Source organism: Lepisma saccharinum, chromosome 19 (assembly GCF_977018435.1).
Source record: "Lepisma saccharinum chromosome 19, izLepSacc3.1, whole genome shotgun sequence".
Taxonomy (NCBI): Eukaryota; Metazoa; Arthropoda; class Insecta; order Zygentoma; family Lepismatidae; genus Lepisma; species Lepisma saccharinum.
In genome coordinates this window covers 32,501,241-32,645,419 of record NC_139247.1, presented here as the reverse complement: position 1 = coordinate 32,645,419, position 144,179 = coordinate 32,501,241, and the positions used below count along the sequence as shown (strand labels likewise).

Below are 144,179 nucleotides of genomic sequence, written 5' to 3'. Positions count from 1 at the left end.
CAATCTATTCGACTTTTATCAGGAACCTTTTTATCCACATGTGATCCACACAATTCACCAATGTGTTATATCCCACGTTATGGTCACGATGCAACATTAGGAAACTTGTGCACAAAAAATACGACAAGGTGCCACGATAAAAGAACTAGCAGGACACTGCATGTTTCAGTGCTATGACGGAAATAATGTTATCATTACTGAAATAGCTCCAGACCATTATGTCATAACGAATCCGCCTTTAGTGATAACAGGCGAGTGTCATAACGAGACGTTTAATCTCCATACATATGCTAACGAACCAGGAGCATTAGAAATAACATTGCCTTGCCACTGCTCATCCCCCGAACTTTTCCTTGTTCAAGTAAAACAAGCGACGATATTAAATTCTATCACATATTACCTGCCTCATGGGGAAAAATTCCAACCATGAAGATCGATGTATTATTTGCCGGGACAAAAGCTGCTGAATTTAAACACTTTAACGATTGTTTAGATACAGCGTGGCCAGAAAAGATTCCTTTCTTAAAGATTACAACTCAAACTGAACCCATGACTAATGACATAAGTAATTTAGACAACTTAGAAGACTTGCCAAAACTTCCTTATCCTGGAAACAATCATGTAAAAACTTCACTTATAATAATATGGAACATAGGTCTCACTATTTTGATTGCATGGACTATATATAAATTTCGACTGTTAACCACTCAAATGGTTGCTCTTAATCAAATTAACAATGTTGAAGCCTTAAGTTTTGGACTAGATACATTAGAAGATATTCTTACCTATATAATAGTCTCACTAATTCTTATGTTGTTTGGGATAATCCTGTATTGGGTAGGGAAACAGTACAAGAAAAATGTTGCTGCAATGCAACTCCAATGTTTAATCGAATCAATCACTCTCATCCTAATCCTATCTTTTTCATGAACGACGAAGCTCCTAGACTCCATATTCCAACTAGGAATAGGCCAATAACTAAACCTGCTCCACGTACACACAATCCTGGACGCGTTCCAGCACATTTAACCATGACAGCATGACTGACCGTACATTTATTCCTTATGATGTATCTCGCCACCACTATTAATGGACTAACCATGAGAACTTTTATATCTTCTAGCCTATATAAAAATCAAGTGGACTCTCCCATTCTATATGAAACTTCAGTTCCCTTGATATATCGATTGCAGTATACTCCCATCACTTCAATCTATCTAGATTGGGAAAAATTACCCGCTTCTAGGGAATACTTCCATTTTAACTGGCCCAGCAGTACAAGGATGGAGTTATTTTAGAGCCACTAAAACACATATAAGGACTTTATTCTTAAAAGACACAGACATTAATGAAATTTACGACCGCATACAATACTTTCCGGCCCAAAATTGGGTTACTATTAAGGATTTACCCCTGAACGACGTGCCCGAATTATTTCATGTTCTTATCTCCTCTTGCCAAAGAAAAATTCCACATCCCGCATTAATTTCGTTCCAATTATTGCAAGATCACCTAAAGACTGTAGTCCGAAGAACAAGTAACTATAACTATACTCTAGCTATTCCTATGAGTAAATTAGGACAATATTATAATATCCCAATAGTAGAGTGTACTATCAGTTCCACAACTGCTTTAGTAGCTGTTAAAGTACCACTTGTACACTAGTCTGCAAATTATATCGCATATAACTTTAGACTGTTACCTTTTCAATACTACGAAAAGACTTGCGTTACACCTCTGTCCATTTCTAACGTTGTATATGACACCAAAGGTAAAAAATTATACAAACCTCTTTGTGATTTTTCTCAAAACACCCTCTGTTTTATAACTCCCATTAGAGATATGTACACTCCCGAAAATCGATGCATACTTTCAAATATTCAAAACGACGTACCTAATCAAGTAAAATACTGTCCCTTGAAATGCATTGAAAATCCATGGATTATTTCTCCAATTCTGTTTAATGTTTCCACTTACCTTTTATTAATCCCTTCTAATGTTGAAATTAATGTAAAATGTGAAAGTATTCTTTTCAGTTTTCAACGAGAATCTCCTTTTGGAACATTGGTGATACAATTAGGATGTCAGTGAAATCTTTGCATCTTTAATGCATGTTATGAAGCTCAATTTTCATGTATACTTCCAAACCCGACGAAAGCCCAAATTTCGAGGATATTACCTATTAATTGGGTAGATTACTCACAGACTAATCGAACAAGCTATGAATGTACCCTAGATATACAAGATACCCCTATCTGTAGAATCTCGACTGCCATAGAACTTCCAGAAGGTAACAAATCAGATTCCAAATTGCTATATATATTTGGCTCTTCTTAATAACTTGTGTCTTGTTCAGTCTCATTTTCTGGATTATATATCGCATAAATGTCAGAAAACGTAGAAATGTTAATGTTCCAGTTGCCATGAGAGCAACCGCTATAAGGCCACCCTCATATGAGGCCCCGAAAGGCCCACCTATCTACGAATGTATTTTGGAAGGCTAAGGAAAATCAACTTGCTTATAGATTCTTCTCACTTACAGATTCCATTTCCAATCCATTTTTTGAGTGGTTGATGCTGCCATATTCCAGAGTCGGACAACCAATGACCCGGCCAGAGAGAACTTACTCTACACCATAGGCGTAGCTAGAACTTTATATTTGGGTGTGCACAAAGAAAAAATGAGGTTTTGTACCTTTTTAATAGCATATTTTGCAACACAATTACTTGGCTCTTTAACTGCACTGATGTTTGTAAAGGAATATAAATTCACTAAATGACAGTGTTGAAAATTTCTGAATATGTGTACGAGTAGAAAAAAAAGTATTGATGTATTAATGTGTCTGACAAATTTACAATTCATGATGGGTTAAAACAAGGAGATGCATTATCTCCATTGCTCTTTAATTTTGCCTTAGAATATGCTGTTAGGAAGGTAAAAGAAACTAACGAAGGACTAAAATTAAATGGTGTGACTCAGTTGTTAGCATATGCAGATGATGTAGACTTATTAGGGGATGATATAAATACAATTAAGAATATTGCTAAAATATTTTTCAAAACTGCTAAATAGATAGGTTTGGAAGTTAACAAAGAGAAAACTAAATATATGCTTACAGGTCGAAAAAAAATGTTAGGTAATAATCAAAATATAATTATTGATAACAACTCGTTTGAACCAGTTTCCAAATTCAAATACTTAGGAGTCAGGAAATGCATGTTACTTCTCTCTTCATAAACTTTTGTCTTCTCGTTTAATATCTAAGAAACTAAAAGTTAAAATATACAAAACAGTAATTTTGCCTGTAGTATTATATAGATGTGAAACTTGGTCCCTTACATTGAAAGAGGAACATACGAAATTGAGAGTATTTGAAAATAAGATACTTAGGAAAATATTTGGACCTAAAAGGGATGAGGAGACAGGTGAGGGGTGAAGGTTACATTATTTAGAACTACATAATTTGTATTCATGTCCAGATATTATTAGAATAATTAAATCAAGAAGACTTAGGTGGGCAGGCCATGTGGCACGAATGGGAGAGGAAAGAGGAGTTCACAGGATTCTTGTTGGGAAATCCGATGGTAAGAGACCTGTAGGAAGGCCAAGACGAAGATGGAGGGACAACGTTGATATGGACCTAAAGGAAATCAGTAGGGATGGAAAGGAGTATATAGATCTTGCTCAAGATAGGGACAGATGGAAGGCCTGTGTTGCTGCAGCCATTAACCTTCGGGTTCGAGAAGGCTAGAGAGTTAGTTAGAAAAAAATCAAATTGCATAGAAATTACATACACACAAAATGTTCATAAATGTTAGAAACAAATACATCAAAATACACGTCATCTATAACAAGAGACGTCTATCAAAAGGTACAATGTTCTTAAACGCATCAAAAACTTCATTTACATCAATACACTAAGCTTTTTCCTGTTCCACAAATAGCAAGAGCAGGGCTTCCAATCTATCCTGCTTCTGAGTTGCTCTTAATTTAGTTTTAACTTGGGAAAGCTTGGAGAAAGCTCTCTCACACGTGCAGCTTGTGACAGGTATAGAAGAAAGGCGCTGCAGTACAGAGTAGATTGCAGTAAATATCTTCTTTCTCCAATGACATCAAAAATCGAAAATCTATAGACACCCGTTTCATCAGCGATAATGCACACGTTTGTACCAAGTAATGACATTTTCAACTTCTTACAAACTGCAGCTTATTTTCTCTCTTATTGAAATATGTCTTTAATTCTCTTTGATAAAGCAGCCCATTAGGGTGTGCCTAGGCACACCCGGCACACCCCGTAGCTACGCCTATGCTCTACCCAGTAATATTGACGTCAGTATTACCCCCGGTGAAATGAGATTCGCCCCAAAATATTCCCAGTTGTATCCAGACAACTTCAGATTGACCCAGGCATACTTCAATCCCCAGTGACAACCTGTTGTGTGACCCCAACATATTTCAATTCCGCTGAATGCAGTCTCCAGTTGGAACTTTCCATGCAGCGACATCCAGAATTCAATTTATTGACATATAAGGAAAACGGACTTCTTCAGGAAATAAGCGATGAGTAAAATTGTAATCAACAAAATACATAATGTATAAACATTTCTTAACTCCTATGTGCAATGTAGAAGGAGTACACACACTTATATGTGAAACTTACGACTATCATGTAGACAAAATCAATAATTGCAACAAAAGAAGAAACACTTATATACAATGTTCAATATGTAAGAAGTATACTGTAACATTACACAGACGCTGAATGTGTAATTCATAACTATCTAGGTTAAGTAACTAGGATCTTAAGATCCTCATAGATTAAATGTATTGATGAGTATTTTGATATTTAGTTAGGATCAATGAGAACCTACATTTTAATTATAGTTAAACAGTTAGGACTTGAGGAAAATAGTTAGAATTATGTAGTGCATAAATTTAAACGATATGCCCTCTATATGATTCAATAGTATCAATATTAATTTGTTATTATTCTGGTATTTTATTTTTACATTATCAGTTTGTTTTGTTATTCAGTTTCATTATTATTTCAATTTTATTTTCAATTCTTAAAATCCTTTTATTATTATATTATTTTATTATATGATTTTAAAACTTTTGCCATATACGAGGGCCGCTGAAATTTAGGACGTAACTGACATTAGATGGAGACCATCTAAGATAAGGTGGGGAGTTATGTAACGGGCAAAATTCTTTATTGTATTGGCAATAGTGACACCAGTCTCAAACAATTAGTTGCATTAAGTAAAATCCTTATTGTGCAGGCTTCTGCCAAACAAGCCACAGAAATAGCGAGTCCGATACTTCCTCTAGGAAAAGTCAAAGGAAATATACCATCTTTCCCTTATTCTGGTAAACAACACAGTTAAATAACAGGATGTGGCCTAGCAAACGCAAGAGGGAGATAACCTGTCATTAGGGGAGACAAGTTCAGATAGCAATCGCTAGTGTCCTCAACCAAGGTCTCCACATGCACATGTGGTCCCCCCAACCCCTCCACGTACATGAGATAATGATCGCCCTGATAGCTTGTCCTCTGAAGGGCAAGACAGTAGGAAATGGACTTATGCGAAAATGGCCACTGGAATAGAGAATGTCTCTTGAAGGTTAGGGCAAGTATCGAGACACGCTGACTGAAATGGTATTAAAAAAAAAACCTTTTAGGAAAACAGGATCCTGTACCAGGGGAATTGCTGCCTGACGCTCATGGTGTCGTTTCTGTCAATCTTAGGTAAAAAGGGCTTTACTATATTCTTCTATAGTATGGCGCCTTAGATTATCTCCATTCAGTTACTTATAGGATTAGAACTTAGAACTTAGATCTTATAACTTAGTATTTTAGAACATAGTGTCTTAGAGGTCGGGCATTATGCTACATGCGCATTACTGGTCTTATATATCAGAACTTACGGAACCTTGTGTAAATTAGAGAGAAAATAAACATTAGAAAAATGTATTATTGAAGTATCCATGAACCACCCTGAGCATAACCCCAAGTGACGTCAAAGCCCCCTTGGCGTTGCAATTTTTAGACAGCCCTCGTATAACTTCTTTAGGAGTTCTAATCTTTTTGTATGCATATTTCGTTCCTTGTTAAAATTGTAACGCAGTTTCTGCCAAGCGAAAAAGAACGCAAAGCAAGTTGAAGATTGCATTCTTTTCTTTCTTATCAACAATGGGTCGGCGCTGCGCGGTTTTGTAAGTAAATTTTGCTGCATTGTGTTTCTTGATATGCTTTTCTGGAAGGAGTAATTGTTTAGGCTAAAAAATAACTTTCCAAATCTTTTGTTCAGGGAATAGAATTGCGCAATCCCGCGACTATAAATACCAGCCGTTTCGCTGGCAAAAATAACACTGGTCAACATGAAATGTGTTACAAGGAATGTGAATGGTGTTCTAAGGTAAGTCGATGGTGCTGAATTCGAAAATGAAATCAGTTGTTTCCTATTGGGCTCAGTTCTCTTGTTACACACTAACCTGTACCTAATGCCATTCATGAAAATTCTGCCTATTGGGCTGTGACTCAACCTATATATACTCTACAGATATTGTTGAATAACAGTCATTATATGACCATAGAATGACCAGCACGTTCCTAAGGCCAGGGACCTTCCTCCCATTGCAACAAACCAAATAGTGAATAAGAGAGGCGTGGCAACACTGTCGATGGGTAATGCCCAAATGCATAGAATTGCAGTGTTGTTTGTTGTCACGTGCGTCTCAGCATTGTGAGTTCTGACAGAGTGGGAAGTGACTGCCTTTGATTAGGTTGTGATTCGAAGTTTCAGAAGTAGTGTGTAGTGTTAGTGCATAAGAAAATGCCTCGTATCTGCGTAAATAGCCCCAATTCGTTTTGTTATATATGTGGAGAGTTGACATTTAAGTCACAAAAGCGACGAATTACCCCTCTTATAAAGAAGTGCTATTAACTTTATTTTGAGTGTAAAGTTGGGGATCAAGACAAAACATGGGCCCCCCATATGCTGTTTGACCTGTGTTACACTTCTGACAAGCTGGTTAAAAGGATCACGTCACATGTCGTTTGCTGTTCCCATGGTTTGGAGGGAACCAACAGATCACACAACAGACTGTTATTTCTGCCTGACCAAAATAGCTGGAATCACGTCGAAAACAAGGAAAACTGTTCAGTACCCAAATGTACTATCAGCCATGAAACCTGTATGTTACAATGAAGAATTGCCGGTACCAAAGCCTCCTGAGTATGTGACTGTGAGTGAAGATGATTGTCGTGACCAACACAGGGAAGGAAGTGCAAGAGGTGAAGAAACTGCCGACCCAACACTTAAAGTTTCCGGTTCATTAATGGAGCCACACTTATTGTCACAATTGTCACAATTATCTGAACGATCTTACGCGGGATTTAAATTTGTCTAAGCAACAGTCTGAACCTTTAGCTTCGCGACTGAAAGGTTGGAATTTCCTCGCTTGCGATACGAAAGTGTGTTTTTTTCGTGACCGCCATACTATTTTCTCAGAATATTTCTCCCACGAAGGTGAAATGTTTTTTGTAATGACATCTCATCCGTTATGGATTGTCTTGGCCATGAATACAGTTCACACGATCGGCGTCTTTTCATCGATTCCAGCAAAGTTAGTATGAAAACTGTACTTCTCCATAATGGAAACAAATTCCCATCAGTACCAATTGCTCATACTGTTAACATGAAGGAGACGTATGATAACTTGAAACAGCTTCTGACAAATATCTTTTTGTTTTTCGCGTGACTGTACATAAGGTTGTTCGCGCACTGGTATTTTGTTTTGTCTTTCAGATGAATCGTGTATTCAAAATCCATTAAGTACACCAACTCTATGAGAAAATACTTCAGGATATGAATTTATTAACATACCTAGTTCTTCCGTGTATTCATGGGATGTTCCTGGACATTGTTGGTGTTCTCGTTCATGTAGACAGACAGACGGATTGTCAGGCATCGACATGTCTTCTGCCGCAATCATGTTGTAGCTACCAGCTGTTGCTCTGGAACGCCAAGGTTGTCTTCGGGTGTTACTTCCTTGCGAAAGTCTTCACACACAAATGCACTAATGGGCCATGACATGTTACACAGTTTCAAACTCAAGTCAACTACTTTGTTCAATTTTAAGCTACGTCCTGCAGCCAATGTTATTGTCACTTCTTGAAATCTCTCTTTTACATGACAGCCTTGTCGCAGTTCATTATACAAACGTTTGTTAATCAAGTTGTAAGTACTTACCGTATATAAACATGCACTGACATGCTTATTATTGATTTCACTATCAGCAAATACTGCAATTACATCTTGATTATTGCCATCAGTTCTTTTCACTACTGGTAAAGCTGAATTCAAAGTTTGATTGTAATTACGCCAAACATTTTCTTTCCTTGGTTCATTAAATCTTGACGAAACTGGTGTCCTGCGAAATGACACTTTACTGGGAAACTTAACACTTTGTACTCTCTGTTTGTACTTTTTCTTGTCCAAAAATATCACGTTTCACATACTGATGCCATTGCTTCTTTTCTAATGTTAACTTAAGTTTACTCAACGAATCTGGAATTTCAGTAAACAGGAATTTTTCACTAATGTTAGGAACGAATCTGTAGACTAATAATCTAACAAGTTCCGGTTCACTCCAGTTGACACGCAACAGTTGGGCAGCACATTTAATGTCCTTCAAAAATTGAAGTGCATCCTCATCTTCCTTTTGTTTACAAAGTACGAATTCTTGGAGCAATTCATTCCTACCTAATGATGTCACATATCTATCTAACATTTATTCAACCATGTTACCCCACGTTTTTCCTTCATTAATAAATTGTAACCAAATTTCTATCAATTGATTATTAACTTTCGGCATTACTACAATCAGTATATTACTCAATGGAAATAGATTCAAGTCAATAATTTGTTAAAATTTAAAGAGAAATACAAAAATTAACCTGGCGTTTAGATTATTCGTTAGTGGAAGACGTATTATCATATTATTCATTGTGTCATGAGCTATTTTATTTGACACTTTTGCAATGCATTTCCTTCAAATACACATGGCATGTTTCCTAAGCATTACTTTCACGATTAACATTCAAAGGTGTACTACTCAAGATCAATTAAATCAGTTACAGTTTTTACTTGAGTTTCCTTATTGCAACATTCTACTTGTTCTATTCTACCACTATCTAAACAAGTGAAATCTAATGGATCTTCCCCTATTGCAAATGGTCTTTGAAATGTGAACGACATTTGAGGTCTTATCCCGGGTTGCTAATCAGGAGCCCCTATCTGACTTAGCGTAACAAATGGATTACTTCTTTGAAATTCTGACATTATCCCTATTCCAGTGCTACCAATTATAACAATAAATATTAATTGACATAGTTCTATCGAACCATGCTCTGTCTTTTATAGCCCTTTCTTTCTTGCTCTGGTTCGGATTTAAGATTATTTGTTTTTAATTGGGATTAAAGAAACCCTTCCGATTGACCGACGAAAGATAGCTATGAACCTGCATACTAGACCCCCATTGGTACGTGGTACACATTAAATCAAGTATTTTAATTACAGAATATAAAATTCACTGAATAGGAAAGGATGACAGTTTATTTAACAAAATTTAAATCTGGTATTAGAACAATAATATTATATATATACACATAAACTGTCATTAACAATTAAGACCTCAACAATAACATTAATACGAGTATATATTTATAACAAGATAATTTTAAATAGTTATCCTCAACTAATAATTGAATGTCTCTTCTTTTGCTAACTATTTAATTGGAATCATTATTCATCCATGTTGTATTTGATTGCCAAAAATAATATTTCTATGTTAAATTCCCTACCCCCCTTTTTTTAGACGATCACTCGGTAAAGATCCACAAGCAAATTAATATAATACTACGAACCCTACAAATTAAATTAAATAATATTAAACTAATTATCTACGAAAGAAAAAATAAACCATCACCACTACGTGCGTCTAAGTCCCCTGTTGACCACTCCCGTCACGTCGAGTGCCCTGTTGGATTGTGATTTTGAACGTGTGCCAGCTAAAAGTGGAGTGTCTCGGTTCAGGATTCTTACATCCAACCAGCAAACTGAATGACGTAACCTCTGATCAGTGCCATCGATTGGCTTTTACCTTAACGATACCTTTCTTTCATTCGGAGGGAGAGAAACCAAAATCTTACACAGACCATAAACTGCCCTCCCCCATTACTTGAACATTACCTGTGGAGGATTTTGACATTATATATATATATATATATATATATATATACACAACAATATAGATCTATTACAATATGCAAAGTAACACAGTTAGATACTATAGTTGCTTCTCACAAGTATCCTTCAATTTCCTTAGGACTCCTTTTTCATTAGATGTTGATTGTCGACATTTCTGTACGATTGATGAATTCCTGTTAATACAAAACAAGCAACAGTATCTCAACTCACATTTTCCAACACACATTCAAGAATATATATGATGATTATGAACATGAAATCACACCATTGTTTAAAAACTGACTCACTTCCTGGAGACACTATACAGTTTTATCTGATCAATTTGACAACGTTTTTCAATAGATGGATTTTCAACCTTCTCTAACAATACAGAAACTGGGGTTAAAAACTTCTTGATTATTTATTTATTTATTTATTTATTGCGTCTTGTTTATCATGGCGAAGTTAAGGCTTTGTAGCCTTCTCTACCACTTAACCATGTTTACAACAACATTTAAACCATTACATAGAAAGGGAAATATTAAAATAAAGAAAGAGAAATGTAAAATTACAAAGAAAAAATTACAAAAAAAAAGGATAAGAAAAAAATACATACGGGAATAAAAACCTAACCTATACTCACGAGCATACAACAAAACACAAACATACACACACACACACACGCACACACACACACACACACACAATCAGATATTCATGACAGTAGTCAGGGATTTGAAATATTAAGGTGAATAACGGTTTTCAGTGTTTTTCTGCGCTTAACTGTATTCAATTTATCACTAAAATATAATGTGCTAACTATTTGTACCCAATAGAAAATGTTTTAATTGCGTCTTAAAGACATATGCTGAAGATGAGTTCCGGATTTCGAGGGGCAGTGAGTTCCAAAGACGAGAAGTAGAAACGGTGAAAGATTTTGAATAAAAATTTGAGTTATGAAGGGGGATGAGTAGTTGAGTTCTCCCTCGCGATCTGGTGTCAAGGCTGTGTGATTCGGAAAGCATTGAGAATCTGCTCGAGAGATAAGCCGGTTCCTTTGAACTGATTGCCCTATAGACAAGGGTGAGGTTGTGTACCTTTCGCCGATCAATTAATTTGATGGACCCTCATACAACATACTTAATGACCTTGTAATACCATCCAGCAATGATGCTTTACGATGAGTCCTTACAACTACTTTATCATAGATTTCATACGTCACATTACCGTATTTTTTTTGTTGTAACTTTTTCACGTTTATGCCACTCACTCATTTTTTTTCTAATGCACGAGACCATTTTATTTGATTACCTTGGATAAAATCTAACATTTTATTATCAGTCAATTGTCAATTTTGCAACAATGGATCAAAACGTTTCCTTCCTAAGAAGAGTTCTTCAGGGGTGCAATCTATTGATGGGTACAATCTATTGATTGATGATGAGTGTTACTGAAACAATACTGTAAATAATACAAATATTTTGACCACGTCGATTGGTTGGTGGAACATAAACATCTTAAGGCTTGTTTCAGATTTCTAATCATTCTTTCACACAAGTTTGCTTTTGTATTCCATGGACTAATTGTAATATGTTGGCAACCAATACCATATAGAAATTCACTGAATAAGTCAGAAGTATAATAACTAGCGTTATATGAATAAAAAAGTGAGAAAAATTTCCAAAATTAGAACAATATCTTTGCAAATGTTGAATTTGTTTTTCGACGAAACTTGTCGTAATGCTTGATACCAAACATATCTACTAGCATTATCTACTACTACAAATACATACTTGAAACCATTTGAATTTGGCAAAAGTCCCAAAATATCACAACTCACTCTCTGTAAGGGATGCTTTATGATTTCTGATGACAAAACACCCATTGGAATTTTAATATCTTTCCGTAGCTAATTGACACAATTTACAACTTGTTACTCTATCATTTACAACATGGACCATATTTTCCCAAGCAAAATTTCTTTGAAGTTTTCTCAAAGTTTTGGACCAATTTGAATGTTCTCTACCTATAGCATTGGTGTGATAATATTGAATTAACGGTTCAGTTAAGTGTTTGGGAACTAGTACTTTGAATGGCTGTCATTTATTTCTAGTTTTCTTGTAAACAATTCCATTACCCACACAATGATTAGGAACTTGTTCATAGGCCTTGATTTTGTTCTTTATGACATTTATCTCATCATCTTTATCTTGCTCAATGGTATAAGATTGATTACTTTTGCAACCTCAAAGAATTTAATTGTGAAAAGTACCACTTTTAAACATAAAGATATCCATAAATATACCTGGTCTTCTCCAGATGGTAAAACTCATAATCAGATAGATCATATTCTCATTGATAAGAGAAGGCATACTAGTATAATTGACGTTCGTACACATAGAGGTGCTGACTGTGCCAGTGACCATTATTTAGTAATTGCTAAATTAAGAGAAAGACTCTCAGTGATAAATCATAAGCAACAAAATCTAAAAGTTATAAAATATGATACAGGAAAGTTTACTGGTGAAAGAATTAAGAAAGATTACCAAATTAAACTGTCAAATAGATTTGATGTTTTGCAGGATTTAAATGATGATGAAAATATAAATGAAACAGACGTAAATAAGAATTGGGAGCACATACGTAATGCAATAGAATCAGCAGCTAAAGAAAGTATAGGATACCATAAACCGAGAAAAAGTAAGCCATGGTTTGATAATGAATGTCATAATCTAATAGAAATAAGAAATCAGGCTAGACTTAGGTGGTTAAATAACTCTCATGATACAAATCTAAACAATTATAATAGAATAAAGCAAGAAGTTAACCGCACGTTTAGAAGTAAAAAAAGAGATTACTTGAAAAGCAAAATTAACGAAATTGAAAGAAACAGCAAAAATAAAAATATCAGAGATTTATATAAAGGTGTAAATGAATTTAGAAAGGGATGGCAACCTAAAGTAAACTTGATAAAAGATAAAGATGGTGATTTTCTAGCTGACCCAAGCGATATTCTAAATAGATGGAAGAACTACTTTAATGACCTTTTAAATGTCCATGTAGGAGATAAATTAGAAGTAAATGAAGTCCACACAGCAGAACCTTTAGTTCCAGAACCTAACTTGACTGAAGTTAGAGATGCTATTAAAAGGCTAAAGAATAACAAAGCACCTGGCATTGATTTAATACCAGCTGAGTTAATTAAATATGGTGGAAATTCATTATTATGTCAAATTCATAAATTAATTTGTTTAATATGGAATAAAGAAGAAATTCCTCAACAGTGGAAAGAATCCATAATTGTTCCTGTGTTTAAAAAAGGTGATAAAATGAACTGCAATAATTACCGTGGAATTTCTCTACTCTCAACAACATATAAAATATTATCTAACATTCTTTTAACAAGACTAACCCCATATGCTAATGAAATTATAGGTGATTATCAATGTGGATTTAAACGTAACAGATCAACTACAGATCAAATTTTTCACATCAGACAGACACTTGAAAAAAAGTGGGAATATAATCAAAATGTCCATCAGCTATTCATTGATTTCAAAAAAGCATATGATTCTGTCAAAAGAGATAAATTATATAATATATTAGTAGAGTTTGGAATACCTAAGAAGCTTGTTAGTATGATAAAAATATGCACTAGTGAAACAGAAAGTAATATTCGTGTGGGTATTAATATGTCTGACAAATTTACAATTCATGATGGGTTAAAACAAGGAGATGCATTATCTCCATTGCTCTTTAATTTTGCCTTAGAATATGCTGTTAGGAAGGTAAAAGAAACTAAAGAAGGACTAAAATTAAATGGTGTGACTCAGTTGTTAGCATATGCAGATGATGTAGACTTACTGGGGGATGATGTGAATACAATTAAGAATAATGCTAAAACTGCTAAAGAGATAGGTTTGGAAGTTAACAAAGAGAAAACTAAATATATGCTTACAGGCCGAAACCAAGTGTTAGGTAATAATCAAAATCTAATTATTGATAACAACTCGTTTGAACCAGTTTCCAAATTCAAATACTTAGGAGTAATATTAACAAATGAAAATTATATTAAGGAGGAAATAAAAAGTAGGTTTAATTCAGGAAATGCATGTTACTTCTCTCTTCATAAACATTTGTCTTCTCGTTTAATATCCAAGAAACTAAAAGTTAAAATATACAAAACAGTAATTTTGCCTGTAGTATTATATGGATGTGAAACTTGGTCCCTTACATTGAAAGAGGATCATAAATTGAGAGTATTTGAAAATAAGATCCTTAGGAAAATATTTGGACCTAAAAGGGATGAGGAGACAGGTGAGTGGAGAAGGTTACATAATTTAGAACTACATAATTTGTATTCATGTCCAGATATTATCAGAATAATTAAATCAAGAAGACTTAGGTGGGCAGGCCATGTGGCACGAATGGGAGAAGAAAGAGGAGTTTACATGATTCTTGTTGGGAAACCTGATGGTAAGAGACCTGTAGGAAGGCCAAGACGAAGATGGAGGGACAATGTTGAGATGGACCTAAGGGAAATCGGTAGGGATGGAAAAGAGTATATAGAACTTGCTCAAGATAGGGAAAGATGGAGGACCTGTGTTGCTGCAGCCATGAACCTTCGGGTTTAAGAAGGCTATAGAGTCAGTCAGTCAATCTTTATCTTGCTCAGACAAAATGGAATTTAACAATGTGGGAAAACCCCATACATTTAAACAAACAGAATCAATTTCAGATTTATCTAAATCATCAGTATCGTACTGAGAATGATCATACATTCTTGAAAGAAAATCTGCGATTAAATTACTGGATGATGGAATATGATGTAAATCAAAACTAAACTAAGAAATAAGTTCAACCCACCTTGCAAATTTACTATATTTCTTCGCTCTCTTCAACATGTGAAATAAGGCCATATTATCTACTCTAATGGTAAATTTTTTACATTGCAAAAAAATTTGAACTTCTCTAATGCTTGAACTAGACTGGTTAATTCTAGTTCATATATTGTTTTATTACGTTCTGGCTCCTTTAATCTCCTTGACTGGCTTTAGTTTACCTAAATCATCATTTGCATTAGACAGGCACCATGGGTCTTCAATGAACTGTTACCAGAGCTGTTACATGCAAGAACGATTTGTAGTGCTGCCTCCTAGAGGAAGAAGAAGCAAGCTACTGTTGCTAGACAAGAGTCTGTGGAAACAGAACCTGGAATGGTGAACGTAGTTTCGTTATAATGTAAAGTGTCATAGGGGGACACTCCACAACTTGTACGTTATTGGCTAGAGCTTGTGACGTCACCAAGCGGACACGAGCGGAAGAAAGCTATACAGAGAATGTAGCAGATGGCCCATGAAAAGCTGAATTTTCATTCATCTTTTGATATTATACACCAAAGCTGTTAATTTAATTTTACAACAAGAGATGAAATACGCGATAGAAGAATACATGTATTCCGATACAATGCATAGTTTCTTTTTCAGACATTATTTGCGTGATATCTTGTCCCTGTAGGCTATAGTCCACTGCCAGCTTTTCTTTCCAGCTAACCTATTGTATTTATTTTAAATGTCTAATTCTAAGGAAAGTTCTTGTCCGAGCATATATTGATATGACTTTTTACTGAATGTCCTGGAATTTCCCTTTAATATTTTTACGTTACTTTTCAGATTCTCCAGTTGATCGCCACGATGAGGATAAATTTGTATTTGTGTTTTTGTTATTTAGCATCTTCTTCCACTTTTGGCTAATCGCGACGAACAGAATGAGTGATGATTAGTTTAAATTGATGAAGGGACACTTGCAGCAGGCACGTATCCAAGGGGGCTAAGGGGGCTCGAGCCCCCCGCCGAAAGTTTTCGGTTTACACTAGATAAAATGAGGTTTTTTTGTTTCTTGTGGTGTGAAATAAAATAATGTGACGATAATTTAAGGAGATAAATAATTGTCGAGTAAAGCACGTATCCAAGGTGGAAATCAGGGAGCTCCAGCACCCCCTTCAGGAAATTTTTCAGTTTACACTACATAAAATTCGGTTCATGGCTTCTTGAAAAATGTGATGATAATTTGAGAGAAATAATTATCGAGACAAGACACAGAATGTTCTATAACCCTGTTATTGTCAATAACGCGTATCCAAGATGGAGATCAGGTGGCTCGAGCCCCCCCCCCCCACCAGGATATTTTTCAGATTACACTACATAAAATTAGGTTTTTAGCTTCTTGAATAATGTGACGATAATAAGGAGATAAATAATTATCGATGCAAGACGGAGAATGTTCAATAACCCTGTTATTGTTAATAGTGCGTATCCAAGGTTGGATCATTGCGCTGGAACCCCTCTTAAAGTTTTTCAGTTTACACTACATAAAATTAGGTTTTTGTTTTCTTGAATAATGTGCCGATAATATAAGGAGAGAAATACTTACCAAGGTAATACGGAATATGTTCTATAACCCTGTTGTTGATAATATTGCATTAAAACTTTTCTTGCGCTTTCGGTGTTGTCGCAGCACTATGTAAAGACTTGTCAGCATTTGGAAGCTGTAAACGTAGCGCCACACGTAGGGCGGTTCATTGCAATTTTTTAATCTCTGGAAAGCTAGAGAGGGAACGTTCTTGAATAAGAGAAGGAGTTTAATTACTGGCAATATTAACGAATCTTTTATCTGCGGAACGTTCTAGAATATAATGAGGTTAAAATACGCTGCTTCAATTTTCAGGTTGATATGTACAACAGAATCGGTTAATGAGAGTTCAAAGGTAATTGTGACAGTTCATACAGTCGATTAGTGATCAGTCAGTGTCCATTGGTGGCTTTATAAGATCTAGTGATTGAAAAATGAAAAGGACTAAATACCGTAAAGTAACGAAGTCTACTCCTAGTTCCAGTTCGGGTTCGAAGCTGAAGACATTGACGACAGCGGAACTTCCGGAGCATCAGTGTAGTGCTAGTTCGGTTCGAGGGACGAAGAGATGAAAGGTCTCTCTCTAAAGTGAATATTTCAGCAATACCGGGTATTGGAGCAGTTTATTAAAAAGAAAAAAACAGTGACGTACGGTAACATCAACACCTGGGGTAGCAATCAGTGGCGTGCCCAAGGAGGTTGGTGTGGGTAATCTCCCCTCCCCCTACAGGGCCCAGCTATTCCTAAAGATATCAAATATTATGAATGCCAACAAGCAGATGCACTGAAAGAGGATATATAAACATTTTTCGTCAGAGGCGCAACCACGAATTTTTGTCTGGGGGGGCAAGTACTAGGATAAACGTACCAATAATAATAACAAAAATATTAATAATGGCATTTATATATATATATATATATATATATATAAATAAATAATAACAAGAACAATAATGGCATTATTATTATTATTATTATTTCTACTACTACTAGTAGTAGTAGTAGTATCAAAGACGTTATTATCCTCTTAAATTACGCAAAAAGGGGGTAGATGTCTGTGCTAAAGCATTTATTTGGAAGAAACTATTTGAAATATTTTTTCAACACCAGCAACTTTACATTAGCTAATAATGGAAAACAAGCACACAAACTGTATTTTTGAATAGCAGAAAATGCATGCCGAAGATATTTTTTTTGTACATATAACATGTATAACTTTCATGTACAACATATGTTTTACACTTATGCAACATGGAGCCACATAAAATAAGAAAATACATATGAAAGATGCTAACACTAAATTATGTACGTATTCAAAGTTTATTCAATACATATATACAAAACATATTATTTAAATACATTACATTACAGAAAACAATTACGTTGCGAGCGAAGCTTGAAAGAATATTTTTAGATTCAATTTTTGCAATTGAAAACAATATTAATTTAATAGGGAGCAAATAAAATCACATGATGGAGCCAAGGCATTCTCTCTTTCACAACTTTTTTTTAAATTTAGACCATTTGGCGCCCATGGCCGACTCCCGCCGCCCCTTAGCTACGGTTCTGAACTAGACGAGACTGAGAAAAGCAGGCATTGCAAGCGAAGCGAGCAAGAAAATGTTACGAAATGTATTTTTATTTGTATAAAATTTGAAATAGAAGGGGGCAATTGATCCTCTGTGCCCCCTGCAGGTGCCCTTGACCATCAATATTTGCCCCTCCTATAATTGACTTCCATCGAAGGTTGGGTACAATGCCCCCCCCCATGTGGTTGCACCTCTGAGTAAATCCGAAATTTGGAGAAACAAATTGAATCAATCCTGCTGCAGCAACTTGTTTTTTGGGAAGCGATGGTTACTTTATTCCAGGCGATTTTCTTCTATTATTATTGTACGTGGCAAAAGCACAAATAGGGCGATTTGTACTCATTCTACCGGTATTCAAGAAAAGGTGTGTATAAGTAAAAATAAGTAAAAATCGACCCATTTATATCAAGCTTTCGTATATGCTAACGAAACAAGTTCCATTCTGTCCTCTTAATGACGTCATAGTGCGCACAGGATCATGGGAAATAATCTCGGAACCTCGGGAATGGCCTACCTAATAAAGGTACCTTGGTAAAGTGTTACGTTGTTTTGTGAGTTTCTTAATAAATTCAGTTAATCTCGTTAAGATATGTGTTTTCCATCGCACAACATTATGGCGCAGTCGGTATAAAATAACTTTTCTCTTCATGGATTGCAGGATTTGCAAGAACCTTACATTTGCGTAAGTTTATTCTATTCGAACTGACTGTCCTCATTCGTACAACAAGCTGTTGTAGCAAATATAAACGTGTTGCTTTGACACAATATGACATAACACGGTAAGGATTAACCGTCTACATTGTTTGTTTTATAAAAAATAGTGTGATGTAAATATATATATATAACAAGATTTTTTCTAACGTGGAAACAAGTTATATTCATGAAACGTACAAGGGCTTTGTCACGTTCATAGATACATTGAGATCCGATGCAGATCAAGTATAATTATAAGTGAAAACTCACTTTTCATTGTTGTTAGGTTAAACGTTTGGATTTACAGTCATAAATATGTACACAAACATGACATTTAACGCTTTCGACGAAGATTCAGAGGACATTGAAGATTATCTCTTACGTTTCGAACAGTTGTATATCATTCAAAACTTAAGCGATGACCAGAGAGTTCGTATACTTGTCGCCTTTATAGGTGCAAAGGCATTTAAAGTCTTGAGAAATGTAGTCGCGCCAGACCTTGTACAGAATCTGTCGTATTGTCGTATAAAGGATAGTATTTTGTCACACTACAAACCTGTAACTAATAAGTTTGTTGAATGATTTAAGTTTCGACGTTGTGTGCAAGAGGAAGGTGAAACCGTTTCTGCTTAGAGAGCTCGTTTGTCGTCTCCTTCGAGCGTCCAGCTTAGTGGGGATAGCCCAAGGTGAGCGAACATGTGCAGCAGTTTCACAAGGAAGGGAAAACCAAGGTTATTAGAAGTATGAATTATAATGGTCATTCTTATATTAAATATCCCTGCTACTCACGTGAAAGATAAACCAAAGATTTCTGCTGCGTGTGTGTTTTCAAGTCACGAGAAAACTATTGCTTGTAAAATTAGTTACTGACCAAGTTTTCAAAAATATATTTTAAACTTATATTTATCAAAATTTACCATAAACGATGTAGTGCAAAATAAGAATTTTCACATTCTTCACTACTTATAACGCCTATTTTTACTTTCTTTTCCATAAAGTGTGGGGCGTTACCCCCACATCCCCTATACGCCTTAATGGCGTGGTGCTAAGCACAGGGGAACACTTTACCTTTTTTTTACCTTTTTTTCCATAAAGCAATTTCAGTCTGTGTTTCATTTCTGTTACGCAAATTATGATAAAATATTTGTGTGCAGATAAGAGAAAATACACTGAGAAGATTACATCAGTTGCACAGTACATTTCAAAGCTAAATTTATGTGTAATTATTACAAGGAAATAATGTATATAACATTATATCACATACTGAAATATATCTTGAATGTTGTACTGCAAAAAAAGCTGCCTCATCTCTTTCCCCGAACGCATTAATTAATTGGTTCACAACCTCATCACTAGGGATCCTATCGAGAAGAGGCATGGCAGGCTTGGTTTCGTTCTCGTTGAGAATGTACAGGGAGGTTATTTCAGTCGTTCACCGCCAGCGTGACGGCCGTTCGACGGACTCTTCATGCAACAGGTCCCGGCAAATTGCGCTCAGGAAGTCCGTAACAGTAACCGCTTGTTTTATAATGTTTCCACTTTTCACAGTTACAATTCAATTGAAATAAGCACATACCTTGTCGCAGAGATGCTGGAAAAGGTGTCCTCCCAAATCCAAATATTTCTGGCACTTTATTTCTGACATATACTCTTAGATTAGACATCGCTACTTTATCGTCAGTTGACAGAAATGGAAGACAGCATCCCGGCGCATAAAGCAAACCGAAAGCGTAAAATGATATTTAAAAGTAATAATAATGATGATCACTAACCTCCTGTGTTATAAGAGATGTTGAAAATTACCTCCTTCAACAGCAATACAACACGTTTCTTAGGTTCAAGAGATCCTGTCTCTCGTAATTCCCTGACCACTTTTCTGCAAGAATTCGTTTTCACGTAATTATCGTACATAAAAACTCTCTGTTCAAGACTATATTTGTTTAACGGCATAAGTAATGAATGAATAACAATTAACACACAATAAAGCACTGGCCATGAGTAGCACAGTACAATAACACAGTATAAACAACACGCGTACTGATAAACGCAAACAGAAGTGAACATGAACGTACACTGACTACGTCTGGTAGCCGGCAGTGTTGCTAACCATTTTTCGGCAATGTCCCTACAGACGTAGTCAACATGTCCCTACAACTGACCAAATGTCCCTACGCCAAGTAAAGTGACTAAAAAAAACAACACCTCATGAGCATCCAAAACAGAAGATAAAATATACACATTTACTTACCAAATCTTTCTGCTCGGTTCTTCCACAATTAATGAAGGAGCGAATTTACAATACATGACCCCTCCCCGATTTTTGTAATATTTCGCATACTCACTAATTGAGGCCTCCTAATCACGAATTTGAAGTTAAGATTTGGGGGGTCACGTGTAGAAATTGCAAAATAAGTGAAATTGAGTGGTCCGCGATCGGCACGATTGCTCATTATTTACCGGAAGATTTTGTGTTTCCAATACTTAAAAACGAAATATACATTCCTGATATTACTACGACCCCAAATTTTAACTATGTTTGCGTATCCTATCCTAACCTAACCTAACCGTACCTGAATGGTTCGTGGGGCTATCCGTCAATGGTTTGTGGGGCTACCCGTGCATGTATTTTTCGAGCCCAAATTTTAACTATGTTTGCCTTGCCTAACCTAACTTAACCTAACCTTACCGAGAATGGTCAGTGGGGCTATTCCTGAATGGATTTGCGGTAATTGTGATTACGAACCGATAAAAAATCTTTATTTCGTAGCACTTTAACGGCAAACGTTCATCATCGAAGACGCCATTTTCGCATCCTGCAATTTTATGATTGATGTACTGTTGCCAAATTTACCTGTAATCAAATCAGTTCTTCTACATCGTGATTGTCGCTGTCACATGTAAGCACGTTCTTTGGGCAATATACTGAAATCCATAAGTTTATTAATTAGCCCAGAGCCATCCTCCTGCACACTCCACCTAACAATCTGTACAACATTAACAACTTTTTTACTGTTCTCTTCCGCCATTCTTACACAATCCATGCTCTCCAAGTATGAAATCAACAGTGTGGCAACGCTGTAGACAGCGTAACTAATTGTAATTTGTTCATATCAACAAATATGGCTACCATACTTGTATACGGAGAATCATTGCGAGAATTGAAAAGCTTGTTTTACAACTTCTACACGTTAATGAACAATTTTTTCACCTCACCCCAACATGTTGACTTGAGATAAATCATCACGACTAATTATTTCGTTAGTATAAGACGTAGCATAGAAATTACAGAATGGTCCGGTATTGTAAATTCTTGCCTTAATGAATAATAGTGGTGTGCGGGACAGAATTTTTTGGGTCGGGACGGGATTTTTTTAAATCCCGACATTCGAGACTTAAAAATTTGCAATTTCCTGACCAAGTCGGAAAATTTTCGGGACGGGAAATTTTCGAAATTTCCCGAAGCACTGGAAATCTCGAATTCTACAAGTCATTTTCACTTTAAGTGATTGTTTTTGCATTTCTAGAATAAAAACTTACAATTTTCGATAAGTTCCAGAAACTTACAATGCAGAAAACGTAGAGAATTAACGACTTTTTAAAGTGACCATTCGGTATTTCCCGACTGCTCGGGATCCCGAAAAGTCAGGAAGTCATTTCCCGAAGTCGGGATTGGGACGGGAATTTTTTTTCCCGATCCCAGTCCTGACTTTTCGGGATCCCGCACACCCCTAATAAATAACGTTGAGTCGTTTACTGTTGATTATGTTATTTGAAGTCATACATGTTGCTGCTGTGAAGAGATAGATGTTGGTTGGTGATATATGCTGTATTTCCTGCAGTCTTTAACAATTTTGGTCCCATTTTATTTACCTTTTTTGTTTTTGTATCACTTAACATTGAAAATATTCTTTCTGTTTCAGCGTTAGAATGCAGCAATGTTAGCACTATTTTCGCGAGAGTGGAAATGTTTTCAAAAAAGAACTTACCTTGAAAGTTTTTTGTAACCGATACCATGTTCCAAAATTCTGATGGAGATTTGTTAGTTAGTTCTTTTTTCTCCTCCTCGCAAAAGTATCCAGATAAACTAATTCAAAAAATGTCATTTTCCAAGATTGAAAAAAGTACCTACGTTTTCCCTCATTTGGCAAAATCTGTCCCTACGCGGGCGAAATTTAGTGAAAAGTCCCTATGAGTAGGGAAATGTCCCTACGGTTGGCATCACTGCCGACACGTGCAGTATGAAGCGCCCTCTCGCGGCTGACAACTCCCCGATAAGCTGCCGGCGCTGTCGCGACAACTGAGGAAAAAGTAGCGATGTCTAATCTAAGATTAGATGTCAGAAATAAGGCGCCAGAAATATTTGTATTTGGGAGGGCACCTTTTCCAGCATCCTTGCAACAAGGTACGTGCTTATTTCAATTGTAATTGTAACTGTAATTGTGAAAAGTGGAAACATTACAAAGCAAGCGGTTTCTGTTACGGACTTCCTGAGCGCAATTTGCCGGGACCTGTTGCATGAAGAGTCCGTCGAACGGCCGTCACGCTGGCGGTGAACGACTGAAATAACCTCCCTGTATTTGTCAATGTCTCGTTGACAGTCTTGTCCCGGTTTCGGAGGGCAATTCTCTTCCTTGTCTCAAGTTTCGAAAGAGATAGAATTGACAACTTATGAAAAGGCTTATCGTACAAACTTTCACAGTGCATAGTGATCAAAAAGACAAAACAACTTTTCTTAATTAGTTTTTGTTTGTTTGACTCCTCGTTTCAACGCTACGAGCCTTCTATTATCCTGCTCATAAGTGTATATGCAAACCAAAATGCCGATTCAGAATTACCACGAATGAACTGGCGTTGTAATTATTATACACAAAATTCATAATTTAACTGAGGAACTCACATGTTCCAGGTTTGACTCTCGAGCTTGGGCATGACTGTTCCTTTGTGAATGTCCTTTCATTGAAGTGGAAGTTGTTTCGTGGAGGAGGGGGGTTTGCTCGAGCCTTTGAGGACAGTAGGCCTAAGGGGATACTTCTGTTGTTAACGTTAGTGTTGCTCACGAGACGAGATATTTCCCGTCTCATCTCATAAAGGAGACGGGAAAAGCGAATGTTTCGAAATGAGACGGGACAGACCAAAGTTTCGTCTCGTCTTGTGGGCAGGTTGGGTGATACTTAGATTGTGCTGGTTGGTGTTGGTGGCAGTGGGGTGGGGGAGTTTCTCCTGCTCGTAGTCATTGTCGCGATTACCCAAAAGTGGGAAGAAATGTGACATTAGAGAAGATACATACTAACCATTAAACAATCGGACGGAAAAGCGAAGTAAAAGTAAGATAAATATATAAATTTGAATATAACTGAAGAAAACTGTCGTTTACTGAAGGAAATTTATCACCTCCTCGTACTTTTTTTTTTTTTTACCATATCACCTTTTATATTGAAGAAATTGGCGTGTAAGCCCGAGTGTTCTAAACGCAGGGTGCGAAATCCAGGGGGAAATTCCCCCCCACCCACCAATGATCTTGTCCTGAAATTTTCCCCCACCAATCTCTTCCGGGGGGAGAGTTTTTGTTTTAACAAGAAACATAAACAATTAATTTGGGATTCGAATATATTTGACTGGAATAATATCGAAAACGTACAAAAGGAACGGACATCAAAGAGCCTCTAAGGACACTGAACACAGCTATCCCCAGAACACAGAAATAAGACCGACTTGTTATTTCTTCTCCATTTCTCATCGGCTTTCGTTAGCAACCGCGAAACATATAAATATATTAATAAAACACGTATTAGCATTTATATGTGTATTTTATACAGGAAACTATTATCTTCTTTTACTGTCTCTTAATTTTTGTCCCTGTCTCCTTAGGCAAATAAATCATTGTTCATAGCATTAGTAGTAGCTACATTAAAATCTTCAATTTGCAATTACATTTTGAATGAAGGGCTGTCGATATAATATATCGTATATTGTATAATATAGTTTCATTATTTAACAATTGACACTTATTTAATGACATTATATATACGTGTGTGTGTGTATATATATACCTATATATATATATATATATATATATATATATATATATATATATATATACCTAGGTATATAGTGTGCGTGTGTGTGCGTGACTGCCTGCTGCTACCCCCCACCAATCTGCAGTGATTTCGCACCCTGTCTAAACGTTTTGTTATTTTAAAATTTGCCAAGAAAATATGACGAAAATAATTGTAATTCCAGAAAAGACATTTTTGTAACAATAATTTCTTGCCAGTCAGAACCTATATATTGGCAATGAACAAGGCTGTTCACGTGTTCAGCCATTGACTGTTACCTTAGCAGTATTGCTTTGTCAGTCTAATGAAAACCCTCTACCGAGTGGCTGAATTATAGTGAATACTGCTATACTGTTAGGGCATAATTCATATCCAATAAATGGAGCACACATTATTTTTGCACAGTAAGTTATAACAAGATACTTGTTTTACGCAGTAAGAAATGACTGTCGCTTGCACAGACCATGCTAGTTTACGCATTTCTAAAGGATGACGTCAGGTCTGTCTAGTCTGTGCAGAGGACGTTTTTAAATCTGTGACGTAGGAGGTAAATTTCAGCAGTGTTTGAAGGCGTGTATCTCGAGAACCAAAACAAATATTGCCGAGATATTTTGCACATTTCAGTTTGGTGTCATTATCAGTAAAATGAATATATTTAAAACGTTCTTCATATCATAGTGGAAATGTCCATTGTCTTGCCCATGTACGTACACTACAAAATCGAGCCAACACGTCAAGCTGTCACTTGATACGTTCTAAAGGTGCTTTCTATTATTATATTTTGTATTAAGTCGTTTATTATACTACTATTAATAATAACTAAATAATACTCAGCGATGAACGATGAGACTCGGCGAAGTACACAGACTCCTCTCAAGTACAGGGATATGTGTTAGGCAAAGACAATTTTTCACAGCACAGAGAAATAAGACAACATTACTGCAGTAGATGAACTGAAAGGTTTTCTTCTTTATTTATTGCAATTATAATGCGAATATACTTGAGACGAAGGCGAGGATTTCGCTTCAACGGTGTTTTGACTCAGCTATAACGCATAATCTCAATGTGTGGCTATCGGCGTACCTATAGTCACATAGGCCTAGCTATCGCCGGAACTACCACACCAAGAGGTATGTAAACAAAACTGAGCCAATATCTGCTCGTAACAATTTATTCAGAATTGGTCTTTGGATTGACTTAATTAGTTTTCTAGAATGGTTGTAGTATTGTACCATATCATCAATGCATGGCTATCGGCGTACCTATGGTCGCATAGGCCTAGCACCGAGCAGTTCCTTTTAGTTTAAATTCTATCTACGATCTACGGCGAATGTGTGATATTTCCTACGCGATATCCTCGCTTTTATACTATTTCAAGAACACAGATTCAAGTACAGATGAATCATTTACTATCTACAAAAAGATGCCACCAACAAAACTGACATCTATACAACTTTAGAAATACAAATTCACATAGTGCACTCTCTCAAACATAAAGATACATTAAATTACTTATAATATAGCATAAAATACAATAAATATTAATAAACAAAGGATATACATTATAAACAAGTACAATAACAAAACATTTACGTGTCCTTTCATAAAAAATAATATATCAGTGACATATTTTAAAGTTGTGACGTCACAAAAATATGATCATATCACATTCTCCCCTTGTTGCAGAGATTTTCGGCACAAAGTGTAGCACATTTTCCAAATTCCATGTGCGTGTGTTTTTTACATGTAGTAGAGAATTCAGTTTTACATTATCGATAGTTAACTTGCATATTCAAATTTGGATAATTTGTTTTGACATAAACTTAACAGTCATGAACACTTCTGGATTTTAACAACCCCAGAACTGCCCGTGACTGTACATAACGTCCGGGAAAGAACTAATGAATACAAATCTTCCAAACTCTTACATTTATTGCCTCGAAGTTTACATCATAACTAAGAGAAACTCAAAACGTTTATGTTGAGTGCCTTGGAAGCAACCTTGGGTGAGAAGAATGAATGTACGAATGCATGCAATTCCTACTTGGACCTTCGACGGAACGAGAGAGGCTGCGGACCTTCAAGGAAAGGTCCAGTACGCCTTTAGTCTGGCTGAAATGCAGCAGGGCAAACACAGCATTAACTAACATACAGGAAAATAAAGAAAAGATGAAAATGGGAAACTTTTCCCATGATGATATCGATTATGGAAATTAAAACTTTTTGAATTTCTTCAACCGATTATGCCAAATCCAAACGAATGAGTAACCAAACAGTAGTTCCTGAGATATGATGTTTTCTCTTACGGCACAGAATATTCTAAGTTGCGTTCTTCTGAATTGAGATAAAACTTTGTTGAACCACATATTTACGGGTCATAGTAAAAAAGGAAGCAGGGAAAGAGGGACAGAAAAAGAAAAATAAGTTCATAGAGAAAAGCAATTAATAAGGAAGTTAAAGAATTTAGAGAACGAAATAGAAACAAAAGGATTAGACAGGCAGAAAACGAAATAGAGAGAATAGAAATTGAAGACATTTGAATGAAACCATTAAATGAAGCGAGAGAGAGGGAGAATTAGAAAAAGAGGAACCATGGACTATAAGAAAATTAGGGAGAGAAAGAAAGTAGAAAACAGATAAATATAAATAAAGAAATAAAGGAAGCTAGAGAGAAATGAAATAAACGAGAGGCGACAGGAAAGGAACAAGTGAGAGAGAAATCAGATAAAAGAAGTAGAGTAATTAAATAAAGTGAAGAAACAGCAAATATATAGAGAAATAAAAGAAACGAAAGAGAGAAACATGGAAATAAACGTTACTATGTGAAAACGATTAAGAGTAACATAAAAGAAAGAATAGATAGCCTATTTCAAGCAGGTATATATATGAAAATTTTAACTAACCAAGTGATATAACCTGGCTAAAAGTTGTATCTGAAACTATATATGGTAGAGAGGAGTACAGTAACGTTGAAGTTGACGTCATTGGCGTACAAATATAAAAGGCCAGTTATAACCGTGCGTCCGTGTTAACTATAATTATCTCAAGAAGAAAAATTTGGATGTAGCTCAGGGCAACATACATTAACCTGGTCGATTTAACGGTTAAGAGACAACAATCATTATAAAGGATTTCATCTCAGAAACAAGTAAATGTTATGATTTGACGTTGCCTCCAGTTAAATATATTGCTAACGGAGCTTTAATGCGGAATAATTATTTTATTGTCCCTTCTGCCTGTCTATTAAGTAGAGTAATTCCATTACACTATAATTTTTTTTGAACCATGAAATTATTTTAAAAGTTCAGTGCATAATTAGAGATCAACATGTATTTCAAATGTGAGGCGCAGTTTCAGAGAGTTTGACGACATCTCGTATCAATGCATAAAACTTAGTATTCGCGAAGTAGAGACATGGTGCTTGATACCTTCGAATGAATGACTCAGTGAATAGCTACAAATTTTTGGTGCGCCTGAACAAAAGGCCATTTTGTGTTCTTCAAATTATGCGAGAAAAATATATCTTATCTAAAATCCTTTGTCGAAAGTTAAAAAAGGATTTAAAGATACCGTTGATAAAGGTTAAAAATGCAAGTTTGCAAAGTGATCTGCACAGGACATACCGTTAAGAAGCGACTAAAAACTCCCTCTGAAACAGTGTAAGAGGCCAGCTCGTTGCAAAATGCTAAAAACATTTGTTAAAACCTTGTCTTCATCTCCTCCCAATAAACAGTTGGGAAGATTGAAAGTGTGTCTGAGAAAAGTAAAATTGCGAACATTCGATGATAATATCTCAACTTACAAAACATCAGAAAACTGGTTATTGTTAATAACGGAAATAAAGTTCAGTTAGTTATTTACTACTCAAATAGAATATCGAAGTTAAAAACGTTCAATCGAAAAATTAGATGTAAAATACACACTCTACCAATAAAAACAACAAAAAATGGTATCACAATTTTCAAAATTTCGAAAATTTTAGTTTTACGTAAAAGGTCACACATCATAAACACTATGGTTAAGATTTCTTCCTAATTTTTGAAGCTTTATCTTGAACGAGATTTGTAAAAGTTATTAACCAAATGTAATAACAATATATTTCATTACACTAAATGAAAGAAATATAATAATAATAAATATAGTTGTACTTGATATTCACTCGTCTGGTGAATGGAGTAAAAAATCTCCCTCAGGATTTAATAATATTAATAATAGTAATAATTTAGAATAAAATTCATTTTTTAGTTTATAATTAAATTTATTATAATAATCATAAGCATGATAATAATAATAATAGTCATATTTGTATTATTTGAGTTTTTTTAATGGCTTCACTCCTCCTACAAATACTTCTGGCGAAATACATTCTTTAAATAACATTACATACCTGACATATTGGAGGCGTCAATGAACTGAAAGCACTGAATGATAATAATCAAATGCCTAGTGGTAATTTCACTCTGCCCGCACATGTGCACCAGCAAACAATTGAATCAAGAAATATTATAAAGAGCTACATACACTAAGCTCAGTGCATGCTTAAGTCTCTGTGAATAAGAATTTTCATTCTAGGGCTTAACTCAATGAATAAACTTTGGACACAACAATACAACAACAATTTTCCATTGTTGGCTCACAATCTGTGTCTAAGTAACTACAAAGGCCATCTTTGAATGCATGGGGCTGTGAGTATCTGAAAGAGTTCTAATTTATAAAAGTTTCTAATTTTAAGTAGATTTATAATACTGAATGGCGATGATAATGAAGTTTTGCAATCTAGAGGCGCAGATAGTGATAAAGTGTTGAATTTTAGATTGTCGTGTGATTTCTGTAGTGGAGAGAGAGTTCGAACATTAAATTTTGGAGACTGTAAGCGAAATTACATCCACACGTTTTCGACCCCGAACGTGCCAAAAGAGAAGCTGGAAAATACCTTATATCTCGGAATCCTAAGAAAGTATTGACACCCCATTAAATTAATATAGACTACTTTAAAGCCTGCAAAAAAATGGATGTAATAGTTTTCTTGCTCGCTTCGCTCATATTCGTGTGTTCCGAGAATCCTTGTTTGGCGCTTTGCTGAGGTAAATGTTAAATATTATACCATAGCTGCATTACAAAATATAAGCTATATTCTCGATATTCGTTAATAACATCATAACATAGCATAACATATCCCGTGACTCTACAGCACTGGAAGAACCTTGGCTATCTCCTAACTGCCAGTCTCCCTCACACAATCCTACCTAGAGGTGTGGAGATCTTCAACAGGTGATTTAGTGACATAGGGTCGGCACGACCGGATTACGCTTAAACCGCACGGCCACGGAGGAGGACCATTAATAAAATCACTTCTTAAAATATAATGCTTAATGTTGGTATACTGCTTAATTTAAAGCAGGTGCATCTTTTGAACAAAAATATATCGAATCCGCATTTCTAACTTCATGTCACAAAAAATCTTAACTTTAACAAGTTAATTTTGCACTGAAGTTAAAATCCACGTCATTATTTTTATGGGTTACTAAAATAATTATAGTTTCCCCAAAAACCAGGGGGAGCCGATGCTTTGAAAGACGAACCGTATTATATTATCGCACTAAGGTAAAGAATTTCTAGCTTGGGTTCTGTAATGTCTCGTGAAACAACAATTAAATCGGTCATCCGGTTGGAGTATGTATGTAATTTGGTTTGCGAAGGTTGAATTTTCTATATTTATTTTAACTTGTGTAACAATTTGTGTTAAATACTTAAATTGAGTTTGATAAACACACCCACAAACACTATTTATATGCATATTTACATAATTTAATTTATTGCATTTAACCAATCAATGTACTAGCTTTACGTTTTTCTAAAATCGAACAATTATATAATATAGACAGTTTAACATGGTATTTCATTCAAATAGACATCAATTATTACGTATTCATGTAAACTATTTTGGGGGACTATGATGAACGATTTTAGTGGGGGCTTCAGTGATGGGCTACCTGTTTAGGGAGGAGGGTTAGATTAAATATAGTGTTTATTAAAGCTAAGATGGAAGTTAGTTTAATTCAGTATCTTAAGAAAATTCGCTATTCTTCCAAATAAAACAGTTTGGGTGACTAGAGTCAGCGTGTGTCAGTATGTAAACAGCTAAATCAATAAACGTTCTGTTTTTTTTTTTTGTAACTTGAAATTAACAATGCCAATCTTCAGGAGGGGGTTCAGGGACCTGTTGGACCCCCCTCCCGACGTCAATGCAGGAACGTAGAGAGAAACACACATGCTTGTTCTAGGATTCTATCCCGGGTTCTTATTCAGTACCTATTTTGATGACTGCACGTGTAATACAGTCACTGACATTTCTGGCAAATAACGACCCCATCACGTTATTATACGTAACCCAGAAGTGTCCGGACTGTACACGGTTGGTTCTCCGGCGCAAGGCTGTACGGTACGAACGGCCTTGCGTCCCTCTCCAACTGAAACAAAAGAGGCCCCCACAGATGGTAGCCACGTTGACGCCGTTGTGGGGCTTATCAACTACTGAGAGCTGCCCGTACCACTTCTGCTGTCTTTCCAGTTCAGGCGAAACAGATGCATCTGCTACATACAAAGAAAGCTACCTTCCTTCTAGTGGTCAAAGCGACCTTCCTTCTAGTGGTGAGCAGCCTTCCTATGAGGAGCAGTGGGAGCTTTGAAGCTGATCAGGACCAAACCTTCAGTTTAATGTGGAATCAGGACAGGAACTGTCTTAGATCATGTCGACTGATACAACTGAAGAATCGCTCACATTCCTTTGGATATTTTACGTCAAGCGATGCAGGTTATGCCTCGACAACTGCAGAAATGGTCGTCATTCAATGAACGTCATCTTCAAGTCTATAAACCTACCCTTCTCTTCAGCTGTATGTATCGAATGTTGCAGCATCCCCTGTACTATTCGCTTCCATAACACAATCTCCTGCCTATTTTTCTCTTCTCTATAGATACTTTTCAAGTGTCCCTTTTTTTAGATACCCGGGGGGGGGGGGGCGTTCCATTATTACGTGTGTGACACGTGGACTACATTTGTGATATTAAAGTAACTAATCTACTGGTAGTTGAGCAACATTTATCTTACAGTTTCTGTGTAATTAAATATGAAACTTAACACTGTTGATCAAACAACACTACCCTTAAAATACTTTCCCAAATTTGTAACTACTCGTATAAGTGAACAATTTTGTGTCATAGGTGGCACGGACGGAACATTTCCTCTTCACTTAATAAGAAGTTAATTTTAATTTGTGTGAATTGTCAAAGAGAGAAGGTATTTGACCTTCCAATATTCTAATGGAGTTGAGGGGATATGTAATAGTTAAAGAAGGAATTAACTGTTTTTTGTGTCAAGGGTTAGACACAATAGAAGACAACATTACAAAAAATAAACGAACATTATGTAAAATATCTTCTAATTTCTAACTTATTTATTTATACAAATGACAATTTAAATTGTTCACTCACAAGATAGGACGAGGTTACAGCATTGCATTTAATTTTAAGAATTGAGATTCAGGGACACTTTCACATGGAGTGCCTTAATATCTTATAAATACATACACACTAAAATATCGTTCATGACAAAGTTGTAATATCAAATCTGGCCCATAACTACTTTTCTTTATTATAAGAACCCATCTTACAAAAAATAATTAGAACGAAATTGGTGCAAATCTCCTCACTAGCTCAAGCACAAGCAAGTAATGTATAAAAAAGTAAATATACCCCTGCTTGTACTCGCTCTGGTTGATACCCCCATCCTAAAATTAAAAATAAGGTAATGACCAATGATCCTTCAAAAAACAAATAAAATAAAAAAAAATATTCTTATAAAAGTTAATATTAACAATAATAATAAAATGACTAACAAAAATATAAATCTACAAGGGTAAAAATAAGTAGATATAATACCATTTCTAGCCACTATTATTAAAAAAATAATTCAAATACTAAGTAAAACTAAAGAATAAGATATTACATCCAACCCAATAAAATATATAGACCTATAATTTTTGTACATATAATCCTCGCATATTAAGTTTTTGACGTGATCGCTTAAAGTTGTGATCGATGTTAAGTGGGAATCGTTTATCTCCTTCTGTCAGAGCTTCGCTATTCATATACCCCTGAAGATTTAGTGTCAAAAATTGTATCGTTGCTGGATTGAAAAAGTGACACGTGTCCAAAATGAGCAAATTCTATTGGGAAATTCTTGAAGTCGTCTACGCAATGTGCCGCAGCAGAGTCAATAATTCAATAACTCTATACCTCCTCCCGGATTTATCGATATTTACCGTAACCTATGTAGTGCAAAATAGGAATTTTCACATTCTTCACTTTATTTATAAAGCCTATTTAACTTCCTTTTCCATAAAGCAAATTTCAGTTTGTGTTCCATTTCTGTTGCTCAAATTATGATCAAATATTTTTGTGCAGATAAGAGAAAATACACTGAGAAGATTACATTAGTTGCACAATACATATCTATACTTAGTTTACGTATAATTATTACAAGGAAATAATGTGTATAACCATGGGCGTATTTAAGGGGGATTTAACGGGTCCAACTCCCTCTTTTTTTGGTTCACTAAAATTACCAGTTTCCTTGTTCTATCCGCTTGTTCATAAAAAATTCCTTCGGACTTATTTCATTCTCTTAAATTAGAGACGTATAGGAAGGGATACGGGTGGGAAGGAAATTTCGTAATTCCACACACCAGATGGGACTGCAGACCAATATCTGCAATTTCCTGATAGTTTCGGAATTTCTGCGATAAGAACTGCATTGAGACTGTGAAATCAGTTATCCCCCCCCCCTGAATCATATTAACGAAATTTGGTTCTTAAAAACGTAGTGACACAAGATGAACAGAAAAGTATTAATACCAAGTAGCATGACTTCGTGAGTACAAACACACAACTTTGTCGGGTCCAACATCCCCTCCCCCATGCTCCCCAACAAGCTTCCGGCCAGCAGTGTCATGGATTTTCACTTACGAAATAAAGCAACCCTAATCATACCAAAAGTTGATCCATCCCTCCCCCCGTGAACTATATATACGCCCATGTGTATAACAATATCCCATACTGAAATAGTACGATATAATTATTTTGAATTTTGTACTGCGAAAAAAGCCGCCTCATCTCGTTACCCCTAACGCATTAATTGGTTGGTTCACAACTTCACCACTAAGGATCCTATCGAGACGAGACATGGCAGCCTCGTTCTCGTTGAGAGTTGTAAATGTCTGTCTCGTGTTTATTTGTAAATGTCTCATTGACAGTCTCGTCTCAATTTATAAACATTGGGAGGGCAATTCTCGTTCTCGTCTCAAGTCTAGAAAAATATAGAATTAACAACGTATGCAAAGGCTTATGATTATAAATACAAAAAAAAACTTTCTTAATTTTTTTTTTGACTCCTCGTTTCAACGGTACAGCCCTCGAAAACTAAATATTATCCTGCTTATATATGCAAACCAAACTGCAGATTCAGAATTACCAGGAATGAACTTGCGTTGTAATTATTATACACAAAATTCATGATTTATCTGAGGAAGTCGAATGTTCCAGGTTTGACTCTCGACCTGGGCATGACTGTTTCCTTGTGAGTGACATTTCATTGAACTGGAAAATGTTACATGGGAGGATGTTTGCTCGAGACTTTGGGGACAGCTAGGGGGATGCTTCTATTGTTAATGTTAGTGTTGCTCACGAGAGGAGGCATGTTCCGTCTCGTCTCATAAAAGTAGATGGGACGAGTGAATGTTTTCGAAATGAGATGGGACAGAAGAAAAAGTTCGTCTCTTATCATAGCAGGTTGGGTGATACTTAGATTGTGCAGTTGGTGGTAGTGTGTGTGTGTGGAGGGGGTGTACTCCTGCACCCCGACTTCGAATACTGCTTGTAGTTATTCATCTTCATTGTATCGATTAGCCAAAAGTGGTAAGAAATGTGATGTTAGAGAGGATATATAATAAATTAACCATGCGTTCTCATCGTTGCGGTTAAACAAAGTGAACGGAAAAGCTACCTAAAAGTAGGCTAAATACAAAAATTTGCAATATATATATATATTAACTGAAGAAAACTGTCATTTACTGCAGGAAATTTAAAAACTCACCGTACCTTTTTATACCGTATCACCTCTTATATTGCAGAAATTGGCGTGTAAACCAGTGTGTTCGAAAAGCATTATCTTAAAATTTGTGAAGAAAATATTATGACGATAATAATTGTAATTCCAGAAAAGGCATTCCTATAACATTAAGTTCTTGCCAGTCAGAACTAACATATGTATTCGCAATGAACAAGGCTGTTCACGTGTTCAGCCATTGACTGTTACAATGTTTGCTTTGTAACCCTAATGGGAAAACCCTGTACCAAGTGACTGAATTATAGTAAATACTACTATACTGCTAGGCCATAATTCATCTCCAAGAAATGGAGCACATATTTTTGCACTGGAAGTTGTAAGATACTTGTTTTACACAGTAACAAGTGAATATGCTGTCGCTTCCGCGGCTCATGCTAAGTTGACGGGACGAGCAGAAGCCCCGCCTGCTTGCATTTCTAAGTGATGACGTCAGAGGACCTCCTGTCTGTGGAGAGGACGTTTGCAAAGGCGTGACGTAGTAGGTGAATTTCAGCGGTGTTTGAAGGCGTGTTTCTCGAGAACCGAAACAAATATCGCCGAGATATTTTGCACATCTCATGTTTGTGTCATTATCTGTAAAATGAATGGATTTAAAACGTTTTTCATGTCAAAGTGGAAATGTCCATTTGCCCGATCTGCAGCTCTCTGGCCATATTGCAGTCTAATTTTATAATCTAATCAAATCAGAGACTTGGATGGCCAAATGTACACAAGTGCCAGAGCAACAACCATGCTCTGCTCGTGAAATCCTTTACGTCTCTTATTTCCCCTTAAAATATGAAACTAAGGAGTGGTACGGGGATTAACATATCTGCGCAGTGGAAGGTATAGTTATATACTACTTTAGATAGTTCATAGTCGTTAAGTATAGAGGCTGTATAGAGTGCACTGCAAACCCCCCAAAAATCCCCCAAAGTCAACATAACCCGTAGCAATCTACCCTTATTTGGTTTTCAAATTTTATACTAGTAGAATAACTATGAGAGGTATATACAAATACTAGGCAAATCACAACCAGCCCGTGCCGGCCAAAGAGGAAGTATACGGGGCCACAGTATACTCAGCCTAAGTCAACCTTAGTCAGCCTGTCCTTAGTGTCCCCTTTGCTCATCCAGCTCAGAAGTCCAGCCAATGTCAGACCTTGCATTAGTCACGTGTGTGTTTCAAGTCTACATGACGTAATAAATGAGTTCCTGCACACTATATGCTTATATGTGTTAATTGGACATTATTCATTGTCGACTTATTTAAACTTCTGACTCTACGGTTCGATTAAGTACCTCTTCTCTCATCTGATGCGGATTGATTCTACGAGAGACATGTGATTTTTACTACATATATAGAATGTTAAATGATTACAACTCCATGCTGTCCCTCGGAACTCTATACTACTTTTTTTCTCCACTTATGCAACTATTGTTATTTTCTTTCGAAACACATTGCTATAAGAGAAATGCCAGATGGACATTGTCGGATATATTATCTCACGTTCTTCATATGGGGAAACGTTCAGTTACACGGTAGTTCTGATTATATTGTGTTGTTTTAATGTGATTCATATATTGGCTCTGTGTATTAGCGCAACCTCTATATTTTATAATAATAATAATAATCAGTGGCGGCGATTAGGGGGACGCCACTTTTGCCCCCGCACTATGCTAAATCTTATCTACAAAGAGAAATATACTGTCTTTGCCCCCCCTACTTTTGGCACTTTGCCCCCCAAGTTTTGGGACCCAATCGCCGCCACTGATAATAATGTATTGGAGGAGAGAAATACCGAGGACAAAATCCAATTCACACATGCACGCCACTTCTCACATACTCACGCACAAAAAACAAACACGCAAAACTGCGTTTTAATTTCTAAATGAATGTAACAAAAAAGATCATTAAAACGACATGCAAAAATAAGATTTTAAACAGAAGAGTTCACTTATTTTTAAAAGATAATTTGTATGAAATAAATTGTGAGATATATTTTTCAGGTTTGGATAATTTATTGAGGCAGGAAATAGACTGACTGGAATGTCAACAATGAAACAACATGTAAATCATACATGCATGTCTCCCTATTGATTCTTCCTGGGTCCCACACGTTTATCATACATCGATGTCTGCCCCTTACTTCTTCCTGGGTCCTACACATTTATCATACATCGATGTCTGCCTCCTTTGCTTCTTCCTGGGCCTTACACGTTTATCATACATCGATGTGTGTCAGTTTGATTCTTGTTTAGTCCTAAGGAATTTTCATGCATCGATTATTTCCCCTTCTGTTCTTCTTGGGGAGCTGAAAAGTTTCCTTTTCCGAATGTGCAGGGATTAGCTGTTATGTCTCTGTGTTATCTGAAATTGTTATGTTTATAGTCGTTTGACATAACTTCTTCTTATGTTTTTATTTTCGTCTGTAATTTTCTAGAAATCATCCACTAATGAATTTCTTATCTAAAAAGTTCATTTTCAATCCTCTATTTTTTGTAACTGGTTTGTATTATTGAAAATCAATCTCAAATTTCCTTTTGCCTGAATTACGGATTCATTTGCAGTAGCACCGTTCAGGAAATGTCTTGCATGTTCAAATGCTTTAATGCTTGAATTTCCAGTGTTAGCTTCTGGTGCTTGATTTCATTATTTTCGGTAGTGTCCTGAATATAATCAGGATAATTAGGTTACCTAAAAGCTATCGATCACAATTTTTGGAACAAATCATGTCAATTTTTTTATTGTTTCTAATTATTTTGCAATTCTATACAAATAGGCTTTATGCTATCATATTTATTTTAAAGAAGTTAAGCGTTAATATTCTTTCGTCTGTAGCCTACGTGAGCAGATATTTGTTTTGACGTGAGAGACGTCTACTGTAAGTATGACGAAGAAAGTTTTAACATAACAAACGCTAATAACCATGGACTTATAAGTGGTACACCAACCATATAAAACTTTAGAAATGGAAACAGTAATTAGAGGCTTTTAGTTTATGTTTCTTTTATTGTAAGTTAGATGTTTATATGTATATTCTTACAAGTTTAACAAGTACAAAACAATTTCCACCTTTACCTACTTGCATTTTTCAAGTTCTAAAAGATAGATACAGACATTTGGCGATATGATACGATATGATATGGACACAATCTTTCAAAACTTGAAATCATAGCTAACGTTAGGAAAATTCGACATTTGATTCATTCTATGGTAATAAATATAGTCGTACACTGACTTGACCCTACGAAATATGGAAAAACTGTTAATTCTATTCTTCATTTATTACTTTTCCTTTTTCTATTATCATTACTTTATAGCCGGACTCCGTGGCGGAGTGGTTAGTACATCGCGCTATGACGCCAGGGTTAGAATCCAGGTCTTAGAATGAACGGATGTTTGCGAGGGTCCATTCATGAATGGAAAGGCTAATCGGGACTGGACCTACAGTTCAAAGTGGGATCCGAACCACCACGTGCTTCCACCGGTTATCGAACCCGGGACCCCTTGATTACAAATCGACGACGCTGCCACTGCTCCGTTTACACACTTCAGAGACGAAAGTTTCCTAACACATTTACGTCCTATAATACAGGGTGTCCGGGCTAGAAGTAGAACAAAAATACACACACATATTCTAGCATCTGTGAAGTTTATTAACTTTCTTGTCCCTGTTTTGTACAAAGTAACTCAGATTTTTTTTATGTGAACTGGTACACCTCAATGTGGGCATCATGTGTAGCTCGACAGATATCCAAACGATACTCAAGCTCGTGCCAAGCGTTGACCAGTATGTGAGGCATTATTGGCGCAACCGCTTCAACGATACGCTGTCTCAAATCACCCAAATCATGAACTTTACTCTTTACACAACACCTTAATTGAAGCCCCATTCAAGCAAGTCTAATGGTTTCATATCTGGGGATCTCGGTGGCCAGGCAGTTGGGCCCCTCTTCCGACCCAACGTTTAGGAAACGTTTCATTCAGAAACGTGTTAACATTGCATTGAAAGTGTGGTGGTGCACTACCATGAAGAAATGTAAAATCTGGGATAGGTGCTTCACTACGAGACACTGTAAGGAGTAGTTTTCGCATTGAAAGCAGTTACTTTTGTATACCTCTAGCAAGAACACCCTGTATAATAAAATATAAAGACTATTACAGTGAGGTGCCAATACATTTGTAAGCGAGGTTTCAACCAGGGAGGAGGGTGGAGATTATGTCTCTTCTAGAAGTCAGGCTTATTCATATTTCAACTTTTCATTTTGTGTTCCCTCATTCAGCTTGGTAAATTATAGTGAGATGGAATAAAGTTTACTTATGTAATTATATTCAGTGCTAGAAGTGGTAATTACTAGCTGGGTTGGATGCTTGGTTGAGTATGGGGATAGGTGGCGTAAAATTGCACGGATCAACCTGTAGACAACGGAGTAGGTGGGGAGGATGCTTATGCAAATTATACGAGCTGGGGGCCTCCCTGAAGGCGCAGTGCTAACATCGTCGCCCTTTAATCAAGGGGTCCCGGGTTCGATGTGGAGGCACATAGTGGTTCGGATCCCACATTACACTGTAGATACAGTCCCGATTAGCCTTACTGTGCATAAAGTGGACTTAAAATACCAACTCAATCAAGTAATCAATCAATATATTAGCTGGGGAGATGCTCTTTAATGGGGGAATAGAACCTCGTCAAACAGTCCCCAATTCGACTGCGTACATTGCGTTTGTGTAGCCATTCCCTTTCATTTTGTGCTTCGTTTTTAGCTTTTTTGTATAAATTGTACTTTTTGCTTCATTTTGTAGGCATATTATAATTTATTGAAAGATTCAACTAAATTATCTTTTTTTCAACTTCCTCTTTCAATTCCTAAACGTAACAAATTATTTCCATTATCTTGGTTTATGAAGTTACTCGAATACAAAAAAAATGTTGACTTATGTTCTGAATATGATTTTGTGTATATATAGTTTTGGGCGTATTTTTATTGGAATAAATTTGCGTTTGGTGTGGCATAAACCCATCGGACACAATTTATAAATTCTATATGATTAGAAAATAGCTGCGTACAGTTTAATCTAATCAATGTTCAACACAAGAAGCAGTATTTCACTTGTTTCTTTCCATTTGGAATTTCTTACGTTTTCAAGATTTCTGTCACGAATATACTTCAACTTCAAAAATAATTAATAAACGTCTATCTTATAGAATATGTGACTGTTATCTAGAAATAAAGATTCAAGATGGTTAAAGAACAGCATGTTTAGAAGTAACAAAAACAAAGAGATTACTTGAAAAGTAAAATTAACGCAATTGAAATAAAAGTATTAGAGATGCAAATGAATTTAGAAAGGGGTGGCAACCTAAAGTAAACTTGATGAAAAATGGCTTACTATTTTAAATAGATGGAAGAATTGCTTTAATGACTTTTTAAATGTTCATGTAGGAGATAAATCAGAAATAAATGAAGAAGAACCTATAGTTCCAGAAACTAACTTGATTGAAGTTAAAGATGCTAAAAAGATAAATTTTTCAAATTTGGAATACCTAAGAATCTTGTTAATATGTCTGACAAATGTACAATTCATGAAAGGCTATAAAACATAGATGCATCATATCCATTGCTTTTTAATTTTGCCTTAGCATATGCTGTTAGGAAGTTAAAAGAAACTAACGAAGTACTGTGACTCAACTGTTAGCATATGCAGATGATGTAAATACAATTAAGAATAATTCTAAAATATTTTTTTAAATCAAGTAAGAAAGTTAGTAAAGAGAAAAGTACAGGCCGAAACTAACTTGTTTGATCCAGTTTCCAAATTTAGGTAATACTTACAAATGAAAATGATATTAAAGAAGAAATGAAAAAAGAAGGCTTAATGCATGTTATTTTTCTCTGTCTTCTCGTTTAATATCTAAGAAACTAAAAGTTAAAATATACAATAACAGTAATTTTGCCTGTGGATGCAAGAACTTGATCCCTTCCATTGATATTGAGAGTATTTGAAAATAAGATCTTTAGGAAAAAATTTTAGCCTTAAAGGGATGAAGAAACAAGTGAATGGAGAAGGTTACATAATTTAGAAGTACATAATTTATGTTAATTTCCAAGTATTATTAGATTGATGATTAAATCATGAATACTTAGGTGGACACGAATGAGAAAGGAATAAAGGAGATTTTACAGGAATCTTGGGAAGCCTGATGGTAAAGGACCAAAAACGAAGATGGAGATGGACCTAAAAGAAATCTGTAAAGATGGAATAGAATATATATAAATTTTGCTCAGGATAAAAACAAATTGAATTGTAACCATGAATTTTCGAGTTCAAGAAGGCTAGAGAATTAATTAATTAATTAATATTTAATGTAATATGGTTTCACAATTTTTTTTAAAAAATAGCAAAGGTACTAACATGGTATTCATATTCACAAGAGAATTTCTACAAAACTTATTTTCCTCGTAAGTTTACTAATAGCAGTTACATTCTTGTGACATGTTTGACTAATCGCGAATATCAGGATGACAGTACGTTCCATCGTTTCAATATAAACGTTTCAACGTACGTACATAGGTTCTGCTTCATTTATTTCTGATTTATCTCCTACATGAACATTTAAAAAGTCATTAAAGCAATTCTTCCATATAACTAAAATAGTAAGCCATTTTTCATCAAGTTTACTTTAGGTTGCCACCCCTTTCTAAATTCATTTGCACCTCTAATACTTTTATTTCAATTGCGTTAATTTTACTTTTCAAGTAATCTCTTTTTTTTGTTACTTCTAAACATGCTGTTCTTTAACCACCTAAGTCTACTTCTATTAGGTTATGCGAACCATTGCTTACTTTTTCTTCGTTTATACATTACTTAACTGTTGATTCTATTCTATTATGTACGTATTCCCAATTCTTATTTAAGTCTGCTTAATTTAAATACTGCAGATTAAAAAAATGTACAATTGTATAGGTTGAGGTTCATTATGTGGAAATAAATTTCATTTTTTAAAAGTTCATTCTATGCCAGGGATTGTATTTTTTTATAGTAGCATGTGCTTTCATAACTAACTAACTCTCTAGCTTTCTTAAACCCAAAGGTTCGTAGCTGCAGCAATACAGGCCTTCCATCTGTCCCTATCTTGAGCAAGATCTATATACTCTTTTCCATCCCTACCGATTTCCTTTAGGTCTATCTCAACGTTGGCCCTCCATCTTCGTCTTGGTCTTCCTACAGGTCTCTTACCATCAGGTCTCCCAACAAGAATCCTGTAAACTTCTCTTTCCTCTCCCATTCGTGCCACATGACCTGTCCACCTAAATCTTCTTGATGTAATTATGTAGTTCTAAATTATGTAACCTTCTCCATTCATCTCTTTTAGGTCAAACTATTTTCCTATTTGATTAGTTAGCACGTACCATGTAACCATACACCACACACTACACCGCTCCAGAACGTAGTACTACACATGCAGACACCAATTCACATAACTTTGTCACAGGGGGAGGGGTCATGACATTCCCGAGCCAGTATTATTGATGTAACATTCTTAACAGGTTAATGACCACACATAGCTGTAAGTACATCAATCTCTACACTTAGGAATGTTTGGAATGCAAAGAATTCTTGTAACAAAACAAGTAATTATGAAATTCCCCTTAGCCAACCATTCAGCTCAAATCACATGACCCTCTCTCTCTTTTTTATAAAGAAAAGGGAAAGGCATAACATTCCCAAGACAGTATTATCGATGTGATATTCTTAACAAGACAATGCCTTAATGTTTACACACATACATAAGCATATCAATCTCTACACACACACTCACACAGGAATATTTAGAATGGAAAAAATTCTCAGGAAATTCCTCTTAGCCAAGCAAACCACAAGTTGCATGACCCTCTCTCTCTTTTTTATAGAGAAAAAAGAAGGTCATGACATTCCCAAGCTAGTATTATTGATGTGACATTCTTAACAGGGTTCGACCATGGTCCGCCTATGGTACCTGATAAATGACACCTTTGGATTTCATGGTAATGGTATTTTATTTATATATCATGCGAGGTTAGGAAGAAAGTTGGCGCCTCAGTCAATGCGATGAGTTGTGTGATGATGCTGTCTGTTTCAGCGTTTGACTCATACCAATCGTCCGTATATCGTCTCCTTCCTTCCCTCGCCTCACGAAGCTCATCCATCCTAGTAGACCTAGTGTCCGGGTTCTAAGCCCTCATTTGGGGCTCGAATCATCATGTGGGGCTCAGTGTTGCCAACTCACCCCACGAAAATTTCACCAACTATTTCGTAGCTTTTTATGTATATTTTGAGGGCAGAGTTGGCAACACTGTGGACCCACTGTAGCCTTTTATGAGGGGGGTCTACCCTGTTTACATCTGGCAACACTGCCGTAGATTGACAGTGTTGTCAACTGGGTTCACTGTAAAGTTTTATCAAAGGGCCTGAGGGGCTCATGTACCTATGTCTGGCAACACTGTTGGGGGCCTAGTGTTGGCGACCTGTGGGCTTTTACTGTAGCTTTTTATGAGGGGGACCCATTGTCCCCTTGTTATATTTGGCAACCCACTTCACAAAAATTCCACTATATGATCTTTCACAGGCTAAGCTAACCTACAAATAGTGGCAGCACTGACTTATAAACCCACTGGGTCCTCTTGGCATGTTTTTTCATGATGTGTTGCTAGGCTATTGAGCATCTTGGCGTATACAATGAATATATTTTGAGAGGGGGTTATGGCTTTTTATGCTGTACGAATACTGGAAGCTTGACAGTGACAACCAACAGAGTAGGTAAACCTACATCCAGGAACTGGCAACACTAGTTTCTGACAGTGAATTTGAAATAAAATATTAAACAAAATACATGAATAAGCACTGTGAGTACAAATAGTACCAGTGTTATGCCCCCCAACTCCAACTGGGCAACTGGGGGAAATAATTGTACAACAATTTGTACCTAATTGTACAATACTTGTACCTAATTGTACAACTTAGGCTGTGTCCCGATTGGCAAGCGCTCCGTACCGTTCTCTCCTGTTGTTCTCGAGTGCCGTCGAAGTCACGTGCAAGTCGTCCCAATCTACATGTCCCCTTGTAGTATGGTTGTCATTTTTCTCGCCAGGTGTCAGCCCGAACTTCACCCACAGCGCTCTGGGGCGCAGGCGCACAGTGCGAAAGCAGAAGGTAGACGCCAAACAAACGTCACAATGATTTTCACCTATTTACTAGTTATATTAAAAATGTAACGTGCTACTTCATTATTTACAATTTTTCTACATTCAGTATTATCGATAAACTGTTAAAGTATCACTGAGTTTTACATCGTCTAATCAGTAAATGTTGTCTGTACAAAGTGAAAGTAAGAATATGGCTGCCAAGCGCAGGGTCACGGCGAGTTCAAGCGTGCATCTGTCGCGCCTCTCTGCTCTCCCCTCCAACTCCACGTTTGCCGCGAATTCGGACAACAATGAAAGCACATGTTTTTACGTTCTCGTAATACTAACCTTGCTCCACTGATTTTAAATTGCTTCCATTCGCTTTTTTTTTTTCTGTGTTATTTCCGTATGCACGCAACATTCGCTTTCAATTCAACCTGTGAGCTGTATAATGAAACACAGGAGTGTTAGTATAGCACTGAGTTTACAATTTATTAAATTAAACAATAATTTATGTAAGAATATACTTGTACTTACCGAACACAAAATAATAAAAGCACATGTGAATGTTTGCGTGTGTTCATGTTATATGACGACTGAGTAAAAAAATAATGTTGACTCCCCGAAAGTTTCTAGTTCGACATCAGATGCATGCAAATTTTATGTTTTGCTCTCCAAAATCTTGATCATACAGCAGAGGAGAAAAGGGGAGAGAGAGAGGAGGTACTATCAGCGTTATTTATTAGCAAACAATAGAAATAAAAAGTAGGTCAAACTTTTTCAACACCCAAACATTTTAAACGTCCTCGCGTAGTAATACGATCTAGCTCAAGACGTTTAAAAGAGTACTCTTAGTCGACGAAGCTAATTGCTAGGGCCCTTATATTACTAAAATATTCTTTAATTTGCATATTTCTCATATCGCCATATGTTGTTCTAGTTGACTTCTTCCAAAAAAATGCTAATTAGCGAGAGTTAATTAAGCAAGGCAAGTAAAAGAAGCAAAATAGAACAACATATGGCGGCGTGAGAATATGTAAAAATTCGATTCAGAGGTGGATCGAATTAAAATTGGGGGATATTTTGCATTTTTCCCTATAATATACAAAATATTTACCGTACATAATCTTTTCTATTTACAACAGTATAAAATAAGAGAAATGTGTGACAATATCCATATTAACCTATTCGCTTACTATTTAAATGACAATTTTTTGCCATGAAATACCATTTAAATTTGGCTATCTCCCGTGCACAGCAAAAACAAGATGTCAAATATTGTGAAAACTATTCAAGCAATTTTATATATTGAAGTGGAAGTACAGTAATAAGTTTGCACATATGCAGTTTACTTGAAAGATAATTAGAAAACTCACCTAATAAATTTGATCACACACATTTTGCATTCTATTTCTATTCCTGAATTTTTTATATTTTTCCTGCCACAGCCACCTCTTTGTCACTTTCACTATATTCTTCAATTTCAATAATATAAAATAAACCCCCGTGTTCATCTGCCATCTATTGAATGAAAAAGGAACTACGTGATGAAAAAATCAGGAACCCGATGGAAAAAGAGAGCTCTACGGAAACTGACGCTCTTAGCAATATTGTACACCCGTGAAAATTATATATAAATAAGACTTAAGCGTATTATTTGCTTTCATGTCAGATTTTGCCAACCTGTGAGCTGTAGTGTTTAGGTGGCAAGCGACCTGCTCAAATATGAAACTGTTAGCAATATTGTACACCCGTGAAAATTACATATAAATAAGACTTAAGTGTATTATTTGCTTTCATGTCAGATTTTGCCAACCTGTGAGCTGTAGTGTTTAGGTGCCAAGCGACCTGCTCAAATATGAAACTGTTAGCAATATTGTACACCCGTGAAAATTACATATAAATAAGACTTAAGCGTATTATTTGCTTTCATGTCAGATTTTGCCAACCTGTGAGCTGTAGTGTTTAGGTGGCAAGCGACCTGCTCAAATATGAAACTGTTAGCAATATTGTACACCCGTGAAAATTACATATAAATAAGACTTAAGTGTATTATTTGCTTTCATGTCAGATTTTGCCAACCTGTGAGCTGTAGTGTTTAGGTGCCAAGCGACCTGCTCAAATATGAAACTGTTAGCAATATTGTACACCCGTGAAAATTACATATAAATAAGACTTAAGTGTATTATCTGCTTTCATGTCAGATTTTGCCAACCTGTGAGCTGTAGTGTTTAGGTGCCAAGCGACCTGCTCAAATATGAAACTGTTAGCAATATTGTACACCCGTGAAAATTACATATAAATAAGACTTAAGCGTATTATTTGCTTTCATGTCAGATTTTGCCAACCTGTGAGCTGTAGTGTTTAGGTGCCAAGCGACCTGCTCAAATATGAAACTGTTAGCAATATTGTACACCCGTGAAAATTACATATAAATAAGACTTAAGCGTATTATTTGCTTTCATGTCAGATTTTGCCAACCTGTGAGCTGTAGTGTTTAGGTGCCAAGCGACCTGCTCAAATATGAAACTGTTAGCAATATTGTACACCCGTGAAAATTACATATAAATAAGACTTAAGTGTATTATTTGCTTTCATGTCAGATTTTGCCAACCTGTGAGCTGTAGTGTTTAGGTGCCAAGCGACCTGCTCAAATATGAAACTGTTAGCAATATTGTACACCCGTGAAAATTACATATAAATAAGACTTAAGCGTATTATTTGCTTTCATGTCAGATTTTGCCAACCTGTGAGCTGTAGTGTTTAGGTGGCAAGCGACCTGCTCAAATATGAAACTGTTAGTAATATTGTACACCCGTGAAAATTACATATAAATAAGACTTAAGTGTATTATTTGCTTTCATGTCAGATTTTGCCAACCTGTGAGCTGTAGTGTTTAGGTGCCAAGCGACCTGCTCAAATATGAAACTGTTAGCAATATTGTACGTATATTGTATTGTATAGGAGACTAGAAGTATATAATTTGGCGGAAAAAACCCAAGTAAGATCATAGAGAATATTTAAAAATATATTTTTTTTTAAAAAAGAAAGTTAACAATTATATTTTGTATTGCACGGCATTGGGTATTAAATAACATACCCCCAAAAAATCTCTGCATTATGCGTTCTGTAAAAAATTGTCCTACGTGCCAAACTGCTGTGTCAAGTAAACATTTTCAAAGGCACTGTCGTACTTGTGTGCCGGGAAAGCGAATATGTGCGACCAAACTGTGCTCTAAGTGTGGAAAAAATATTTCTATTGCCAACTTCAAGCGACACCAGCTTAGTTGCAAGAGCACTGGAACATCTCTACCGCAACCTTCCAAGCGAAAGGTAGAAGTAACCTCCCTCGATGCATCGCCACCTGCCAAACGCGTCAAGTTGGCGAAGAATGCAGACCGGTTTGCGTTTGAGCATTTATTAGAAGACTTTAACATAACATCAGACAGCTTCTGTGATGTGCGCAGTTTTCTGGGGAGCGAGCGAGCTAAGATAATATCCATCCTCAACGATGCATTGGCCACACACTCCACTAAATTCTATGCTGTGCTATGCTGCAAGTATAAGAAACCGTCTGATGAAATATATAAATTCTTCCATGCCACAAAAGCAAAAACACTGCATCAGGCAGATGTCACTAACCTCGACAGCATCTACAACAAGTTTGTCGAGGAACTTGTGGCAAAGCACGAGGAGCATCAGGCTGAAGGCTCGGGCGGTTCGCTGTGTGGCGACCCCCACGAACTTTGTCTGACACTTAACAAGTTCCTGCCACTGGCAGGGTCTAGCTATATTGCCCTGCCACCCGAGGTTAAAGCAAGAAAAGCTGTTCTCAATATTCGGAACAAAGACACCAAATGCTTCCTCTGGTCGGTGCTGGCAGCATTGCACCCTGTTCACTGGAAAAACCACTCGTACCGTGTTAACCACTACACGCAGTATGAGTCGGAACTGAAGGATGCAATGGCCGGGATTGCCTACCCTGTAGAAGTCTCGCATATTCGCAAGTTTGAGGTTCGTGCTCGTGACTTGTTGGGCCTGCAATTAGCCATCAATGTTTACGGTCTCACCGAGAACAAACATGAGGTCCACCCCATCCGAGTGAGCAACGTGAGCAACAACAACAAGGCACGAGAAATCAACCTCCTGCTCATCAAGGACGAAACCCATCACCACTACACCCTCATTCGCTCGCTCTCTCGGCTTGTTTCAAGCCAACGGAGCAAAGACAAAACCCACGTCGAGGTGTGTCGCAGGTGCTTGTCTACATTTTATAATCGAGAACAGCAGGATTACCGGCGCATCAGAGGTCCCAACATTGCTGCTGAGAAGCTAGCTCGCCACATGCTCTACTGTGGTACCAACAAGCCTGCACGAACTATCCTGCCCGAACCTGGTGCAGTAGAGTGCTTTCGCATGCACAGTGCTATGGTGAAGCATCCTGCCTATATTGTAGCAGACTTCGAGGCCTTTCTTCAACCTCTGTCTAACTGCGAGCCCAACCCCGAAACATCCTCTACCATTCCTTTCCAAATCCACGAGGCCTCGAGTTACTCCTATGTTGTGGTGTGGCGAGACCATATTGCCTCCGAGCCCTATGTGTATCGCGACCCCGACCCGGTCAAACACTTCCTGGAGAGAATGCAACAGGAAGCCATCAAGATAGGGAAGGTGCTGTTGGCCCCCAAGCCCATGCTGTCTCTGTCTCCGGAAGACAAGCATCAGCACGAAATAGCTCTAAATTGTCCTGTTTGCAACTCAGTCTTCACTGACGATAACAAAAAGGTCCACCACCATGACCATTATGGGACCGGAAGCTACATTGGCCCGTGGTGCAACAGGTGTAACTTGAGAGCCAAGGACTCGCGCTTCATACCGGTCTTTTTTCACAATGGCTCGGGATATGATTTCCATCACTTGGTCACACATCTAGGGTACGACGATGCGAGAATCAATGTCCTGGCACAGAACGAGGAGCGTTATATTAGCGTCAGCAAGTGGGTGCCGATCCCCGACTCAAGCAGCAGCATCGAGCTTCGGTTCCTCGACTCTCTGAGGTTCCTCCAGGCAAGCCTCGATGCTCTTGCTGGGAAGCTCAGAGACGACCAACTAGTTATTACCACATCAAGTTTCCCGAACTTAGATGTCGCACTCATCAGACGTAAAGGGGTCTACCCCTACGAATACGTCACCGACCGTTCCAAGTTCGAACAAGAGTTGCTGCCTCCCCAGGATAAGTTCTACAGCCAGCTGAGAGGTTCAGGTATTACCGACGAGGAGTACAAGCATGCTCAGTCTATGTGGGTCGAGTTGGGTTGCCGAACTTTCGGTGATTACCACGATGCATACCTGAAGCTTGATGTGACGCTTCTTGCCGATGTGTTCCAGGCGTTTCGGGCGACTGCGATAAATATTTACAACCTGGACCCTGTATATTTTTACAGCCTTCCTGGACTGGCATGGTCGGCTATGCTCCTGCTGACTAAAGTTAAACTTTCACTTATCTCCGATGTTGATATCATGCTTTTCATCGAGAGAGCTATCCGGGGCGGCATGGTCCAAGTGTCGCAACGCTTAGCACACGCCAAAAATCACCACATGGCCACTGGTTACGACCCCTCCCAACCATCAAGCTACATCATGTACACTGACGTGAATAATCTTTACGGGCACTCCATGATGCAGCCACTCCCAACAGGACAGTTTGAGTGGGTTGATCCTTTATACCACGACATCGAAAAAGAGTGCGACGAGTTTGGGTTTTTTGCCGAGGTGGACCTTGACTTCCCCGAGAAGCTGCAGGATACATTCTGTGACCTTTCGCCTGCTCCGGAATTCAAATGTCCACCTGGCTCGGATCAACCGAAGCTCGTCATGGACTTGGAGCCCAAAAAACGTTATGTGCTACACTACCGGAACCTCCAGTGGTTAATGCAGCAAGAGGTCTCGGTCAAAGCAGTTCACCGCGTGCTCTTGTTCAGGCAGTCTCCATGGTTGCAGCCGTACATCAAACTGAACACCAAACATCGCACTGATGCCACTTCGGAACTTGATCGCGATTTTTTCAAATTAATGAACAATGCGATATTTGGGAAGACCATGGAGAATGTGCGAAATCGCGTTGATGTGAGGTTGGTGACGAAGAAAACACAGTGTCGTCGACTTGTTGCAAGCTCGCTGTTCAGATCTCGAACAATTTATAATGAACAGATGTCTCTGGTTCACATGAACCGGCGCGAGGTGCTACTCAACAAGCCCATCTATGTGGGAGCTGCAGTTTTGGATCTGAGCAAGTTGTGCATGTTCGAGACATATTACGACATACTACGTGCACACTACAACCACAATATCTCGCTCCTCTACACAGACACAGACAGCTTGGTGTACCATGTTCGCACGGCCGATGCGTATGGTGATATAGCCAAAGTTCCAGCTCTTAATGAGCTCTTCGACACATCGGGCTATCCCCAGCTAAACCGGTATGGAATTCTGCCCCGGAACAAAAAAATACCCGGCAAACTCAAGGACGAGAAAAACGGGGATGTGATTGTGGATTTTGCTGGACTTCGTGCCAAAGCCTATGCGATCCGGGCTGAGGGTTCTGTAACAAAAAAGGCAAAGGGTGTAAGCAGGCAAGTGGTTCGGGAGCACCTCAAGTTTGAGGATTACCTCGAGTGCCTCAGAACAAAATCGCCCATTCTACAAAAAGAGCATCGTATCCAAAGCGTCAATCATGTGCTTACAACTAATATTGTCAGGAAAGTTGCTCTGGATGCACACGACGACAAGAGGTGTATTCTTGAATGTGGGGTCCATACACTTCCGTGGGGCCACTATCGCCTTCAGACTAGTAAGGCCTGCCCAGAGTGTAACAAAGAGTAATAGGCAATGCAAAATAAAAAAAAAAAACCAATTTTAATTTACTTCAACTTCCTCGATTACATGCATGCATGGCACAGCAAAATTAAACTTCTGGAAACTGCTTATTGTAGTTTGTACTTGTGTATATAAAATTCCACATTTCTTATTGTGTGCTATTTTTTTTAATTTTTTTTTGTATCTAAAACTGTTCAGTTACTCTTTCATTCTTGACGTCATACACAAATGTTTTCTCTGCAATAAGAATGACACTGCACAGAGTATCTGCAGGCAAGGCGTCGTGGAACTCGCATACAATCTTGATGTTGGTACGATCGTTAACAACCACCTGTTTTCTTTTAGATGTGTTGATGACAAACATGGGTCTGCGAGCTATGAACTCGTTGGGGTTGTAGTACACGTCCACATTGCCGGAGGTCACTCTCTTGTAAGCTGTGTACGCCTCGTAAAGTTTCAGGTAATCGTTGTTCGTAATGTTTAAGTTATAATTCTCGCGTGGAAAAACTTCATTCCTGCCATTTTTGAGGTAAACATTTTTAATTTTGCAATTATCAAACTGGCTAGAATCTTTCTCTTGGTTATTATCTTTCCCCGTCTGGAAGAGCACAACCGTAAACTCAGGCATATCGTACCGGATGCTGTTGAACTGCGTAGTAACATCAAATTCAAAATGGCTGCCGGAAGCAGGTTTCTGCACACACTGGTAACCGTAAAATTGGATGGGTACTTGGGGGTTCTTCAAAATGTCGGCTTTGTACTTGAGACCGTAATTAGATTCGTATTCTACCACAGGCATGCGCAGCTCCATGAACTGGATGACGCACTTGGCTGCGTCGGGTAGTGTGTTGGCAAGTGCTGCACCGTCTGCACCCAAGGTGCTGTAACGCATCAGCACATCGTTGTCGTTGGCGCTTCTGCGAAAAGTGACGCGCAAGCCACCCTTCCACATAATCTCTGTGTAGTCGGAGAAGAATCCCGGCAGCAAGCGCATGGGAAACAGTACTGTGTGACTTGTCGTTGATATTTTGGTCCCGGCTTCGAATCCTCCTGCTTGGTAGTATGCTGCATCGGTCTTGGAGAGCTTCAGTGTTCCCACAGCTGTAGAAGTAATCCCGGGGTAGTCAACCCTATCGATGACGGTGCCATGCTTTCTAACTTCCACTTGCGAGAACAGATGTGGTACAAAATTGTCCACAAGTTTTAAATTTGCATTGGCATTAAATGCTTCCCCGTTGTCTCTCTTCACCACATCAAACTTGATATACAAATCAGCTCTGTGAGGGTGAATGAACCCATCCCCAACGTCCACATCGTATTCGATCTCCCTGTTCGGCTCGTTCAAATTGGCGAACGTGCGACGATTGGGTGAGAAGGACTGCAACTCGTAACTTTCGATTTGCTCCATGATTGTTATTTATTATACGTTAATCTCCACGACGGCGGTGGTAGTAGCTCCGGCAAAATTCACCACCTCATTTTTTTCGTTTGTCACTGCCAATTCTATGTTGTCTATGCGATTACGAGATATGGGGAAGTATATCGGTGGTGAGGGTGTGTATATAATCGGTTCCATGAATTCAGAGTTTGGTTTGAACGTAGCGATGATACCTGTCTGCTTGTGGCTGCCTGGGATACCATCCGAGGATTTGGTGATCATGCCTTCTGCCACGTTGCAATGTATGTTCAGAGTCTCGATGGCTAGAAATTTAGGAATGTTGGCACCGATGTGCTTGATGCCAGGTTCGAGCTTTGTGTTGTTCTCGAATCCCAGAAGCTCTCCAACAGTGCCTAGGTCTACTGTTTCCGTAGCAGACACAATTTCAACTCTGTGAGTTACAGAATTTTGAGATAGCAGTATATTTCTTGGCAATTGGGCTTGCAAGGTAGACAGATTGTACTGTCCTGGCGTGATAACTATTTTTTCATTTCCAACAGTAATTTTGTTATTGTGCTCCGTGACATTGGGTATCAGGTACATGCTGTAGAATGCACGAAGAGCAATAGATTTAGGATAGATGATGTCGTCATGCAACGCGAGTTTCAAGACCGAAGTCTCGCTGGTGAGATGGAACACTCCCATGGTGTTTTAGGTACCACAATGCTTTCTGAAAATGCTCCACTGAGGGGTTATTTATTTTAGACATGTATGCGAGAACGAAAAGGCATAGGTGACCGCAGTTAACATCGGTGAAACCCTGGATGCGTTCGTTATTGTAGTAGAGGTTGGCAACACTGAGATACTTCACCAACCTGGCAGGCGGTGTGCCACCGAACGAATCGAAAACAAATGCATTGTCATCGTCAATTTTGAGGTAGCATATCCAATGTGTACCAGGATTTTTGTAACTGTCCAGGTTGACCACGCCATACTCCTTTTTCTTCACAGCAGAGGGTAGAGAATCGGACATGAAAACACCCCTGAAGTTTCTTATTCCCAACGGTTCGATCAGAGATTCAATATCGAAGTTGGACAGGGCTTCTTCTTTTTTTTATATTTCTTCAAAGCATCGAGGTTGTTTTTTCGCTTTTTGGTCACACCTTTCCCCTTCTTCTCCATAGCCAGGTTGTGACGTTTCTGTTCTTCCAGCTCGGCCTTGTTCTTTTTTGCATCGATGACGGTTTTGGCGATAGCGGCACTGCCTCCTGCCAAGCTGCCCACTGCACCCAAAGCTGCCAAGATGGCCGGAATGCTGAATATGAAACCTCCAATCTTCTGCTGCTTCCGCGAATGCTGCAACTTTTTCAATTGTGGAGTGCTGAGCAGCAATTTCATTCCGTGTCCTTTAGACAAGCATGAACGTTTCTTCTCGCGTTGTTTCTTGGTGAGTAACCCATTGAGGGCACCCAGCGTTTTCAGATTCGAATATGGTATCTGGTACACGACGCCCTTGGGCTTCATGATGTATTTTTTTTTTTTTTACGATATGTTATTTTATATATGTTCAGAGATTTTTTGTTTTCCCTCCCGTGTAATTTTTTTACGGTATGTTATTTATATATACTTTGCAGCTATTAAACAAATTCGATTATGTGCTTTGTTTTCTTACCAAGAAGTTCTTTTGTCCCCTTGTACACGATTCGAGTTGTGTTCTCGATTAAAATAGATAGCTTCTCGTCGGATAACATGCTAGCGTATCGATCTGGTAAAAATAGGCTGTATTGTCCGTTGAGCAACAGACGTACTTTGGGACCATACTGGGTTGCAACAATTGAACCGGAAGTTATTGCGTAAGGTTTGTCCACTTCCAATTCCTGAATTTTTATATATTCGACTGACAAATTTAGCATTTGTTTTAATGCCTGGACGTCACTAATTTTTTCACTCATATCGAAGAAATATTTTTTTGGTCTCGTAGATTTTTTTACAGTGTGTTATTTATAGAAAAAATTTCGGCGTTGCCTAATGCGATGAGGTGATCGATGATCCTGCTGGTTTCAGCATTTGAAGCATACCAGTCGTCTGTATATCGTCTCCTCCCCTGTCTCCACTCGTGAAGTTCGTCCATCTTATCAGCCAATTTTTCATCAGCAGCCCGAAAAAAAAGCATAGGGAGAAGAAGAAGATTTTACACCGCTTATTTTTCTCAGATGATCCAGAAGTAGCATTTCACAGGGCAAGCGAAATTGTGGTGTTATTTTAACTAAATCAATAAGCCTCGTGACTATCGTCGAAGGTAAATATAAATATTTTGTATAACACTTCTGTTGGTAAATCTGTTATATGCGTAGATATTTTTTTTACTGTATGTTATTTAATTACAGCCCCCACCCCAATTTTCGTTTTGTATTCATGGCAATGGTCGTGCCCAATGCTGCAACCCGTTCACCCAGCGAGGCGTCTCTGCTGACGAGTCTCCCGAACGCGACATGCTCCAATTTTCTATCAGCATCGTGACGCGCATCTAAATTCGTATATGTGTTGTAAGCAATGTCGTGATCCTTGCATGCAGCATCCAGCAGATTTACCCCCTTGTCTCCTCTCTCCAGTCGCCGTTCCAGTTTCGTACCCGGTCCGCAGTATTGGTAACCTGGTAGGTGCATCTCGAAGGGTAGCTTGTTGATGATGTCGTTCACGAGACCTCGACCCTCGGCCACATTCCAGAATTTGGGAGGCAGGGTGTTGATGATTTTGATAAGGTAACCTATACCTTTGTTGTCGTTGACAATAAAGTTGCTAAGCTTGGTGCTAATCATGTCCATGATGCCCACCTTCTCGTTGTGGAAGTTGCGATTGCCTGCATTTTCTTCGCCTGCGATAACCAGCAATCGATCTACAAGCTTCCTTACGTCGTCTACCCAAACAAACTCTTTAGGTAGGGTATTGTAGAGTTTGACACCGCTGCCAGTTTTGAGTTGGTTCCATATTGGCTTGATGAGGTTCCTGTATTTTTCTCCACTGCTTGATTTTACGCGATTCTGTGTTGCATCGTTGTTTTGGTACAGGGCATCCGTTATGATTAAAATTTCTGTGTAACTTTGGAAATCCTCGTCTGTGTAATCTTTAGGTTGCTTTTTGGTGATAAGTTCCCACAGGCCCACAGTGCCAGGATACCTAGTCCAGCTGTTCTTCTCGCCCAAATTAATTTTCACGTCGTCACCTTCGAACGTAACTTTTGACTTTCCAATTTTCCAAACCACACCCTCGTTAAGTTCCACAGAGGGGTACAATCCAAACACCTCGTCCTTTTCAAATTTCCCGGTGCTCAGGTAATCTCTCGCCAACGGACCTAATTCAACTACCTTGTCCGAAGAGGTACTGCCTAGAACCTGACGTCTCAGAGGTGCAGCTCCAAGTTCGAACGGGGTAGTGTGAATACTGGATATCGGTGTAGGCACAGCATAATTTCGAGCAGCAAGTGGCACGAGCTCGTTGATTAAATCTTTATTTTGCTCGGTAACATCTTTGATGTCTTTACCTAGTCCACTTATAGCATCAATAATAGGTTGGTCCTGTCGCTTTTTCTCTTCGTAAATTCCGCGATTCTCTGATTTCCAACCCCTGAAGCGTTTGGCCAGGTAGTCGCGCAGCTTCAAGTTGTCGTCTGCGAGTTTGCGATTCATTATTTGTTATTTATAATACGTCAAGACGTTTCTTGTAACGTCGCAACGTTTAGAAAGTTGTTTATTTTGTTTCTGTATTTTCCGTCATTGGGTTTCCTCGTCATGTCTATCGTGGCGAATCCGAAATCATCTTGATTCCAGCATGAAGAGCAAAATTTGGAAAACTGATTGTAGTTCATGTCCCCGCCTACATAATCATCGTAAGCATGTTTTAAATTGGTGTGGTCTTGACGAAACAAGCAAATAAAATTAGCGTTGTCTCGGAGAAGCTGCTTGGGAATTTTAGAAAAAGTCTGAGCAAGATAGAAGCAGTCCATGCCTCTGTGCCGCCCCTGTGTAAAAAAATTGCGAATTTCGTTATGATTCTCCAGGATGACATCGTCGAAGACCACCACCGAATTTTCATGGCAGCAGTCTAGTGGCATTACTTCGGAGGCAAAGGTAGCTATGCTCAGCCCTTCGTACAGTTTTGTCAGCTGTTGATATTTTGCTTGCTCCAAACTTTTGGAAAAAACATACAAGTGCCTGTTCTTCCAATCTAACCAGTCGGGGGCAAGAAGAAAATTATCAATAAGTAAAGTTGTTTTCCCACACCCTGAAGGTCCGACAATAAGGCAGCGAATATTGTCCGGCAACAGTTCGCCGTTTTTCCTAGCCTGACGCTCCGGGGGAAAATCTGGCAGTCGCCTCACCACATCCCAAGCACCCGTTACACAATCACCTCGTTTGCGTCGATCCAACTTTTTTCCTCGAGTCCCAACCATTTCACCAACAGTTTGTCACCTCTTCTACGTAATACTTTTTCGATAAGATACGTATTGGGGTATTTTGTTTTGGAGAGTTCCTCCTCGTAGAATCGCCCTTTCAAAATTTCGTCGCGATTATCTTTTATTATATACGTGTGACGGTTACCGGGTAACAATCGAGCAACAGTGAAAAATTCCGTACTCCAGTTTTTGGTAAAGCCTTTTTCAAAAATGCGCTTAAATTTACTAATTCTTACTTGGCCTCCAATTTTGAATTTCGGTTTTTTGTTAGTGGGCCGGTACTTGGGGCAATAAACAGTAGAGATCAATTGTGCCTCATCAGACTTGCTGACATCGGCAGGCTTCATGCGTATCGTGCTATGCAAACTGTGATTATAGTCGTTTACGAGTTCCGGAAGCACATTGACCCACTTGTGGTTACCTTGAAGCGTGAATCGTTTCCACATGCGTGTTTTGAGAGTACGGTTAAAACGTTCCACTATGCTGGCTTTGATGTGACTGAAAGTCGAGTAATGTTGAATATTTTGCTTCTGAACAAACTGTTGAAATATCGAGTTGTAAAATTCCTTTCCGTTATCCGTTTGAAGAAATCGAGGTCGCCTGCCACTTTCATTGAAAATAGTTTTGAATGCTTCCATTACGCACACACCTGTTTTAGCCTTGAGGGGCAAAGCCCACGCAAATTTTGAAAATGTATCTATAACAGTAAGAAGATACTTGTATCCTTTATTGATTTTATGTAAATTTTTTAGGTTGCCGCTACTCATTTCCACAAGGTCAGCCTGCCAAAGGTCATCCACGCCTTTGGTCACCACCGCCAGTCGTTTGTAGTTTCGTCGTGCAGGTTTATGCAGCTCGTTCACGATACCCTGCCTAGACATGGCGCGAAAATAAGAATATAGCCTGGATGGGATTTCTAGCTGCAGACAATGCTGGGTTTTCTATATACAGCTTGTCACCTATTTCTATGTCGATAATTTGAGTGGCATCTTCGGCATAGGCAGTCTCGCGACTTTCGGGGTGTGTGAAATCGACCAGCTCAACTCCTCTTATTTTAGGCTCGTCGCCAATGTTCGTCACAGTCATGGTTGGGTAGTGGGTTGCGTGAGGCAAAGACCAGTAGGAAACCTTGACGAACTGAAGTGTGCCAGCGAGGAAAAATTGATGATAAGCTTTTGCAGGAGTCAACATGTAGAGTTTGTAACCTGAATTGAAAGGGGAGGAGAACTCTCTGTTTGGTATGCTGTACAGTTCGATGACAATCGTAGACTTGAGATTGTCGATGCTGGCGTTCAGAGTGTTTACGTTGGTTCGAACCTCAGTCTCCACATCCCCCAATCTGCCATTCACCGATTCCAGGTGTTCCTCGATAGCATGAACAACAGTGTCGTAGTTTGGTTTGATCTTCACATCGACAATAAGGCTCTTGAATTTTTCATTTAAGTCATGTAGTTGGGTGCTGAAATTAGCTATAGTCGATTCCTGACTTGCCTCGATACTCCCAATTTGCTCTTTCACGCTAGCAATAATCTGCTGCAGGCTTTCTACAAGCGTCAACTTGGAGCTCTGTATTACAAGGTCGTGGACCTGCGTTCTAATTTCCGCAAACAATTCATGCAGCTCGGTGATGTTCTGGTTGGTAGGTAAAGTCGCGACAGACCCCCGTATCGATTCAATTTCGGATTGGATGTTTTTGATGTCATCGGATTTGAGTATTCGGTTGAGAGTTCTCTTCACGCTTTTCAGTTCCTGAGAGGTAGGCAGGGTGGCCACCGTGTTTTGGAGCGATTCCAAAGCTTTTTTCACCGCGTCCAACTCGGAGGCATCGGCAGCAGCACGTATGTCTTCTTGCAGTTGCGTTATGTCATCCTGGGTGGGGGTAGATTTCTGCAGGGTTTCCAACTTAGTCTGTATGTCGTCGATCAAGTGATGGAAATGAGACAACTCGGATTCTGCATTCAGATTTTCCAGTTTGGCGATTTGCTGTTGGACGTTGGCCAGTGTATCCCTGATGCCCGGCAGTTTGGTTTCCAGCTCATCGTGAACATTCGCCAGATCATTTCTAATAACAGCAAGAGCATCCTCAATATGGGTTATGGTGCCTTGCAGCTTCCCGAAATCCTCGTAGGTTTCAAGTTGGAGTTTGATGTTGGCCACGCTACGGGCAATAGCGTTCAGTTCGCTAGACGACGGTAAATTGTCGATAAAATCCTCCAGCGTTTGGAGTTTAGTTTTTACTTCGTTGATGGCCGCATGCAAAGCGTCCGTTTGTAGCTCAGCCTTGATGCTTTCCAACGTAGGGATTTCGAAAGATTGAAACTGTTCGCGCAATTTAGCAATACTAGCGTTCACGCGATCGTAGTCAGCTTGTCGAGATTGTCTATCGACGCGAGGTCAGTGTATTTTTGCAGCAGTGATTTTAGCTCTGCATCAATCTTGAGTACAGGGTCCAAGCACTGAGACTGCAAGCTGGCTATCTCGGACTGGAGGCTGGAGTTGAGCGTGGACTGTAGGGCCTGCAGGTCACTTCGCAGCTTTTTAACCCTGACGTCGAGCATAAGAAGCTCGTCGCCATGGTCGTCGCGTTTCGTGTGGCCAAAAATATCGTTAGGCATTATTGTTATTTATTATAGGATAGCTAATTTTCATTTCTATGAAAAGAGGGATGAGTTTGTCGTAGTCGTCCAAGAGCTCTATATACAGGCGATCGCCAGCAGATACATCGTACGTGGTGGCACTGTTCATCCTATCGTGTTTGATGCGATAGATGTTCTTGCCGGAGGAAATTTTGGCCTCTCCTTTATTCTCGGGATTCATGTCAAACTGCAGTTTGCCGGAGATGGGGAATTGGTAATAATTCAAGTTGTTGTTGAATATGTAGAAAGTCTTGCCCACATCCTCGTCGTACTGGGTCAGGATGCTATTCAAGTGTATAATCAACAAACCGTTGAGTTTAGATAATAGGGAGGGTAACAGGTCCCAGCTTGCAGGTGGCGACGGTGCACTTTGGGCGAATGCCTCCATAGCTTGCTTCTTGAAGCCAAACAGGTTCATAGGCATTGTTATTTTATTTTATATTTAGCAATTTGTTTTTGAGCCTCAAATAATAATTCGAGCGTCAAATAATAATTCGAGTCTCGTCAGTGCTGCCAATTCCTATTTGTAGGTTAGCTTAGCCAGTGAAAGATCATATAGTGGAATCTTCGAATAGGTTGGCAAAACCCAAGCCTCAAAAAAAAAAGCATCCAATAGAGTTGCCAAATATAAAAAAAAACAATAAACCCCCCTCATAAAAAGCTACAGTGGGCCCACAGGTCGCCAACACTAGGCCCCCAACAGTGTTGCCAGACATAGGTACATGAGCCCCTCAGGCCCTTTGATAAAACTTTACAGTGAACCCAGTTGACAACACTGTCAATCTACGGCAGTGTTGCCAGATGTAAACAGGGCAGACCCCCCTCATAAAAGGCTACAGTGGGTCCACAGTGTTGCCAACTCTGCCCTCAAAATATACATAAAAAGCTACGAAATAGTTGGTGAAATTTTCGTGGGGTGAGTTGGCAACACTGAGCCCCACATGATGATTCGAGCCCCAAATGAGGGCTTAGAACCCGGACACTAGGTCTACTCATCCTATCGGCCAACTTTTTGCCTGCAGCCCGAAAAAGAAAATCGGGATTCTGCAAGTTTTTCATACCGCTTATTTTACGAAGATTGTCCATAAAAATCATCTCGCACGGTGGACGAAATTCAGGCGCTATTTTGCTTAAGTCAACGAGCCTCGCGACATCCTCACCTCCGTGAAATGTGTACGCAAAAATCTTGTGCAGCAGTTAAAGTTGTAAGTCGGTTATACAAGTTGTCATTTTCACGAGGTGTTATTTAAATAGAAGTTTCTCGGTATTTATATATAAATTTTCTCAGGGAAAAATACAAAACGCACAATCAAGTCAAAATTCAATAAGATTCTTTTTACTAGAAAAAACACATTTAAACTTACGATAATTGATAGAATGTAACTTAAAAGGCAATAGTTATAATTATAATATTTTTTCAGCTCTGGTATTTATATATAAATTTTCTCGGGAAAAAATACAAAATTCAATACAAATACAAATTTATACAAATTCAATCTGTGTGAAAAACGACTTGAACCACCTTCAAAATAAAATAATTTTAGCTATTACGATAAAATTTTCAGCTATGTTATTTATACAGAATTTCCAGAAACAACAAGTAACATCTGATCACATCAAAACTCAATCTGATCGAAATTACTATGAAAAAAAATCACTTGATACACTTTTTTAAACTTAAAATAATAAATTGTATGTAGCTTTAAAATAAATTAAATACTTAACTTTTAACACTGCAACAACACATCCGTACTCTTCAAACACTCTCACGATACTGACTGATCTGTAATGCGAAAACCCTTTAAGTAACCTAAGCGCGAATGAAAACATCCGAAACAGTAAGTCAATCAGAAGACACCCATTACGTCATAACCAACAACACGTTAGATACGGGTCTGCGCAATAACTTGTTGCATAAACATTGCGTAATAGTTTACCTTACGAGCCATCGCAATGTTGCGTAATTTAACTCGAAAGAAATTATGACACTCGTACCAAGTACGAGATGAAAAAAACACAGATTTGCAATAGTATAAAATCGACAAAAACATCATCAAAATAGGTTTTTCACCGTGGTTAAATTAATAAAAACAACAGGCCTCGTACCAAGTATGAGTTTGAATCCCAAAAAATACACTACTTGTACTTATAAAAAAAAAACTGGAAAAACCCACAGGTGTCTGTCAAGTAAACCGGAAGTAAATTTGTGTGGGTGAGTGTGGGTGTGGGTGAGTGTGGGTGTAGGTGTGGGTGTGGGTGTGGGTGTGGGTGGGTGTTACGTACTTTAACTCGAAAGAAATTATGACACTCGTACGAAGTGTGAGGTGAAAAAACACAGATTTGCAATAGTATAAAATCGACAAAAACATCATCAAAATAGGTTTTCCATTGTGGTTAAATTAATAAACATAATAGGCCTCGTACCAAGTGTTACTTTGAACATACCCAATTACACTACTCATAAACCTTTCGCAACAATAGACTGCCTTAGATATACATTAGGGAAAAGGTATAAATTGTATACAAGTGTGTGCCACATCATTCTAATCCAACCATTCACAATATCGACCAAGGAGATCCTAGAAGAAGGAGTTGTAAAATGCCAAAGTTTAATTAAGATATAGAAGATATATATACAATGGACCCTCTTTAATTTGAATTACTACATAATTTGAACAGAAGTTTATTCACCTTGAAACAATCCTTAATGGCGTGATGTTCTTGTTAATTCGAATTTTGGATAATTCGAACATTTATCATGTCGCCTTGGAGTTCGACTCAAAAAGAGTCAAGGGCCTCCCCGATGACCCAGTGGTAGCGTCGTTGTCTCGAAATCAAGGGGTCCCGGCAGTGGGGGCGATTGGGTTCTAAACTGGGGGGACAAGGTGCCAAAACTAGAGGGGCAAAGACAGTTTGCTTTCCCTTGGTACATAACGTTTAGCACAGTGAGGGAGCAAAAGTGGCAAAAAGGGGGGCAGCTGTCCCCTCGCCCCTAATCGCCTCCACTGGGTCCCGGGTTCGAGACCCGTTTGAGGCACATAGTGGTCCGGATCCCATTTTAAACTGTAGGCCCAGTCCTGATTAGCCTTAATGTGCATAAAGTGGACTTAAAACACCAACATCAATTAATCAATCAAAAAGAGTTCACTGTAATTATAAAATTAACATAGAGTGAATAAATTGCGAAACACACTTTAAACATGATCAGGTTATATACGTACATTCAAACGTAAATATTAACTACCAAAATATTATACATGATCAGGTCTAGATACCTAGCCTAGTCTAGGTACCCTAATCCAGAGCTACAATGTAGGCTAAATACCCAAATTGCACGACAATTGTTAGAAAGGAAAAATCACTTTAAGGTAAATGTAAACAAGACATGTGAAAAAGGCCGCAATTAAAGTGAATACATTTGGGACGGAAAGTCCTACTTTTCACTTTTTCCCTCTATCAACGATGGTTTACATTGGTCGAGTGAGGGGGAGAGTTACTGGGACGAGTTACTGGCCTGGCTGCTCGACTGACCCTTCTATGGCGAGTAGCTGTTTACACACTTTCTACTCGACTCCAGCAAAGTGGGATAGTTGCTGGAGCTGTTTGGTGCTCTTTTCACAGATTGAACCCATCGACGTCGTTGGCGATTTTTTTAGAAAAAGTTCTGAAACGGTTTACACATTTTAAATTTTTTTCCACAAGAAATGAGCATAATAATTCACGAGGACATGTCTGGAAAGAAAAACCATTTCCTTGATTTTTCTCAGCCGGTCCCAGTGGCCGAGTGGTATGTCGACCTCCGTGACGGAATGGTTAGCAGAGCGCGCTACAACGCCAGGGGTTCTGGGTTCGAGTCCCGGGTAATGAATGGTTATTTGTGTTCATCAAGGTGATAAGAAACAAAGAAAATGTAACAATTGAAAAGTGTAAAAGTGAGAACAAGTATGAATGGTGGGGGATACCTCCGTGTAGGGGGGTATTTCCTTTAAATAATAAAAAAAGTGGTTAGCACATCGCGCTGCGACGCCAAGGGTCCCGGGTTCGAATCCAGCTTGGTTGTTTGTGAATGTCAATTCATCAATTTCATCATTTCATCACGCATTCCCATCTTCGCAAATTAGCCAAGAGGCACAAAACGCGAAGTAAAATAAACTAAATCAATCAATCAAACCTTGATTTTTCTATTTTCAATCTTTCTTGGTTGCGTTGAACTTAAATTCTCTTTTTTTTTAATTTTACTTCTCCTTCGCCAAATACATCAAGTCTCATCTCCTACACTTATAGCCTCATACGCCCGTAGTTTATTTTGTTTGATCCTATAATCGACACAAATTCCATGGACACTCACACAACACAGACTCTTCTGTGCTCTATACTGTCCTCAGAAAGCGTTTACATTGATCAACCATGGGTCACGGGTTCGAATCCTGGCCTGGGCATGGAAGTTTGTGCGTGTCCATTCATCAATCTCATCATATCATCATCACTCATCCCCATCTTCGCAAATTAGCCAAAAGTGGCACAAAGAGTGAAGTATAATAAAGCAAATCAAATCAAATACATTGATCAGCGTTTACATTGATGTAGTAGTCTTTTGAGTTTACGCGCGAGTGAAAAATAGGGGTGCCCCCTTTATGCCGAATTATTTGTTCAAATTATTTTCTTCAGACAAAATTTGCGGAACTCTGTATCATAGACATATTTAAGGAAAATGTGTTTCCTTTACTAATTGTTTACAATGTAGACAATTGCATGTATATTGTATATTACTTGACATTGATTGAAATAACATTTTACACAAATGATAATAATTTCTGACGTTGTTGCAGCAAGCTTGTTGATAATTTCCTCAATTGGCTCCACTCTTGAAACATCGGACTCACAGGATGGAATTATTGTAGATTTTAACCACTCGTCAGCCGTTCACGAACGTAGTCGGTTTTTAATGGCTCTCGTGGCACTTATTGTGCGTTTTGTAGAGCACTTTGTCAACTTATTTTATATAATTTGCAAATTTGGAAAGATCGAAAACTGGACAACAACACGGAATAGTTTAAGAAATCCATTCTTAGCCCATTTCTGTAGATACATAACTTATCCGGAACCCGTCATGTCGTCTGTACCTGAACTTTCCAACTTTCTCAATTCCATCTTCCCCATCGCGATTAACCACAAGGTAAAAAAGCGACTTTAAATAACTCGATATTAATAATATTTTCCATTGCAAAACTTCAGAAACACTTTACAATCAAACTATGTGAACAGGAAGGATAGCATAAAAATAATTACCTGTCATGTTTCTCGTGGATCATCTCATTAGGCTGATTTTGTTAACCTGGTCCTGAACCTGAACTTGAAGCACTTTCATCATTGGTGTAAATTTGCAAAGGCCCACTTCCAAACTTAACTTCCACAGTTTTGTACTTTATGGGGAGATTATTTTTAGTTTTATATTCATGTTTAATTTCATAGTGTTTTTTCCACTTATCCTGGCGATGAATATTACACGTGTACTCCACACACATGTAGCTATTTGAACTGTCTTGTAAGACTCTTTAGAATGAATGTTCCCCTTTCAATTTACATAGTCAATAAAAGCGAATAAAAGTAAGCTTTAGACAACATAACTGACTGTTTATCCAGTCAGTTGTAGCACAGGAACACAACAAGCGAACAGTAGCGGCGATTGGGTTCCAAAACTAGGGGAGGAAAGTACCTAAACTGCGGGCTGGGGGAGGGGGGCAAAACAGTTTACTTTCCTTTAGTACATTAAGTTTACTATAGTGCAGGGGCAAAAGTGGCAAGAAGTGGGATGGACAATTCGTCCACGCCCACTCCACCAATCTCCGCCACTGTAAGCTAAACAAGTCGTCCCTGAAATCATCCAACACTATAAGACTGAAGTCTGCATTGTTTACGACTGGCCGAGATGCCAACAATCGAATGGTGCATAACATTCGAAACCTTTCATTGCAAGATAGAAAAGCACAGTTCATTCATGTTTCCTAACATAAACGTAAAAAACTGCCTTGGCTCACTGCCATTTTTAATCCCCTGAACCTTATTTTCAACATTTTGTCTGCTTGACTATGCGAACAGCGCACCGACCCCCTCTTCCAAACTGACTCTAAGGCATAAACGGTGGTGCTTCATTTCAACCCATCTCCGCGATCAGCCACAGGTAGGTAGAGAAACTGTACATAACTAAAAATCAATAATAAGTCAATGAAATTAAACGATCACCCCATTTTTGTGTGAAGATATGTAGAAGTGGCAGCTAAACTATAAAATTTTGTCCCCCCAAAAAAATTCCCATGACGCAGGCGCGTCATGAATCCCTCCTGTGGGCACCCCTGGAGAGGAAGCAACTCGGTCGAGTCGCTGTCCCCGTGGACAGCCACTCGACTGTCCTGACTACTGGACAGTTACTCCATACTCTACCCAGTTGTTTACACGGGGAGAGTAGCTCGCTTGACCCTACTCGCTGCAGCTACTCTCCCGTCTACTCGACCATGTAAACCAATGCAAAAAGTGGATTTACAACAAAAACTATATTAATGGGAAGAACCGCTCATTCAAGATGTCGAATTGTACATATATGAAAAGTTAGAGTAATACAAATTGCCCATCAACGCACCGAAACACGTTTCTCTAAAATAAAATCAATGTTTAACTTGGAAGGAAATTTGACAGCTGCCCAGTTTGAGCACGATTGCGCAGAAACTATTGTATATATTGATATTGATTCATATATATCTTGTAAATTATCGAAAATTATGTATTCGAAACACTGGAATATTGATATCATGGTACGGGACTACAGCTAGATCTGAGAGCTGGATTATATGTATTTTGTAATCTGTGATCTGCCAAAAACTATACAAAATAAAGACGAGAATGTATGTATGTATATGAATATTTCCAGTGTGCGCTTCTTTTCATTACGTTTTTGATCTGATTTGGGCCGTATCGGATATTAAAAGTTGTGGTAAATCGTGCACATAGGCAGGAACAAGAATTAAACATTAATTTACGCAACAATGTCCGTAAAGAATATCGAATCGGCCAGTGAGTTTGCAGATGCCATCAAGTAAGTGGAATTGTTGGACACGTTTTTTTTTATTGTTTTCATTATATTTTTAACATATTTTGTGGTCAAAATTCATCGGTAACAGTAGTATAAGACGGAGACACATTAAACTCAGTTGTATCAAATAAAAATCATTACTACTTACCTCATATGCATAGCGGAAGATTTTTCAAGCTGGCGATAACTTTTTTTTTCCATGAAAAACACGTTACTTTTAACATTAATATTCTTTATTTGTCGTTCCTAATTCGGCGGCCGGTACTACTTTACTATACCAGAGACACCTATCAATGATTCATTTCGCAATTTTTTACATTGCTAACGTACTATTCTGCATTGCGGAACATTTCTTTAGGTGAAATAATGAATTTCTAACGAAAATAATGTCTATTTCTTACATTAACGAGTACTTACTGTTGTTCCTTATTTCCCACAAACCATCCACGGTTAGCCCCAAAAACCATTGACGTTAGTCCAAAAATTCGCGATAGCCCCACAAACCATCACGGGAACGAGGTATGCCTACTAGGTTAGGTTAGGCCTGTTAGGTTAGGTTCCATTAGCACTCCTTTTGTTCAATTTAGCATATACGGACAATACGAGAGCGTATTGTGCTCTAGTGCAGAAAGCAAATTACGGCAGCAGCAATAGCGCGTCGGAAATAGATTTTCGTAGAAAACCACATGCATTCTCATTAAAATGGATCAAAACTACATTCCCGAACATCAACAATGCTACAGAAAATGATTTGCGTAAGTAGTTTCTCCTGTAAATTTGAAGAAATCCGTCTCCGGTATAGTAAAGTGTTACCCGGCGGCCAAAGCTTGACTCACGTTGTCTGTCGTCAGCTGATATGCAGTACTGTCAGCTGATGTGCAGTGTTTCCAAACTATGAACCGATAAATGCCGCACAAACTATTCACAAAAGGCTTTTAAGCGAAAAATGAGGCTACACTCTACTTTACGTCCTTCTCTGCATGGTGATTGCTTCTTTGCGTTCGCGGTGCATGATCGTGGTGCGGCACCCGGCATCTCTTCGGGTAAGTACCTTTTTCTTTTTACACTTTCTGTTCACGATAGCCCCACTATCCATTCACGGGGTCAAGGTATGCCTACGAGGTTAGGTTAGGCCTGTTAGGTTAGGTTCCATTAGCACTCATTTCACCCCTAAATGTGTGCTTCATCATCTAAAAAATTCCTCAGTACGTTCAATTGCACATATCCGGACAACATGGGTTTTTCTCGATTTACTCCGTCAGGAAATTTTTGCTCGCATTGGGATTTACGTTGTTGAATTCCTTATAAAATAAGCTTTCCAACGATATATGACACGTATTCCTTAGGAAAAGGACGTAAACTAGTCTTACCTTACATTGGGAAAAAAAACGCTCACACGTCATCTTGTCAAACTTCCGCGTGGTTGCTACACTGTGAGGGGGTTACATAACCAAACGCACGAAACATTTGATTCACGTAGTCGACGGTAATGGCAGCACGAGCTACCGCACAACGGAGATGCATGATTGACGAAAAATACCTTATTTACAGTCAAAATACGTTGCACGATTCTAAAAAACAATTTCCCCGGCTTCAGAAAGTCCCCAAGAACGCAATTCCGTAAGTACTTTCTCGTCTTTTCTCCTGTAAATTTTAAGAAATCCGTCTCCGGCTTATACTACTGTTACCAATTCATCATTGTACAGGCTTTTTTTTTTTTGCTTGTTCGATTTCTATTTAGGTTTGTTAACACATACCTCTCTGCGTGTTTTCTTGAGATGAATTTTTCGGTCCAAGTTCCGATTGTTTAATTCAAAATTTATCATGTTGCACAGATATTTTTACATGATTAGATTTCTAAGTATATATGTTAACACATATTTCGGAATCTTAGTGATTGTTTACTGCACGTTTTCTGGAGAACATTATTTTCCTTTCGTATACTCCTGTATGATTCTTGGTTTGTGATCGTTTACTGTCGTGTTTGATACGGACTGCTGCTACCATCTACTTGACGTGAGTGGACAGAGCATGACGAAAGAGGAGGACAAAGCCATAAGAAAAAAGAGTACCGCAAAAATCACAGTACATTTGCCATTATTCTTAATTAATCAATATAAAAAATCTTACCAACACTTTGCTCACAGATACTTTTCAGATGATCTCTTTCAATAACTTCCTCTTACCTTTAAGCATAGAAAGCAATCTTCTAATATGTTATTAAACAAATGACAAGGAATATCTACAATTTGAAGCACATAATTGTACTCCTTTTCTAATTCTTGGATATTAGAATGAAATTCGCTTTAAATTATTTCAAAAAACCGAATTAAAATATTAGGTAGTTTAGATTGGGTAGAGAAATCTCCCCCCTCTCTCTCTCTCTAGCTTTCTTAAACCCGAAGGTTCATGGCTGCAGCAACACAGGCCTTCCATCTGTCCCTATCTTGTGCAAGATCTATATACTCTTTTCCATCCCTACCGATTTCCCTTAGGTCCATCTCAACGTTGTCCCTCCATCTTCATCTTGGCCTTCCTACTGGTCTCTTACCATCAGGTTTCCCAACAAGAATCCTGTAAACTCCTCTTTCCTCTCCCATTCGTGCCACATGGCCTGCCCACCTAAGTCTTCTTGATTTAATTATTCTAATAATGTCTGGACATGAATACAAATTATGTAGTTCTAAATTATGTAACCTTCTCCACTCACCTGTCTCCTCATCCCTTTTAGGTCCAAACATTTTCCTAAGGATCCTATTTTCAAATACTCTCAATTTATGTTCCTCTTTCAATGTAAGGGACCAAGTTTCACACTCATATAATACTACAGGCAAAATTACTGTTTTGTATATTTTAACTTTTAGTTTCTTAGATATTAAACGAGAAGACAAAAGTTTATGAAGAGAGAAGTAACATGCATTTCCTGAATTAAGCCTACTTTTTATGTCCTCTTTAATATAATTTTCATTTGTTAATATTACTCCTAAGTATTTGAATTTGGATACTTTCAAACGAGTTGTTATCAATAATTAGATTTTGATTATTACCTAACACTTGGTTTCGGCCTGTAAGCATATATTTAGTTTTCTCTTTGTTAACTTCCAAACCTATCTCTTTAGCAGTTTTGAAAAATATTTTAGCATTATTCTTAATTGTATTCACATCATCCCCCAGTAAGTCTACATCATCTGCATATGCTAACAACTGAGTCACACCATTTAATTTAAGTCCTTCTTTATTTTTATTTACCTTCCTAACAGCATATTCTAAGGCAAAATTAAAGAGCAATGGAGATAATGCATCTCCTTGTTTTAACCCATCATGATTTGTAAATTTGTCAGACATATTAATACCCACACGAATTTTACTTTCTGTTTCACTGGTGCATACTTTTATCATACTAACAAGCTTCTTAGGTATTCCAAACTCTACTAATATATTATATAATTTATCTCTTTTGACCGAATCATATGCTTTTTTGAAATCAATGAATAGCTGATGGACATTTTGATTATATTCCCACTTTTTTTCAAGTGTCTGTCTGATGTGAAAAATTTGATCTGTAGTTGATCTGTTGCGTTTAAATCCACATTGATAATCACCTATAATTTCATTAGCATATGGGGTTAGTCTTGTTAAAAGAATGTTAGATAATATTTTATATGTTGTTGAGAGTAGAGAAATTCCACGGTAATTATTGCAGTTCATTTTATCACCTTTTTTAAACACAGGAACAATTATGGATTCTTTCCACTGTTGAGGGATTTCTTCTTTATTCCATATTAAACAAATTAATTTATGAATTTGATATATTAATGAATTTCCACCATATTTAATTAACTCAGCTGGTATTAAATCAATGCCAGGTGCTTTGTTATTCTTTAGCCTTTTATTAGCATCTTTAACTTCAGTCAAGTTAGGTTCTGGAACTAAAGGTTCTGCTGTGTGCACTTCATTTACTTCTGATTTATCTCCTACATGGACATTTAAAAGGTCATTAAAGTAGTTCTTCCATCTATTTAGAATATCGCTTGGGTCAGCTAGAAAATCACCGTCTTTATCTTTTATCAAGTTTACTTTAGGTTGCCACCCCTTTCTAAACTCATTTACACCTTTATATAAATCTCTGATATTTTTATTTTTGCTGTTTGTTTCAATTTCGTTAATTTTGCTTTTCAAGTACTCTCTTTTTTTACTTCTAAACGTGCGGTTAACTTCTCGCTTTATTCTATTATAATTGTTTAGATTTGTATCATCAGAGTTATTTAACCACCTAAGTCTAGCCTGATTTCTTATTTCTATTAGATTATGACATTCATTATCAAACCATGGCTTACTTTTTCTCAGTTTATGGTATCCTATACTTTCTTTAGCTGCTGATTCTATTGCATTACGTATGTGCTCCCAATTCTTATTTACGTCTGTTTCATTTATATTTTCATCATCATTTAAATCCTGCAAAACATCAAATCTATTTGACAGTTTAATTTGGTAATTTTTCTTAATTCTTTCACCAGTAAACTTTCCTGTATCAAATTTTATAACTTTTAGATTTTGTTGCTTATGATTTATCACTGAGAGTCTTTCTCTTAATGTAGCAATTACTAAATAATGGTCACTGGCACAGTCAGCACCTCTATGTGTACATAGAGGGTAGAGAAATATGATTTTAATGCCACAAACATTTCTAGCATTATTTCAAGAGCAGGGGAAGGTGACAGCCACCTTATGCACTTTACTTTATGTTCGTTTCTTCCATCGCCTCCCCGATGGCGCAGTGGTAGCGTCGTTGCCTTGTAATCAATGGGTCCCGGGTTCGATACCCGGTGGAGGCACATAGTGGTTCGGATCCCACTTTAAACTGTAGGTCCAGTCCCGATTAGCCTTACTGTGCATAAAGTGGACTTAAAACACCAAATCAAACCAAATCGTTTCTTCCATCTTTTAAAAGCTGGATATTTTCTTGCAAGATCATTGATGAATATACACTTTTGCTTCGTTATTTTATGAAAGTAAATATCACTTAATACAGAAGGTTGTTTCATGTTGATGGTAACGATTTCGATCACCAGGGAGGAGCACGTAGGCACAGCACAGAGCAGCCAGAGCCAGTAGGACGAAAGTACTGTGTGTTGACTTTCAAAGACGATGGTTGGTGTGTGAGTGGTTGTTTATATGAAACCAAAAATTCCAGTCTTTTGGGAAGGGTACATCTGTGCCCTTTCCGACGTTGGTTATAGTTATAGCCAGATAATTAAACAGTGCCACATGAAAGCATTCCATGTGTCAAAGAAGGGCATCAATGCAGTTTTGAATCGCCATAAAGCTTGCACCGTACCTGTTGCTGGAACCAGTCAAAGTGGGCCTCGGACATATCGGAAGTCCAAGCGTTCCTCCGATGTTGTGCGGAAAGTGAGATCCTTGGTGCGATGTGAAAACCCTGCAACGCAAAGAGTGATTGCACAGGCAGTGCAATGTTTCTCTGCAACTGTGAATCGCATCATATGCCAAGATTTACAACTTGTGCGGAAGCACAAGGCTCAAGTTCATAAGTTGCATGCCTCACATGTCCAGGAGAGGAAGACCAACAGTCGTAAGCTCTACGAACGCCATCTGGTAGGGGACCGCTGGAAGTATGTGGTGTCCCTGGATGAAGCATGGGTGTATCTGTCGGGATGTGGTAAAAAAAGGGCCATCTACTATCGTCGACGTGATGCAAGAGGTCGATCTGAGTGGGTACGTGAATGTGCTGAAAGTTTTCCACGCGGGTTTATGGTTGTTCGTGGTTACTGCCATAACGGCAAACTTCCACTGCGCAGAGTGGAAAGAAAGGTTAAATAAATGCAGCCTATTACCAGACAAATATTTTGGAGCCACTTTACAGACATGATATTCCTTCTCTCTATGGCACCGACACATCTCGTGTTGTCATCCACCAGGACAAGGCTTCCAGTCATACGGCAAAGTCCACGTAGGCATACATTGATCAGATGGCACGTGAAACGGGCATTCATGCAATCCCCTTTACAGACATCCCTGTGAAATCCCCCGATGCCTCTTCCATGGATTTTTGTGGGTTTCCGTTGTTGAAACAAGCCTTGGGAAGCAGACGACCCCGCACAATTGAGGGTCTTTGGAAAGCTTGTCAGGAGGAATATGATCGTTTGGACCAATGTGTTCTTCAACGCAGTCTCCTCCAATGGAAACTCCGCCGCAGGGCCATTGCTGCAAGACAGGAGTATCACGTGGAGCACCACCGCTTGTGACGTCACGGTTTTTCTTAAGGTTAGGTGGGTTCTAACTTTGTTACCATGGACGTGAAACGACCTTCTGTAATCGAAATTCTCACTATGCGTGTCTGTATGGCGTATGCATAACTCAAAAAGAAACTGGTCGACCTCTGTGGCGGAGTGGTTAGCACACTGCGCCACAACGCCAGCGGTCCAGGCTTCGAACCCAGCCTGGACATGGTGTTCTTTGTGAGTGTCCTTTCATGAAAATCATCATATCATCGCTCATACACCTTCGCGATTAGCCAAAAGTGGCAGGAAAGCGATGTAAAGTAAAGTAAATCAATCAATCAATCGAAAAAGAACTGAACAGATCACATGCATTCCTGCAGTCTCAGAGGGTGAAGCATCAAATTAGAATAATACTACTGACTAGGGTGATAGGTGGAATTTTGTCTTTTCTATTTCTTTGTAGTAAAACATAGGCTTTAATGTTTATAGTTCGTTTCATGGTGTTTCTAGTCCAAAAATGCATTATTGTAGTGCCTATAAATGCCTATTTTGCTTAATGGTGCCAAAAAAATGGTTATTCTGCATTTTTTGCATACTTAAGCTTTCTGTACGTGCCTATATTGAAGGCCGTAAGGCTTTGTTGATGTTTTACTGACTGAAATCTGGTATTCACCAGATTTGAGAGTCTGAATTGGAACATTGCTATAAATATGTTTTTTGTGACAATAGTGCAAATTGTTTATTGATAATTTGTGCAAATTCGCACAGTCGTTAGCGCAAGCTCTTTTTGTGAGATTTACTTTGATGATTCCCCGAAAATGTGAATTTCAATCAAAAGAGTATTAATAGTTTGTTAACCGTTAGCGCACTTTTATGTATAAACTGAAGTGCTAATACAGTACAACTGTAAGAAAATTGAAATAAATTCACATTCATTGCCTATTTTAATGTCTTCTTTTAATTTTAGGGTGCCTTTTAAGTGCCCTTTTTTTGTGTCTTTTCTTAGTGTATACAGTGCCTATTTCACATGTTTTTAGTGCCTATAAATCCGCACCCTACTACTGACTCAGTCGGGAAAGTGACCGTGTGCAGCTCCCAGAAGCTAGGTGAGCATTGCTCGAATACTTAACGCACCCCAAGTGATATGCTATAAATGATGATCGTTATGCGTTCAAGCATTCTCCATGCATCACATTTGCTATGGTCAATGCTATACTCTTTCAATAAAAGGAGGACATTTACCGATTTCTAAGAAATCCACCCGGACGCCGGACAGACGCCTAAAAAGGAGAATATGTCCGGATAAAAGAGGATGCCTGGTCACCCTAAGTAAATGTAAGCTACTCGTAAGAAGGAATGGGCTGTGGGTATATGCCTAATATGATGCATGGCGAAATTCAGGTAAGTTTACCATATTCTGGAAATGGATTTCTTCAAACTTAAAAGTTTGGGCAGGTGACTCCGGCCAATTTCTAACATGCCTTTAACAGGGACTATGTAGATAAAGCCGGGTAGCCGGAGCGGAGCAGAGAGGGGGCCGCGTTAGCAGTTGGGAGCGGTAGGTCAATTACCCCAAGGGCGGAGCCCGGAATCGGTGGGAATTTGGACTCAAAAATTTCAAACGAAAATAATATTTTAGTTTAAATTTTCCACTGATTCTGGGATGGATAGCCCCAAAAACCATTCACAAAAAGCTCAACGAAACATTACAATTTTCTTCGAAAACAATGCGAAAAAGTTAAAAAAAAAATTGGATCAGATTAACTTTGTTCACGGGTATCTCTTTGGTTCCAAAGGTTGAAACAATGCATAACGAATGAAAATCGACAAAACACAAGCACAACGTGCGATTATGTGGGAAGGTGTATGCGCCATATTGTGTCTCAGGCAAGTGAAAAGACTGCGAGAAAGAAGTACTCGTAATGTGAAAAATTGCAATTACTTTGATGAAAAAAACGTCAATACACCTAAGGAATGTTCCGCGAAGCAGATAGGTAAGTACGAATGTGAAAAATTGACAATACGAAGAAGTTATAGGTGTCTGAAGGATATTAAATTATTACCCCTTTTTCTTCTTCTTTTTTTTTCTTCGAGGGCAAGAGGCGTATTTCAAGTTGTGGAAACCACAAATGATGGTTTCAGTCTCGAAATGTGACGACATGACGTTAAAATCCTCGTAACAGTTCGTCATATCGGAGACACATTAAAATCGGATATTTTGTGTTCCCGATGGTTTGTACTTACCAATTGTGTATTGCGTAACATAGTTGAAGGTGCCATTATGCTTTTTACATGAAAATAACGTCGATTTTTCACATTACGAGTAATTCTGTTGGTTCCTTTCTTACATTGCGGAACATACAATATGGTGCGCACAGCTGTCGATCATCGCACGTCGTGCTTGTGGTTTGTCGATTTGGAGTGGGTATGCAGTGTTTCCACCTTCTTAACCGAAGAATACCTACTTTCGTGTTCATTATGTCATCACAAATCATTGACGAATAGCCCCAAAAAGCAATTCATGATAGCCCCACAAACCATTGACGGATAGCCCCAGAAACCATTCACGATAGCCCCACAAACCATTCACGATAGCCCCACGGACCATTTCCAGCAAGGGTAGGTTGGGTTAGGTTAGGTAACCATAGTTAAATAAAACATTGTCTCGTAAAAAAAAGGCACGTTTGGAAACACTGGCGAGACCGTGTGACTTTCTATGCTCGTGCCATATGCAGGTACATAATGGAAACAACGGGATAATATTGTCGCTTTGCACAAAATGCAAGTTTATTATATCAAAAGTGCTTATTTCTTGTGCAGCATTCTACGGTGAGAAAAACCTCCACGAACTTTCAAAATGCTACAGAAACTCATTTCTTTAAGTAGTTTCTTCTGTAAAAATGAAGAAATATATCTCCGATATAACAGACATTTACCAAATAAAGTCCCTAATTCTACTTTGACATTAATTACTACTAGTGCATGATACTTAGTCAGTTGCAGCACACTATTCTAAACCTTGTCTACAAATTGAAATATACTGTCTTTGCTGCCTCCACCCCTCCCCCCAATTTTTTCATCTTGACCCCTGATTTTGGAACCCAGTCGCCGCCGCTGTTTACAGTCTCTTGTCAACGGAAAATATTTTGAAGCAGGCATGCTTGTGTAAGGTAATTTTTAAGTTGTTTTTTTATCAACATAAATATGTTTTTCGAAATTCAAACAGTGCTCATTACTTTAAGTAAGGTTCAAATCTTGAGTGACAATCATTTCCAAAATTCTATGATAATTAGTATTTCTGCTAGGAGATTTTGAAAAAAATCATGAAACAATCTGAACCGTTACCATGAGAACATGAAGGGTGGGGCTTGACCAGCAAATGATGTCACAAAACATTAAATAACAAGTTTCTTGCTTATAACACAATCTCCACAACCCACTCAAAATTTTCAACTTTCTCGAGGGTGTGCAGAGGGTTGCCAGTGCTGTAAAATATCCCTAAATCATTTTGTTGTTGGATTAGGTGGGTAAGGTTTGTGGCTTTTGGCATTAAAATAGCATCCATAAGGATTGATTGTATATAACAGTTCAGTCTCAATTAGCAAGTAAAATTTATCTGCAGTCATGCTGAACTCTGATTTTGTGTTGTATAAAAGTTGAACTGACTTTAAGTCCATTAAGGACGTGGCAGCGAGTCTTAATACGAGGTAAATGCTATTCATGCTGCTAAAGGTGCTCATGTAGAGTTCTACTGTACCAGATGCCATTTCAACTCGTATGTAGAAAGCCATTGCTTTCTATCTGCTATCTGTTTAATTGTGATCAGCTGGCATTGTTTACTTCAATGTCTCAGAATGCCAATGATTGCTCGTGGTATGAAACAAACTTAAGTTGGAGACAATCCATGTTGCCTAAACTATTGTCAACACATTTTCTCCTAACTTGGAAAGCATTTAGGGATGTGAAATCCCTCAACACCTCATGTCATGTGATCTACTAGCATGAGCTACCCTGTATTCAAGACAACAGTATACAAATGACTGTTAACAAAGATAATTGCAAATTGAAGTACATAAAAGTGGAAAAACGTTTCTCACAATTAAACACTACACCAATGAAGCATGTCTGTGAAAACATGAATAGAATGTTAAAAGTGCATGTGTACAATGATTAGTTAAGAATTAAATATTCAGAACTTGGGCCAAATTAGAATTTTGCTGTCTTATTTTGTTTTAAGTTTTAAGTAGGTGTAAATATAACTTTGGAACACCTTCTAATTTTTTATGTTTTAAATAGAATTGACATTTCTTTGAAAGAGAACTACAAATAGACCCCATTTTTCTGTGAAAATAATGTACTATATTTAGTTATAACTGGCACAAACTCCTTAGTACACTCCAAGCAAATTGGTAGGAACAAGTGCTGCACATTTTCCTTTTTTTTTCTTCCAAGGTATTGACTAAATGTAACAGGTGTTTTCTTTCTTTCTTCCTCTCATCATTCATGGAACATGTATGCACGGAACTTCAACCACCTTTTCTCCTTCATTTTCTGTCTTCTGAATTTCCGAGACACACATAACAGACATAACAAAACTAAAGATGGACCTTCCAGATGGTTCGCTGGTAAATAAGGAAGGGATATTTTGATCTGTTTTGGAAATTAAACGTACTCTTTTGTGCTGATAACCAGAATCAAAATAGAAAGAAAGCACGCATTAAACCTCTAAATCATGGAACATAGGTTTGCTATGTTCTTTATTCTGATTCAGGTTATCAAGAGGTATTATATGTCCAGAATATAAAAGTCTGGTGGCTGTGGCAAAATTTGTAACTGACGATGCAATGAGAAATTGTTTGGAACATGTAACAGTGACACTTCATATGTACAATAGATGAGATGGCACCTCCAGTCTGTGAAAGGAAATTAAGGTAACACTTTCGTATAGTGAAAACTGATTTCTTACTGTTTACATAAGAAAGTACTTACACAAATTATTTTCGTTAGCGTTGTTGAAGTTCGAGAATGTAGTTTTGATCCATTTTAATGCGAAATCATGTGTTTATCTGTGGAAATATCTCTCCGACATGTTATTGCTGCTGCTGCCATTTGCTTTCTGCATGTGAGCACAATGTTTCATGTGTTACATGACGTAACCCCCAGTAAGTGTTTCAAACCTCGCCGTATTTTCACTATAAAATGACGTGTCGAGTATTTTTAATTTTTAAATTTTTTTTTAAACTATGCTTGCCTAACCTAACCTAACAACCTTACGGGAAATGGTTTGTAGGGCTAACGTCAATTGTTTACAAGGTATTAGCATCATTTCAAATCCGGGCACGAAAGTAGGTATTTTTCGGTGAACAAGGTTGCAACATTGCATACACACTCCAAATCGACAACACACTGGCAAACGCACTATGAACCAGTACGATATCGCCATATTGTGTGTTACAGAATCAAAATAACGAAGAACAGTAAGTACTCGGAAATGTAAGAAATATACATTATTTTCGTTAAAAATTCATTATTACACCTAAAGAAATGTTCCGCAATGCAGAATAGTACGTTAGCAATGTAAAAAAGTGTGAAATAAATGATTATTAGGTGTTTCACCTATACGAAAGTAGTAATGAAATTAATTCACTGTGAATGCACGACCACAAGGCTGAGGCAACATGTGAAGCTTGTGACACGTCAGTACGAAAGGTTTTATTTATTTCTGAAGGTTTGTTTCCAATGACACATGGCGCTTGTAGCTTATCACCTGTTGCTTTGGCCTGATAGCTCCCTAAGAACATTTGTTTCCACTCGGAAGATATACAATGCTATTGTAACAAGTAGTAACTCTTTATCATAAGAAATTTAAGATATTTTACAAATTTATGAAGTGAAAATCATTTATTCAAAACAATGAATTGTATATCTCATGCATTACGTATTCAAGGATCTTTACAATTACACAGAATAAAAAAAAATATATAAAAATTGTCACAGTGCAGGTTTGAAAAAAATACAGCAAATTCCTTGCGGAGTTCTTGGATATGCAATGTCCTGATCATTACTTGTGCTTTAACAGGTTCTTTTAAAAAAACTGGCATTTTGGACCTATTGCCAGACCCTCGCTCAAGGTAGTTCAAAGAAATCACATTAAAAGGATAAGAATGAAATACAAATTTGGTTAACCCGCGATTGGTTGCGGGTGAGCGCCGCACTCACTTTAAATTTTAATGAAGTGCAATTTTAACAGTATTTAAAATATTGGCCTGTGGTGCTCTCTAGCTCACTTTTAGAGTTTCACGAGCGACCTGATCACATTTTTATAAGATGACGTAAATAGCAGTATTAGAGAGACCATTGTTGTGGAAATAGTGTTGTCAGAGTGAGCGCAGAGCTTACACGCAACCGATTACGTTTTATATATATATATATATATATATATATATATATATATATATATATATATATATTTACATTTCTGCATTATTTAGTCAATAGGTCTATCCTGTTTCTAGTGAGTTTTCGTACCTATATGTTCTTGTCGTGTTATTAGAAAATTCAAAAAGTGTCGCAGTGATTTTATATCATATCAGATTTCTGGAGATCAGATGGAACTACCTCAGAGGAACATGCTCTTTTTGTTAAAGCTGAGACATATTGGCTTCAACGAAGTATAATAGGCTGTTTGAAAATAAATAAACATTTTGAAAAAAAAATGTAATGAATAAGAAGTACAAAAAATAAATTTAAAAAAATTAAAATACAATGAAATATTCCTTAAAAGCAAGGGTGAGTGCCGAGCTCACCTGCAACTGACGACCGATCCTGGGTTAAAAGAATAAAAGTCATAGTCTTAAAGTGCTACATCCTGTCCACCATTCGTCGTGCCATTAATACTGGGTGCATCACAGTGAATCTGTCAATTTTGCAACACTGGATATAGGTAGTTGTTGCGTCAGTGGTAACACGTGATTACCGCCATTTTTCAGCCCCTGCTTTACCATTCAGTTCTGATGGAGTCATAGAATGGGGCACAGCACACATTCGCTGTAGAAGCATGCAGGTAATTCCATGTCAAATCAACCAGTGCATAAACTTTGATGTTATGGATTTGACTAAATTTTGGTGTACATGTTTCTTATCATCTGAAATATAGAAAATATTTTTTTGGATTTAACATATTTTACATACCTAATCACATTATAAATACAGAAGCAATATTCAAATCACAACCTATCCACATTATAAATACAGAAGCAATATGCACATCACAACAGTCATATTCAAATTAAAGCTCATTCAAAGCTGAAGAGAATTACACAAATTTGAGCTCTCTACGTCAAATAGTTTTTGATCTACTTAAAATTGGGTTTTCAAAATTTGTTGAATTAAGACCAAAGAGTTGCATAATAGTAGGAGCCATTGGTACCCACACTGTATGTGTTTGTATCCCTTCATCAAAATGATAAACTAATGATAACTAGAGCTCACTTAAATAAAATAACTCTCCCAGGAAATGAAAATCCATTAAAAACATATCAAGATTGTCTTTCAAAAATATTGTGTAGGGTACCACAAAAGAAGTGTTTTCTAGATGAGTGTGATTCCTGTTGCAGCATGATTGATTTCAAAGAAGATTTGCCAACAAGCCTTCGGGAAGAGAGGATTGAAAATATAAGCTACAAGCTGTGGATATCAGTGGATCGCTGTTCTTTTGAGACAATTACTAAATCCACAGAGGAATTTGTTCAAGATTTTTCAAATCAGTTGATCAACCTCAAGAGAGGATTTTGTAGCCACACAGCAATCAGTATATTTTTCTGAAAGGTAAAGTTCCCTAGTTCATGATGAAGCTGTTGTGATTGTGCTGAGAATTACTCATTTATTTTGCAGGATGAAATACAAGGGTTTCTCTGGAACAACTCAATGGCAACAGTTCATCCATTTGTAGTATATTTCAAGGGCAATGAAGATATTCTAAAACATAAGAGTTATGTCTTAATTTCAGACTGCTTGATTCACAATACAGTTCTTGTCCACGTTTTCCAAAGAAAGCTTTTAGATTTCTTGAAAATTGATTGTCTGCCAAACTTACAGAAATTATATTACTTCTCTAAGGGTTCAGCATTGCAATGTAAGAACCGCAAAAACTTTGCAAATTTGTGCAACCATCATAGAGAGTTTGATGGCATTGCGGCTGAGGGGCATTTTTATGCAACAGCACGTGGTAAGGGAGTGTGTGATGGTGTTGGAGGGACAGTAACGAGGCTGGCAGCCAAAGCCATTTTGAGTGGGGAAAGGAGAACATTCCATCAGTAACTTTCTTTTATGTGGCAAATGATGAATATTTGGAAGAATAGAGGCTCTTACAGGAACGTTGTGCTGAAGCTGTAACTGTAAGAGCGACTCAAGAGGTTTTATGCATTCATACCAGTAAGCACAGAAAAAGTGGAGACAAAAGTGTTTTCTGCATCTGAAGAAACTTTGGTACATTGTGTTAAAGTTAATGCTGTTGAAAATGTACCCTTTGAACATATCACAGGTTTTGTAGCCAATTGGTGGGTGGGATGTGTACTTTTGAAAGATGATGTAGAACATGAAGTGCAGGTGTCTTTCTTGCATCCTTGTGGTCCAGCACAGTCATTTAATTATCGAAGGCGACCAGATGTTCTTCAAATCCCAAGATACGCAGTCCTTTGGAAAGTGGACCCTGAACATACCAACTGAAGCGAGTGGAGATGACACAAGCATCATACATTTTATCAAAGAAAGACTTTCTGTATCATTAAGCAGTTTCTTGGTATGTATGCTTCTGTATTTATAATGTGGTTAGGTATGTAAAATATGTTAACTTAAAAATCATTGAATGGTCTTGAAAGGAATTAATTTTTAATATGATACCAAATAGATACCATCTTGAAATGTTGACTGAACCTTCACTAGATGTGTACCAATATGTGTAAAATTTTTGAAAATTTCGTTTTTTGGAAATTGTAAAATAAAATTTCGAAAACACTTCAAAAATTTATTTTTCGCAATAAACCAAGCATGTTGTATATCAAATGATAGCCCTCTTCATAAGCTTTAAAATGAGACCATGCCCAGCCCTGTAGTCGAAACAGATATCTTGCAAATTGTATTTAAAATTTCAGCGGTGAACGGTTATTGGGCAATTTTGTCAATTTTCAAAATTCAATAACACAAAAACCGCCAACATGAAAAAAAATATTTTCTATATTTCAGATAAGAAATGTGTATACCAAAAATTAGTTAAATCCATGACATCAAATTCCAAAAGTTATTTTCTCTTAGTTGATTTGACATGGAATTACCCATATTACAAAACAACGGTGATATTCCTTGGCCTGCAAGATCAACATATCTGTCCTCATGTAATTATTTTCTTTGAGGGTGTGTGAAAAAAAAGGCCTTTCAACAGACCCCCATGCACCCTCAATGAACTTAAAGATTGGGTCAGAGAAGTGGTGGTTCAAATTCCAACCCAAAGATTTTTATCATGTGGACAAAATGAAGGTAATCTTAGTAATGTTATTTTCAAATATATCAAAATGTATGGATTGTAATTGTATTTTCTTTTGGCATTTCTTCTTCAAGTAGTTTATATTGTCTCAGTTATGCATATTTTCTTATGTATGGAGTCTTGTCTTAAGTGTCGAGTATTCACCCTATTCATTGTCGCACGCTGTACCATAATAATGCATTAGTAAAATTAGCTGCAGTACATGTAAGACTACATAACGTGAGGTTGCTTTATGTTTAATTTAAATACCCCTCTCCTCTTTTTGCAGGACAGCAAATGCTGTTGTACATTTTTGGGAAGAATGGGCTTCTCAGTGTGGAGCAATGAATGATGTCCTCGAAGAACTTGCCAAGGATACAAATTTGAAGGTAAATCATTTTTTAGTATTTATGCTACATTTACTGCTGTTTTTTATTGTAAAACAGTATGTATTCATGATCTATCTTTGTAGTCAATTCAGAAAAAAATGACATTGAATAATTTTTGCAAATAACATTCAAATTTATGTGCCAGGGTTATTGTGTATCCAAAATGTGGACCTTTGCAGTTGACTCGTTTGTCTACTGTATTTATTTATTTATTTATTTATTTATTTATTTATTCTTTTGGATGGCAAAGTTAAGGCACAAGCCTTTTCTTACACTTAACCATCTCTACTTTACATTTTACAAATTGAGTTGAATATCTAACAGTTTGCAAAATAAAAAACATGAAAATACCAAAGAAAATAAAAAAATACAAAAAGAGAAAAAACACAAAAAACCCAAGAAGAAGAAAAAAGCACAAAAATACACATGCATGCTGTAAGAAACGTAGAAAAATATATGTACAGCATGAACACACACATAACAAAAATATTTAAAATACAGAACAGTAGGTTGGTGTTTGTCCTACAAATTTATATCAAGAAAGGTTTCATTTTATTGTCTTGCCTTGTTTTCAGTACTGGTAAGTTGCCTCCAGAAGATGCTTTCTTAATTTTGATTTGAAATTGCAAAGAGAATAAGAGTTTCTTATGTCATTAGGGAGGTTGTTCCATGCTTGTAATGACATAACTAGGGATTGGAAGTTGATGACCTAAAAAATCTAGAAAAATGACCTACAGAATGACCTTAAAATTATTTAAAATGACCTAAAAGTAATTTTCGCTCTTAAGAGGAAAACTTAATTTTTTCATAAATTACAACAGAATAGTTGAATAATTAGACAAAACCTGTTTCTCTTTTAAACTACTGAAGAAAAGGGAGAAAAAAGCAATTTAGTGTTAATGTAGTTTTCTGTATTTTTTATTTCAAGGTTTTTCTGTGTAAGTCATTCACCTCCTTTCAGAATGGGCCTTGCATGATACAGTAGTCTGTCAGCATATGAAAACACAGTTGTGTTTTGCATACATCGGATTATATATTTTTTTAGATTGTGACCAAAACCCAAGATTAAAATGATTGTAGTGGCCAGCAAGGGAAGCTCAAAGTAGCCTTCCCCCAAAAGTATTTCAAGTGCTGGAGGTAAAATAAATGTACCACAATTAATTATTTAATACGTTGCCAAATTTTTGATGAAAAATAATATTGTGCATTTCCATTGGCCACATAACGAACTTGCTAAGAATACAAACTAACTTGGGGTTAGGTGGTAGAACAGTTGCAGGCTGAACCTTGCCCTTTAATAAAGGAAAATTGAAACTAACTCTCTAGCCTTCTTAAACCCAAAGGTTCATGGCTGCAGCAAAACAGGCCTTCCATCTGTCCCTATCCTGAGCAACATCTATACACTATTTTCCATCCCTACCAATTTCCTTTAGGTCCATCTCAACGTTGTCCCCCCATCTTCATCTTAGCCTTCGTACAGGTCTCTTACCATCAGGTTTCCCAACAAGAATCCTGTAAGCTCTTATTTCCTCTTCCATTTGTGCTACATGACCTGCCCACGTAAGCCTTCTTAATTATTCTAATAATATCTGAACGAATAAGAATTATGTTGTTCTAAATTATGTAACCTTCTCCACTCACCTGTCCCCTCATCCCTTTTAGGTCCAATTATTTTCCTAAGGATCTTATTTTCAAATACTCTCAATTTATGTTCCTCTTCCAATGTAAGTGACCAAGTTTCGCATCCATATAATACTACAGGCAAAATTACTGTTTTGTATATTTTACCTTTGTTTCTTAGATATTAAACGAGAAGACAAAAGTTGATGAACAGAAAAGTAATATGCTTTTCCTGAATTAAGCCTGCTTTTTATTTCCTCTTTAATATCATTTTTATTTGTTAGTATTACTTGAATTTGGAAACTGGTTCAAACAAGTTGTTATCAATAATTAGATTTTGCTTATTACCTAACACTTGGTTTCGGCCTGTAAGCATATATTTAGTTTTCTTTGCTAACTTCCAAACCTATCTCTTTTGCTGCTTTGGAAAATATTGTAGCATTATTCTTAATTGTATTTACATCATCCACCAGTAAGTCTAAATCATCTGCATATGCTAACAACCGAGTCACCCCATTTAATTTTAGTCCTTCATTGGTTTCTTTTATCTTCCTAACAGCATATTCTAAGGCAAAAGTAAAGGCCATGATGGAGATAATGCATACGGGTCATTCCATGTCAATTCATCCAGGCCATGTCACCCACCAACACCGATTTTGATGAAATTCGAAATACTTATAGAACATTTAATGCTGATTACAAAAATGACATTTTTTTTAGATTGGTCAAGGGGTTCAGACGTTACGCACTTTTTAAAATCTCCATGTACGCCTCTTGCGTACTTTCAATGACACACATTAGGTTATAAATGATAGTATCTTTCCTCAGGTTTGCTGTAGAAACTTCAAGTTTGTTTTCTTTTGTTCAAAATAGTGTGAGCTTTCATTTAAATAAGGTTTCAGATGATTGTATTAATAACCATATATTTTTATGTATAGTTTCATGTATTTTTTTAGAAAAATAAATGACTAACTTCAAGAGCGAATTTTGTGCAATGCCCCCATCCCCCTTCAATTTCCACCCAACTTTATATGTAGGTAGCTCAGAGTGGGTACTAATACCTGATGTGAAAATTTGGATGGGCGGTTCAGAGACAGGGTGATAAAAAATTAATTGCATCAAATGACATTAAAATCTAATCTTATTAAAAATGCTTATGTATTTAGCACAAAGCCTGAAGTGTAATATGTTTTAAGGTATATTATTCAAAATTTTTGTTCACTATGTGTGAAGGTAAGCATAGGCGTAACCTAGCGGGGGCAAAGGGAAGCATTTGCCCCGTCCCAAATTTATGCATTAATTAAAATTGACAAGTTAAATATATTTTGTGAACCTCCTGGCACTTGAGGAACAAACAAATAAAGAGTAATAATTGTGATTTTTCAAATGTATTTAGCTAATAATCCTGGGCACTATTTTTATGGGATGGAAAACTTTGTGATTCTCTCAACCCAAAGATAGTACCTAATAATACTTACTCTATTGTAGATGCGTTGCCAAAATTTCATGTACTATATATTGTGTCGTTCTCATTTTAGAAGAATAATTTGACCATTTCGAATACACTAAAGTATTTGACGTATGCCCTTGATACATATGCCCTTCCATTTGTGATGTTAATGTCCACTGGACACAGAATACTTTGTGGCCAGTGGTAGGATGTTGATGGACCAAGTGGATGCAAGAATTTAATTGCTGCATTTCTTTTTTTCCCATGGACATTTGAAGCAATCTTACAAACAAGTTTGAGTCACACACACATGCTACTACATGTGTAGGGGAGGAGCTAAATTTGACAATTCTGTTCCTAACTATAAAAAATATATATATGTTCCTTCTCTGGATGCTACGTAAAAGGATTTTCTTGGAATTGCTGGCCTGGCAAGGAAGCTATGCTTTGTTGCATGCTAACTTTAGAACATCCATGCCTTACTTCAATTCATTTCTAATTGTATGTGAAAACGTCAGTGTTTTTGGTGGACTGCTGCGTTAGTTTGTTATGTGGTTGTCGAGCTAGGAAAAAGTCATTGTCGAAGGAGTGGATCTTTGGATCTTGTTGAACTTGGAATGGAGGAGAAAGAAAAAGGTGCAAGTGGAATCAATAACACCGTATTCAAAATACCGTGGTCAGCATACAAATGATTTCTTAAATAATATCGTTCAAGCAAAGCTGACTCTGTGTTCCATCATTTATTTGCAGTAGTAATGTAAATATATGAAGACATATTATGTACTAGAAACATAAGTTAACTCAACTAGAAATACAAGTCTTCATGATCATTGATTGTGTGCAATTTTCAAAAGTCAATGATCATTAACTGTAAGTTACTTTCACAGTAACTGTAAAGTAACTCACAGTTACTTTCAAAGTACCAGTAACTGTAACTTACCGAACACTGTAAATAGCCTGTAGCCTAAGTTCAAAATAGTGCATACTTAATCTTCCTGGTGCTGCTGTTTAGTACTGACACATTGTACTGCGGTTTGTTGTCATTTAACCTTACATGATTAATAAGAAATTTATGCCTTGAATACTGTTTCTACGGAATTGGTATATCACTGCCGCACTTATTTCTTGTTACTGTACAAGTCTATACAAGTCTTTTAACTTTTCCAACCACCCCGTCACAAGGAGATTTTCTGTGGTAAGTGGCAAAAAAGCTCCATTTGGAAAAACTTCAATCAGCACAAATGTGTATTATTTATTCTTATTTCATACTACGTATCCCCATGAAGAGTTGCCAAAAAAGAACTTCCATATTGAGATAAAATGCACAAAAGGAATGTTATCGAAGAAAAATTGCTAAACTTGGGAATGCTAATAATGATGATTATATTTTTAAAAAAATTGAAGACAGTTGAAACTAACTTAGATACAGTGGAAACTCGATTTTACATTATTCAGGGGAACCAAGCTGAAAAAAATTAAAATGCGAGAAAATGTAAAACTGAGGAAAATTTCTTAGCAATTTGCTATGTTGGGACCATCAAGATTGAATGTAAAATGCAGGAAAATGTAAAATCGGAGTTCCACTGTAATTATTATTTGTAAATTTTATAATGTATACATTTGGGAGGGGGCTTCCCTTTGCCCCTGCCAGATTACGCCTATGCTCACCTTTACACATAGTGATCAGAAATTTTGAATATTATACCTTAAAACATATTGTACTTCAGGCTTTGTGCTAAATACATAAGCATTTTTTAATAAGATTAACTTTTAATGTCATTTGATGCAAATTATTTTTTTATCACCCTGTCTCTGAACCACCCATCCCAATTTTCCCATCAGGTATTAGTACCCACTCTGAGCTACCTACATATAAAGTTGGGTGGAAATTGAAAGGGGGGGGGGGGACATTGCACGAAATTCGCTCTTGAAGTTAGTCATTTATTTTTCTAAAAAAATACATGAAACTATACATAAAAATACATGGTTATTAATACACTCATCTGAAAGGATATTTAAATGAAAGCTTACACTATTCTGAACAAAAGAAAACAAACTTGAAGTTTCTACGGCAAACCTGAAGGAAGGTACAATCATTTACAACCTAATACGTACCATTCAAAGTGGAGCTGCAAGTGATGTACACGGAGAATTTGAAAACCGCGTAACTTCTGAACCCCTTGACCAATCTAAATTTTTTTTTATCAAATTATGAGATGGTGGGTGACATTTTCACAAAATTCTGGATGATTTGACATGGAATGACCCATCTCCTTGTTTTAACCCATCATGAATTGTCAATTTGTCAGGCACATTAATACCCATGCGAATTTTACTATCTGTTTCACTGATGCATAGTTTTATCATATTAACAAGCTTCTTAGGTATTCCAAACTCTACTCATATAGTATATGATTTATCTATTTTGACCAAATCATATGCTTTTTTGAAATCAATGAATAGCTGATGAACATTTTGATTATATTCCTACTTTTTTTTCAATTGTCTGTCTGATGTAAAAAATTTGATCTGTAGTTGATCTGTTACATTTAAATCCACATTGATAATCACCTATAATTTCATTAGCATATGGGGTTAGTCTTGTTAAAAGAATGTTAGATAATATTTTATATGTTGTTGAGAGTAGAGAAATTCCACGGTAATTATTGCAGTTCATTTTATCACCTTTTTTAAACACAGGAACAATTATGGATTCTTTTCCACTGTTGAGAGTTGTCTTCACTATTCCATATTAAACAAATTAATTTATGAATGTGACATATTAACGAATTCCCACCGTATTTAATTAACTCGGCTGGTATTACATCAATACCAGGTGCTTTGTCATTCTTTAGCCTTTTAATAGCATCTTTAACTTCAGTCAAGTTAGGTTCTGGAACTAAAGGTTCTGCTGTGTGTACTTCATTTACTTGTGATTTATCTCCTACATGAACATTTAGCAGGTCATTAAAGTAGTTCTTCCATCTATTAAAAATATCGCTTGGATCAGCCAAAAAATCACCATTTTTTTCTTTTATCAAGTTTACTTTAGGTTCCCACCGTTTTCATTTACACGTTTATATAAATCTCTGACTTTTGGTTTTTGCTGTTTGTTTCAATTTCGTTAATTTTGCTTTTCAAGTAATCTCTTTTTTTACTTCTAAACGTATGGTTAACTTCTCGTTTTATTCTATTATAATTGCTTAGATTTGTATCATCAGAGTTATTCATAATGACTCTCTTTACCAATCGTGGATTTAAATGTTTCTTCTTTACCAATCTGTGCATTACAGTCACCTAACAGAATTTTCATATCATACTGGGGAAATTTATCAAAGACCTGTTCTAACTCAGCATAAAAATCATCTTTAGTATTACCATATTTGTCTTCCGTTTGTGCATTTATGTTTATTAAAATAATTTTACACCACCTACCTTGTAAAACTGCATATGATATTCTATCATTAATAAATTCTACTGTTTTAAGAGCGGAGATAATTCTGTTATTTATGAAGAAGCCTGTTCTAAAATTATGATTTTCAGTATCACCATAGAAAAAAGAATAATTTTTAGTTTTAAAATTACCTTCTCCTGGCCACCTAACTTCCTGGACAGCTACTACATCTAATTTATACCTAACTATCTCATTAACTGTACACTGAAATGCCCCAGGCCGGTAAAGGCTCAGAACATTCCAGGGACCTAATTTCATATCCTGATTTCTAATGTAGATCTTATCCTTAGTTTAGGGACCTCCCAAAGCTGCCTGGAGATCCAAATATTTTACGTTGGGAACATCCATGACCTCATATTGCTGATTCTTGGCATGTCTTTTTACAGTGCAGAGTTTTCAGCTAACCCCCAATATGAATGGAGGGCCGCACCTGTCATTGGTCAGCAGATCCCTTGGATCTAGCTGGGAGGATCACATAGTAGTCCACCAACCATACCCCACTTCTGCTAAGAATACTATGTCAGGAAATTTAAATACGTACATTATGCTAGCAAATGCATTTAAAATTCATGAAACAACTGAAGAGAAGACAAGTATAACTCAAAAATGAAATAAAGATGGAAAACAATACTGAAAAATTACCTAAAGAAACAAAAAAGCCAAAAAATGCAATTTTTTTTTTCTGGTTCTAACTTAAGGGAAAGTGGCTGATACCAGGTTTAGCATTGTTTTCAAAGTACACAAGAAATATTATTTCTCATCAACTTCCGAGCCCTAGACGTAACCAGTTTACTGATTGCTTGATTGAAATTAAAATATTGGGGTTTTCAGCATTAAGGCTATTTGCAGCCATCAAAATATACATGAACAAGTCTCTGATCAATAACTACATGAAGTACAGGTCTTAAATAAAACCATTAGTATCAGCTGATATAAATGTATTGGTTTATTGGTAAAAATGACTGATAACTTCACCAGTTCGTTATATATATCCTGTGATTTTCGTGCAAAATTTCTCCATTTTGTTACAGTTTTTATGTTTGTAAACCTGCAAACCATATTCCCTAATTTTGAAATATAATTGTCTTTTGAAATATAATTGTCTAAATATGCATTTTTCTTTTTCAAAACAAGTGTCACTCACTGCCTTACATACATTTATTAAATAAGTTTTTGAAGTTCTTAATCTCTAAGACACATTACCAATTTTGTATCAGATTGGTCGAATATCATTATTGTTAGCAGTAAATTTTATATGAGTACAATCAGTATCAGCAAAATTTCCATACCTTTTTTTTCTTCAGGGTTTGAAGTTTGCAAAGATTAAAGCAGAAGACTTCCCAGAGATCTCTATGAAACACGATATATCAGCAGTTCCAACTGTTATCCTTTTTCAAAATGGGAAGGCTGTCGACAGGGTGGATGGTGCAAATGCAGCAGAATTGACCAAAAAGGTCAAACAACTGGTATGTTATAGTTCTTTTTCTAAAATTATAAAGTGATAAATAGTAGTTTTTTTGTTTCGTTCTGTAATTTGTTGTGTACAAAAATGGAAATAAGAGTTGCATAGAAGGCAACTGGTATCAAACTGCCTGAAACCATATTTGAATAGATTATGTAATGGGAATCTCTGGTGGGACAAATAATTCAATTTCTGAAAATAAAGATAATGGCACAGGCAACATACAACTTCATATAATCACTCTCCGTGGTGCTACCTTGGTGAATATAATGAAGTAATAAACTATCTCCTTTCATCAGTTGGTTGTTGGAAGCTGCAAGAGAAAAATTAAGGCCCAAGCTCCCCCCCCAACAATTCCTATGTGCATGACAACATCGTGAATCAAATATACCATATATTTATTAAATTCGTTCTGTTATTTCTACCGGCTTTCATAGGGTTTGGTGCACATAGAAACATTTATCAACATTAAAAGTTCTGAGAGATTTTTGTCAAAGGTGCTATTTTTTGTTCCAATTCAAACGAACATATCGCAATAACGGATCAGAAGTGTTTGTGGCATCATCTAGTGCCCTCCTGAGGAGTTACGCAAATATGCAGCTGAATGAACATCTTTAGCAGTATACACACAGCAGGTTGAAGTTGTGTGCAAGGTCAAACAACTGAAACTACTAATACGATCTACAAATTTATGCATATTTTCATTTTTAAACAAGGGTTTATTCATGTGATAAAAATATGTTGTCATACAATTAGCAATATTATGAATATAATAAATTAATAATAGTCTGTATTAGCAACAGTTTAAGATATATAGATATCTGCACACAACTGACTCTCACTAATTGGATCCTTTGGCAGCATTTTATAATGTTTCATGATCAAAATAACAAACTCTGTAAACTCCTAACATGATCCTAAGTGCTGAAGTTAGTGGCGGGGATAACTCTCACTCACTCTGTTGAGAATGCTTCACATGTGAACACAAACAATAAAGAAAAATATGACCATCATATACAACATACTTACATATATAATCACTAGTTCTCATGAGCAAAAGCCACAGTCCCTAGTTTTGTTCTGAAATCGTAGCAGTTCATCCTGGTTTTTAAATGTGATGACTGCTGCAAATGACCGTCATCCTCGACAATCCATGTGTTGAAATTCCGGGCATTATAGTAATTTAAACAAATATGACTAGAAGAAATATAAGGCAATGCAGAAAACTAAATTTGACTCACCCACTTAAACAACAAGATAAGTTTCCTTGCTGCCACTTGAATCCCACGTGTTCGGGGAGCTTAATATCACCTCACCCATGCACCGAGTTGCCTGCATGTCAGTGATTGTGGCCAGTAATGAGGACAATGTTTATGGAGGAGGAAACTGCACGAACTGTAATGCAGTTCTCTAATCACAAAGACTCACCTGCAATCAAGGACATGCCAGGTGGCAGTAGTGTGCCTCCCAGCAAGCACCTTGCTGCCAGGTGAGCAATAAAAAACCCCACAAAAAACAAGTAACTGGCGACGTGATTCTTGTCACACTCAGGGTAGTGGGTGAAGGGATTGGCTGAAGGGGATAAAAATTATTAAATAAAGTCCTGGTCACCACAGTTATAGAAGAAAAAAACCTGTGAACTCATTGACTTTCACAGTACATTAAGTTGAAGTTAGAATTTTGATGCAAATTTTGAATATTTGTGATTATGCATTTAAACAATTACAGTCCTCAAAAAAGGTTTTGCATATTATGATAGCATGTGGTTTGAGTCACGATATCCCCAAAAGGTATGCAATGTTCATTATGTGAGCAATGCCCGAGACAGAAACCGACATAATGCCCAAAGTGAGTTCGATATTCAGCAGATAGAGGGCAGTAGTTGCCACATGATCCCTGAGCAGATTTGAAAGCAGCCTGATGGGAGGCATTCTCCGTGTCTTATCCACACTTGTTAGTTGGAAACTGCACGGAGAGCGGGTGGAAAACGAAGGGCAACATGCCTCGTGCAACCATTTCTGCTACGGACCGCATTCGAATTGTAACTCTGCTTCAAGAGGGATATCGCCAAGTGGACGTCGCTGCCCGTGTTGGAGTGAGCCAAAGTGATGTCTCTCGAGCGTGGAAAAAGTTCAGGGAGACGCAATTAGTTGCTGATCGACCAAGGACAGGGCGACCAAGCAAAACAACACACAGGGAAGATCGGTACGTGGTGATTTCGGCACGTCGTAGACCCACTGCAAGTGCTAACAGTTTGTGCCAGGATCTGCGGAGGGCCTCAGGAGCGAATGTTTCCAATCAGAGTGCGGAATCGACTTCATGAGGAAGGACTGACGGCAGGAAGACCCATACCCAAGGTTCCTCTGAAACCACACCATAAGAGAGACCGTGTAAGGTGGGCAACAGGAACAGTGGGAGCACACGCTCTTTACAGACGAGGTCACCATCAGTTTGCACCCGTTAAGCAAGAGCATAAGGGTTTGATGACGATCAGATGAGAGATTGAACGAGCCCTTCATCCAGGAACATCACCAGCAGCAGGGGGGCTCCATCATGTTTTGGGGTGGAATCATGTTTGGTCGACGTACGCCCCTAATTCCTCTCCGGGGTCACCTGACTGGTCTGATGTACAGAATGCTAATCTGGAACCCATGGTAGCAGGTTTCTCTACAACTGTGGGGGATGGCTTCACACTGGTGGATGATAACGCTCGACCACATCGAGCCAGAGTGGTTCAAGAGTTCCTTGATATGCACGGCATTCGACGCATGGTGTGGCGGGCGTATTCTCCAGACATGAATTGTGTGGAACATGCATGGGGACACCTGAAGAGAGTGATTTGTCAGCCACAAAAATCCTCCTGTGAACAAGGTGCAATTGTGGGAGGCTGCCATTAAAGAGTGAGACAGTCTTCCTCAGGAAAAGTTGAATGATCTTATCCTTAGCATGCCCCGTCGTGTTCAAGCATGCCTTCGGGCTCGAGGTGGCTATACACGGTACTGAACTCCCATCTGTTGATCCCAAGCATGCCTGTGAGCCATAGGTACACAGTATTACACTGCCTTTCTTTTGTGTTTCACATTGCACACTTTCAATCTTGTGCTTCTGGTGTGATTTTGTTTCTTCTTCATGGCTGCACTGTTTTCTTTCTGTTTGTATGTCTCCCCTGTACTCTTGAATATGATTCCATGTATCTAGTACAATAAAATGATCACAAACCCTGAATATGCAAAACTTTTTTTGAGCACTGTACCATTGGCCTTTGTGGTGTAGTGTAGTATATGCAAATACAGGAATCCTGGGTGGAATTATGGGTATACCACGAAGGAAGGAATTTAAAATCAAAAGATAGAATTGCTGTTTTTTTGTATATTTGGTATAAATAACATAAGCATCATATTGTTAAGTACTGTTGTGAATGTCGTTCTTCACAAATATTTAGCTGTAAATTACACTTTTGTGCCAACATGGATGTTCTCTTTACCAGGCATCTGCTGGGCCATTCATTCCTCCACCTGCTGATACAACTCAAGAAGATCTGAACTCAAGACTGAGGAAATTGATAAAAGCAGATAAAGTCATGCTGTTCATGAAGGGAACTGCCAAGGAACCAAAGTGTGGTATGTCACTTCTTTAATAATTTGCCTAGTTAACTTTTGTAAGGGTTTATTGTACTAATGATTCTTCGTATGAGTATTTTTTAGCACAGCTGTTAATTCTCATTTCAATTTACAAGTCTTTACTCGCATGATGTCCTGCACCTTGGCCATGCGGTGTAATGTGTCATGCTTTGGGCTCCGACTATGGGACGGGATGCGTGCTGTTTTGAGTCTCCTTGGGAAAGCATAGCAACTTTTCTCTTGAGATTTCAACCTGTGTATGGGACCTACAAATGAGTAGCGTAAACAACGACTGGTGGTTCGTTGTTCTGACCATATTTCGTCCCGTTAACTGGTAGGATGATCTCTTAACCTCTGCAGAAGGGAGTGACGCCAGCACTTGGTAGTTAGTCCCTGGCCCTCAAGGTCTGTTGTGCTATGGGTTATTATTATTATTATTATTATTATTATTATTACTAGCATGATATAAACCAGAATTTGTCAGTAAGTGTAACTCATGTCACTGACAAGGAGATGTTACGGCTTGGAAAGTTAAGTTTGGGATTGGACTTCATGTAGTGGTGGGTACTTTGTGGGTACTGACATGCCAAGGTAACTAGTGTGCACTAGCCAGCCATTTCCGATGAAAAGAGTTTGGAAGTTTTGATGATGAGGCAAAGATAATTTAATATGCAAATGTTTCTAAAATTATAGGATAAATAAAAAAAAGTATTGTGAAAAAATAATTTTCATAAAAAAAATTGAGGAAACATTAAAAACAATTTTATATATAAAATAATAATATACATCATCAATATTTATTGAAACAAAGTTTAAATAAAATTTTGTGTAATTCTTGTGTCAAATATTTTAATGTTATTCACTTTTATTTATGATTTCATGATTCTCTTTTCAATTTTTATCATCATTTTACAAACATTTGCATTACTCATATGATATATGTGACAAAATATTATGTATAGTGAAAGGTATTTAAAAAGAGACTGATCAATAAATAAAACTGAAAAATACTATTCACAATCAATGTTTTATTTATGTTTTTATTTTGTACACGATCCAGAATTGTAATTATCATAAAAACGTGGAAAGAAAATATTTCTCAACAATTTCCACAGCAATTAAAAAGTGCATTTTTCCAGTAAAAATATGGATTGGATTGATTTGGTGTTTTAAATCCACTTTATGCACAGTAAGGCTAATCGGGACTGGACCTACAGTTGAAAGAAAAATGAAATAAATAGTTGCTATAATTTATGTTAAAAAAATTAAGGAGAATCGAACCTAGAACCTTCGGTGTGTGAAACTAGTATGCTACCACCAGGCCACTTGGCAGTATGACAATATCTTTCCCTCATAAGGTGCACTTGGAAAGCTTTGAAACTTTGATGTGCCTTTTCTTAGAAATTGTTGGCTAGTGCATGCTTCTACCTTATTAATGAATAGACCTCGGATTTTTAGGTCCTAAAATGTGTGCTTTTAAGTTTGTAAAATAGGCTCTAAAAATCCTAAAATAGGTTCAAAAAACCCTAAAATAGGTCCTAAATGTCTTAAGTTAGTCTCAAATAATCCTGAAGTAGGTTCAAAAAACTTAAAATAGTTCAAAATTCCTGAAAAATGTTGATTAAGTATAGTCACCGACAATGAACATCGGACACCTATATTCTGAAATACTCACTATCTTGCGTAACATTGTGTGTTGCCTAACCCTATGGTGATGTCAGAACTTACCATGCCATGCCAAATCAACACAGATATGTGCAATTTCCGACCTGAACATCTCCGATTTTCATGAAATTTGGGGAGTTGAATCTATGCATGGAACTTAGAAACTATGAAATTTTTTAGTCTCGTTTGTCTTGTAATTGTTAAATTATTCAAGATCAAAGTTCACAGAAATTGCCCTTTCTGAGCCCATTTAGCTATACTAAATGTGCTCTAACTCTGTCCCTATTTGGCCTACAAACCTGAAATGAACTTTCTTGTGTAGGGATTGGAACAAGCTTTCCACTGATATATAACAAGCCTACCTTTGGATAAAATGAACATCTTGTCACATGATCTTAACCTTTGACCTTGAATATCTCAAAACATGTCATCTCCAAAAATTTTGAAAAAAAAAATATCTCGAACATCATGCTATACTCTAAACATATGAAAATTTCAAGCTGGAACTTCAATGGGATTAGAAGATATGAAATAATATGTATAGCTATGTGACAGATAAATGACTCATTATAATGTACTAGGGTGAGTCAAAAGTCTCTTAACACCTCTTATAAAATGAAAAGGATAACACCATTAAGCCTTGTTTCCATTATTATGAAAAAATATAAATATGCTGACCAAGGCAGTAATTTATTTTATTAAAAACATAAACTAAACGTAACGTTTCAACCTTCTAGCAAGGTCTTCATCAGACTCTGTATCAAGTACAAAAGTAACAAGATACCAAAAACAGGGCATTATATACACAAAACATTACTCCCTCCAGACTAATAGAAAGTTGTTTTGGAACTTTCTCGCAGGTGGCTTTCACTATACTTTCACCTAAAAGGCGAAAAATATATACTTTCATATAGAATGTGGATTGGGCTTTATATATCACGCTCTTTTTCCTTCATTTTCTTCCTTCTCCTCTCCTCTTTCTCTCTTGTCCTTTCCACTCTTTCTAACACTTTCTTCCATTCTTTGTTTAACTTCAGTCCCCCATTCCAGTTCATTGTGTCTTCTTCACCTTTCCTCTCTATTTCCTTGGCTTCCTTCCATTTTCTCACTAGCATTCTCTTCTCCCTTCCTATCTGCTTAGCCTCATCCCACTCTATGTCATGTCCTGTTTCTCTTGTGTGTTTAAATATCGCATTTCTCTCTCTCTTAAGTCGTACATCATCCCTATGTTGTTTCAACCTATCTTTCAGTCTCTTTTTCGTTTCTCCTATGTACACACTCTGACATTCTTTACATTTTACTTCGTAGATAATCCCTTCCTCTTCCTCTTCTCTGTTTTCCCTTTTCTTGTTTGCATTCTTCGCTATTCCTAAGATGCTTCTCCCTCCCTTCCTGTAAGTTTTAATGCCCGCTTTCCTAAGCACTTTGCATATCTTTTCTGTGGTCTCCCCCATACTCCTTATTCCAAACCACCTCTCTTTTTCTTTCTCTTCATCTTTTTCTTTCTCTTCCAATTCTCCCCTTCCTCTCTTCTTCCTTCTTCTGTTTATGTCCAGTCTATCCTGCTTTTCATAGCCATTCTTTTCCAGTTGTTTCCATAGGCTATTTATTTTGCCTTCTTTTTCACATTCCTTCGTGCATATTTTCGTTATTCGGTCCTCCATATTCTTTATGAAATTTCTTTTTGTCACCTCACTTACATCACTTCTTTTGTGGCAGAATACCCCTGCTGCACACTTCTTCTGATGCCAAGCGGTTTCAATTTCTTCTCCTCTCTTCCTTTTCATCAATATATCAAGGTAGCTTAACTTGCCTTCTTCTTCTATTTCAAGTTCCAATAAAATCCCTCTTTCTTCATCTTGTATTTCTTTGGCAAAAATGTCAAGCTGCCTCTTTGTTCCCTTCCATATGCCAAAACAATCGTCCACATATCTGCAAAACAAAATTATTTTGTCACCTCCTTTTTCTATCACTTTCTTTTCCCATTCATTCATAACCAATTCAGCCAATGCTGGGCTTAGGCTAGAACCTATATTCAGTCCTTCACTCATTAACATTATTTTATCATGTTGTAAGTGAGGTGACAAAAAGAAATTTCATAAAGAATATGGAGGACCGAATAACGAAAATATGCACGAAGGAATGTGAAAAAGAAGGCAAAATAAATAGCCTATGGAAACAACTGGAAAAGAATGGCTATGAAAAGCAGGATAGACTGGACATAAACAGAAGAAGGAAGAAGAGAGGAAGGGGAGAATTGGAAGAGAAAGAAAAAGATGAAGAGAAAGAAAAAGAGAGGTGGTTTGGAATAAGGAGTATGGGGGAGACCACAGAAAAGATATGCAAAGTGCTTAGGAAAGCGGGCATTAAAACTTACAGGAAGGGAGGGAGAAGCATCTTAGGAATAGCGAAGAATGCAAACAAGAAAAGGGAAAACAGAGAAGAGGAAGAGGAAGGGATTATCTACGAAGTAAAATGTAAAGAATGTCAGTGTGTGTACATAGGAGAAACGAAAAAGAGACTGAAAGATAGGTTGAAACAACATAGGGATGATGTACGACTTAAGAGAGAGAGAAATGCGATATTTAAACACACAAGAGAAACAGGACATGACATAGAGTGGGATGAGGCTAAGCAGATAGGAAGGGAGAAGAGAATGCTAGTGAGAAAATGGAAGGAAGCCAAGGAAATAGAGAGGAAAGGTGAAGAAGACACAATGAACTGGAATGGGGGACTGAAGTTAAACAATGAATGGAAGAAAGTGTTAGAAAGAGTGGAAAGGACAAGAGAGAAAGAGGAGAGGAGAAGGAAGAAAATGAAGGAAAAAGAGCGTGATATATAAAGCCCAATCCACATTCTATATGAAAGTATATATTTTTCGCCTTTTAGGTGAAAGTATAGTGAAAGCCACCTGCGAGAAAGTTCCAAAACAACTTTCTATTAGTCTGGAGGGAGTAATGTTTTGTGTATATAATGCCCTGTTTTTGGTATCTTGTTACTTTTGTACTTGATACAGAGTCTGATGAAGACCTTGCTAGAAGGTTGAAACGTTACGTTTAGTTTATGTTTTTAATAAAATAAATTACTGCCTTGGTCAGCATATTTATATTTTTTCATAATGAAAAGGAGTTATGCTGGGTACAATTGGTCATTATAGAAACATGTTATGCCCAGGGGAACCATAGTCGTGTGTGTCAAACAGAGATCCGCCATATTATTGGCCATCATAGTGAATTCAACTCAAACATTTTCAATGTATAGGGCGTGATGTGATATATCAAATCAAGCTAGAATTTCACGAGACATGCAGTGGCGAAGATTCTATCAGATGATCAATATCACGGATTTCAGTGCATATACTATTGCCTTCAAATGCTTCTGAAGGTAAAAGTCCGAAGGTGTTAGATCTGGGGAACCTACAGGCCTTTCAACAGGCCCCTGGCTGCCAATTCATCTACCGGGAAATTTAACATGAAGAAACTACCACAATATTCCTTATTACCATAGTGTGCTCGTGCTCTGCCCTGTTGAAAAACTCTGGAAAAAGTACTGCATTCCGTAAGCAAGGATGAAGAACCTGTTCACTAAACAAATCCAAGTATCTCTCATCAATTAAGATTCCATCTTTGATAATGGACCAACCAATCCCATTCCGCATGCTCCACAACACACCATTAGCTTACCAGCGCCACCAATTCGGCTGAGATCTGTCTAATGTTGACTAATCACACGTAGTGCATTTAATTTTTATTAATTTCACCCTGAACATAAAATTATTCTCGTCACTGTGAAGGACTTTTCATTCCGAAGGAAGCGTAACATTGTAATTGTTTGAGACACCATTCACATTATTCAACTATCCGAAAGCGTCAGTGTCATCTTGATGTGTTCGTAATAAGTTAGAGGCATTCTAATGCTTTTTTCCTAACACCTAGAAAAGGAGAAAATGTTTGAAAGCATTCAACCATAACTTTTTGCTGGTTAACGATACGCTGCAAATACCTTCGCCACTGCATTTCACATGAAATTCTAGCCTGATTTGATATATCACATTACCCCCTTTCCATTGAAAATGTTTTGAGTTGAATTCACTATGATCGCCAACAATATGGCGGACCTCGCTTGACACACAACTATGGTTCCCCCGGGCCTAACATGTTTCTATAATGACCAATTGTACCCAGCATAACTCCTTTACATTTTATAAGAGATGTTGAGAGACTTTTGACTCACCCTAGTACATTGTAATGAGTAGGGAACGGAACTTTAGGTAAATTAATGTTTTTTTCCTGCGATAAGATAGAGACCCTCGTTTTGCCAAAATTCTGATCATAGCCTTATATGTCAACACAGCAAATTTTCATTTTAAATACATTAAATCGCTCATTGATCGCTACCTCAAAATCCTTGAAGGAAAACTGTTTATTCTCCACACCTCTTTCATATCAAGAGTACTAGGTTTGTTTCGTCTTTGAACACGCTCGCTGGCAGACCTCTGGTGCCTTGCCTAAGATCCTATTGGGGGAAAATATTTCCCAGATGAGGCAAGCGTACAACGTAATGCAGAGCTTCGAGAGTGTTTCTGTTTTTGTCATGTTCTGATTTGGTGCTTGTGCAGCAGTGTGTGTTTTCTCGTGCGATATGCCAAAAGTTAAGGCAAGTGTTTCATCTCGTTTGCAACAGTTCTGTAAAGAATATAAGGATGTGTTTTCAACTGATGGCAAAGTGTAATTTTGCCAACCGTGTGGTAAATCTATCACAGCTGACCAACGTTCGCAAATTACGCAGCATTTAGGTAGCAACAAGCATGTTGTTGCTTCTTCATGTTTGAGTGGCAGACAGGCCCTTATCGGGCAACAAACTCCATCTACTTCTGGGGAACCGTCAGAATTGTCCGCTTTTTCAAAGGACTTGTGCAGAGCTTCTGTGTTCGTAGATATTCATTCCACTGTTCAAATTAAGGAACCCTGATCTATGAAACTTTCTCGCGAAATATACGAACTTCGAACTGCCTGACGAATTAACGTTGCGAAAAACGTATCTGCACAGGTGTTACAAGCAAACCTTACAACATATTTGCTCACAATGTGTGCTCAAAATATTTGGATATGTATTGACGAAACTACAGACTCCACCGGTAGAAAAATGGGAAATGTGATTATGAGAGTGCTAAATAATGATGAAACTGTCTCAACGAAAAATTATTTGCTAGTGTATAGAGAGCTAGCTGGGCTACACATGTAACGATAGAAAGGTTTTTTAACGAAGCGATGCAGCTATTGTGGCTGGAAGGCATACAATTTGACAATGTTCTTCTCCTCGTGACAGATGCTGCAGCTTACATGAAAATAGCTGCAGTAGGCCTTGCCGTTAGCTATCCCAAAATGGTGCACGCTACATGTGGCTCATGCGTTGCATAGAATATGTGAAAAGATAAAAGCTCTTTATCCCAACGTCGATAAACTGCTTTCAAATGGAAAGAAAGTTTTTATCAAGTCGCCTAGAAGAATAGACATTTTTAAACAAAAATGTCCTGATGTTCCCCTTCCTCGTACACCTGTAGTTAACCGATGGGGCACTTGGTTGGATGCAGCTGTGTATTATGCCCAGAACTTTGAAAAAATTGTATCTGTTCTAAATAATCTCAACAAAGAGAGAACTGTAAGAACTGTTGAAGGATCCTCCTTAAAAGTCAGATTGGCATACATCTAAACAAACCTGCCCTTTCTCTCTAATTCCATAAGAAAGCTTGAATCGTCCGTGAACACTTTGGCAGCTTCCATGGGTGAAGTCCGTATAGTAGAAACGGAACTGAAAGAATTCACTGGATCTAACGCACAAGTGCTAATGTCTAAATGTACATAAATATTTGGAAAGAACCAAGGTTTTCAAACTTTGTGCCAAATTACACGTGTTTTGGAAGGTGAATTGGAGGAGAGGAATCTTTGGAAAACTTCAGCATTAGTGACATTTCGTTCTTCAAATATGGAAGAATTGTTTCTTGTGACGTCGAGCGATCTTTCTCCCAATATAAGATGCTTTTTAGAGATAATCGTCACAGATTTACAATGGAGAATTTGGAAAAAACTATGGTGATCCACTGCAACTCTTCCAGAAAATAGCTCACTAAGAGGTAAGCATTTAGAAACTGATTTCAGGTGTTTCAAATGCATGTAATTTTGTTTTTGTTACTAAATGTTTTTTTTTTTTATTATTATTTTTGATCACATCACCCCCACTCACGACCGGATCAAGAAAGTGTGGGGCGTTACCCCCACACCCCCTATATGCCTTCATGGCGTGGTGCTAAGCACAGGGAACACTTTACCTTTTTATTTTCCTGTTTTTGTCACATATTTTCCTGTTTTTATCACATATTTTCCTGTTTTTATCTCATATTTTCCTGTTTTTATCACATATTTTCCTGTTTTTATCACATATTTTCCTGTTTTTATCACATATTTTCAACATTTATGACACAAAAAAAAATATTTCTTGAGCTTTTAGCACATAAAGTTCCCCAGTAATGAGGCCTTTATCTGTCACATAGCTGTACATATAATTTTATATCTTCTAATCCCATTGCAGTCCCAGCTTGAATTTTTCATATGTTTTAGAGTATAGCATGATGTTCGAGATATATATTTTTTTCACAATTTTTGGAGATGACATGTTTTGAGATACTCAAGGTCAAAGGTCAAGGTCACGTGACAAAATTTTCATTTGTCCAATGGTACGCTTGCTACATATCAGTGGAAACCTTGTTCCATTCCATACCCAAGAAACTTCATTTCATGTTTGTAGGCCAAATAGGGACAGAGTTACAGCACATTCAGTATAGCTAAACGGGTTCAGAAAGGTCAATTTCTCCGAACTTTGACCTTGAATAATTTAATAACAACAAAAACATAGTCAGTATGTTTTCAATGCTGAAATGTTAGTTTGCAAGGGGTGAATGCCACAAAGCACCAAAGTGACGCGAAAGTGAGCAAGACCACACAGATCAGACCACTTTGGATTGTACAGGTAACAGTGGCACCAGACATTTTGCTTTGTTTTGAGCTTTGAAAAATCACCATGGACTTGAAGGAAGGGAAATCCACAGAGAGTAAATATGTTTCAAACACGTTTGTCATTGAATTTTTCATGATAAAACAAAGCAAATGTCTCTGTGTGACAAAAATCCTGTACATCCTTTAGAAATATATAAAACCCTAAAAAGGCTTGATTTAGGCGCATAAACAAAAAATAGGTTCAAAGAAGCAAAATTTAATGATATTCTGACATAACTTATTATTTCTTACATACCTGTAAAGGAAAAAATAGGTTAAAGACCTAAAATCTGAGGTCTATTAATAACTATGGGGTACCCTACCACTACACAAAGTACACACACTGTTTTACCTTCTTGTCAATGAAGTCTAACTAACTAACTAACTAACTCTCTAGCCTTCTTAAAAGGTTCATGGCTGCAGCAACACAGACCTTCCATTTGTCCCTATCTTGAGCAAGATCTATATACTCTTTTCCATCCCCACTGATTTCCCTTAGGTCCATCTCAACGTTGTCCCTCCATCTTCGTCTTGGCCTTCCTACAGGTCTCTTACCATCAGGTTTTCCAACAAGAATCCTGTAAACTCCTCTTTCCTCTCCCATTCGTGCCACATGGACATGAATACAAATTATGTAGTTCTAAATTATGTAACCTTCTCCACTCACCTGTCTCCTCATCCCTGTTAGGTCCAAATATTTTCCTAAGGATCTTATTTTCAAATACTCTCAATTTATGTTCCTCTTTCAATGTAAGGGACCAAGTTTCACATCCATATAATACTACAGGCAAAATTACTGTTTTGTATATTTTAACTTTTAGTTTCTTAGATATTAAACGAGAAGACAAAAGTTTATGAAGAGAGAAGTAACATGCATTTCCTGAATTAAGCCTTCTTTTTATTTCCTCTTTAATATAATTTTCATTTGTTAATATTACTCCTAAGTATTTGAATTTGGAAACTGGTTCAAACGAGTTGTTATCAAATTAGATTTTGATTATTACCTAACACTTGGTTTTGGCATATATTTAGTTTTCTCTTTGTTAACTTCCAAACCTATCTCTTAAGCAGTTTTGAAAAATATTTTAGCATTATTCTTAATTGTATTTATATCGTCCCCTAATAAGTCTACATCATCTGCATATGCTAACAACTGAGTCATACCATTTAATTTTAGTCCTTCTTTAGTTTCTTTTACCTTCCTAACAGCATATTCTAAGGCAAAATTAAAGAGCAATTCAGATAATGCATCTCCTTGTTTTAACCCATCATGAATTGTAAATTTGTCAGACACATTAATACCCACACGAATTTTACTTTCTGTTACACTGGTGCATACATATATTATATAATTTATCTCTTTTGACCGAATCATATGCTTTTTTGAAATCAATGAATACCTGATGGACATTTTGATTATATTCCCACTTTTTCTCAAAGGTCTGTCTGATGTGAAAAATTTGATCTGTAGTTGATCTGTTACGTTTAATCCACATTGATAATCACCTATAATTTCATTAGCATATGGGGTTAGTCTTGTTAAAAGAATGTTAGATATTATTTTATATGTTGTTGAGAGTAGAGAAATTCCACGGTAATTATTGCAGTTCATTTTATCACCTTTTTTTAAACACAGGAACAATTATGGATTCTTTCCACTGTTGAGGGATTTCTTCTTTATTCCATATTAAACAAATTAATTTATGAATTTGACATATTAACGAATTTCCACCATATTTAATTAACTCAGCTGGTATTAAATCAATGCCAGGTTCTTTGTTATTCTTTAGCCTTTTATTAGCATCTTTAACTTCAGTGAAGTTAGGTTCTGGAACTAAAAAGTTCTGCTGTGTGCACTTCATTTACTTCTGATTTATCTCCTACATGAACATTTAAAAGGTCATTAAAGTAGTTCTATTTAAAATATCACTTGGGTCAGCTAGAAAATCACCGTCTTTATCTTTTATCAAGTTTACTTTAGGTTGCCACCTCTTTCTAAATTCATTTACACCTTTATATAAATCTCTGGTATTTTTGTTTTTGCTGTTTGTTTCAATTTCGTTAATTTTGCTTTTCAAGTAATCTCTTTTTTTTACTTCTAAACGTGTGGTTAACTTCTCGCTTTATTCTATTATTATTGCTTAGATTTGTATCATCAGAGTTACTTAACCACCTAAGTCAGAAATTTCAAATAAGATGTTCATAACACATCACCATTGTCAGAGCATATTGCGTATGCTGTTTGAATTGTAATATTAATAGCATTAAACACACAGACATGTATCAGAAGAAGCAAGGAAAAAGGGACCAGAAGGCAGTTAGATCAAAATGAAAGGAAACAATAAAGACTTAGCACACAAAACTAAGAGTTTGATATTTAATAACCTGGCTTCACATGACTGATGCAGTGCTGATATATCGGTATTGGCCAATACTTTCCGAAGTTGCAGTATCTCTTCAGATTCTGCAAGAATGTCATACCACACTTGTGCATCTAATTATAATTATCCTGGAAAGAATGTAAAATACACAATTTTATACAATTTGGACCAACATTGTAGGTTTAAAATGATATACAGCGTATTTCTGTGACTTTTGAATTAAACTGGCAGGGTGGATACAGACTGACTCGAGTACTATAGGGCGCACGCTTTTAGAAGGAACATGAGTTCGGCCAATACCCAGCCAGTGCTACTGCGCTGTTGCCAAACTAACTGCTAGCGCAAGGGAAGGACAGAAGATTCGCGATGTGTCCATTATCTTGATAATGCATGCACAGTATATATGAGTACAGTGAAATAATATAGTGAATAATTCTACACAGGATTATAATATCACATCACTGTAGCATATACGAGAAACCCATACCTGAAAGAAGCTTGAAGGTATTTATTCATCACCGCTCTCGTCGTCTTCCTCGGTTTCCGTGTCACTCATTTCCGAATCACTCTCCTGGAGGTTAATGATTAGATTTTGCACCCTTGGGGCCTGTACTACTGGTGCTAGGTTTTGAGAGTGACATTGTTTAAAATAAAAAGAACATACACTATTGCATGAAAGGGCTGTATTTAATCTTTTCACAAACTGTTCTTTGTGGCGCACGAGTGAACGATAAGCGAATAATGTTACACCGGCCTTGCTACGAAAACGCTGAATTCAAACTGACCCAGACTTTCAATGTTCGAGAACGCTCAGAACAATGAAGGATCATTGTTTATATCGAGGCGAATTTAACACCCACAGTTTTCCCTAGACACAACAACTCAGCTGCGTCAACACGGTGGCAACGAATAAAACAGGCGGAAGGAAATGAAAGGTGACGTTTCCATTGTTTCTTCAAGGAACGATAACTCCGGCTCTAGGCGACGGAAATTCATGGGACTTGGACAGTCAGGTTCAAAATGTATTTCCCCATCTTATGATGAACCTTAAAGTGGCGAGTTTTTTAAAACTTCTTGCACGCAATAAAAATACAGAACACGGCTTTTAACTTCCGTGCCGCAGTCTCCCAACTGTACAACGTTGCACTCCTGCCATTGGCTGATCGCCACACACACCCTCTGCGTGGCCCCGCCCGATATCGCTTCTAAAAGCGTGCATCGTATAATATGTGATAAGGAATCCCAGTCTGGAAATGACTCATTAAAAAGTAATATGTCAAAACTAATTGGTGCTGTCTATGAGAGTGCAATAACACAAATGACAGATGTGGATTGTAAATTTAATATGGACATTATTACAGTGTATCATAGCACTCTATGATGAAAGCGTGACAGTGTCGATGCAAGCATGACAGCATTGCAAGAAGCTCTGTTGCATCTGCTCGAACATCCCTGGAGTAATTCTGACGCTGGGGGGGCTGTCATTTTGAATAACTACTGTGACATTTTTGTCACAGAGTGCTACAATACACTGTAGTGATGTCTGTATTAAATCTACAAGTCATATCTTCAGTTGTCTTATCCATTGTCATAGACAGCACCAACTAGTTGTGACGTGTAACTTTTTAATGATGTGTTTCCTGACTGGGGTTCTTTATCTCATATTAGTATTTGGCCAGTTTAATTCAAGTTCACTCTAACAGGTGTTTTGTCTCAGAACTTGTTAACTGTAGAGCAGTGTTGGCGGAGTTTCTTTTTCCTCACTTTCTGCATTTTGCATAGCAGTAGCCATTTTTTTTTAAAGTGTGAACGTACTGCCTTGCAAACGCAACAACATTACGAACATATTCCCTTTCACGATGTTTGAACATTTGTGTTTCTCTTTCAATTAACTACACCTGATGCACAGTATCTTAACATTTCGTAGAAATTTAAATAAAAATTGCAGGCTTAACCAGACCTTTTGACACACCATGCCTTTGTTCTACAAACTGAGCTAGCAAGCCAGCCCTGGTTTCACCTGATTTTTTGCCTCGTCTGTTTTACCCGTGTGGAATTGTCGTAGTCAGTGATACTGCAATGTAGATATCTTACCTTTGATGTCAATGGTGCTTATACTGAGACACACAAAATTGCGAGCCTCAAGGCCACATGTAGTCAGGGTGCTGTTTCCTTGTTGGGTTGATATTCTCTCCCTTGGATTAAAATATTTTATAGTTTTATCTTATTTTTTTATAATTTGTACTTCATGCTCTTTTATACTTGATTGTGTACTTTTCTCTATCTCTCTCTCTATATATTTTTTTATTATATAAAAATGTATGTATGTATGTATGTATGTGTGTGTGCCTGGAGCGATTTCAACCAAACTTGATACACATATCACTTGCAACCTGGAAATAAATACTGTGGGGGTAAGACACCCCTGGCACCCCTAGGGGTTGGGTGGGAATTGGTGGCATGTAAAAATAATCGAGAACCACCGATATTAAATTCCGCACAAACATACATCTGTGACTATGCAATCTGCACAACGATAGTGTTTCTCGGGTTGTCTAACATTCAGGCTGTGTTGCAAATGGAATCCATAGTTTTTGTGACACTCCCAATGCGGTTCAACTCCAAGTTCATCACCTATCAGCATGGGGGTGAGAGTGAGAGGGAGTGAAAAATAAAATGCCACAAATGACCTAGATTAGTGTGTAATCCATAGTTTTCGGAGTCGCTAAGATAATTGGTGACATTCACAATCACATTTAAAATTAGTTACATTTTACACTATTCATTATTTTCCTGTCTAATACAAGATTGGGATAAATAAATACAGGGGCAATGCTGGGTAATCAGCTAGTATGTAATAAATGACAGAAAAGAAGAACATAAATTATTAATGAATGAATAAATACATTTAAAATACTGAGCACAGTTTAAAACAGTAAGCATACACACATCCCGACACAATTTAAGTATCTGACTTGTTGGAACTGTCATATTCATAACAGGAAGGAAGCTTGTGTACAAGTGATATATCTTTTTTTATCAATAACTTTTGTCCTTTGTTGCACTTCCTATATATAAACCACACACACTGCAGAATTCGTAACACTTTTTTTTTACAAGCTCGAAAGTTTAGTTTTTCTGCTAAATCAAGTCTTACCTTTTCATCAGTTGAATATTCTCGGTGATTATATTAACTATAAACAGACTTATGCACATCTTCCTTATCACACTGATTCAAGCTTTGTTTAAAATTAACAGTTTTTGCCATTTCTGGATTATCAGCTAACGTTTGATAAAAGCTGTGTACATGTGCAATAATACACTTATTTTGTTTATTGAGCTCATGTCTGCCGAATCGTTGCTCTCGTTACTGTGGCTATTTTCATTGTCATCAGCTGTATTAGTGTCACTTCTCATGGTAATAATAACAGCCCACTTTACCAAATCACTGACATCAAAGAACTGCACCCGTTTGTGCTGAGACAACACTGCCAGGTGAAGGACGAAGTGGGGCGATAGTTGACCTTGAAGCTTGCAATTTGGAGTCCCTCAGTAAGAATCTCCCAGCATGGAGCTTCATATTACCTTATAATTTGACACTAACGTGCAAGCGAGATGTACTTTGTAGAAATTAAAGTGAGAAATGCAGACCTTTTCCCCTAAGGTTGATGGGCCATCAAATTTAATCCTCTAGCAATAGCTTACATATTAAGAGTTGCGGTCTATGTGCATCAATTTCAAGAAAAGCTTAGACCAAAAATGGCCTGGTGTTGGGGTGGTAGAGATAGTGTCATCACCCCCAGGACCCCAAAGGTAGATGCAAATGAGGAAAGCAAATGAGTTCACATTCATGGACAAAGACACGGTCCATTCTTCTTGTACAGACAGCCTTTTTGACATAGGTTCCACGTGTCCTGTTAAATTATAAATTCAATAAGTTACTAGTTTTTAGTTTTCAATCTGAATGTGTAGGATGAATCAACACTTCTATTACTTCTATTCATAGTTCATAAAGTGCATAAAATTTAGCCTGAGTTATGTTTTCAGGGACCTGAAGGTCAGGCCCCGTGGCAGAGTGGTTAGCACATCATGCTATGACTCCAGGGGTCCCAGGTTCGAATCCCATCCTGGGCATGGATGTTGTGAGTGTCCATTCATTAACTTCATTACATCATCACTCATCCCCATTTTCGCAAATTAACCAAAAAGTGGCACAAAATGCGAAATAAAATAGAGCAAATCAATCAGTCATTCAGGGACCTAAGGGGGGAAAAGTTATGAAGAAAAAGCAAGGTATCCTTAAAGTCACCATGTATTTTACTATTTTAACAAAGGAATATAGTAATTGTGGGGAAATATTGTGCACTTCAACGTGTATACATATGTCCATGAATTAATGCTTGATTGGTTTAATTTATTTTAGTTTGCTTTTCTGCCAGTTTTGGCTAATTTGCAAAGATGAGGATGAATGGTGATAAGATGAAGGAGATGAAAGGACAATCACAAACACATTTCAACAACACACAAGGAAGTCCCATAGACGATTATACTGGCCTGGGTCCAGATGCCAGAGCCTCGCTTGTCTGCAAAACGTGTGTACTATGTGGAAGTGAGGTTGACATTTGGGTGTCTTCAAAAAGGGTCAGCCCTTGCACCCCTTGAATTAATACAAATATATCTACTGCAGTCCAATGTATGTTCACATAATCACTCATCATCACTCATTGGTACCATGAAAGAGACTGACGAGGTCTGCTGTTGCCCTGATACAACAACCTCTTGGTTGTACTTATTGAACATTGATTGATGAATCGCCATGGGAAAACGTTATAAGTAGAGGCACATATTTTTGGTAAATAACAAAGCAACAAACAGAGTCAATTTCGGATTCAAAAGCGGTATATAAAATGAAATGTTGGTTTTAAAAATGTGAATATAATCCCAAATTAGATTTAAAAACTGCACTTAGTACACAAAATAAACATATCCCTTCTAATAGCATATTTTTGTTGTTACCAGAATATTAAGTTTATTCTTAGATAAAGGGGTCCATTTTTGCTTCTCAAATATTTACAGCAGAATTAACCAATTTTCCGTGAATTGCATAACTCTGAGGATAATTCTGGCTTCAGAAAGTGTCGTGTTGGTAAATAAATTCTAAATTTTGTGTTTAAGAGCCTATTTCGCATTTTGCAGCTCATTTCGCATTATTTCGTGACAAACAAGGTGTAAAAATGCACCTCGCACCTTTCAGAAACATGAAAAATTTACATTACAATGTGCTATTTCACATTTTGTGTTTTTGTCAAAAACGAATTATGTATGCCTCTAGTTATAAGAAGTCACACAAGTCAGGTGACTGTGGATTCTACATTCTTGGTACACATAGATGTCCATCTTCTAGGAGGGTATTGTTCATGAACAAAGAATTAAATGACCATGTTAATTGACATAGACTTTAGGGGCATTGTAAAATTCGAGAACTAAAGTGTTGTTCCATTCTAAAGGGTGGCCACGAATTAATGAGACACCTTTTGATCATCAATTACGTTTAACAGTGAGAACATATTTATAATATTGGGAATTTTTATTTTCTGAAGATAGTAACTTATACATCACAGTGACAATTTTATCTGTTTTCCACATAATTATCAATTTGAGTTCCATTTAAGTAAATGCAAGCTTGGAGGTGTAATTGGCTTACCAAATTTTTAATGTCTGAAACACTTTCGGTTTCATCAAAAAAGTTCCGGTTGCATCAAATAACGTGTTGATTCTTGAGATAGCGTCACTTTTAAGTGCTAGAGGTCCAAATTCCTGCGGCATTCGTTGCTGAACTTCAGCTACACTTTATTGGTAATGGAAAATACACGTACTCATTTGACACCCTGCTCAATACTTAGCCGACTTGCTGTCATTCTAAACAACATCCACTTCTTCTGCTATGTCGATTAGATTTTACATACATGCAAAGGAAGATAAAAGGGAAATAAAAATACTAACTCAATTAATACAAAAATTACTGTGACAAAAGGTGCCCCCTTAATTGTTGGCCACCCTGTACATTTACATTTTGCAGAATATAGATGTTGTAATCTCTTGTGTGCAATTGTACAATAAGTTTTTTTTTTTTTCAGGATTCAGCAAGCAAGCTGTTGCTTTACTAAATGATCTGGGAGCAGATTATTCGACATTTGATATATTGAATGACGATAAAGTAAGACAGGGATTAAAGGAATTTTCAAATTGGCCAACTTATCCTCAGGTAAGTATTCCTGCATTTAAATATAGATAAAGATTAAATGTGCAAAGGAAAGGAGGTTTTCTTCACATTAAATGAACATATCTGAGTGGTACCTGCTCCCTTGGTGGCTGAGCTCATTGACCGGTTGACAGTAAATTACAACTGAAGGTTCCAGATTCGATTCCCAGACTGCAATTGGGTTTCTTTGTGAGTGTTCCATTATCACTTTCATATAATCATCATTTACCCTCATTTTTGTGATTAGCCTTCAGTGGCAGAAAAGAAACATAAAAAATGATAAAAATAACAGCTGACGGGTATGCAGATTACAGTATTATTTTCTGTAAACTTTGATAATGTAATTAGGGTAGGTACGGCACATCTCTGTTTTAATCCTTTCTGGATGAGCAGTGGGCATACCCTGTTGTTCACTATAAAATTCCATTGTGAATTCATGACAAGCTATAATCGCACTGTGTCTCTTTTGCACGTATGTTGTAACCACAACTCTGAAATTTCAACTGCTAGATGTCTCATTTTGTTCTTTGCTGAATTTTACTCGTGTGAAATTAAGTTGCACTTTGTTTATACTCATGAGAATAACATTGAATAATTTACATCCACATTGAGGACAATTCTTACAATTATTCTGCTTCAGATTTTGCAGTTAATTATTATTTCTATCTTAACATAAAGTGTTTGTTATTTTCATCAATTAATTTATATTATATTCAAAATATGTTTTGCTGGCCCCTGTGGCAGAGTGGTTAACACATCGCATTATGATGCCAGGAGTCTCAGGTTTGGGCATGGTTGTTCTTTGAGTATCCCTTTATCAATTTCATCATAGCAATGTTATAATTTTTTTGATTGTCAAAACATTGTTACAGAAAAAATTATAAATGTGAGAAAATGTTTATAAAATGTAACATTTTGTATATCTGTAGAAAAAATGTTAATATCACACTTAACAACATATTTTCTATGATTTTTTTTTTAAAACAGCCAAAACCCTTCTTCTGGGGAATACAGAATATTCTAAGTCCTGTCCAGAAAGGATTAATTTACAATTTTTCAAGGTAGTCACCAGAAGTGGGTAATACCATTCCAGTTGTGTGGAAAGTTGTATGCCATGGGCAATGCCTGTTTGGTTGATCATTCATATGGAACCATGTGCAGCATGCATAGGGTAGTTTTGAATCATATGCTGCAAAGAGATTTCTTCATTTTAAAGGTCAAACAGAAGTCGCAGAGAGTTAAGTCAAGACAGTGTAGTATGTGAGTTTCCGATATGCTTATTCATGAATTATAAATCACCCATGTCTCCAGTGATGTGGAAAAGCACTAACTTGTTTTTCATTTCCGTTAGAGCAAACGAGCAAGGCTCACCTGTCACATTTTTGCATCACCCATTTTAGTTACCATTCTGTATAATAATCTATACTTTTCTCTTTCCTTTGTTCTTGTGTGTGCTGAGCAGCATCCCTTTAGAGTCTCACTTTTGTCATGAGCAGGACTCCTAGTATAGTGGAACCCAGATTTTTTATACAATCTCTGATTTTATATTTTCCTGCATTATACGAGGACAAATCAAAAGGTCTTTGTGCCTAACTATTTACTGCCAGATTACAAACTAAAAGAAAAACAAGATATACACAATCTTCTACGTACTTTGTGCTATTTTTCCACATAATCACCACACGTGTTGAGACACTTGTACCACAAGTTTCACAATGCCCGTTGCATATGTTGAACACGTTGATCAGCTTTCACCATTTCATCAACACGGGTAATGCTGTCCGGTGTCAGTGAGGAACAAGGTCGGCCCGATCGCTCATTGTCCTCCACATTTTCCCGTCCATTTTCAAACTCCTTGCACCACCACTGCACACTTCACACTGATAAACACTTGTCCCCATACACTAGCTCCATTTCCCTGTGGATATCTGCATCGCTCGTATATCTCGCTTTTGTAATAACACTTATAACAATCTAGAAAAAAAAATAGGTGCAAAGACTTTTCGATTCTCCCTCGTACATTCAATCTGCATGTCCCAATAGAGCAAAATATTTTAAAACTTTCCCAGATTTTACATTTTCCCGCATTTTATATTTTTACATTTTGTTTCTATGAAAAACGTAAAATCAATACTTCATTGTATTTGGATTTTAAGAAGCCTGTGACCAAAGAAACATATGTATGAAATAATTTTAATATTTTATGATCTTGAGCCCAGTAAAGTTAAATGTAAAATCGAGGGTCCAATGTATATTTTTACACTTGCTAAGTTTTATATGTTTCTGCCCCATAATGTTTGTCCAGTAAAATCTCATTAATCCAGACTAGGGGGGGGGGGGGATAAGTTGTCCGGATTAACTGAAATAACCTAAAAGAACAGTAGAAAGTGCATTGAAACTCCATTTATAGCAACAAAACACGTTTATTATGGTGTGTAACGACGTCTACCTTATTTTATGTGCCTGACGACGTTCTGGCTGTACATTACATGGGTAATGCAAACCAACAAGAAACAATTAAACAAATAAACAAAAGGCAATCATTAATAACATATTTACCTTTTGTGCCAGGGTAAGTGCCATCAGTTGGAGCCCAAGAGATTGCAAAGGGTAGAACAAATTACACACCACAGGGTTACTTCTATATATGATGTAATTGCTGTATAAGAGCACATGCATAAAACACTTACATTAATGCCCCTTTCATTCCTACATTCTCTCTCTCACACATACTTCAGCATTTCAACAGACATGATTAATTAATACAAATGTAGCTCGGCGTGATGTTTAAAGATAGTAACATTGATTAAATCTTTTCTTAATTTTACATTTACTTTTCAGTTTCCGGGAAACTTATGTTCCGGTAGGAGCTTAAACCTGGACGGAAAAACACTACTCCTTTATGCTGTTATAATTGAATGTTAAGTACTTTGGCTAAATGAATAACTGAAAGTTGTACGGTTTTACATGATAAAATTATTGCTGGTACAATTTAATCACCGTAATAAGCAATGTCACTTGGTAATTTATACGTAATTATGCGAGTTCATTAGGTGTTACGACGGGGCGAACGAAGCTTATCCATTTTCACTTTCCACTCACGGCTTACCTTTGTCGGCTCTGTTTGAAGTAATCGTGCTGGAGATGTGGATACTTGGCGGCATGATGGATTAGATGGCTCTTGGGCAGTAAGGTTGGATCTCAGCATCTTCAAGGGTGGCAGTAGATTGGACGCCCCCAGCGGGCCTTTCGCTGTCTCTACCCCATCGTGTTTGTAAACAATCCAGGGCGAACTATACACAACACGGATCGGTCCGACACACGAAGCGGGTACTTTTACGGGGGCGGTCCCCAAGAGGTTGTCAACGATAAACTGTCAAAGAAAAACTGTGTCTTCTGCTTCTCCGCTTGTCTATTTATCTGTTATTCAAATTGTTCGTTCAGATACCCTCTCTGTCTAAGCCTCGTTAAATCGAACTCACACCGTGGCATCCTACCCTTCTATCTTTGCCCGTGTAATTTGAGTTCCTTGACCTATCTTCAGCGGCTCCTCTGAGGGAGGCTACCCTTCCGCCGGACCCATTGTATCCTGCACGGTCGCTTCGAAGAGAGCACCGGGAAGTCTGTATCTATTGTTATCAACTCTCGCTGTTTAACCTTTAATATCTCCATTAAGTAACCTCCTATCAACTTGTGCTTTTGTGATTTTGCCGATCAGAATCTGATACTGGGTTGTCTTAAATTTCAATTGAATCTGATCATTGGTTCCAAAGTTGTATTTTTATGTTTTCTTTGTACTCGAGGATCGGCCTCTTGGCTCGGGAGACTGGCTTGTCCTCCGTATTCCACAGTGAACTCTCAGTGAACAGCCACAATCCAATACTTTTTATTGCTTATTACGGTGATTAATCTATTTTTATAGTTATCAAGATTTGATCATTATAGGTGTACGTATTTAAAGGGCGTAGACCTAAATACACTATTCAGTACAGTAAAATGTAAAGCAATACTGTACATACAATGCAGTATGTACATATTATGATGTGCCCGACGGACCTGGATTGCATTTAACCTTTAGGCGGCCTATGGTCCCGGGTCCCTTGCGGGACCATTGAAAATGTAGTCCTAGTCCGCCGATGGTCCTTGGTCTTGTACAGGACCATCCTGCTGATTAAAAGATTCATGTGCTTTTAGGACCTTCATACTTGTATGTCAGGTTGTAAACGCTGACAGATGTTCAGATAAAACTTTGAAATGTCATGTGGAAGAAAACCCACCCACTCAGGATCCCCCTCCCCCTCATCCCCCGACTCCAAAGTTACGTATTTTAAATTCGTATAGTTTATTGACAAAAAATGTTACAACTTGTAGACTATTTGACCAATCTACTTTAGGTAACTTTTGTTTTGCATGCAACCGTGCAGAAATCAAAATATGGGTTGGGTGGGCTGCGGCCCCCAACTTTCATTTAAAACAATCATAAAAATGGGGAGTTTGCCCCCTCTTCCCCTGCTATTTTGGGAAGGGGAGGCAAACTTTAGCCTTCTTTTCAAAGAATGGTCCTTTCTCAACCGAATGAGAGTCATTTCATGTTCCTGGGTGCATTACATTATAGAATATGTGACTCCCAATTTTTATGATTTTTCCATTGAAAGTTGGGGGCCTCAGCCCACCCAACCCCTCTTATTGGCTTTGGCGTTTTGATTTCTGTACAGTTGCATGCCCTGGTGTTTTAGCTGCAAAACGAAAGTTACTCGAAGTAGATTGGTCAAATAGTCTACGAGTTATAACATTTTTGTCAAATAAGTGTATGAATTTAAAATTCGCGCCAAAGGCCTCGGCAAAACAGGGGTTACTTTCTGACGACCCCCTCGACAGAGTAAAGGTTTGTGCATTTTTTTTTTCCCTGTCCAGATTAAGCGAAGCCCAGCTTATTAGGATCTGGATTAACGAGGTTTTACTGTATTTTACATTATTTAGTGACTAGCTCAGTCTACTTCAGGTGAAGTTAATTTTCCTTTTCTTTACAGCTGTATGTCAATGGTGAACTAGTTGGAGGTCTTGATATAATGAAAGAGTTGGTTCAGACGGGTGAATTAGCTTCAATGTTGCCTAAAAAGCAGTCTCTAGAAGAAAGGTATGTTGTCATATTGATCAAGGTGTATGGAATAGCTAGAGCCATGTATTTAAAGCAAATAAATGATCAAGATTTTGATACAAAAACTAGGCACTTTTCGAAATCAAAAGTGTTATATAAAACAGCATTTCAGTATGAAACCCTATTGGGGATCCCAAATTAAGAGTTCAGTATGGGCTGTTATGGGCTTTTACTTTTGAGATCACCCCCCCCCCCCCACAAGTATGTTTCTGTCAGAAACAAAAGTCGTTAACATTCGAAGAGGATATAATAAATATGCAAAAATCAGAGAAAGTGTAAGGTTATGATGGTCTACACCTTCTTTTACAATTCGGACGATTCAAAAAAGACACATCCCTTTCTTGTGTTAACTGCGATGTGGGGAGTTAAAAATAACAGCCTTCCGCCAGTTGCCACTCGCTGCAAATATGGGTTGGGAAGAGGGCAGGGCATGGTCAGGCAAAGGTTTGTGAATAGGCTTCCGTGGGGTCAAGTGGTTTGTTATTTGTGTGCGTGCTTTCTCATTTTAGATAATGCTTTTCCAAAAACAGGCATATTGCACACTGCATTGGCGGATCTAGCGCGAGGACTCCTCTGTTCACTTGCACTTCCCAAAGGATGACCAAGTATTATAAAAAGCATTCGTAGCATTATATTAAAATAACATAAAATGATCGAGGAGTTCTTTTCTAGATAGTTAAATGAATAAATCAAAGTTTGAGACAAATAGGGAATAGATTTATGAGATACTAAAGTAAATATAATCCGGGACTTGTTGCTTGCAAGGCAATAACGTTAACTGATGGACACAAATAGAGCATGTTTTAGATTGAATATTTCCGATGTAATTATTTCTCTTTCTTTCTGTAATCATTGTTCACACAAATACAACAGAATTTCATCTATTTCACACCTTTACTAATAATTGATTAATTGAGTTTTATCCACTTTATGCACAGATATATTAATTGGGACTGAACCTACGGTTTTATGTGAGATACGAACCACTATGTGGGCCTCCCCGATGGAGCAGTGGTAGCGTTGTTGCCTTGTAATCAAGGTGTCCCGGGTTCGATACCCGGTGGAGGCACAAGTGGTTCGGATCCCACTTTAAACTGTAGGTCCAGTCCCGATTAGCCTTACAGTGCATAAAGTGGACTTAAAACAACAAGTCAACAACGAACCACTATGTGCCCCCACCGGATATCAAACTCTAATCCCTTTATTAAAATGTGAGGATGGGGGTGGGGGGAGATTTGCTTTGGTGTATGCCGGTATAATGAACACGGTTCTGTTTCAAATGAGACAGTGCACCGAAAAATGTGAAAGAGGCCTTCCCGATGGCGAAAAATGAGACAGTGCACCGAAAAATGTGAAAGAGGCCTTAAACTATACATTCAGTCCCGATTAGGTTTTCTGTGCATAAAAGAAAGAAAGTACACTGCCGACGTATGTGATAAAATAGAGAGCAAGACATACAAAAAGTATATTTGGAAACAGTTATTTTCAAATCTTCCTCCACGGACCGTCATTATTCTGGACCTACAGCTGCAAGAATGAACAGCTTCCCACCAAGTCATGCATTCTTGTATTGAACAGTACCCGTTGACCACTAACTTTTGTTGCGGTGTACTACAGCAGACGCTCGATGCATGCTGGAGCTTTTTTCTACTGTGCACCATGCGTCAACACTGTTGCCATAAGCCCCATACTGAACTCTTAAGTTGGGCTCACCAATAGCTTTGATTTAAAAACTATACTTATTACACAAAATAAACTTTTCCCTTCTAATAGCATATATATGTAGTTGCCAGAGTTGTAAGTTTATTTATATGTAAAGGAGTCAGTTTTTTACTTCTCAACTATTTACATCAATTTTGTGTGATTTGCATAACTCACAGGATAATTCAGACTTCAGAAAGTGTTCCATCGGTAAATAAACTCTAAATTTCATGTTTGAGTTTATTTCGCATTTTGCAGTTCATCTCGCATCACTTTGTGACAAAACATTGTAGGAAAATGGACCTCACAACTTTCAAAAACATAAGAAATGAACATTATAATGTGTTATTTCACATTTCATGTTTGTGTCAAAAAGGAAATATGTGTGCCTCAAGGAATAACTTATGGCACAAGAAGGATATAATGCACTGAAAAGTTATCTGATAATTTTGGCTCAACCAGGAGTCAAATATGGGTCTTCGGCATCCCATCTTTTGCTAATGATCTGCCCATGAGTTCCTCACATTTTCCACTGCTTAGATCTTTTCAAGTTTATAGTATCCATTCTGGATATACTACAATCGTCACTAGAGAAGTGTTGATACTGATGTACTCATCTCTCAATCTTTGTTCTAACTTTATTTTTGAAATATTCCACACAATGCTCGCTTCTGCTAAAGTAATTCTAGATTTACTGACACCACTGGGTTTCACCTAGTTGTGTATCTTTTCATGGTAGGTTGTACCAGTTTGGGACGAGAAATCACTGTCCGTAAAGTATTTTATTCATCATTGAAAACAGGAGACCATCACATGGTGATAGATCTAGAATGTATGCTTGATGGGTAACCAATTTAAGTGCATTGTTTTGAAGAAACTGCTTTGCCTCATTGGTAGAATAGACCAAAATATTGCTATGGTATGTAGAGTTTCTACCGAAGCTGGTTCTTGGTTTCTTCTCCTTGATTTACTGGAACACACATGGCTGACACACACATGCCCTCTGATTGAAACAAAAAAGTAGCCGTCAACACGCCTCATCAGGGAAGTCTCAAATGAATGACTGTGGTTCACACTAGCAGATTCAAGTCACACCAGTCACAATCTCTGCAACCCTCTGAGAGTTGCTATTTTGGAATCATATAATATTTCATGCCACCATTCCACCATGCAAGTTTTTGAACTTCCATCCTAATTGTGTTGGATCTAGTGGGATGAAACATTCTTTAGATAAAAATGGCTGTGAAGAATGGTCAAAACACATACCAAACTAATCCACAAGATCCCGTCAGCATCATTGTAACTTAATTGATTATCTTCTCGTGCTTATATTTTCCTCAGCCACTGTCATTGATGATCTTCCAATGTACTCAGCAGCTTCGAGAGGGATGCGGACCCAGATATATTCTTATCTGATAAAATACTGTTGCACACAGTCATGCATTGTCTCCTGAAACATATGAAAGCAGTTGCAGTTACTGAGAGTAATTTGAAGACACTTCCATAATTTTTAAATGCTATAATTCCATTGCTAAAACCCAATTGAGGCTACACTTGAAAACTTAGTGACCCTGCTACTGACACTATGCAGGTGAAGGCAGACAGCAAACTGTTGTGATTGAGCTGTATGGTATATATGTATGATGTAATCAAGCTGCAAAGAACAAATATGTTAATTAGTCTGTTGTTTATGAGGATAGAGTTGACTTAGTTTTTCCTTGGATGCCATGTTGTGGATGTTGAACAATTATTAAACCTCGTTTTGTTTTATGTACAGTGTGCATTTTATTTTGTCTATCCATGTTTTCACTTATACAAGGGTCGTTCAAGGTTGACCTGGACTTTTATTTCTGCAGAGGAAATAGGTAGCAGAAGAAACACGAAACTATGTCAGTTTTTCAAAGTATTCTCCGTGTGCGCCGAGGCACCGTTGCCATCGTTCTGGCAGCTCCCGAATTCCTTTGGCGTAGAAAGAACTTGGTTGTTGTCGTAGCCACTGGAGGACATCGCTCCGCAGTGCTTCGTCTGTCGTGAATTTCTTCCCTCCCAGATGGTCTTTAAGGGGTGCAAACAAATGATAATCACTGGGGGCTAAATCCGGACTGTAGGGGAGATGGGGTAGAACTTCCCAGTGCATGTCGGCCAGAGTTGTTGTTGTCACATTGGCCGTGTGAGGGCGGGCATTGTCATGGAGAAGAATGACATTTCCAGACAACATCCCAGGTCTTTTCTTGCGAATGGACTTTCGCACAGCACCACTCAACAATGTGGAGGCATTAATCGTGCTCTCTTTGTCCAGAAAATCCACATGGATAACGCCCTTCATGTCCCAGAAGACACTTGCCATGATCTTTCCAGCGGACGGCTGCGTTTTGCTTTTCTTGTGGGGCGGGGAACCTTTATGCCGCCACTCCATGCTGCGTCTTTTGGTGTCTTGGGTTGAATTGTGCAACCATGTTTCATCACACGTGATGATGGATTGCAACAATTCATCACCTTCTGCTCGAAACCGATTCAGAAGCTGTTCACAGACCGTCCTGCGTGTCCACTTCTGATCGAATGTCAGCTGGTGGGGAACCCACCTTGCACAGATTTTGCGGAAGCGTAAGTGGTCGTGAATGATTGTCTCAACACTCTCGACACTGCTATTCACCTCTGCAGCAATATCCCGCACTGTTACTCGCCGGTTCTCAAGAATCATTTGCTCAACACGTGCGATATTCACTGGTGTGACTGCAGTCGGGCGAATGTGTCCATGCGCTTCATTTGTCACCAGATTCGTCCTTCGCGAAACTGCTCACACCATTCGTACACTCTTGTTCGTGACATCGTTTGTTCACCATACTGTGCTTGCAATTCTCCTTCACGAGAAATTTGATTACACACCGCTGCTCCACAGCCACAGACACACTGCTTCCAGCCATGTTCGCTGCAACTGCTGCGCATGCACGAAATACGTCATGCCGGGTGCTAGTTACTCGCGAAGGAATACATTACGTCACCCACATGTTTCATCATGATCCGGCTATTCATCGATTTTTTACGTACGAAAATCCCAGTCAACCTTGAACGACCCTTGTACATCGGCATTCTTAACCTTTTGAGGGATGTGTTATTTTGGTTCTGTCTGAACAGGATATGATTGGATTTTATAGAATGTAGAATACCATATTTACTCATGTACAATGTGCACTTTTTTAAAAAATTTCCCCTCCACCCCAAAAACACTGTGGCGTGTATTATGCATGGAATAAATCAGACAGCCAACATTAAAATTATACATGTTTACACTATGTCACTGCGTATATATCAAGAGGCACAAATACAAATTATAAAGTTGGATTTCTGTAGTAATAATGATTTTAAAAAAGAGCCCTATAAAAGTGAAATGGCAATTTTCCATGATTTTTAACTTTGTAATGGAACGTTTTGTTACACCTAGTCGTTCTAGCAGAATTCATGCATGCACTTTCCATCACATGGAATGTTTGTCAGCAGCATTTGTCGGGTTAGAAATAATAGAAAATAACTTCCGGAGTGCTGCAAATCCATAACATAATTTTGAGCTCACTTTATTCTACTACAGAATATACATTATATACACAAGACAATATTCTCCTCTTGGTCAACATAGGAACAGGTGACTCACTGAATAGGTATGATGCCATTTGCTCTTGATTGGCATAGCAACAGCTTTACGACCTACAACTAAGAAAGTCAGTTCTTCAACCTGAATTGTACTGCGCATTATATGCGAGATATAATTGTTTGTTGCTTTTCCCCATCAAAAACCAGGGTCACATTATACACGTGTAAATAGGTATATGCTTCATTGTTCCAAACAAGACATTTTGAAAAATTTTATAGCAGAGAGAGAGAGAGAGCAAAAGTGTAGCACATCAGATCCACTAAGTTACAATCAAATCTCGAATGCCTATGAATACTTTCTCTCCAAAATTAATAATGTATATTTTTTTATAGGCTGAAATCATTAACTAATCAGCACAAACTAATGATCTTCATGAAAGGAAACAGGGATTCTCCTCGGTGTGGTTTCAGCAAGCAGCTCATGGAAATCATGAAAGATACACAGTAAGTTCTAGTTTGTACTTTTGATAGGCAAATTTAAGTCTGAAGGATTCTTAGTTTTGTTCCTTGCCAACTGCATTTTCCTTCATCAAGTAGGAATAAACAATAACATTTTTTTTCTTATCTCTCCTTGATGTTCAGGAAAAACGCCTAAATACATTATGCACAATAAGAAAAAGTGGGCAGAAGTGGAACCCCGATTTTACATTTTCCTGTATTATGCATTCAATCTTTATTATCCCAATAGAGCAATATGTTACAAATTTTTCCTCAATTTTAAGTTTTTCAACTTGGTCCATAAAAATGTAAAATCAAAGTTCCACTGTATTAGCTAATACAGTTGAATACGGACCTCTCCAATTTCCCCCATGGGAAATGAGTTGGGTTTGGTTTGAGTTGGTGTTTTAAGTCCACTTTATGCACAGTAAGGCTAATCGGAACTGGACCTACAGTTTAAAGTGGAATCCGAACCACTTGTGCTTCCACCGGGTATCGAACCCGGGACCCCTTGATTACAAGGCAATGATGCTACCACTGCGCAATGGGGGAGACCCCCCCATGGGAATTGAAATTTACACATTTTTCATTCCATTAACCCCTTAAGCGTGGATGGCATATATATACACAATCCGCATTGTGCTGCTGTAGTGCGGAAGGCGTATATGTATATGCTTTATGTTTGTTTCAACTATATTCCATTTACTGTGGCGTATATAGTCACACAGACGTTTGGTTAGATAGTTCTAGCTGTAGTAGAAACAAAAATTAGTAACAAGAGAAGAAAAATAAGAAGATGAAACTAATTTTTCCCGTCTTCTTTTTCTTCTTTCTTTTCATCTTCTTTTTCATCTTTTTCCTCTCTCTGCTTCTATTTTTTGTTTCTACTACAGCTAGAACTATCTCACCAAATGTCTGTGTGACTATATACGCCACAGTAAATCAAATATAGTTGAAATAAAGATAAAGCGTATATATACACCTTCTGCACTACAGCAGAACAATGCGGAGGGCGTATTCTGAATTTGATGAAAACCCTACATTTTCCAGTAGCTACTTGTTCAACAAATTCCACACTTAAGGGGTTATTGAGGTAAAATAAGGTAAAAAGAGAAGAAAATTGAAATTTTATACCATAAGAATCCATCTTGGGCGGCTCATTGTGGCCACCACAATAAACTGAAGTGAGTGCAAACAATTAGCAAGTAACACTTATGTTCCTACAATCATGTGAAGTTACATTGAAAATCGTTATATTCTTCTTGGGAAAATAATAATATTAATGTAGAACTCACCTCTTAAGAGAAGCAGTGTATCAGTGGTACTGAATACAGTTCCAAAATATTGGTTGTTTCACTGGCCCTATCAATCAACAAAAGTTTCATCAGATAATCATAAATAATAAAAAAAGGTAAAGTGCTCCCCTGTGCTATGCACAACTCCATAAAGGCTTATATTGGGTGTGGGGTTAGGGCTCCACACTTTCTTGATTACAGCCGAACGTGGGGGTGATATGATCAGCACCATGCCCCTGGCTGCCTTTACCCCCCCCCCCCCCAGTTTCCTTCAGGTACCCACTTTATACGATGCTGGGTGGGTGCCGGAGCTGCTTGAACAGGTGGAAAAAATCCCAGTTTTCCCCCACCGGGGATCGAACCCAGGTCTCTCATAAGGTAGTCAGATGCCCCAATGACTGTGCTACCGTGACAGCATTTACATTAAAAATGTAAACTATTGCAATGCCAACAGTCCCATTACAAGCCTGTAGGAGTTCAATAACTTTAGCCTAACTAATTTATTGTTCTCAGTTCCTGCCTTCCACACCTTTACAAGTAGCTTTTTTTCTTATCAGAACTTGTCAAACTCGGCAGTAAACCCACCACCAATTGTTTTAGTAATGGGACACTAATGGGTGAAGTGTCAGCTTTTCAAGCATTCACATCTGTTAAAAGTTGGGATTGTTTTGGTAGCTAGATGCAAACGCCTTGCAGGTCAAGGTCACTGACACACAACTCTGCAGATGCCACTCCCTGGTACACATGTTGCTGCCTCTTGGAAATGAATACATATCAATATACAGGGTGTCTGTTTAATGGTGCCCACAGACCACAGACTCGTATAGAGGATATCAAAACAAACAACTTTTCTCAGTAACATTTTTCTCATTGGTGCGTCGATTCGACGCTAAAGTCGTTCAAAAATAGACCATTTTGCCACCTGGATGCTGGCAACCCAACACAACATTTGATCGTAACTGTGACGCCATTTCCTGCGGCGAAACAGCGCATGGTAGGGTTGCAAGGAACACACAAATTTTGTGAAATTTGACAAACTACCAACACACGATTAGCTGTAAAATGAAGTGAGAAACGCGTTCAGTAGACCGAACATCATAGCCTACCAGCCAGAAGACCAGCAGTCATCTCAGGGGAAGGGGGAAGTGAACCAACGGTATGAGAAATGGTAAAAACGTATTCAAAATGAAGTGTCAATATCGGATTTAGTCTCAGCCTACATGTCAAATATCAACAAGAATACATTTTATTTTACTTACAGCTTACATGTGGCTGTTTACGCTCAGCTACATGTCAAATATTTGCAAATCTCGTTGCAAGGTTGATATCTACAGGTTTGTGTCCAGATGCCTTGTGGTACTTTTGTCTTGATAACAGACGTAACCGAGGTTCACATTGTTACATTACGGCTAAAACACGTACAACCACAGTAACAATCTAATTATGAATCAGTAGCGAATATACTGCTCTGTTCACAGTTGCAAACTATTTCATGTGTATCTGGTGAGTAGATAAACACAGTCGTCGGAGAGCTTGTATTACTACTACTTAGATCCCTGTATTTTCAACCATTTTTGTCACTTGCCTCATAATGTCCTGAATTATATTTATGTGTTGCTTACCTTTGGAATTTTGAGTTCTTTCATTTCTATTTTGTCATCTGTTCAGTGTGTCACAGACAACTAGTATCAGAAGCACAAAGTGGATAGACTAAATTGTAGATGTCAACTTGGTAACTAGATTTGCAAATATTTGACATGTAAGGTGAGACAAAATTCGATATGATCACTTCCACTTGAATTATGTTTTCTTTCTACCATTTTTCGTATCGTTTGTTTACTTCCTATTAAGTTAAAGAACATGTTTTCTTGTTTTGTGTTACGGTACATAATGTGGCTGATTGTAGCTATGTCATTTTTCACAGAATATGAGTGTTCCTGGCAACCAAGAATGCATCGCTTCACTATCGGATATGACGGCACAAATCCAATCAAATGTTGTGTGTGGTTGCCAGCATTCAGGCGGCAAAATGGGCTTTTTTGAATGACTGTAGCACCGAATGACGTACCAACGAGAAAAATGTTACTGAGAAATGTTGTTTGTTTTGACGTCCTCTATACGTTTTCGTGGTCCGTGGCTGCCATTAAAATGACACCCTGTATACTAATGTCCAAAATTAAAGCAACAAACGGAAATTCTTTCCCGTGTGTCCATTTGACCACATAATACGATCAGGTGATAGTAATATTTATGATGTCATAGACAACTGGTTTAAGATAGAAAATAAACTAACCTTAATGTGCCAGGATTCAGGGGTGCCCATGCCCTCCAAGGCCAATGGCGCATCCCCAAAATCATGTCATGCGTTTCCCCCAAATCATATCATTCGCGCCCTTAAACCATATCGTAATCCCCACAAAATACTTAATTACGACAGCGTGTCTACTGAAAGTAACTTTTTCCTTAGCTTTACTGAACATTATAATTTATCTGCCCCTCCTCCCTAAACAGGGGTGCCATCACTCAAGACCACCCCTAAAATCGTTCATCATAATCGAGAATATTGCGTCGATCCCACTTTAAACTGTAGGTTCAGACCCGATTAGCCTTAGAGTGCATAAAGTGGACTTAAAAAACCAAATCAATCAATTTAGAATATCGCTTGTCTTGTAATGCAGATTTAGTAAAAAAAACTTCATATTCATCTCATTAAAGTGCCAAACACACATCGTAGCAAGATAATTTTTACATCCAAATTTTTGCAGGCTTTGAAGAATATTAATTTAATAGGGTGTCAATACTTTCTTAAGATCCCGAGATATTTAGTCTTTTTCTTTTCCAGCTTTTCCTTTGGCACATTCGGGGTCGAAAACTTGTGCATACAAACAATATCGCTAAATACAGTCTCCAAAATGTAATGTTCGAACTCTCTCTCCACTACAGAAATCCCTTGACAATCTTAAGATTTAACACTATCAAGAGCTTTAAATTTCATACTCAATCCTACCACCAAAATTTCCATGCCAATTTTAGACTTACTGTTGATATTGAAGAGTAGATATTGCCTCCGAAAAATTAATTCTCAGTCTCCACACCAGAATTTCCACAACAGTGTAAGACAATAGTAATACACAAGAATTGGATACCCCCTCAATTTAATGCTCAATCCCCCTCTAACTAAAGTACTCCCATAATCTAAGACCTAGAGTTGGATACTGTGCCCCCAAAGTTTAATTCAGAATCCCCCTCAGAACCCACGTGTCAATTAAGGCCTAATATATAGTAGTTCGATACCCCCTCCTCCCTTTCGATAATGCCCTAAACCCTTTCATTTCTTCATCTAATGGAGTGCATTTAAGGTGTAAAATTTTTACATATATTTTGAAAAAAATATAAATGTTGAATTTTATAGTATTTGAAGCTAAATATCCCCCAAAAAATCAGGATGGCGCAACCTGCACCATAACCCCCCCCCCCCCCCCCCATTGTGCTTACCCATGCCAGGATTTATCAACAAAAAAATCACAATAGCAACAGGTTAAACTTGGCAAATTTATCATAAAAAAAAAACACACGAGGAAAGGATTTCTTGTTTGTTGCTTTAATTTTGGACACTAGTGTATTTTCAGATTTTCTAACTATACACTTACAAGTTTGCATTCACATAAAGTATCAAGAAAAAAAATTCAAACACAATGTAATGTCTTTGCAAGACAATGATTGCATTGCAAGCAATTTTTAAAAATACTTTTGTCATTATTATATGCACAAGTAAAGCACCAGAAAAAAATAACATTTCATATTTTTTCATGTTAAAAATCTACTTATTTAAAAAGCACTTGTTAAAAATTTTAACAATTTATATTTTATTTGCAATTCATGTAAGTCAGACCCTTATATGTGTACAAAGAACAACAAAGACTGAATTGAAATATCATCTTTGATTTTCGAGATACGGCATGGTTATTGCAGTTGCCCAGTGCTAGCCACTTCAGCTGCCAGACATGTAGGACATAAATTGTGAGGTTGTCAGAGCAGCTGTCAGGCAGATTAATGGTCAAAATTTGAATTTTCACACTTTTTTGAAATGGCAATATCTAAAAATATCCAAAATTGTACAAAATAACCTGCCATTGCCTATAAGAACCATGGAATCGGTGAGCAATATTTTTGTTGCTTGTTTATATTCAGGTACATCAACATTCGCCACTTTCATGGTGGCTGTAACAGATGGGAAAATATCCATCCATATATGCTTAAAACCAATATATGTTATTTCAATAAAACAGTGGTGTCGATTGAGTTCCAAAACTGGGAGAGGGAAAGAACAGTTTACATTCCCTCGATAGATAAGGTTTAGCATAGTGCAGGGGCAAAAGTGGCAAAAAGTGGGTGTGGGGTGAACTGCCCCCTCATGCGCTGCCTAATCGCCATCACTGCAATAAAGTATTAGTTCTATTATGATAAATGAAATAGTGTCTCACAATATTAGACAGACACTGATCTCCATTTGGAAGCCATTTGTAACCATTAGCTGGAATCATGTGAGGTCATAAATTACCCAGTTACATCACAATGTCTATAGATTATAAAGTTTATTTTTCTCTTCATGTTGCACTTGCAAGCAGCTCTTTCAGTTAATTATTAACCTCAATAAACTTTATTTAAAAACCAACAAATATGTCTTTCATAAGGATAATGAAACACTCCCTCTTCAACTTAACATTTTGATTAATCACAGCATTTTTTTGGTCCAACATATTGTTCTTCATACTTTCTTGAGTATGCACATTTGTGTTGTGTAGTTATATTAAGTTACATGTTCCTAGTATACTTAAGAAACTAACATTTCCGCAAGCAGTCATGTAAAATTCTAGCTATGATCTGACACCATGTTACGTAGATATGTCTCTTCTTTGGTTCTTTGACTTTCATGAATGAAACTGTACCTGTTGTCCTTAAGAACGAAAGAGGTAATTTTGCATTCCCAGACTTTATATTTTCCTGCATTATACATTCAGTCTTCATGTCCCAATAGGAGAAAATGTCATAACATTTTTCCAGATTTTACATTTTTCTGCATTTTATGTTTTTTCATCCTGTCATCCTGCAAAACATAAAATCGAGGTTTCACTGTACTTTTTTTCTTTTGTTTATTCCATTTGGCTCTCACACTGTGCCTGTGCGATCTAAGGTGTCATGCTCTGGGCTCCAGCTATACGCATACAGGTACGAATCTCCTGGGGGAACAACTGGTCTCATGAGATTTCAGCCTGTGGTTGAGACCATTGGCCACCCACCATCATGAGGAAATTGGAGAGCTATGAATGAGTAGCGTAACCCCGTAACCCCAGAAGACCTACATCAATGACTGGGGGTTCGCAATGCCAACCACATGTCATCCTGTAACTGATTGGATGATCTCCCACCTCAGCAGAGGGAGTGAGACCAACAGTCAGTGGGTTGGCCCTGGCTCGCATGGGCTGTTGCAGGATGGGTAGAGGCATGCAAATTTCGTTTTTGACGAAAACACGAAATATGAAATAACATGCTGTAATGTTCATATTTCATTTTTCTGTAAGGTGTGAGGTGCATTTTTCTACCCTGTTTTGTCACGAAATAATGCGAAATGAACTGCAAAATGCGAAATATACTCTTAAACACGAAATTTACTGTTTATATACCAACGCGACACTTTCTGAAGTCGAAGTAGCCTGTGAGATATGCAATTCACGGAAAATTGATTAATTCTGCTGTAAATATTTGAGAAGCAAAAATGGACCCCTTTAAACAGGAATAAACTTAATACTCTGGTAACTACATAAATGTGCTATTAGAAGGGTTAAGCTTATTTTGTGAAATAACTGCAGTTTTTAAATATAATTTAGGATTATATTCACAATTTTAAAGCCAAAATGTCATTTTATATAGCACTTTTGATGTGATTATTCACCGTTATAACACCGAAATCTTATTTTATTTATCGCTTTTGAACCCGAAATCGACTCTGTTTTTGTACCGAAATTTTTCTTTTTTATTTACCAAAAATATGTGCCTCTAACGATGGGTGATTGTTGTTCCATTTTTGGAAATCAAGTGCCACCTATTTTTTTAATGAGTGAAGAGGAAGCGAATCTTCTGTTGTACACTTTTAAACAGGGCCATCATTGGAGTATGTTGCCGGAATACAGTTTACTTGAGGAACGAGAGCTCTTGTTTTTTCATGTGTCCTATTATGCCCAAACCAAACATTATGTATTTCTGTAGAATAATCATTAGAGAAGATTTAATTTCTTCATCATTGTTGCAGGAAAATTGTACTATGTGTAAAATAAGCCATTTTAACATATTAGCCAGAAAATAGTCTTAAGTATTGTGTGTGTAATGTGCTATAATTAGGGACCTTCATTTTTCACAAATGTAACAACACAGAAAAATGTTAAATGCTACAAGAAAATGTTTATGCATATACATACACAGTACCATGCATGTTCTCAACACATTTTCATGTATACAAAATCACGAAATAATGCAAATTGCCCATAAAATGCAAATTGTGGTATTTTTTGTGAATTTCAACATATTTGTGCTTAAAAACTGAAAATACCATGAAAATTTACATTTCTAGTGTTTTAAGCTTAAATATAAAATGTATCATATTTAGGCATTTACAACGTGCACTTCCAATTTTTTTGCCCCAGAAAACTGTAGTGCATGTTATACATGGAATAATCCCTACAGCTACTCGAAGCCATATGCAAATAGATGTTTCTTACCATTTTTCACCATCTATCGGAACATTCTTTATCACTGAGCAATGTGGTTACATTCTGGTGAGAGATCGAGTATGCACGTACCATCGCAAGGAAGCCGTGACATTACCATATGACATGGGCATATTGGGGGGGGGGGGTCAATGGGTCCAACCCCACGCCCCCCTTTTAGTTCAGTAAAATTACCACATTACCTGTTCTATCTGCTATGCGCAGAGACTTGTTCGTAAAAATTTCTTCAGACTTATTTTGTTCACATAAATTACAAGCTTATAGAATGGAATACGGATGGGAAAGAAATTAATGCCACACACCAGAGTTTTGGAATTTCTCTTGAAAATACTCACAAAACTCCTGACATTTTACAAATTCTATAATGCCACATGTAATTTCTGCCCAAGTCAGCTGCTTGTAAACTTTAGCGTGAATATTATAATTTCATTATATGTTCCCGATATGGTTTGGTTTGTTACCATTCAAGATTTATGCATTCCTCAGGTTCTAATTTTTTGATAATTTGAAATTTCCCAACTGTTTGATAATCCCGATAAACCATTTTCCAAACTCTAGATCGGAATGGGATACATGTCCCTATTGGAGATTGTAACTGCATCTGGGTTAGCTTCAGCTATTATACAGTACTACTTCTCTCTCTGGGTTGAGTGGGTGTAGATTTAGAAAAAAAAATATTTGGTGCTGATGTAATGGGCTGGTTGAATTAAGGGGTGAGATAAATAGATAATTTCAGAGAAGTGTCGAAAAGCAATTTTTGTACATTGTTCAGGACATATTTTAACCCTGGCTATTGCCCATTTCTGTGGAATTTCTGCAATATTGAGACTGTCAAATCAGTTATATTTTTTCCCCTCGAGTCTTCTCAAAGGAGCAGTTCCCTGTGATTAGTACATCGTGGGTCCCGAGTTCAAAACCTGGAATGGACATGAGCGTTTGTGGGTGTCCATTCATCAATTTCATCATGGCATCACTCATCCCGATCTTCGGAAATAAGCCAAACGTGGCACAAAAAGCAAAGTAAAATAATGCAGATAAATCAATCAATCATCTCAAAGTAATTTGGTTGTAAAAAAATGCAGTGCAAGATAGCTAGGGAAGTACTATAACATTCTCAAGTTGTTCGACACAAGATGGACAGAAAAGTATGTGTCAATACTCAGTAGGGTGACTTGTGAAATCGTATACATTAATAGTATAAATTTTACTGTTGTCCATTTCTGGGCCATTTTGTAGTAGAAATGAACCCAAGTTTATCTGAACACAGTCAACACATTAAAACATTCCAATATGAAATGCCTATTCCTTATTCATTGGAACAGTGTGTCAAAATATTGGATGGCCTAGTTGATGTTTTTTACATTTTCAAATCTGATTGAAAAATGTGGCAAACAGTAATTGAAAAGACATGTCCAGGGTCTGCATTATAGGCAGTAGAAAATTGTGACAAGCTCTTGTACTCAAATATGCACAAATTGTTGGTGATCTTGGCTACACTGCCAGTTTCGTCTTCAACACCCGAGAGGATGTGTTTAACATTAAGGAGGTTTAAATAATATCCTTGCAATTCAACGGGAGATCCTCGACTAATGGGCCCTGCACTGTTAAGTGTACATACATACGAATATTAAAATAACACTGATGATGTTATTTTCAATTTTGTTGCAAGGAGGAAAAGACTAATTCCTTTTTAAAGAGAAGCTGGGATTAGATTTTTCAAAAGCATTTTCTGCTCCTTTTATGTAGAAAAGTTAGAAGTTTGTAGATTGACTTAATTTAATAAATGTATGGCCTTTCATGTGGTGGCAGAGTGGATTTTGATAGCCAGATCATACGTAGGGATGCTATATGTCTCGGATTTTCACGGACAATCCCGGGATGGTATCATTTGTCCCAGTGTTTCGAATAGTTTCTTCGGGATGCACAATGTTCTGTAATCGGATAGGAAAGAAGAAATGATTAAGACCATACTTTCCTAAACTTTTTTTTATATTTAAATGTGTGGACGTAATTTTAAAATGCTCATTTTACAAACGAATCTAACTCTACATTGAACCACTACCTCTCCATAATACAAGAGTTAACGAGATACAGACTGTACTGCAAACATCTTTGACTTCACAATGGCGCCGCCGTCTGCTACCAGTGCTGAATTTCAGTTATGATTCTCTTCCATTGTATACTAACCTGCTTACTATAAAGAGTCAGTGCTTGGGTGCCTATCGTACAATTTTCGCAGACAAGGTACAATAATTCTGACATGTTGCAGTCTCGATGAATTACCAAGTTACTCGAACTGAATGATGAGAGAGAACAATGATGTTCTCAGTTTGAAGTCTCCATGATAAGAGAGGGAGGAGTGTGCTATCCTTGAATGTGTAGTAAATCAATAAGCTTGACCTCTGATGGTAGAACTTTGAAACAAGTCTAAAATTTCCGCAAGGGAAATTCTGTGAGGGAATTTATTGCAAAATGTAACGTTGATGATTATTATGTGAGAGAAGATTATATATAAAAGTATTTACTTTATTATCAATGTTACAATGGGAGCCATAAGATTGGCATGTGTCGCACGAGAAATCTTTTGCATTACTGATCGAAGAGGCACGGTTTGGCAGAGGTCAAGAATCCTGTCCATCACATGGGCGCTGTAACATTTGTATTTGTTGCACAAATACCTCCTCAAAAATAGTTTCCAGTGCATGAAACTCACAAACAGCTGCAGGCCATGTGACCTACAAATTAAAATACTAGTTTAAAAGCATGCTGAAGGTATAATTGTAGGTATATTTTGCAGAAGAATGTGCTAAAATTAAAAACATAAATTTTGGAAAAGAATAACACCAAAAAATCAAGGACTCTAGTTATAATACAATCACACAAAAAAATATTTGTTATTTTTATGGACTTCTATTATCCTGTGAGATATTTACACTTTACACTATTAATTATATTATTCTAGGCTGGAGTTCCAGACATTTGATATTTTAGAAGATGAAGAAGTTCGACAGGGTTTGAAAACATTTTCCAACTGGCCAACTTATCCTCAAGTTTATGTGAAAGGAGAATTGGTTGGTGGTTTAGACATAATTAAAGAACTTAAAGAATCAGGAGATCTATTAAATACCCTGAAAGGTGATTCGTAAGGCTGGTTTACTTCGTAGTATGTAGAAAACGGAGGGTACCTATACCATAAGATATGGAAACAGGTTGAAAATTAGAAGATTTTCTGGAGTTTCCCTGGCAAGAAATTGAAAGGAGGTGTTGCATTGCTGATGGCATGCTTAGTATTGGCTTTTATTTTTCTGTCCAACAAAAATACTGGCTTAGGAAATGTTGAAAGCAAGGCAGGTTGTTGCAAAAGACAAGTCGAAGACAGAAATTAAAGAAACTATGTATGTAATGGTGTTAAAAAGATGGCTATAATTTGGAAAATTAAAATAATATTATGCAATTGTTTTTGTTTATTTTGTACCTGTGAAACTTTTACCCCATTAAAAATGCTTACTTTACATGGAAATTATGTGGCATCTGTTTATTTACGTTACATATATGAAATGTGTTTTCAAGAATTTTCATGGTCTGGAAACTTATCACTGAGCTGCTTCCAATGCACAAACCCATCCTCTTTACACAAAAATGACAATTTTGACTGTTACAAGGTGCAAACACAGCTTACATAATATGCAGAATGAAGCATTTTTTGTTTGGCTATGTCACAGTTATGACCTCGTAACTTTTTCTTATTTGGAAGTTTTTATATATATATATATATATATATATATATATATATATATATATATATATATATATATATATACAAATAATGAAGGAGACAGTAAACACTTACTACCACACTTACCCCTCGTCCAAGCCCTGCCCTCCTACCTCCGTGACACCAACCACTTCCTCAACATCATCCAAAACTTACCATCCCTACCACCCTACACCATCCTCACAACAGTTGATGTCACATCCCTTTACACAAATATTCCCCATGCCCATGGCCTCCGTGCCACGGAATCATTCCTTAACAGCCGACCCAAACCCCACAATCCCAGCACTCACTTCCTGATACAACTAGCCAACCTTGTACTTACCTGCAACAACTTCTGCTTCGGTGACCAACATTACCTGCAGATACGTGGCACAGCTATGGGTACCCGCATGGCACCCTCTTATGCCAACCTGTTCATGGGCAGGCTGGAACAGGAATTCCTTGACTCCCAGCAACTGAAACCACTCCTCTGGCTAAGATTCATTGATGACATTTTTCTCCTCTGGACACATGGCGAACCCTCCCTCACAACATTCCTAAACCGACAAATGAGTTCACCACCCTCAAATTCACCTGGTACCACTCCAAAGACCAAGTGACCTTCCTCGATGTGGACATCCACATTGCGGGAGACCACTTGGAAACATCCATACATATCAAACCAACCAACCACCTCCAGTATCTCCACTACTCCAGCTCACACCCCTACCACACCAAAAAAGCCATCCCATTTTCCCTTGCCCTCAGAGGCCAGCGCCTCAACTCATCCCCCTCATCCCGCCAAAACTACAACCTACGCCTGCACCAAGCCCTAACCAACCGTGGCTACCCCTCCACCCTCATCAACAAACAAATCACTAGAGCTAACTCCCACAACCGCACCAAACAACCCAAAACCAACCCTCCAACTCTGATCACCCAATACCACCCTCACATTACGAAAATCAGACATACCCTCCACTCCCTCCTCCCCATCCTGCACAGTGATCCCGAGACCAGAGACATCTTTCGGGAAAAACCTAGGGTCGTCTTCCGTCGCCCCCCCAACCTCCAAAACATCTTGGTCCGAAACACCCCCACCCCTTCCGCACCCCTTCCCCCAGCCCACAGGTGCAACAAACCCAGATGCAAGACCTGCCCCATACTCATCACCTCCCCCACCCTCCTGATCCCTACAGCGGCAGGTGAGTTCACCCTTCACCCTAAGGGCACCTGCCACTCATCCAACCTAATTTACACCCTCATCTGTCAAATCTGCGGCAACTTCTACCTAGGCGAAACCTCCACCCCCTTGAATCTAAGGATAAATAATCACCGTTCCTCCACCCAAAACTCCGATTTCACAGTTGCCATCCACACCAACAGCCATAACACCACCTTCAATAACTGCTTCCGTGTTGCCATCATCCACCTTTTACCCCCCCGCTCTGACACATCTTTCCGCAGGCGATGGGAAAGGGCCTATATAGCAGGCATGCACGCCACTATACCCCCCGGACTCAACCTAGCCAACCAGTAACTCTTTCCTCTCCTCCCCGAAACTACCCACCAACCTTACAGTAAACACAAAGTATTTCGTGTTTCCTTTCAACTGTTTCTGGCAACACTGACCGTAGAGACGCTACGGTCAGTATTCTGTGCCTCTACTCACAGTGTCGTCGATCTTTTATCTACCTTCTTGAAAATGCGACTCAGATCGCGAAATATTGAATTATTTCTATTCGTGTGGTAAGTGTTTACTGTCTCCTTCATTATTTGTATTTATCCGCCCTTCTGGCACCATTTCTAACCCTATTCCTGTGTTTATATATATATATATATATAATCCTTTGTGAGATTTTGATCGTGACAGTGTTGCTCCTTTTCTACACTCATTGCGATAAAACATCTCACAGAATTGGACATTTACTTGGCTATGTACACTTCTGTTCACATTAAGTGGCAGTTTGCATTTATTGCCCTCTGGCACTTTAATTCAGCTGTGAGAAAGTGACCTGTAGCTCGTTTGTAATCTTTGAGTTCTAGCTCACTTCATAACGATCGAGACATTGACATTTTGGAAATGTTCAGTTCATGGATGTCTGTGCATACCAGCTACCACTGATTTCACCAGTTGCACAGTTCTTATAGGTTATATGTTATTTTCCGGGAATTTCTATATACAGTGTGATTCAAAAAGAATATACATATTTCAAACAGGCATATTTGAAAAAATAGAAGTAGTACAACTCTGAAAGTTTTGACACTTACTTACAAATAACATCACAGTGGTACTCAAATTCATTCCAAACTCGGGCAAGCATGTGCATCGTCACTGACGCTACAGTAGTAATGATCCGATTTTTCAGCTCTTCCAGGTCATTTGGTAGTGGTGGTACATAAACGGTTTCCTTAATGTACCCCCCCCCCCCCAAGAAAAAGTCACAGGGAGACAAATCCGGTGACCATGGAGGCCAGCTGAAAAGTGCCAAATCTTTAGCTGCTTGATGACCAATTCAATGGTTAGGAAGAGTTACATTAAGAAAATCTTGCACTTGACGGTCCCCCACCTTGTTGAAAAATGAAGTTTGCCATCAGCAAATTCGAACAGTCTGTTTATTTACTTTGCCACTAAGGTGGAAAGTTGATTCATTGCTGAAGACAATTCATTCCGTGAAACTGTCATCCTCTTCAACAGCATTCAGTATTTGGCCAGCAAATTGCACTCTTTTTTTTCCTTTGTCATCATGCTTCAGAGCCTGTAAACTAACTTGTACGGCTTCATAACCAACCAACGTCTCAAAAAAACTCGCCAAACTGTTGTCTGAGACAGTTGTAACTCCCGACTTGCACGAGGAGTTGATTTTGAAGGGTTGCGTTGGAAAGCAGCTTGGATTCTCTCAACATTTTCTTCAGACACACGTGGCCTCCCAGGGCTCTTTCGTTTACATAAACAACCCGTTTCTACGAAATGTCTATACCATCTGTGAATGTTCCATTCATTAGGAGGATCAATTTGGTACTTCACATGGAAACTTCTTTGCATTGCAATCACCGAGTTACAGTTGGTACACTCGAGGACACAAAATGCCTTCTCTGACTGAAGTAGTGGGATCGTGAAGACAAACAGCACTGCACGAGCGATCTAGCGGCAATTGATTGAAACTAGACAATGTTATCTTCGCCAGGGAGTGTCTTGCTGTTCAGTGATCAGTAGTTTCAACAGCATACTGGTTTGAAATACGTATATTCTTTTTGAATCACTGTGTATATGAAAAAGTTTGGAAAATATGCCACTGTTAGTGGCCATCCCTGTCTGGGCCTGTCATTCACGGTTCCAGTGTCAAAGAATGGCTGGATAGTAGGATAAGCTTCTGGAGGGATGTTCTTGAAAATTTCGCCTACTAACTTCCTACCTTATGGAGTACTAGTTTCTGTAATCACCTCATTCCATCATGGAAACTAAACACAAATGTTCTATCAATTCTGTAGCTCAACCAGAAATTACTCGCATGTTCATTATCACCAGAAGATGTTGGCTTTGAACACAAGGTAAGGAGTGTAATGGTCGGATTGACCATTACTGGTTTTGGTATATTGTATTAATTAATTGCTGGCCAGCTACAAGGTGTAGGGTTAAGTAATATGTTTCCATGTGTGCACTTTTATGTTATTGCATGTAAGTGTATGTGCTTAATGAATTGTGATTTTTACTGGATATTAGATTCCCCTGTTTTTAGCCTCCCAGTTGGGGGAGCTAGCTGCCTTTCAAAAGACCATTGCAGACCGTTGCAGTGGAATTTTTCAACTCTACTGGGTCCACATCCACGGACGTTTACCCCGACTATAAAAAAGGCCAGTGGGCTTTAAAAAAAACAAAAAACAGTTTTTTACTACCTCCACAACGACGACGACCCTTCGAAAGTCTTGTCCACTCAGGGTAACTAGACTGAAAGATTGAGAAGTAAATGTAATACTTGGCAAATTAACATCTTCGAGAGTCTTCTCCACTTATGGTGGGTTCATTTGGCCAAGGAACCCCCTTTGAAAGTTTAGTCCACTTATGGTGGCTAAACTAATGATGGAAAATATATGTAGCATTTGGTAAAGCCAACCCCCGTTTGAAATCCCCAAGTTTCCCAATTTGCAAAAGATTTGCATTTGTAAGATATTGCCTAGTCGCATCAGAATGCCTTGCGGGCTGAATGAGGATGCTGCATAAGGAAACACAAGACTGGTCGGAATATCAAGTAAGTCGAGGGTAGGCCACAGAGATAGATAGGCCAACTGTGTGTTAATGAAAGTACCAATGGTTAGGCCATAGGTACGCCTTTGCTTGAATTAAGGAAATTGGTTGATTATGTAAATGCATATATGGAAACACTTTGTAAATATGTAAATAATAGCAATGTATAATAAACCAATATAATCTTACTAGAAATGTTATGATTTGATGAATTAACTGCAAGAACTACGGTACTGTCCATTTTAAACCAGTTATTTATTCACTTTCTGTAAATGTGTACATGAACCAGGAACTAAAAAATATAAATTGTTATGTGAATTTTGTAATTCCGGCGGAAATATAATCTGCTCGCATGGCACCCAGGGTGAGGTGAAAGGAGAGATTTGAAGGATTAAAGCAGGACACTATCAGAAGAGCCACCTTCCAAAGTTGGCAGTATTTATGGCAAGCTTTGGTATTAACAGACAGGAACTACCGACTAGGCAGGTCATTGCGAAAAGTGTCAGCTGCAGGGACGGCAACAAGGGTGGGCTTGCCCACCCAATCAAATTCAATAAGTACATATACTTTGGGATATATGAATGGTTCAATAAATGAGTGTATTCTGGTGTTCGTAACATATATATTTTACTTGTGAAAATTATCTAGGCTAGAAATGTTCACATATTATCTACCCATAAAAAGCCAATTTTGTCATTAGAAAGTGCTGGTAATTACTAGAGCTATTGAAACAAAAACTATGATCAAATGATTACTTCCAAGATTAAAAGCAGCTAGTAGGCTTAGAAAGCTGAAAATTATGCAGGGTATGATCAAGATTAGATCAGAACTTATGGTGAACTTGATGACTGCAGCTCCGGGCTCCACGTATGTATATAAATCTCAGTCTGGTTATGGTTAATAAATATCCAAATGAACAAATAAAAACATTATCTTAGTGTTTCATCCTCCAGCAACACAATAAATTATTTAGACTTTTTAATTATTATTAGAATAATTTAGTCAAGAAGACTTAGATGGGCAGGCCACGTGACGTGAATGGCAGAGGAAAGAATAGTTTACAGGATTCTTGTTGGGAGACCTGTTGGTAAGAGACCAGTAGGAAGGCCAAGACGAGGATGGAGGGATAACATTGAGATGGACCTAAAAGAAATCTGTAAGGATGGGAAAGATTAGATTGATCTTGCCCCGGATAGGGACAGATGGAAGGCTTGTGTTGCTGCAGCCATAAACCTTGGGGTTTAAGTATGCTAGAGAGTACAATAAAAAGTAAAGTAAATTGCTCCCCTGTGCTTTGCACCATGCCATGAAGGCGTATAGGGGGTGTGGAGTTAGGGCCCCATACTTTCTTGATCTCAGCTGGAGGTGATGTGATCAGAGTATAATATAGTTTTAATTAGCTCTGCATTGAAATTCCAGAAGTGTCCTTTTTTTATTTCATTACAATTTTTATATACCTGTCATCTTCAAATATCAATATGGTATGTGAAATATCAACTTTATATTTGTTCTACTAATAAGTAGGAATCGCAATAATCACTACAATGCCTAAGTAAATAAGTTTTAATAAACCAGTTATGTATGGAAAAAGCTACAGAATTATTCAATTGTTAATGAGTGGCTTATCCTATTTAGAAATTCTCGTCCTACACAAATTTTGCCATATGAATCAGCCAAAAATATAGATGCAGCTGAAGTAAAGAAAAAAGTTATGTCACGAAGTATCCAGAATACTATTTTGTTAGTTTGTTTTTAAGCCCACTTTTATCCTCAGGTAGGCTAATCAGGACTAAGCCTACAGTTGAACGTGTAGTCCAAACCAGTGTGCATTCCACCAGAGGAGGGGGAGGGGGTCGAACACAGGACCTCTTCATTTTTAATGTGACAGCTTTATGCCATTGGGGAATAAATATACAGAAAGAACTCTCTCACCAAACGTGTCATTTTATCACCACAGAAGATGCATACATTTTAAGAGAGAGATTGCCTGAGACAAATATTTGAGACTTTCGAAAAACAACGTCAATGTTCACGGAATTAGCTGCCTTGATCCACTAATGAAACACTGTGCAATTGAAGCTACCACCTCAACTTTCTAAGAGGTATGAACTAATAAACTCCATGTTTGGAAGAGTAAGTTCTGGTTGATTTGTTTTATTTTAAATCATTTTTCTGCTAATTTTGATAATGACGATGGTAAGGTTCAATGGTGATTAGATGAAAGTAACGAAGGGGCGAAAACAAACACATGCTGACACTCAAAATACAAACCCTCATAAATTATTACTTTGACAATGGTTCCAGGTGCCAGGGACTCTTTGCCCTGAAAAAAAATAGTTTCCAGGGTATGCTGCATAGGATAGAGGTTGACATTCTAGTGTTTTAAATGGTCATGCCATACAACCCAAGACATCTATGAAAAATAGATTAATTATTACTGGTATGGTGATCAACTTCGATGAATTCCTTGGGTACTAAATCATTTTGTTACCTCCAAAAATATGTTCATGTAACAATAGATGTATTGTTTCTCCCGCATTAGTAACATGACAGTTCAGAAAACGAATAGCAACTTAGCTAATAATCTCTTCAATTCTGAGGTCACTATTTATATTTTGAGCCTAACAATGAAAAAACAGGAATTTGGCATTGAAAACTTCTTTATTGTTTTTCGAAGTATTCTCCTTTATGGTCAATACACTTTTGTATTCGTTCAAACCATTTGTCAAAGCAGTTTTTCCAATCTTCTTGAGACACCTCCATAATATGGTTTTTGAACTCATCAACGGCATCTTCCGCCGATGAAAATCGTTGTCCACGCAATTTATTCTTGACATTCGGGAACAAGAAGAAGTCATTGGGTGCCAAATCAGGACTGTACGGCAGATGACCCATCAATTCGATTTTTTGACTGTTCATAAAGTCGGTTGTTAGACGAGATGTGTGACAGCTGGCATTGTCTTGATGAAGAATGATCCGACGGTGTTTGTTTGTTTTCCGTATTTGACCGAAGACCTCTGGCAAACAAATTGTTGTGTACCATTCAGAGTTGACCGTTCTTCGTTCCTCTAAAGGCACAGTTGCCACATGACCAGTTTTCCCGAAAAAACAGGCGACCATTTGTTTCGATGTGCTTCGAGCGCGAACAACTTTTGTTGGATTGGGTTCATCTTGAAACACCCATACAGTCGACTGCTGTTTACGTTCCGGCTCATATGCATATATCCATGATTCGTCACCTGTTACAATCTTATATACGTCTTTTGAAGCACCATGATTGTATTTATTGAGCATTTGTTTGCACCAATTGACGCGAGCGTCTTTTTGAGTTTTTGTCAAATTGTGTGGGATCCAACGAGAATATACCTTTCTCACAGCTAAATGATCATGTAATATTTTATATATGCTGGTGGAACTAATGCCTATGGTTGCCTCAATCTCACAGTATGTCACATGACGATCTTGAAGTATTAGGTTATGCACAGCATCAATGTTTTCTTGAACAACAACTGATTTTGGACGACCTTCGCAAATCTCGTCGGTGAGCGAATGGCGGCCACGATTAAATTCGTTATACCAGCGTTTCACAGTGGCAAAGGATGGGGCTTCATCGTCAAATGTGGAAGTAAGTTGATCGATGCACTATTGTCTTGATAATCCACATCGAAAATCGTAAAAAAATCATCGCACGAAAATGTTCACGAGTTAATTCCATTTTATTGTTCTCGCGCAATCTCCAAGGCAACATAAACAACACAAATGAAGCTATTGACAAAACATTTGAAGTACGTTATGGTCAATAATGCCAGACGATTCCGTGCAAACGTCAAATCGCGCCTAACTTCAATCAGTGTTGCCAAGGCTCAAAATATAAATAGTGGCCCTCGTACTTATGAGTGATATTTTGTCATAATATCCTTTCATTAGCCTAGGAATACTTCATGGACAATGAACAAAGAATTGGTTTTCAGTGTGTGTTTTAAATCATTCAGTGGTGGGGATTAGGAGGAGTGGGAAGTGGGGGATGCAGTTTCCCCCACCACTTTTGGCCCCCGCACTATGGACCCTTTAAGCTAAGCCTTTTCTACCAAGAAAAAGTATATTGTCCTTGCCCCTCAAATGTTGGCACCCAATCGCCGCTACTACAAACATTCAGATAGATTTGTCAGTTGTACAAATCTTGAATGCTAAGAAAAGTGACCCCCAAGGAGTAAGAAAAACTTTGTCAAAAACTCATACGATGAAAATACTATGCTGAGGAACATGCATTTAAATTACGAGAAACTTCATGATTATCCGCACTTTCTATCACTGTCGCTGAATACATAAAATTAAGTATGTGCCTTGTATTTGCAACACAAGCTTAAACCTAATTCACATTTATTTCACTGCATTAACATGCATGAAGGAATGTGATTAGAGTGTATGGCTGCGCATGGGTAAATGCTTCCTTGAAATAATTGTGTCCATAAGAGACAAAGCAAAAGGAAATGGAACAAGATGCGAGAATAGATTAGAAAATAATAAAGAGGAAAACATGAAAAGGAAGGGAGAAGGAAGTAAGAGGAAAATCGGGAGTGTAAGAGAGAGGAAATACATACGTCTTACATACACATATGTACGTATATACTATATATGGTCTTACATTTATACTGCCCACCCTAATCTATCAATATGGAGCTTCTGCCCACCTGGCTGAAAATTTCTGGCGCCGCCCCTGATCAAGCCGTCATTGGAAACAATCACCTGTGAGTTACACACTGTTACTAACAGTATAGCCATTACCACGACTCTGTGCCGAGAGCTGAGAGGAATGGGATTTCACAGCCAAGCAGCTGCCTATAAACCGAATTTTCTGTGCAAGTGCTGCCTGAAGTGCTGTAAAGAGTTACGCCATTGAACAGTGGAGCTGGAAATGTGTGATTTAGAGTGATGAATGACACTATACCATGGGGTTTTTGGAAGACAGGGTTTTGGCGTTGCATATCTATTCCATGTGTAGTGCTACGGTGGAGTTTGGAGAAGGTACTAATATGGTTTGGGGATGTTTTTCCTGGAATGAAATAGGCCCACTTGCAATACTGCATGGCACTCTCAATGTGACATGACCAGTTGTGTATTTCCTTCGGTGGAGGATCAGTTCAGTGATGGCCATTGTTTATACAAGCATAACAACACTGCTTGTCCAAGTGGGGACTGCACACGAATGGTGTTGGGACAGTTGGGTTCCTGAAATGTACTGGCCTCCCCAGAGTCCAGATCTGAACCC

The 144,179-nt window shown here is 37.6% G+C and overlaps 1 protein-coding gene across 1 annotated transcript; it reads left to right on the top strand.

Annotated features, from left to right (window-relative positions):
- The first annotated feature begins 66,399 nt into the window (after positions 1-66,399).
- Positions 66,400-134,361, top strand: Grx3 (Glutaredoxin 3). The gene is made up of 8 exons (XM_083140782.1): positions 66,400-66,768; positions 82,817-82,916; positions 90,745-90,906; positions 94,390-94,522; positions 111,758-111,885; positions 116,913-117,019; positions 122,723-122,833; positions 133,870-134,361. The coding sequence occupies exons 1-8, from the start codon at positions 66,719-66,721 to the stop codon at positions 134,051-134,053; spliced, it is 975 nt and encodes a 324-aa protein (XP_082996908.1). The 5' UTR covers positions 66,400-66,718; the 3' UTR covers positions 134,054-134,361.
- Positions 134,362-144,179: the final 9,818 nt, after the last annotated feature.

Excerpts from the sequence above, each read along its gene's own strand:
- Grx3 (XM_083140782.1), top strand. The coding sequence starts at position 66,719 with ATGTCCGTAAAGAATATCGAATCGGCCAGTGAGTTTGCAGATGCCATC. Across the intron at positions 66,769-82,816 it reads GAGTTTGCAGATGCCATCAA|GACAGCAAATGCTGTTGTAC; the intron begins GTAAGTGGAATT and ends CTCTTTTTGCAG. Across the intron at positions 90,907-94,389 it reads CCAAAAAGGTCAAACAACTG|GCATCTGCTGGGCCATTCAT; the intron begins GTATGTTATAGT and ends TCTCTTTACCAG.